This window comes from Aethalodelphis obliquidens, unplaced genomic scaffold, assembly GCF_003676395.1.
Source record: "Aethalodelphis obliquidens isolate GAN/ISIS:26980383/991018 unplaced genomic scaffold, ASM367639v1 scaffold53, whole genome shotgun sequence".
Classification (NCBI taxonomy): Eukaryota; Metazoa; Chordata; class Mammalia; order Artiodactyla; family Delphinidae; genus Aethalodelphis; species Aethalodelphis obliquidens.
In genome coordinates, this window is record NW_020837997.1 from 13,018,129 (window position 1) to 13,156,609 (window position 138,481).

General features: G+C 56.4%; 8 protein-coding genes and 1 pseudogene across 13 annotated transcripts in view; 4 read left to right on the top strand and 5 right to left on the bottom strand.

The window, feature by feature from the left end:
* Positions 1 to 6,937: 6,937 nt before the first annotated feature.
* Positions 6,938 to 10,310, top strand: JSRP1 (junctional sarcoplasmic reticulum protein 1). Its single transcript, XM_027085676.1, has 6 exons — positions 6,938 to 7,508; positions 7,895 to 7,932; positions 8,078 to 8,207; positions 8,592 to 8,762; positions 9,454 to 9,545; positions 9,653 to 10,310. The coding sequence occupies exons 1-6, from the start codon at positions 7,391 to 7,393 to the stop codon at positions 10,112 to 10,114; spliced, it is 1,011 nt and encodes a 336-aa protein (XP_026941477.1). The 5' UTR covers positions 6,938 to 7,390; the 3' UTR covers positions 10,115 to 10,310.
* Positions 10,311 to 10,417: 107 nt separating this feature from the next.
* AMH (anti-Mullerian hormone) lies at positions 10,418 to 13,829 on the bottom strand. Its single transcript, XM_027085670.1, has 5 exons — positions 12,731 to 13,829; positions 12,032 to 12,174; positions 11,710 to 11,818; positions 11,436 to 11,595; positions 10,418 to 11,350 (listed from the first exon to the last, which is right to left on the bottom strand). Exons 1-5 carry the CDS (start codon positions 13,194 to 13,196, stop codon positions 10,492 to 10,494), a joined length of 1,737 nt encoding a protein of 578 aa, XP_026941471.1. The 5' UTR covers positions 13,197 to 13,829; the 3' UTR covers positions 10,418 to 10,491.
* Positions 13,830 to 13,888: 59 nt separating this feature from the next.
* On the bottom strand, positions 13,889 to 24,240 carry SF3A2 (splicing factor 3a subunit 2). 2 transcript variants are annotated; one of them, XM_027085672.1, is made up of 10 exons: positions 24,077 to 24,240; positions 19,352 to 19,516; positions 17,761 to 17,832; positions 16,973 to 17,019; positions 16,664 to 16,773; positions 15,650 to 15,699; positions 15,429 to 15,569; positions 14,883 to 14,951; positions 14,340 to 14,796; positions 13,894 to 14,297 (listed from the first exon to the last, which is right to left on the bottom strand). In XM_027085672.1, the coding sequence occupies exons 2-10, from the start codon at positions 19,475 to 19,477 to the stop codon at positions 14,017 to 14,019; spliced, it is 1,353 nt and encodes a 450-aa protein (XP_026941473.1). In that variant the 5' UTR covers positions 19,478 to 19,516; positions 24,077 to 24,240; the 3' UTR covers positions 13,894 to 14,016. The 2 variants fall into 2 exon arrangements, with proteins under 2 accessions (XP_026941472.1, XP_026941473.1); XM_027085671.1 differs by having other exon boundaries at positions 13,889 to 14,796.
* A 383-nt stretch (positions 24,241 to 24,623) lies between these two features.
* Positions 24,624 to 27,030, top strand: PLEKHJ1 (pleckstrin homology domain containing J1). 3 transcript variants are annotated; one of them, XM_027085673.1, is made up of 6 exons: positions 24,624 to 24,827; positions 24,927 to 24,994; positions 25,156 to 25,222; positions 26,115 to 26,205; positions 26,301 to 26,364; positions 26,452 to 27,030. In XM_027085673.1, exons 1-6 carry the CDS (start codon positions 24,734 to 24,736, stop codon positions 26,515 to 26,517), a joined length of 450 nt encoding a protein of 149 aa, XP_026941474.1. In that variant the 5' UTR covers positions 24,624 to 24,733; the 3' UTR covers positions 26,518 to 27,030. The 3 variants fall into 3 exon arrangements, with proteins under 3 accessions (XP_026941474.1, XP_026941475.1, XP_026941476.1); XM_027085674.1 differs by having other exon boundaries at positions 24,657 to 24,827; positions 26,115 to 26,224; XM_027085675.1 differs by having other exon boundaries at positions 24,657 to 24,827; positions 26,115 to 26,210.
* Positions 27,031 to 31,396: 4,366 nt separating this feature from the next.
* Positions 31,397 to 82,053, bottom strand: DOT1L (DOT1 like histone lysine methyltransferase). Its single transcript, XM_027085668.1, is given in 29 exon segments — positions 31,397 to 32,063; positions 32,774 to 33,068; positions 33,070 to 33,704; positions 34,089 to 34,153; positions 36,638 to 36,843; positions 36,927 to 37,504; positions 38,209 to 38,338; positions 39,479 to 39,625; positions 39,978 to 40,113; positions 40,265 to 40,749; positions 41,577 to 41,702; positions 41,910 to 42,047; positions 42,291 to 42,392; positions 42,789 to 42,880; positions 43,664 to 43,756; positions 44,060 to 44,294; positions 44,406 to 44,516; positions 45,180 to 45,221; positions 45,370 to 45,476; positions 45,989 to 46,057; positions 49,767 to 49,846; positions 51,822 to 51,877; positions 57,201 to 57,263; positions 57,662 to 57,756; positions 59,404 to 59,632; positions 60,217 to 60,280; positions 63,090 to 63,164; positions 69,237 to 69,280; positions 81,763 to 82,053. Coding segments are annotated over 29 exon segments (5,160 nt in total). The 5' UTR covers positions 81,844 to 82,053; the 3' UTR covers positions 31,397 to 31,482.
* An 11,529-nt stretch (positions 82,054 to 93,582) lies between these two features.
* LOC113608790 (ras-related C3 botulinum toxin substrate 1 pseudogene) lies at positions 93,583 to 94,450 on the bottom strand (annotated as a pseudogene).
* Positions 94,451 to 121,592: 27,142 nt separating this feature from the next.
* OAZ1 (ornithine decarboxylase antizyme 1) lies at positions 121,593 to 125,256 on the top strand. Its single transcript, XM_027085688.1, is given in 6 exon segments — positions 121,593 to 121,817; positions 123,234 to 123,291; positions 123,293 to 123,379; positions 123,785 to 123,957; positions 124,391 to 124,476; positions 124,702 to 125,256. Coding segments are annotated over 6 exon segments (684 nt in total). The 5' UTR covers positions 121,593 to 121,671; the 3' UTR covers positions 124,836 to 125,256.
* Positions 125,257 to 126,694: 1,438 nt separating this feature from the next.
* On the bottom strand, positions 126,695 to 131,371 carry PEAK3 (PEAK family member 3). The gene is given in 6 exon segments (XM_027085690.1): positions 126,695 to 127,811; positions 127,813 to 127,979; positions 127,982 to 128,192; positions 130,600 to 130,758; positions 130,760 to 130,805; positions 130,807 to 131,371. Coding segments are annotated over 6 exon segments (1,308 nt in total). The 5' UTR covers positions 131,163 to 131,371; the 3' UTR covers positions 126,695 to 127,442.
* SPPL2B (signal peptide peptidase like 2B) overlaps positions 129,696 to 138,481 on the top strand; it is a 55,885-nt gene continuing 47,099 nt past the window's right edge. Inside the window, exons 1-2 of one of the 3 annotated variants that reach the window (XM_027085680.1) lie at positions 129,696 to 130,342; positions 136,079 to 136,405. The gene's annotated coding sequence lies outside the window, so the exon portion shown is untranslated. Of the gene's footprint in view, positions 130,343 to 132,805; positions 132,836 to 135,204; positions 136,406 to 138,481 lie in introns of those variants that run through there. The other 2 variants (XM_027085681.1, XM_027085682.1) reach the window with 2 other exon arrangements.

The following is a 138,481-nucleotide window of genomic DNA, read 5'->3' on the forward strand; positions in this document are numbered from 1 at the left end:
ATCCGTGGGCGGGGCCTGCTATGGGCGGGGCGCCCACGTGGAGCTTCCCAGGGTGGTTCCTGGAGAAGGACCCAGCTCCGCCCTTTCTGATTCTAAAAGCTGACGGTGTCAGAGAACTTCCAAAACCGACTCTACGGCGAACCGATCCTGAGTCTCCTGCACATCTCACAAAATCCTGTGATATGGACAGGACAGGGATTAACATGGCCACGTGGAAAAACTGAGGCCCAGAACTAGGACTTCAACACAGTCTTTCATTCAACGAACTTTATTGACAGCCTACTATGTGCCAGGCCTGACCAGTGAATGAGATACACTTGGTTCCTGCCACCGTGATCCACCATAAAGAGAGTAAAAAAGCAAGCCACAAACTGGGGTAAGATATTAGCAATACATATATCTGACAAAGGACTTATATCCACAATACAGTTAAACAGAAAATAAAGCAGAACCAAACAAAAGTTCCTACAAATCGCAAAGAAAAACACAAACCAGTTAAAACATGGCAAAAGATTGTGAATATGCATTTCACAAAAGAAGATATCCAGGGCTTCCCTGGTGGCGCAGTGAGAGTCCGCCTGCCGATGCAGGGGACACGGGTTCATGCCCGGGTCCGGGAGGATCCCACATGCCGCGGAGCGGCTGGGCCTGTGAGCCATGGCCGCTGAGCCGGCGCGTCCGGAGCCTGTGCTCTGCAATGGCCAATAGACTGCTGTATCTCAGTTATGAGGGAAAAGTAAATTTAAACCACACTGAAATATTTCTGTACCCCCATAAAAATGGCTAAAATTAGAAAGGTTGCCAATTTCAAGTGTGGCAAGGATGTGGAGCAACTGCAACTCCCCTGTCTTACATTTCAGGTAGGAATGTAAAACTAAACAGCTACACTGGAAGCCTTTGTAGTGGAAGCACAGAGTTAACCACTAGACTACCAGGGAAATCCCCTGGCTGTATCTTTTAAAGCTAATATATGTATGCCCTTTGACCCAGCAACTCTACTACTGTACCCAACAAGAATGCATAAATACATCCACCAAAGACTTGGATAAGAATGTTCACAGCAGCCGTATTTATATTAGCCCAAAACTCAAAATGATCCAAATGTCCATTGACATAAAATGGATATATAACTCCTGTGGTATATCCAACAACGGAATACTATGCAGCAACAAAAAAGAACAAATCACTGGGACTTCTCTGGTGGCACAGTGGCTAAGAATCTGCCTGCCAATGCAGGGGGCACGGGTTCGAGCCCTGGTCTGGGAAGATCCCACATGCCGCAGAGCAACTAAGCCCGTGCGCCACAACTACTGATCCTGTGCTCTAGCGCCTACAAGCCACAACCACTGAGCCTGTGCACCTGGAGCCCGTGCTCCACAACAAGTGAAGCCACCGCAATGAGAAGCCCACACACCACAGCAAAGAGTAGCCCCCACTCGCCGCAACTAGAAAAAGCCTGCTTCACCAGTGAAACAGTAACAGTTGCTATTAACCGAAAAAAAAAGAAAGAGAAAAAGGCCGTGCACAGCAACAAAGACCCAATGCAGGCAAAAATAAATAAATAAAAATTTATAAGAAAAAAAGAACAAATTACTAATACACAGAACAAAGTAGATGAATTACACAGACACAATGGTGAACACAAAAGAGTGTACACAGTGTGGTTCTATTGCCATGATGTCCAATTGCAGGCAAAATTAATCTATGGTGATACAATTAAGTAACATCATAAGTTACACAACTATACAAGAAAGAACTGGAAACTGGATAAATAAATTCAATAAAAAATTGGTAGACATGTGAAGAAGCAAGAAAATGTAACTTATGAACAAGAGAACAAAAGGGATGAATAGAAATGGACCCTGGGGACTTCCCTGGTGGTCCAGTGGTTAAGACTCTGTTCTTCCACTGCAGGGGGCTCAGGTTTGAAGATCGGGGAACGAAGATCCCACATACTGCTCAGCATGACCAAAAAAAGAGAAATGGACCCTGAAATAACAGAGAGACAAGAATAAGCAAAGATTATACTATAGCTACTACAAATACACTCAAAGATTGAAAAGAAAACATGTACACAATAAAGAGAGAAAAAGGAAGATTTAAAAAATAAACCAAGGAACTTGTAGACTGAAAAAGTACAACATATGAAAAATATTCATTACATGGAATTAATAACAGATTAGACATTGAGGAAGAAAAGATTAGTGAAATTAAAGACTTAAAAGCTATCTAAAATGAAGCACACAGAGAGCAAAAACGCTTACAAGATGAACAGAACCTCAGTGACCTGTAGAACAATATCAAGTAATCTAATATACATAACTGGAGTCCTAGAAAGAAGGAGAGAGAAGAAGGACAAACAAAAAAACAAAGAATGAGGCTTCCCTGGTGGTGCAGTGGTTAAGAATCCACCTGCCAATGCAGGGGACACGGGTTCGAGCCCTGGTCCAGGCAGATCCCACGTGCCGTGGAGCAACTAAGCCTGTGCGTCACAACTACTGAGCCTGCACTCTAGAGCCCGTGAGCCACAACTACTGAGCCCACGTGCCACAACTACTGAAGCCCGCGTGCCTACAGCCCATGCTCCAAAATGAGAAGCCACTGCAATGAGAAGCCCGTGCACAGTAACAAAGAGTAGCCCCCGCTCACCGCAACTAGAGAAAGCCCACTCACAGCAACGAAGCCCCAACACAGCCAAAAATAAATAAATAAATAAATTTATTTTCAAAAAAATCAGAGAATGAATGGCCACAAAGTTTCCAAATATAGTAACTATAAAACCACAATCTAAGAAGCTCAATGAATCCCAGAGGAGATAAACACAGAGAAAAGCACAACCAAGCACATTATAAATTAAAGTGTTGGAAATCAGAGATAAAGTGGGAATTCCCTGGTGGTCTGGTGCTTAGGACTCTGAGCTTCCACTGCAGGGGGCCTGGGTTCTATCCCTGGTCGGGGAACTAAGACCCCACAAGCCGTGCGCAGCATGCGGGATCTTAGTTCCCCGACCAGGGATTGAACCCAGACCCCCTGCAGTGGAAGCGCCGAGTCTTAACCACTGGACCACCAGGGAAGTCCCAGGCAATACCTATTTTCAGATAAATAAAAGCTGAGTGAATGTGTGGCCAGTAGACATACAATAAAAGAAATGTTTTCATTCCTAGGTTTTGGCACCAAAAAAAAAAAAAAAAAGAAAGAAAGAAAGAAAAAGAAAATTAAAAAGAAAGGAATGTTAAAGGAAGTTCTTTGGAAAGAAGGAAATGTTACCAGAGATTTGGATCTATGCAATGGAATGAAGAACACAAGAAATTTACAAAATGTGGTTAATGCAATTTTTTTGTTTTTTAATTTGGCTGTGCCAGGTCTTAGTTGCAGCATGCAGGCTCTTCTATTTCCCTGACCAGGGATCGAACCCAGGCCCCCTGCGTTGGGAGTGCAGAGCCTTATCCACTGGACCATCAGGGAAGTCCCAATATAATTATTTCTTTTTCTTTTTTTTTTTAAATAGTCTCTTCCTTACTGCATTCAGGGTTTTTTTTTTAATTAATTTATTTTTTATTTATTTATTTTTGGCTGCGTTGGGTCTTCATTGCTTTGCGCGGGCTTTCTCTAGTTGCGGTGAGTGGGGGCTACTCTTTGTTTCCCTGCACGGGCTTCTCATTGCAGTGGCTTCTCATTTTGGAACATGGGCTGTAGGCGCACGGGCTTCAGTAATTGTGGCTTGTGGGCTCTAGAGCTCAGGCTCAGTAGTTGTGGCACGCGGGCTCAGTAGTTGTGGTGCACGGGCTCAGTAGTTGTGGTTTGTGGGCTCTAGAGCACAGGCTCAGTAGTTGTGGTGCATGGGCTTAGTTGCCCCGCGGCATGTGGGATCTTCCCAGACCAGGGATCGAACCCGTGTCCCCTACATTGGCAGGCGGATTCTTAACCGCTGTGCCACCAGAGAAGCCCTATAATTATTTCTTAATGTCTTCAGATGATAATTCCCTTTTAAAGAAAAACTAACAGCAATGTGCTATGAGATTTATTTTACAACATATTTGAAGTAAAGCAATAGTATATACAGAATGGGAGGTGGAAATGGAAATGGAAGCTTGTAAGGGTCTTACAGGATGTGTGAAGCAGTATGTTTTAACCCTAGTCATATTCAGAGACAGAAAGTAGAATGGTGGGGGCCAGGAGCTGGGGGAGGGGTGGAGAGTCAGTGTTTCATGGGGACAGAGCTTCAGTTTGGGAAGATGAGAAAGTTCTGGAGATGGATGGTGGGGATGGTTGCCCAACGGTGTAAAGGTACTTAATGCCACTGAGCTGTGCACTTAAAAATGGTTAAGATGGTGAATTTTATATTTATGTGTATTTTACCACAATTAAAAATTAATGCACAGGGCTTCCCTGGTGGCGCAGTGGTTGAGAGTCCGCCTGCCGATGCAGGGGACACAGGTTTGTGCCCCGGACTGGGAAGATCCCACATGCCGCGGAGCGGCTGGGCCCGTGAGCCATGGCCACCGAGCCTGCGCGTCCAGAGCCTGTGCTCCGCAAAAAAAAAAAAAAAAAAAATTTGCAGGAAGACAGGATCTGAACCTGCACTTGACCAAATCTCCTCCTCTCCTCCTCCTAATCCCAGCCCTGTCAGATGCAAGTGAAGGGATACACACAATGTGGTCCCTCCACACGCGGGAGCATCACTCAGCCACGAAAAGGGGTGAAGCCCCAACACTCGCTACAACGTGCATGTACCCTGAGAACATGATGCTCAGTGAGAGAAGCCAGACGCAGGACACACAGTGTGTGATTCCACTGATAGGAAACGTCCAGAACAGGCAGATCCACAGACAGAGAGAGTGGATACCTGGTTGCCAGGGGCTGGGGATAGGGGGTGACTCTGATGGGGACAGGCTTCTTTTGGGGTGATGGAATGTTCTGGAACCGGATAGAGATGATTGTGGCACAACTGTGGGAATGTACTAAATACCACTGGATTGTACACTTTACAGAGTGAATTGCACATGAACTGTATCTCAATAAGGCTGTTATTTAAGAAAATGACAAAGTAATTTCCAGTACAGCTCGGCTGGGCTGAGTGGTGTGTGTTTGATGATTGACTAAACAAAGGTGTGGATGGGTGACTAGGTGGGAGGATACAAAAGCAGCCCACAATTGAATGTAAATTGGTGCAGACACTATGGAAAACGGTATGGAGTTTCCTCAAAAAACTAAAAATAGAGTTACCGTATGTTCCAGCAATCCCGCTCCTGGGCATATATCCAGACAAAACTCTAATCCAAAGAGATACGTGAACCCCTATATTCCTAGCATCACTATTCACAATAGCCAAGACATGGAAACAACCTAAATGTCCATCGACAGAGGAATGGATAAAGAACATGTGGTACATATATACAATAGAATATTACTCAGCCATAAAAAAAGAATGAAATAATGCCATTTGCAGCAACATAGATACAACTAGAGATTATCATACTAAGTGAAGTAAGTCAGAGAAAGACAAATATATGATATCACTTAAACATGGAATCTAAAATATGACACAAATGAACTTATCTACGAAACAAAAACAGATTCACAGACATAGCGAACAGACTTGTGGTTGCCAAAGGGAAAAGGGGGGTGGGAGAGGGATGGATTGGGAGTTTGGGATTAGCAGATGCTAACTATTATATATAGGATGGATAAACAACAAGGTCCTACTATAAAGCACAGGGAACTATATTCAATATTCTGTGATAAACCACAATGGAAAAGAACATGAAAAAGAATATATATACGTATAACTGAGTCACTTTGCTGTACTGCAGAAACTAACACAACATTGTAAATCAACTATACTTCAATTAAAAGAAAAAAAAAAAAAACAGCCCACAGTTGAGCCTCACAGCCCCCCCTGGAAGGAAACGACCCGACTTTCCAGATGAGGAAACCAAGGCCTCTGAGCTGTGCCTGACCCGCGTCAGCCAGCAGAGCCTGGCTTCTTTTCGATGGCGTCATCCTCCTCCCTGAAGCCCTCCCTGATGGACCCCGGCTCCACAGGGACGTGGATGTTTAGCTGCTTCTGAGCCCGGCACGCAGCAGGTGCTCATAAAGGCGAGGTGACCACGCTTTGTGGGTGCTCCCACCCCCAGGGACCCTCTTTTCTGAGGCTGAGAGAGGAAGCAATGCTCCCAGAGTCACCGTGGCCAGCCTGGTGGTGGCTTTGTGCTCATGGGGGTGGGGCCAGTGCCTGGCCCTGCTCCGAGGTGGGGATGTGCCCCAGCAGGGACCTCAGGCCAGCCCTCCTTCCACCCCCGCAGCGGCTGAGGAGCTGATTGGCCCACCTCGCGGCCTCCAGCCACCTGCTGCTGTCTGTCTTGGGGCCACCCTCCCCATGCTCCATCCTGTCCACCAGGCCCAGCGTGGCAACAGCGGGGTAAGAGGGGCAGAGGGAGGCCTGGGCAGAGATGGTGGTCCCTGGGATCTGGGAGGGCATCCCTGAGGTCCACGGGTGTCCCCGACTCCTGTGGCTGCCCACACACACCCTTAGGGGCACCCCCTGGCCCACTGGGCCCCTTCCCCACGGCCTGCTCTGGCCCCAGGGATGGGTCACACTAACGCTGGCAGCAGAGACACTGGGGACCCCAAAGAGCAGGGCTGTGGAAGCCAACAGACGGGTTTGGCTCCAGCTCTGCACAACCTCTGGCCCACGGCTCCACCTCCAGCCTCAGTTTCTTCATCTGCCCTATGGGAGCAGAGACGGCCAGAAGAGGTGGCGACCCCAGCGTTGGGGTCCGGAGGCCCGGGACCCCTGCCCCTGCCTGCCAAGGCCAGAACCAGGCTGGTCCCGGCTGCTGGGGCTTGAGCTCCTACACCCAGGGTGTCTGGGGGGAGGCTGGGTGCCAGGAATAGGGGGCGAGGATGGTCCAAAGGGAGACCCCAGGGGGGCAAGGGCCTAGGAGGGGCTGGGCCCCACATTGGCCTGTCCTGCTGGCCTCAGGCACTGGATAAAAATAGTCGCTGGTCTCTGAGAACATGAGCCGACCCTGGAGCCAAGGGTTCCGGTTTGGGCTCTTTGCTCACCTCTGTGTGACCATGGCCAGAACCCAGCCCACTCTGGGCCCCAGCAGCCCAGCAGCCTGTCAGGAGGGGTCCTGAGGCAGGCCTGAGGGGGGCAGGGAGAGTGCCTGGCGGAGGGCTGTGGTCGTGCCCTGCGTGTGAAGCTACCGAGGAAAGGTGGCTCCAGGCAGAGGGACAAGGAAGGCGGTGTGGGGAGGTAGGGAGCCCCCTTCTCCGCAGGTCAGGCCCAGGCCCAGGCCCATACCAGGGGCTCAGCAAATGCAGGCTGCCTCCTCCCCCTCCCCCCCAAGCCGGACTCTGGACCTGCTGCTTCTCAGACGTCTCCATGACAACCAGGGCCTTGGAGGAGTTGGATGGAGGCCTGGGCAGTTGCCAAGTGGACGAGGACCTCTCTGCACTGGCTGACCCCTGCCCAGGCCGGCCCCGGGAGGACAGGGCTCAAGGTAGCCAAGAGGGTACCACAGGATGAAGCCCACGGCCCCATCCTCCTGTTGAGCCAGGTGGCTCACCTTCAGGGACCAGGACTTGGTCTCCCACACTAGACTGACTTAAACCATGCCCCCCATTTCCAACCTGTGTCCATTAGTGTGTTGGGGGTTTGTAAAGAGCCCAGAGAACACAGGTGCTGGGCCACACAGGTCGGGGTTTGAATCCCAGCTTGGCAGTGACGTGCTGTGTGCCTTCACGCAAGGCTGCCTCTGCGTCTGTCTGCTTTCTAATCTGCAGAACGGGAGCAGTCACCTGCCCCTCACCCAGCAGAACTGAGCGGAGGGTGGGATCAGCCTGGGGGTTTCCACGACTGTGACTGTCCCTCTTTTCCTGCCAACAGCGACATCCAGGCTGGCCGACTCCAGCAGCTGGCCCCGTGTGAGTAGCCAGGGCCCTGGGGTTTCAGCCCAGGGTGCCCCTAGAGTAGGGGACATGTTGGCCAAGAGGGTGCATTTCTGCAGCCCATGGGAAGGGTTTGGTCTCCCTTAGGGAAACACCCAGGATGACATGTTACTCCCCACAGGATTCTCAGGAGCCGGCAGCTGAGGGCAGCCCCGCAGGCGGTGTGGATGCTTGGCCCAAGAAAACAGAAAAGGAGCCTGTGGACAAAGTGGCCTCCGGACCGGGTAAGGAGAGGCTGAAAGCAGAAGCAAGTGGGTTTCCGGGAGGCAGGGGTGAGGTGGGGGGGGTGGGTGTGGACCAGCATGGGGGTGGGGGATCGGTCCTGGGCTGGGTCCTTGGATCGGGGGGGCAGGGTGATAGCGTGCATGGGGCTCCTGACTGGGGGGTGTCTGGGTGTCACAGGCCGTTACTCAGTGGGCTGTGGGAGCCTCTGCTAATTCATGATAACACCAGCTTAGGTGCCACTAAGCTTCAGCTAATTATCTTCTAGAATATTCTCGGCATCCCAGTGAAGCGGCCAATCCCGCAGGGCTTAGTTCCTCGGCCCAAGGCCGCACAGCCGGGCAGGGCAGAGCTGAGTTTAGCCGCGGGTCAGCCCCACGCGGCCTGCGCCCAGCCCGCACTTGCTCCCGCAGGTCCCCGGAGCCCCGCGCGGAAGAAGGCGCAGGCCGCGCCGCCCTCGCAGCCGCCGCCCACGCCCCCGGTCCTGAGCGAGGAGCTGCTCTGGGGACACCTGACGCTCAACAAGTGCCTGGTGCTCGCCTCGCTCGTGGCGCTGCTGGGCTCCGCCTTCCAGCTGTGCCGAGGTGAGCCTGCGCCGCAGCACGTGGTTACTCCCTCCCGGAAGCGCGGACAGCCCAGGGGGCGGGTCTGTGCGCTCCCACTCTAGGCCGTGCGCGCCCCCTTCCCCCCAGTATGGACCTTGTGAGTGAGGGGGGGTTCCCCCGCCCCGTGCACCTCCTGCTCAGCGACAGACTGACCTTGTGCACCCCGACGGTCGCGCCCGACTCCCTCTATCCAGGACCAGCTTTGACCCCCGCCTCCCATAGACCTTAAGAGGAGCCCTGCCCCCCCACCCCCCAGCAAGGACCTCGGTGCATCTCCCTTGCCCGGTGACCGACCCTCACTGCCCCACGACTCCCACCCCGGGCCTTGTAGGCCCGGGATGGGCGTGTGCGCCCCCGTTCGGTAGCGTGCTGCTTTCTCTGTGCGCCAGGGCGGGCGCTCCTGCGTCCCTCAGAGAAACGGGAGCATCCTTTTGCAGCCTGAATGAGGGAGGTTTGAAGGGAAGGTCATCGCAGCAGCGGAGACTCGGAACCCCTTCCCAGGGCTCGGAGGGACCCGAGCCCAGCCTCAGCGTACCCGGTGGGGTCCGGCTGGGCCCCCTTGCATGTCCCCAGGGAGAGGGGTCTCTGGGGGCAAGGGCGGGGATGGACGGTGTGCAGTGGTCGGTCCCCTGGGCCAGGCTGTTTCGCATCCCCTCCCGTCCCCTCCCAGAGGCCGTGGCGGGGGAGGCGGAAGCCCCTGCGCCTGTCCCTGAGCCGTGGGTCCTGCCAAGCTCGTCCCTGAAGGAGCCAGCGTCACCCCTGGTAAGCACTTCCTCAAGTGACCTGTCAGTGGGGCCTTCACTGGGGGAAGGGGCCTGGGCCTTGGAACTCTGTGCCGACCCCACCACCCCACACTGTCCACATTGCAGCCAAAGTCCGTGGCCTGGGCCCCCCCACTGGGATCGCTCGAGCCCCCGGCGAAGGTAGAGGAAAGGGCCGCGGTTCCCAGGAGCAGCGGGGCTGCAGGGAAGGACAAAGGGGAGTCTGAGGAGACCGCTGAGGAGGAGCGCGTGCCGCTTGCCGACCGAGGGCCCAAGGAGAGGCGGAAGAAGGCGGAGAGGCTGAGAAAGGAGAGGCCCCGGAAGGAGAGGCCACAGAAGGAGGAGAGACCGAGGAGGGAGAGACCCCGGAAAGAGGAGAGGCCGCGGGCTGCCGGGGAGGCCCTACACCGACGCTGGGAGGCGCGCGAAGGGGGCCATCGGGCATGGGCGGGAGAGTCCAGAGACCCCGAGCATAGGAAGAGGCAGGCCTGGGCCTCCCCGCGGCGCCCCGATGAGGAAGACCGGCCTCCCGGCCGCCAGAAGCACCACGTGGGCAAGGGGCGGGACTGAGCCAGACCTGGGTCCTGCGCGGGGGTCCCTGAACCTCTGCTCGACCGCCCCGCAGTTCCAGCAAATAAAGCGAGCGCTGTGGTCCCCCTCATCGCCTGCTCCTTTGTGCCTGGACTCCAGAACCTGCCCGGGGCCTGAGTGACAGGGATGGGGAGCTTTAGGCGGCTGTAGGGGGGGGGGGGGCGGGGGCGGGGTCAGGGAGGCAGTGGGTGCCAACGGGGAGGACGCGGCCCTGCCTGCCAGAGGAGAAATGGGGGAAGGAGGCCTCCGCCTGTCCCCAGACATGCACGGACACCCCAACCGCGTGCTTTCTGGTCTTTATTGGGAGCGATGAAGGGGTCCGAATAAATATGGGCCGGCCGGAGCACGGCGCGGGGTCACCGGCAGCCGCACTCGGTGGCCACCATGTTGGGCACGTGGTGCGCGCTGATGCGCTCCTCGGACAGGCTGATGAGGAGCTTGCCGGCGTAGGCCGTGGGCACGCAGCAGGGCGGGCGCGCCAGGGCGGCGCCGCGGGCCTGCATCTTCAGCAGGAGCACCACGTGGTTGCCGTACCGCGGGTTGCGGTCCGATTGCGGCCAGCCGCACGCGCCCTGGCAGTTGTTGGCCTGGTACGTCTCCGGGATGAGCACCGAGCGCTCGGCGCGGAGGTCCACGCTCAGCTCGCGCAGCCCGCACGGCCCGTCGGTGGCCGCGGCGCCGGCGCTGCGCTGCGCCCGTGCCGACCCGCTCCGCTCCCGCCCGCGCCACTCGGCGCGCAGGCCCTGCAGCGCTTTCAGCAGCAGCAGCGCGCGCAGCGGACCGCCGGGGCCGACCGGGTTCCCCGGGCACAGCGCCAGTAGGCGTGCCAGCAGCGGGGTGGTGGCGGGCGGCAGCCCCGGGAGGCCGCGCAGTTCCGCGGCCGCCGCCTGAAGCTCGGCGGCTACCCGGCGCGCTAGGCCCGCGGCCCACAGCGCGGACGCCGGACCCTGCAGTGGCGCGGGGACCCCGGGGGTGGCTGCCGTGGGCGGCAGCAGCAGCAGCAGCGGCTCCTCGCCGTCGAGCAGGCGCTCCAGCGCCGCGGGGTCCGACAGGTTGACCTGGCCCTGCGGGAAACCGGTCAGCGAGCCCGGGTCCAGGGCCAGACGCGGCGGCGAGGCTCGGGACGCGGGTCCCCGCAGCGCGCGCACCAGGCGCGTGAGCGTCTCCAGGAAGGGATCGGCGCTGGGTGGCGCCTCCTCGGGCTCTGGGGACGGCCTGGACGGCAGAGTGGGGGATCGTGAGGGCGCAAGGCTGCGCCGCCCCCCACTCCCCGCGCCCCCAGGGCCGGGCCCGCGCGCACCTGGGCTGCGGGAAGGGCACCGAGTCCAGCTGGCCGTGCGCGGGCATCGGCGTGGGACCCCGCGGCGGCAGCAGGAGCAGCGCCGGGGTCATCCGTGTGAAGCAGCGGGAGTCGGCGCCGAACAGCAGCGCCTGCAGCTGGGCGGTGCTCAGTGGCGCACCTGCGACGGGAGGCGCGTGCGCGGCGCTGCTTCAGCGCCGGAGGTCTGGGGGTCGAGGACAGCCGTCCCCACCACGCTCCGCAGCATCCCTGTCCCTGTCTGGGCGAGACCTACCGTTTCCGCGGCGCCGCAGGGTCAGGGCGAGCCCAGGCCCGCGCCAGGCCGCCTCGGGGCGTCCCACAACCAAGGGCAGGTAGCTGGAGTCCCGGCTCAGGCAGAAGCTCTGCGGAAATGGGGGCTCAGCCAGGCAGTGGGCGCGCAGGGCGCCAGCCCTGCTCTGCCTGCTGCCCTTAGCATCCCTTCAAAATTCCAGCCTGGGCACTTGCAGCCTTTTTGTTAAACCCAGTTAAAAAAATCAACAAAACCGTAACCCCTTCCTCGCCCTGAGTGAGGGCTCCTGGTGGCCCAGGGGCAGTCCCCTTCAACTCCCTGGTACCTGGGCGCCGGGCAGCCCGGCCCCGGTGACGGTGACCTCCGGGCCAGGCCCTGGGTACAGCACCATCAGCGCCAGCTCTTCGGGGCTGGCTCCTCCAGGTGGAGGCTCCTGGAACCTCAGCGAGGGTGTCGGCTCCCATGTCACTGCGGCCAGGACAGTGGGGAAGGGGATGCCTGAGCCCCTCCCCCAAGCCTGTCCCAGTCCTGCAGGAGGGAGAGCCCCCACCCCACCCAGAGCCCCGGGGAACCTAGAGGGAGAGGCTTGACGCCCCTGGACCCCAGGTGTAGCGCTTCCTTGGGACACGGGTGGCCTGGGAGGAGTGACAGACACTGTGGGCAGTGGGGTGGAGCCCTTGGGGTCTCTTGGTCTGGGGATGTCCTGGGGTAAAGCCCTTCCTTGTAGTGTGTCTGAGGCCAGCGGTCCCTGGGGACAGGCCCCCTGGGCAGCCTGGTCAGGGAGTGGGGGGAGGGGCCCTCCTCGCTGGACCTTCAGGCTGTGCTGGCCCTGCCCCCTGTGGCTCCAAGGTCGGAGGAGAGGGGACCCTCCCCAGGCACTGCAGGAGGACTTGCTGCCCCAGGCAGGGCAAAGATAAGATCACCCACCTCTGTGGCCATCAGCCTCCACTTCCCAAGGGTTCTCCCACCCCGGGGCACCAGAGCCGGCCCCCCGCCCAGGCCCCTGGGTTAGGGCCCCACGTACCTTCCTCCAAGTGCAGGACCACCAGCCGCCGCCCCCCGGGCCCCCCAAGCCATGCCTGCAGCTGCTGCAGATGGGGCAGGGTGGGCTGCCCGTCTCTCGGGGGGCAGATTGCAAAGGTGGCCAGGTCCCGGGGCCCCCAGTGGGCGCGCCGCACAGCCTCTAGGAACGCCCGCTCGTAGCCGCTCAGGGCCCCCACCACCCGCAGGGGAGCACTGCTCCTGTTGCCACCCCCATCCAGGGTCACCAGGCACAGGGGGTCCCGAGGGCTGCCTGGTGGCCAGACGCCAGGGGGTGGCCAGTCCCAGTCTTGGTGCAAGATGAGCCCTCCGCCTCCGCCGCCTGGGGTTGGCTCCCTGGGCAGGGCCGGGGTGCTGGGGACCTCTCCCCTGAGGGTCCTGGCCCCCAGCAGGGCCCCCATTGCCAACAGCACCAGGGCCAGCTGAGAGAGAGGTGGACCCTGCATCATGGGAGCTTGGAGGGGCCGGGCTGCCCCAGCTTATATGGGGGAGCAAGAATGTTTGTGCCAGAAGGCGGCCCCTATCTCCTTCAGGGATGTGACCTTGGGGGCCAGTGCCCGCTGTGAGCCCGGGCAGGCCGGCAGCCTCCTCAAAGCCCCTTCTGTTCCGGCTCAGCTGCCTATCTATCTTCTTCTCACCAGTGCTACAAAGTGTGGCCTGTGACCCATTTGTCAAAATGTCCTTGACAAGTTTTCCCCTTTAGAGCAGGAGCAGGAATGTGAGCAGGGAGTGTGTGGCCCAAACGATCAACAATTTGGGGGGTGGAGGGTGCTGGAGGAGGGCAGAGGGCAGAGCCCCTGCCCCACGGGACCACTGGGTGGGGGGGCGAACCCCCACACCCACTGCACGCTCGCTCACCACGCCTTCGGGGCCCACAGAGACCCCCAAGGAGAGCGAGCAGCCTTTGCTCTGCTCTCCTCCCAGAGGGCGACCCCAGACCCACTGCTGGCCAGCAGGGTCTGTCCTCACCCAGCAGCCTCCAGGGCACAGCATTGCCAGCGGCCACCCCCTGGGATCCTGGTGGGGCCCCGACCCTGAGCCACCCCCATAGGTGGCAGAGGGCAGCCATGCGTGTTCACCCACAGCGAGTGGGTGCTTCCCGCCCACCCGCCCGCCGGCCAGCCCACACAGCAGTGCGCTCCAAGGTTAGCAGAGACTCTTTAATGGGCTCTGGGAACACGGCCCAGCCCTGTACAAAAAACTCAACTTCACTCTGCGGGGGGGAACACAGGAAAACAAGGCCAGACTTGCTGGGACAGGGGTGGCTTTTCAGTTGGTGGGGGGAGGGGGAGGAATGTTCCCAGGGCCTTCGGAGGGCAGCGGGGGCCTCAGCATCGGAGGCATGGGAGTTGGGGGATGCACCCCGGGATTTGAGGGGTGAACTCCAGGAGGCTGGGGATGGACCCCAGGAGCTGGAGGATGGACCCCAGGAGCTGATGGGTGGACCCCAGGAGGTGGGGGGTGGACCCCAGGAGGCTGGGGGTGGATCCCTGGGGCTGGGGGGTGGACCCCGGGAGCTGGAGGATGGACCCCCGGGGCCTGGGGGTGAACTGCAGGAGCTGGTGGGTGCACCCCTGGGGCCTGGGGGTGAACCCCAGCAGATGGGGGAGGATGGACCCCGGGGGCTGGAGGGTGGACCCCTGGTGCTGGAGGGTGGACCCCTGGGGCTGGGGGATGGACCCCCGGAGCAGGGGGGTGGACCCCAGATGCTGGTGGGTGGACCACTGGTGCCGGTGGGTGGACCCCAGGAGCTGGGGGGTGCACTCCAGATGCTGGGGGGTGGACCACTGGTGCTGGGGGGTGGACACCGGGAGCCGGTGGGGGCAGCTGAGGAGGGCCCGGAGGCCCCGAGGACGCAGGCCCACTGGGCGGCATGGGGGGCAGGGGCAGGCCTCCTGGCGGGGGCGGGGGCAATGACTCGGGCAGTGGTGGCCGAGGGGGCAAACCATTCATCAGCGGGGGTGGGGGCCGCTTCACCCCAGGAGGCCCTGCAGGGAGGCTCGGCGGGGCCGGTGGCTTCTCCATCTTAAAGTGGAACTGGAGGAAAAACTGGACAGAAAGGAGAGGCTGAGCGTGGCCCCTGGGCCTCGGGCTGGGAGAAGGTTCGGCAACTGCCTGGACCTGCAGTGACTCACCTGCTTAGTTTCCCGGTTCCAGTGAGTCCAAAACTTGCCTTCAGCCTTGTCAATCTCCCTGCTTGGCACCTGCGTGGGGTGGAGCAGGGGGCAGAGACGGGCCTTCAGGACCACGAGATGGCCTGGCTGAGGAGGCCCTTCTGTGAGGGGACAGGGTCTAGCTTAGGGGTAACAGAGTCGACTGATGTCCTTGCTCCACCGCTCAGCAAACCTGCAAGCCCGAGAAAGCCGTGATCTATGCTATGCCATTAACGTCCATCTGGGGACCAGATCCGGTCATGGAATCCATGAACAGCCAGCAGCAGGGACACCTTACTGCTGGGGCCATGTCAGGGGTCTCTGCTTCTGGGCAGACACCCACCTCGATGCCCAGCCCCCGGCCCTCGCGCTGCCTTGTCCTTTGCCACCCTCTCAAGAGGCAAGGGCCCAGAGGGTTACCCCTGGCCCTGGCAGGAAGGGGCATCCTGGAGTGGGCTGGAGGCCAGCTGCCCGGACGGAGCAAACTCCTCGGCCGGCTCCCCACCTCTCGGGGGTCCAGTGCGCTACCTTGAAGGCAATGGTCTCGTAGGGCTCGGCGGCCATGAGCAGGTACTGCCAGCGCCGGTCCGGAGGCTCAATCCTCTGCTCGTAGGCGGACATGAAGCGGTGGCGGGGCATGATGCCCTCGGCAATCTCGGGGTAGTCGATCTGTGGGGACACGGCCAGGTGGCAGCACCGCCTCTCAGGGAGCCCCTTCCCTCAGAACTGGGTCCCCAGCCTTTGCTCACCTGGAAGAGGAGGCTCTGCTGACCCATCTCCGTGTCCCTCTGCTTGGTCACTGCAACACAGGAGGTGTCAGGACCAGCTAAGGGGCCCTGGGGCTGGCCTAACACCACCCACAAACGGGAGAGCAGGCCTGGGGGTGGTCACCTGGCTGGGGAAGCACAAGAGCCATCCGCAGCTGGACGGGCACCACCCAGGGCTGGGAGGGCTGCACCCCGGGTGCCATCTGCCCCAGATCACACGGGTGGGGGTGGGGGTGGGAGGGAGACCTCCTCACTGCCCGCCCCCCTACCTGGGGAGCATCGAGTGTGAGGGTCAAGACTGTGCCCCCACTTCTGGGAGAGGGTGCCCACTGCCAGAGCTCTGTGGCTTTGGGCTGCTTTCCACACGGGTGCTCAGTGTCTCCCCGCTACACCCAGGAAGACGCCAGACGGCCTGGACTGGCCAGAAAGCCTGTGGTGGCCTCCCCAGGGAAACAGTGCCATCCCTGTCCTGGCTCACCAAGCAGGCCCACCCCAGGGCCTTTGCACGCCACGCCCCGAAACGCCACCCACACGCAGGATGTCCCCACCTTAGCAGGACGCCTACCAGGTGGCCTGCCGTCCCCCCCGCCCCGGGCACACGGTCTCCTGTATCCCCTGTGCTCCAGCTGGGCCGCCTGACTGGCTTTCCGAACCAGGTGACACAGGCGCTGCTGCACGCACAGACCCTCCCCCTCCCCTTCCTTTCTCCTCAGGTGAAGAAGAGCCAGCACCCAGTTCCGTGGTCAGAGGAGAGAGCCACACCAGGGCTCGCGCTCACGTCCCACAAGCTCACCCACCTTTGCTAGGAGCGTAAAGAATAACGACACTGCTCCTCCTCCGGCATGTGTGTGAAAGTTCACGGTGGGAAGGCGGTCCCAGCCCCCAGGGAAGAAAGCCCTCTGACAGGAAGCCACTCCCCAGAGGCGGATGGTGTGGGTGTGGGTGTGGGTGTGGATGGGTGTGGGGCTGCCCGCCAAAGCCACAGAGCATCCTTACCTTTGTAGCCCGGGCGGCCGATCTTCACGAACTTCTTCACCTCCACCTTGACCTTCTCTGGCGCCGGCTGGGCGGGGGCCTCCTTGGCCTCCTTGGCTGCTCGCCGGGCCCTGCAGGTGGGACGGACATGGGGCTGAGGCCCCTCCATACAGGCCGCCAAGGCCATAGGCCCAGGTGCCAGGAGTGCCACCCCCCCGCCCTGCCCCAGCCAACCTTGGAGCTTCGAGGTCAGGGGGGACGGGGGTCAAGTGAGGTGACAGCTCTGGTGGGGGTGAGCGCCGGGCATGGGAAGGGGCGCGAGGTACTCACAAGTTGGTCTGATGCTTTTTCCCTTGGGTGTGCGCGAGGTAACTCCCCTAGAACGGGAGAGGGACGCACAGCTCAGGACAAAGCGAGCGGGGAGGTGCCGATAGGCACCCAATCGCTGCTGAGTAGACGAGCGCTAGTGGGTCTGCACACAGGGGAACGAGACCCCCAAAAGCCGGGGGTGAGGCAGGCCTCTGGAGGGTGCGACGCGGGCAGTCTTGCAGCTGCTGGGGTGCAGTGTGGGCTGTGGACACTGCTTGGAAGTGGTGGGGAAACCCGGGAGTGATCATGTCCCGTGATTCCATCTCCACGATGCCCCAGGGATGAAACACGCGAATCAGTGGTTCTCAATGGGGGCCGGTGGTGGGGGCGGTTTCTGACCCCCGGGGACAGCATGCCCAGGACGGTCCTCCCCGGAGGATGAGCAGCCCCAATGCCGCGGGGAGACCCTCCCATATCGGGCTGTTCAATTCAGTGCTGCCGACCGGGGCTGGCAACCACCAGAAACAAAGCACGTCCTCCACACGAGAAAAGGGACAAAGGGACCTACTCGTGCCAGGAGAGGGGCCCAGTGTGAGGGAGCATCAGACTCTCGCCTGCTTCAAAGGCGCAAACTAGAGCCACACCGGCTAGACTTCACGACCCCGACCCTGACGTGGAACGTCCCAGGGTGTCCCCACGTTCCCAGATACACATCTGTGGCAACGGTGCCACCGGTAGTGAAGGACTCGCCAAGTCCACAGCAGCACAGGTGGGGCGGGGTGGGGGGTGGGGCAGGGGCGGGGCCACACCTCGTTGTTGTGCAGCGTCAGGCACAGCTTGCACTCGTAGGAGCCCAGATGGTTCTTCATGAAGTAGGGGTCCTGCGGAGGAAGCACGCTTGTTATGCGGTGGGAGGGGCCCTGGGGACCCCGCACAGGCGCTGAGAGAACACCACTCTCTTCAGGGCAAACGCTCGCGGCGGGGGAGGGGGCCCAGAGGACAAGCAGGAGCCCCCCAGGCAGCACCGCAGAGCCCACTGGGTGGGGCTGGGGCTGACCACACGCCCCTGCAGCAAGCTCGGGGAAGGGTCCTCCGGGAGCCCCGGCCCCACGTCCTCGGCAGCCTGGGGTCCAGGAGGCAGAGCCGAAACAGCACCGCTGCTCGTGCATCTCCATGGCGCCGACCAGGCCAGCCCTCCTCGTGCCGCAGCACAGCCTGACGTGGGCAGAGAAGCAAGCGGGCCAACCCGAGGCCCTAGGAGACCCCGTCTCTGCACATCCCGTGAGTGGGGCAGGGGCTCCAGGGCCAACTGGTGACCACTCAAGAGGCGCAGAGCAGACGGCAGGGGTTCAGGTCCCAACTCCACTGCCCAGAGACCGTGTCGTCATTGGCGATGACAATCCCACCCTCAACTCTGTTTCCTCATCTGGAAAATGGGAAGAGTAACAGAACTGACCTCCCAGGCCAGGCCTCTGAGGGGCTTTGGGAGCGTCCGGCACACGGTGCGGGCTCGACACACCTCAGAGCGTTTCAAAGTCTAAGAGGACCTATACACTGAACACCAAGGGGCACATCGAGGGCAACTCTGCCTCCAGGGTCCACTGGGCAATGTCTGGGGACGTCAGTCGTTGTCACGAGTTGGGGGCTCCTGGCATCAAGTGTGGAGGTGAGGGTGCTGCTCCACACCCAACAGCGCCCGTGACGGCCCCCACGCCCCAGGGAATGACCGGGCCGCACCTCCAAGCTGAGAAACCCTTAGTCAGTTATTCGCGAAAACCTTGAGTCTGCTCCCTGCTCACGCTGGACACCAGGATAACTCCCCGATGCTCAGCTGGTGTAAACCAGGGGGGCCCCCATCATCTGTATCACCTCCTCTCCCTCCCACTCAGGTGTGGACTGAAATGTGTACAGCATCCCAGGACCACAGAGGTCAGGTGGTCATGGAACCCAGTCTCCTGGGGTCAGTGGAATCCCTATCCCTGGGGTCTCACCGGAGGTGATTCCGCCCCCCAAGGGACACTGAGCGACATATGGGGACATCTGTGGCCACTGTGACTGGGGAGCTCCTGACATCTGGCGCGGGGGCAGGGCAGGGATGCTGCTGCACACCCCACAGCGCCCAGGGGGACCCACATACGTATCCCCAGGGCCGAGGCAGAGGCCTGTCTCCCTACAGCTCTGTACGGATAAGCTGCTGTCTTTCGCTGCCCGTGGTGCCATCAGGGCCCCCACCACTGGCGACTCCCCACACCTCTGGCTAAGTATAGCTTCCTGTGCTAACAGACCCTTCAAACGTGGGGCTACGAACAGCAGCCGGCCTCTGGTGGACACTGAGAGCTGCCACTCCAGGTGAAGCTCCCTGGTGCAGGGTGGGCACAGGCGGCGGGAGGGCACGTGTACCTTGTTGATGTCGATGGTTTCCAGGGCCAGCTGCCGGAGGCGCTCCCTACGGTCCCGGTTGCTCTCAGAGGAGGAGGCCACGCCCCCACTCCCGGTCTTGCCTCCGGGGCGATGCTGGAAGTCCATGGTGAGGACCTTGGGGCTCTACCAGACCAGAGAGGAAACCTGTGGAGGCCAAGGGGCGGCTGTGAGGCTGCGCAGGAGGCCTCGCCCTCCTGGTTCAGCCTCATCCCCCAGAGCTCTCGCAGCTCTCAGCCTCATGCCCACGCTTTACCAAGTCTCTTCCAGTGGCCGAGGGTCCACTATGGGCCAGGCACATGGAAATGAGGAAGAAGGAGAAACAGGGCATCTCCAGGTGACCTGGTGGGTGGACTGAGGAAGTCCCCCCAGCCTGAGGAGTGCAAAGGCCCAAGCACCCGAAATGGCAAAGGGCAAAATGAGACCAAGGTCTCACTAATTAGTCTCACCTCCTCCAAGAAGCCTCCCCAGACCACCCAAGCCCATGCTGTTCACTCCCTTCTCTGAATTCCCTTTCTGATTGTCTTACACTTATTTCTCTCAGCCTAAATTCTGCTTCTCAGGCTCAGCTGTACATTTGCTGGAAACAAGGAACACATCTACCAACCTATCCCCCCGCCACTGCCTAACGCACAAGATGTTCACGGCTCGTTCGCGGCTGAGGAAGGCTCTCCCGAGCCCTTGATGTCTCTTCCAGCCCAGCCACTGTTTCCCACCCTCCTTCAGGCTCAGCTCAGACCCAACCTCCAGGAACCTCTCTCATCTTACACTCCCTTTCCCACTGGTCAATGTTGGCCCCAGGCCCCTGGCATCTTGTCTCTGTTGGGGTAAATTCACAGGGATGGGGCCCAGGAGTGACTATGACCCCTGCCAAAGATGGCCCCATCTCAATCTCAAGGGTTCCTGGACGTGTCACCTCACGGGGCAGAGGAGACTTTGCAGGTGGGGTTAAGTTACGGCCCCTGAGAAGGGGAGGACCCTGGATTCCCCAAGGGGCCTAGTGTCATCACAGGGTCCTTATAGGAGGGAGGCAGGGGGTCAGAGACAGAGAGAGACGGGAGATGCTGCGCTGCCGGCTGTGAGGATGGAGGACGGGCCGCGAGCCAGGGATGCGGCGCCTCTAGAAGCTGGAAAAGGTGGAACCGATGCTCCCCTGGAGGCTCCAGAAGAAATAAAGCTCAGTGAGACTCACAATGAACTCCTGACCTCCAGAGCTGCATCATGAACTTAGGTCGTTTAAGCCACTAAGTCGGTGGTGGTTTGCTGCACCGACCACAGGAAACTAACAGTCCAGGCACCAGCCAGCTGTGCCACCGACCGGCAGTGTGACCTGATGAGTTTACAAAAACCTCACACGTGGTGAGGCTGCAGAATCCCAGGACTAGACTTTTTATTTCACGCCAAGTCCACCCAGAGCCGCCAACTGGTAAAGGCAAAACACTACCAGAGCCAAGAGTTCCAGTCAGTTTGGGGGGAGCCCAGTTTCTCCTCAAGCAGCCAGAACAAGCTCTTGTCCTAGCCGGGAGTACGCGCCACAGGTGTCGTGAGAGCACCTGTGGAGAGGATCCGACTGGCTCAGGAAACCCAAACGCAAGCAAGTACTTAATCACTCACCACGTTACAGTGAGTGCCAGTAGCTATCAGAGACTGAGATGAGGCCAGAGAGAAAAGGGGCCAGGTCCATCAAAACCCATCTGCTAGGGCTTCCCCGGTGGCGCAGTGGTTAAGAATCCGCCGGCCAATGCAGGGGACATGGGTTCGAGCCCTGGTCTGGGAAGATCCCACATGCCACAGAGCAACTAAGCCCATGCACCACAACTACTGAGCCTGCGTTCTAGAGCCCGCGAGCCACAACTACTGAAGCCCGCGTACCCAGAGCCCCTGCTCCACAACAGGAGAAGCCACCGCAATGAGAAGCCCACGCGCCACAACGAAGAGTAGCCCCCGCTCGCCGCAACTAAAGAAAGCCCGCGCAGCAACGAAGACCTGATGCAGCCAAAAAAAAAAAAAAGACAACAAAAAACCCACCCGTTAAGCAGCAGGCAACACCCCTTCCCCTGGTCTGTGTCCAGCAGGCAGGAGACCCAGCTGGTGCTCCCAGCCCAGGGGAGATCAGGAGTCTTTTCTGGGAAGAGAGCACCAGAGACAGTATTCTCAGACACTGACAGTTGGGGGCCCCCCACACTCCCCAAACCCCAGCACTCTGCCAGGCCCACTGAGCTCGCTAGATGAGAAGCACTACTCTCCATGCAGACTGGTAACTTAACATAAACAGACGCAAAGAAACGTGTGTATCAGAGAAAAAAGAAACCTGGTGGAAACATCAATAGAAGATGTTAACGTCCTCCCGGATGACAGGAGACGTTATCACATCGTGAAACTAGAATAGATGCCAAATGTGAGCATGGTGAATTAAAACCAGACGAACCCTGAGACTTCCCTGGTGGTCCAGTGGGTAAGACTCCACGCTCCCAATGCAGGGGGCCTGGGTTCCATCCCTGGTCAGGGAACTAGATCCCACATGCTGCAACTAAGAGTCCGCATGCCACAACTAAGACCCGGTGCAGCCTAAATAAATAAACAAATAAAGTTAAAAAAAAAAATAAACCTTTAAAAGTAAATACGTGATGAACCTGACAAAACAATGAATACGAGCGCTTGAATGTAAGAGTTAAAGAAGGCTTTCATAATGGAGAACAGGAAAATGAACAACAATAACAACAATAATAGCAAAATAATAACAGGCAAAGCAAGAATCTAGAAATCACGAACTGAAAACAGAACGAAACGTGGGCACACTACTATATTTAAAATAGATAACCAGGGCTTCCCTGGTGGCGCAGTGGTTAAGAATCCGCCTGCCAATGCAGGGGACACGGGTTCGAGCCCTGGACCAGGAATATCCCACATGCTGCGGAGCAGCTAAGCCCGTACGCCACAACTACTGAAGCCTGCGCACCTAGAGCCCGTGCTCCGCAACAACAGAAGCTGCCACGACAAGAAGCCCGCGCACCGCAATGAAGAGTAGCCCCTGCTCGCCGCAAGTAGAGAAAGCCCGTGCGCAGCAACAAAGACGTGACAAATCCAAAAATAAATAAAATAAATAACTTTATTCAAAAAAAAGATAATCAATACGGACCTCCTGCATAACACAGGGAACTGTGCTCAATGCTCTGCAATGACCTATATGTGAAAAAAACCTGAAAAAGAGCGGACATATGTATGTGTATAAATCACTTTACTGTACGCCTGAAACTAACACGATGTCGTAAATCAACTATAGACCCACATAAAATAACAATTAAAAAGAACAAACGTGGAGAATATCATCAAAGGAATAACCTATGAAATAAAAGAAAATACCTCAGAACTGAAAGAACCTAATTTTCAGACAAAACCAAAAAAAAACACTCTCAAACGAAGAAACCATTAAATTTCACAGCACTAATGAAAACCTAAAGTTTCTACTAGACAGAAAGAAAATCAGAAACAAGAGGTCGGAAACCAGAACGGGACGAGACCCTTCAGGACAGCAGGGAACTCCTAAGACGGGCAATGCTTTCACAGCTCCCACCGGGGGCTTTTGATCTGGAACTTTACACCCACCCTTCTGCCTGTGAGGGTAAATAAAGCCGTTTTCAGCTAACCGAGAGCTCAATATAAAAAAATGAGTCGAGGGCTTCCCTGGTGGCGCAGTGGTTGAGAGTCCGCCTGCCGATGCAGGGGACGCGGGTTCGTGCCCCGGTCCGGGAAGATCCCAGATGCCGCGGAGCGGCTGGGCCCGTGAGCCATGGCCGCTGAGCCTGCGCGTCCGCTCCGCAACGGGAGAGGCCACAACAGCTAGAGGCCCGCGGATCGCAAAAAAAAAAAAAAAAAAAAAGAGTCGACTTCTTCAAAAACTACCTGATGAGCTCTGATGGAAGAAAGGAAGGGGAGTAGATGGTCACACTGAAAACAAGCCAGCCCAGGGGAGCCCGGACAACAGGTTCTAGGACAGCTACTCAGCTGCAAGGTGGGGCTCCAGTCCCGACCGGAGCAGGAGGATGACAGCTTTGAGAGGGAAGTTTCCACGGGGGAAAGGAAAAAAGACATCCATTTGTTTCAACCTGTGGGAAAATACAACCGCTAGGCGTGTGAGGTGAAAACGCTTTAAGTACAAAGGTTTAACAAGAAGCAAAGAAAATCAGGCGAATAGGAAAGGTGAAGAAGTTAATGAGCTTTGGGGGGCAGGAAGAAGAATGGTATAAGAAACCTAGACTGACAGGCGGGGAAGTCACTTAACCTCGGGGCTTCGCTTGCGAAACGGGCCCAGCTAACGGGCTCTGGTGGCCTCGGGCGCGGTGCCGGGCGCTCCGCCTCCGGACCTTCCTTTCCACTCGGTGGGCCTGGAACTGGGGCCGCCGTCACCCCTATCCAGGTGAGTCCCGGACCACAGAGCCAGCAAGCCAACGGACGAGTCCTCGGGCGCAGGGAAGGCGCCCCGGACCACGGGAGCCGCCACCCGACCCGACCCGACCCAATGGGCCTTTGCAGCCGGAGCTCCTAGCGGGCGAGGGTGTGGGGGTCGGGCCTGCCCAGCGCCGGGCGCGGGCGCGGAGCCGGCGCCCGCCCCCAGCCCGCGCCCCTGCCGAGGCGCCCCTCGCCTACTCCCCTCCAGGGAGCCCCTTGCGGTCGCCGCCCTAGCCCCGCGCGGCTCTTAACTCTCACCCGCGGCCGCACCGCCGTCGCTTGTTCGGCCACCACCTCTGCCGCCGCGCCGACTTCGTTCTGCACATGCGCGCCGCGGGCTAAGGAAGCACTTCCGAGGGCAAGCGGGGCGGGGTTCTTCCGTGTGCGCATGCCCGGCCCGCCCAGCGGCGCGGGCTAGACGCTTCGGAGGCTGGAGGACTGCGGGCAGCAGGAGTGCAGGCCGGAAGCCGAAGCGCGCGTGCGCACCGGCTCTCACTGTCCTTATCGTCGGCCAAACTCGCGCGGAGCCAGTTCTCGCGGGATAGCGAGTTGCTTCTCGTCTCCCACTCCCGTCCGCCTGTTCCCTTGAGTACTGGGCGCTATAGGTCGTGGGGGTGCTTTATCGTTTCCACCCCGGGTCCACCTTGTTGCTTAGTTACGTGACAACCGTCCATCTTGCCTACTGCTCTGTGCGCCCCACGAGGGCTCTACTCGGCCCCGGCGGCCCCCGGGACGCTTCTGCCACTCGCCGGTGTAGGACAGGCTGAGCGGCCCGGGAGCGCGCAGGCGTGTTAGCTCCGGCCGCGCTTCCGGGACGACGCCGTGGGACTCTTTTGGCGCCGGCAGCGGCGCGAGTGAGGACGGCGGCCCGGAGGGCGCGGCCCAGCGCTCCGCGTTCTGGGTCCCAGCGGCGCCATGCGCTATAACGAGAAGGAGCTGCAGGCGCTGTCCCGGCAGCCGGCCGAGATGGCAGCTGAGCTGGGCATGCGGGGCCCCAAGAAGGGCAGCGGTGAGCGGCCCGAGGCGCCGGAGCGGCCGGGCGGCCGGGCGGCCGGGGGGCGGGGGTGGGCAGCCGCGGAACGCGCGCGAGCCCGCCTTGTTCCCGCAGTGGTGAAACGGCGGCTGGTGAAGCTGGTGGTCAACTTCCTCTTCTACTTCCGGACGGACGAGGCGGAGGTAAGGCGGCGGGGAGGGCGGGGTCGGGGTTGGGGGTGGGGGTCGGGGTTGGGGTCCGGAGTTGGGGGGGGGCGGCCGCAGTTGGGGGGCGGGGTGTGGAGTCGGGGGCGGGGCGGGGGCAGGTTCCCGGTGCCCGCCCCCATGCCCCTGTCTGCCCCTAGCCCGTCGGAGCCCTGCTGCTGGAGCACTGCAGAGTCACTCAGGAAGAGCCCAGCGGCTTCTCCATCAGTGAGTGCGGCCTGGGGCGAGGCTACTTGACCCCGTCCCGCCCCGGCGCGACCCCGCCTGAGTCCCCAGAGGCTGAGTCCAGTGTCCCGGGCAGCCCCACTCGCGCTGGCTCCTCTGGGTGGGGACCCAGGCCGAGCGCACTACCCCAGAGGCCGCCCTTGTCTTGTTGGGGAGCGCTGCCCTCTCGGGGTGGATGCCTCGCTGTAATTGTTTTATTTCTCCTGGGATCAGGGCCCTGTGCTGGGGGACTGGGAGGATTCTCCTGGGTCGTCTTGAGAGGGTGGGGTCTGCAGGCGAAGACGGAGCTACTAACTAGTCTTCTGGGGAGGCTGCAAGAGTGCCACAGACTAGGGGGCTTAAACAGCAGAAATTTATTTCTCTCAGTTTTGGGGGGCAAGAAGTGTGACATCAAGAGTGTTGGCATGGCTGGTTCCTTCTGAAGGAGAATCTGCCCCCATGATCTCTCTCCCGGCTTCTGGGGGGTCGCTGGCGACCGTTTTCACTCCATCTTTGCCTTCCTTTTCATGGGATCTTCTCCCTTGTGTGGTAGTGTCCAGGTTTCATTTTCTTAAGAACACCAGTCCTGTTGGATTAGAGGCTCACCCTAGTGCAGCGTGACTTCAGCTCAACTGCTTGTAACTACTTAGACCTGCAGTGATTCCACATCCGGATAGATTCATAGTCCTGGGAAATGTCTCATGTTTTTTAAAACTCGAACATACATCTTTTGGGGGACACAGTTCAACCGACGCCCAGCTGGTGGGAAGCAGTGGGCCCAGGCGGGCCGGGGCTGGAAAGGGGACAGTCGTGGACAATGGCAAGAGGAAGTTGAGGGCTGGGTGGGGGGGAGGTGGGAGCGAGCGGGGACAGATGGGGGCTACTCCTTCCGCAGGCTTTCTAGAGGACCCAGAGAGAAAGTATCACTTTGAGTGTTGCAGTGAGGAGCAGTGTCAGGAGTGGATGGCTGCTCTGCGTCGAGCCAGGTGGGGTGCGTCGAGCCAGGTGGGGTGCGGCCGCCTTGGGGGCCTGGGGCAGGGGCGGGGCAGGCCCTGTGGACTCACACCACCCTCCTCCCTAGTTACGAGTTCATGCGGAGGAGCCTCATCTTCTACCGGAATGAGATCCAGAAGATGACTGGCAAGGTGCGCGTGGGTGCAGGGGTGGGAGTTGGGGGTCTTCTGGGCCTAGGCTCATGCCGTCCCCCCCCCCACCATCGTCCACCCACACAGGATCCCCTGGAGCAGTTCGGCATATCAGAGGAGGCCAGGTTCCAGCTGAGCGGCCTGAAGGCATGAGTCTGGGTGTGGGGCTCCTCAACTTTCCTGCTGGGGGCTGGATGAACCCTCCCTGGGTCCCCGGTTTCTTGGCCAAGCCTGGATTTGTCGTGGGAGGTGTCTTGGTTTACAGATTTTAAAAGCCCCAGGATCCGCAGGGCCTGCCTTTTTGAAGAAACAATCCAGCAAGCCCCTACTGGATGCACTGGGACCCACTGGACTGTGGCACCTCAGTGCCACATGCTGCTGCCAGGGGACAGGTGTCCTCTCCCAGGAGCTGTGCCCAGCCCCTTGGGTGCGTCCATCCAGGCCTGGCAGGTGCCTGAGGCTGGTGCAACTCTCCTGCCCCGTGCAGGCTGAATGTACAACATTAGGTGATGCTGTGAAGGGCGTGGGCCCATGCTGGGGCTGCTGTGAATTCTCCTGCTGAAGGGGCAGGCCCCGGCCGGACGCCTCTGGGCAGAGCTGGAAGGTGCGCCTTTCGGGTGGCCAGTTTGTTCTGTTCAAATAAAGGTACCTCTTTTTCACACGGGACGGCGGTGCAGTGAATGCAGAGAGGGACCTCTGTCCTCCGCAGGCTGCCGGTCCCGCAGAGTCACAGCGGGGTCCTGAGGGAAGTGAAGCCCTGCCCAGGTTCAAGGTTTAAGTGCCCAGTAGGAACAGAGGAGAGGAGGCCTAGAACCCAGAGCCAGGAAAGGTGGGGAGGCTGGGGCCCAGCCCACAGGGCCTCTGGGGCTCACAGGCCTCCCTCCGAGTGCAGGCGGGACTTCGGGAAGGGTTTTGTTGGTGGTGTGAAAAGTACCCAAGCAGTCGGTTTCAGTTAGTCAAGGAGAAGGCCCACCCTGGGTGGGCCTGACCTAGTCAGGTGTTGGCCCTGAAGGAGGGGTTGGGCCTCCCTGAGGTGGGGCTCACTGTCTGCTGTGGTCACAGGGCCTGCCTTCCGGAGCAGGTGGGGCTTCTGCTGGGAGTGACCGTCCTCCCCAACTGGGGATGGCTATCACGGCCCGGGACCCTCTTTGCGCTCCAGGACCTTGCCATGTCACGGTCGGGAAGAAACACTGCCACCAGACCAGGTTCAAGTGAAAACAGGTATTTTATTACAGCGTCTACAGGTGGAAACGCAGTGCAGTGGGGTTCCCTTGGGAAGAGGGGGTGGAGCCAGCGCCCCAACTGAAACATAAGCTACCAGAACAAGAAAGCAAAGCCCGTCTCCGTTACAAACCAAGGCAGGGATGCGAGAGCCAGCGTGGATGGATGTGTAAATGAGAACAAACAGTCCTAACTGTAGACGGGCCGGCTGGCAGGATAAATAAGGGCAGTGGGGGGGGGGGGCTGGTTCTTAAATAGGTCACGATTCATAGCTGAACAGAGAACGCATCCCCTGACTGGAGGCTGTCCTAGTTGTTAGGTTTTCCTGAGCAAAGCGACAGCAGCCGTCAGACCTGGAGCACCCGCGTCGGCAGCAGCGGTGGGGCTCCCGCAGGGCCGCTCCCCACGCACGCCAGCCGGCGCCCTACTCCCGTGGCTGGCGTCAGCAGCGGCGCTCAGGCTGGGACCGGAGGGTGGGTGTGGAGAGGCCGAGCTGGGCCCCGCTGTGGGGCAGGCCCTGCGCGGGTCGTCCGTCCCCTGGTGCCTGCGCGTGCGTGCAGAGGACAGACGCGGCGCGGTGGTCCTCCCGAAGTGACGCAGTGTTTGTACAGTGTCCTTTGTTCAGATGGGGGCTCCGCTGGCAGCGCCGTAGCTTTCTCGGGAGCCCTGTGTTCCTGACACGGGGAGGGGAGCCTCTTGGAGAGGCCGGGGGCCGGGGGTCAGGACAGCACCGTCGTGCACTGGGAGCACCGACCTGGGGGGAAGGGGGGCAGGGCGGGCGGTCACAGGAGGAAGGCTCCGTCTCTAGCCTGATTGCTGCCCCACACAGTGTAGAGGTGGCTGCAGGCAGCGCACTGGCCCGCTCTGACCCTTGTGGCCTGCGTCCCGGGGGTCAGGAAGCGGGGCCGGGCCTCGGCCACCACACCGACCCCACTCAAGGGCAGGCAGAGGACCCGTGGCGTCCACCTCTGAAGGGTATGTGGAGTCGGCCAGGCCGGGGAAGGCTCACGTTAGGCCACCACACAGAGGCCCACCCTCCCACGCTCCTTGACGGGTGCCGCCTGGGTGGCAAACACCTGAGGATGGGGCTCCGACTGCCCACGCTCAGCCCTCGCTGGGGCGCCCACCTTTGGCCGATGTTGGCCCTTTCGGGGGACCGAGAGCTTCTCGGGAGGCACACAGACAACATTGCCCCACCCAGGGACCCAGGACCAGTCACAGGTGCTGTGCTCGAGGGACCAAGAACCCTACCGGCCACCTCGGAGCCTCAGGGAGCAGCCCTCCTGCCCGGCCACCCCAAGCGCATCCCTTCCCAAGCACCACCGTGGCCGCTCGGGTGGAGCAGGTGTCACCCCAGCAGGGTGGGCAGGAGGGCCCTGGGCCAGTGCCGCTGTGCACTTGAACAGGCGGGAGGGTTTCCCCTCACTTTCCTTTCCTCCTTTTCTCTTTAGTTTACTGTGTATTCGTCATACAGTCTAAAAATAAATGAAGTCCGTCTATGAAATTTATAAATTTTCATCACCTCTCTATAAAATACTGTCACCTGTCAGCGTGACTCCCTTGTAGACAAAGCAGGCACCCACAACTAACCCGCCTGCGTCCCCGGCCACCACAGGAGCCGACCCTGGGGGGGGGGGGGGGCTGCGGCGTGAGCCCAGGGCGAGCAGAGGCGTACAAAAGTAAATGCACCTGTCACACAAGTGAGCCAGCCAGCCAGGCAGCAGAGTCGGGTACCAGACCCTCCTCACAAGCACCACTGAGAACGGGTCCCCTCCTCGAGGCTCCGCCACCGCAGCCTTGCCGCGCAGGACTGCCGTTCCGATGCCAAAGGCGCCATCCCGAGGGCTGAGCCGAGGCCGTTCACAGTGATGGCGGGGCGGGGCGGGCCTCCACCGGAGACGCCGCCTTTGGTATGGGAAGAGCGGCGGGAATGAACACGCCAGGCGCTAGGACCTGGCGTTGGCGTGGTCAACCTCGAGAGTCAGCACCAAGAGCACGTGGAGGCGCGAGCCTGGCGACGAGATAGCACCGGGCCGGCTGCCAGCGTCTCCGCGGTGGGCCGGTCCTTCGGCGATGTCTTTACATATATTCTCTCATATAATATAGTATCTACATCTCTCGATAGGTTGCCTTCACGACTTCGGTGAAATAAAATAAGTCAAAATTGTTTATACTTTTTAAAAAACGATAAATACTTTATCTAAGACTATCGACAGTACAGGCTGGAGCCAGGCCCCAGCGCGCCGTCTCCGCAGCTGTGCGCGGCGCTGATTCACAGTAGAGCCTGTCCTCTGGCCTCCATCCGTCCTCGCCGTCCTGCGGGGGGCCCCGCGCCGCCAGCCCGCCCCATCCTTGCATAGTCTCGCGGTTGAGGTAGAAATCCTAGTTACCTGCGGACACGGCGCGGGAGGAAAGGCAGCATAGCGTTAGCCTCGCGCCCAGACGAGCCCGTCGCACCCCCAGGCCAGGGCGCCAGAGCCACCTACGGACGGACGGACGGACGGACGACAGACGGCAGACGAGGTGGTGGCAGCACCCTGAGCCACGCCTCTGGGCCCTGTCAGAGGCAGGAGGTCCTGTCCCCAGGCCCTTCCAGTGCGTGTGGGGCGCTGGCTGGGTCCTGGCCTCCCCTCCTCCCCAGGAGACCCTCCCCGGTCCCCACGCCGGGCAGCGCTCCAGGACAAGCCTGCATGCCCCAGGAGTGAGGCCGGCGCGGCCAGGACGGCAGGCAGGCAGCGTCCACTGTGGGCCTGGTCCCCGACCTCCCAGTGCACGTCTGCCCTCTCCAAGCTCCTCTGACGGCGCGAGGCCACTGCAGGCTGAGCCGCCCTACCTTCTGGGCTTTTCCAACAACCGAGGCACAGCCCATCCCCAGGCCTCGGGTAGGGCTGTCCACTGACCTGCACCCTGACCAGGAGGCCGTCAGACTCCAGCGGCCTCCCATCTGTTTCCACTTAAAAACACGACAGCCAGCCAAGGACGGCAGGCAGGACCCCCGCTCCAGTCCTGGCCCCAAGGGGATGTGGACATGGCACCAGCAGTGGCCAGGCCAGCTGCACCGGGGCCCAGGACCCTCCCTGGAGGCCTCGCAGACACCTGCCCCCTCCAGCTCCCGAAAGCGGGCCCTTCCTACGCTTGTCTCCGCTGACCCCCACACGGACGGTCTGAAAGGCAGCCCGTGCGCCTCGGAGGCCGGAGGAGCCGGGCCTCGGCCACAGCTACAGAGCCCCGCCACCGGCCCGGCGTTCCTGCCTGTGGGGCTGGCGCCACACTCACCCTGCTGCCCATCGGCCCCTGCAGGCAGGCCCTCTAGCTAAGGAGCCCAACAAACGCGACCCCCACGTCCAGAAGGCCTGCCGTGTACCAGGTGCCTTAAACGCGTTGAGCTCTCCCCAAACCCTCACAAGGCGCGTTTATGGAAACGGGCTGAGGGGCCCAAGAGCGCACACAAAGACAAAGCTGGGATCCTGAGCTGCCCCCATGACCCCACGCCGGGGCTGCCCAGGTCCCAGGCTGCTGCAGACGCCAAGCCTAGGGCGGCGGCAAGCTCGAGCTAGGCTCCACCCGGCCAGGACGCCAACCCTGACTGACTGACTCCTCCTGGCCCCCTCCCTGGGCGACCTGGGGGGAGGGTCCACCGGCAGCGGCGGAGGGGGCGGGGCCAGCCACACCCTCCCTCTCTCTGCTCTCGCCGCCCGGGTTCCCTTGCCTCCCTGGCTCTTCGCCTTCGCACCTCCCGGCCGCAGGAGAGCAACCTTGGCCCCCGGGCCCCTCCACGGAGCCCCGCGGGCCCGCCTGTTTTCTGCAAAGGAAGGTCAGTTCAGGTTCTCGTATGGGCCGCCTGGTCGAGCTCTAGCCTTACCTTACAGAATACGAACTGCTAGCTAAGCAAGGTCTTTATCGCGGCTTAACCCCCGCAAGGCGCGCGGCATACGGAGGTGGCATGCCAAGGGAAACCCACACGGCGGGCGGCCCCGTGGAGCTGGCCTGCGGGATCACGGGCGCGGCCTGGGCCAGGGCCAGCCCGGGCAGGGGCGGGTGGTGCACCGTGAAGGAGGGGCGGGACACCTTGTGCGGAAGTGAGGCGAGCTTGATGGACAGAGAGGCGTTAGCAGGCGGCACAGAGGCAGCAGAGGAGGCAGGTAAGAAAGCTTGGTTAGCTGGGAGGGACGCGAGGTTCTGCAGGAGCACGGGCTCAGAGTTAGCCGGGAGCAGCGCGGGGGGCGGAGGCAAGGCGGCGTTAGGAGGGGGCGGGGCGTGGAGGGCGGGCGGCCCCAGAGGGGGCCGGCCCAGGTGCGGAGGGGGCGGGGCCGGCCTCGGCTCCGCAGGGGGCGGGGCCTGAAAGGAAGAGGCCGGGGTGCTGGCCACCGCCTGCAGCGGGGTTAGGCTCAGCGTGGCGCTGCGACATGCAGCCCCACTGCCGAAACTGGCTCCAAACGGATGAGCGGAGGCGGGAGGCACCGCGTGGTTAAAGGCACCTGCAAACAGGAGAGAAAAACCCAGCTTCAACAGGCGGGCATCACCAGCCAAGCCAAGGAAGGCGCGCGGAGAAGGGGAAGCCGACGGCGGCTGCAGCTCCAGCTCCGCGTGCGAGCGGCACAGGTGAGGGTGAAGCGCAGGCAGCGGGAGCGCAGGCGCTGGGATAACCTGCAGGACGGCTCCCCTCCCCTCCCCTCCCCAGCCCAGCCCCGGCGCCCGTGCCCGGTGAGGGGCCGGCTGTGGCTCCCTGCACTCCTCTCCACCCCGCACGCGCCACGGTGCATTTGGCGGGCGCCGCGGCCCTTGGTTCTTCCCCAGCGCCGGCCCCAAGGCTGCCCAGAGCCCGGGCTGCGTCAGGCCTGACAGGTGACCTCCGCGGGGAGGAAGGAGAGAGCTCCGTCTGGCGCCAGCTCCCCTGAGAGCGAGAGGGACGCCGTCAGACCAGAGAGCGTGGCACAGGCCGACTCACGCCTGAGCGCTCTGCCCACACGACAGTCACGTCTGCGTTTCGCGAAAAGGAACGAGGTGACGGGTGCAAAGTGGACCCAAGGGGATACGCGGGCACAGCCTCTCCCCCCTCAGGGGGCCCTGGAAGGGAACCTGCAAACAGCGGTGGTTAAACCCAGCGGTCCCGGAGGGCGCCGGTGAGAGCATGCGGCCCGCGGCCCATCCCCCAGCGGGTCCCGCACGGCCAGAGGGCGCTGCCTACCTCCGACTGCACCGCCGGCCACCCCGGAGGAGAAGCTGCCCATGGCGTGCGAGTTGGTCAGTCTGGTGGCGGCGGTTGAGACGTGCACCAGGCCGGCGGCGGGCACGGAGCTGAACAGGGACTGCAGCACAGACGGACCCAGGTTGGCCTGCAGGGACATGGGGCCCAGTGCGAACTGCGGGCCGGGGGCGAAGGCGCCCAGGAAGGGGCGGTGGGTCTGGGCGGACGGGGCCGTGCCCCCTGCCGAGGACGCCGCCGGGGCAAGGCCCGGGCCGCTGAGGAGGCCCCCGGGGGGGGGTGGCAGCGGCGGCGGCAGCAGCAGCAGCAGCGGCCATGAAGAGGTTGTGGCCGTTCTTGACGTCGGGCTCGCGGTCACGGCCCTTGCCCGCCTTGCCGTGCGTCGCTGAGGCCTTGTCCGCGGGCCCGCACACAGGTGGGCCCCCCTCGCCCTTCGGGGCCAGTCCGTCCAGCTGTCTCTTGTTCACGAAGGGGCCGGGGTCTGCGGCGCCGCCCTCCTTGCCCCGCGGGCCGGGAAAGCTCAGGGGGGTGCCCAGGCCGGCCGCCTCGGGGGCCTTGTGGGAGAGAGAAGCACCATCGCTGAAGCTGTGTAAACTGAGGTCGGCCGCCAGGCCCCCGCCCAGGGCGAAGCTGCTGGCGGGATGGCTGCTGGGGCTCAGCCCGCCCGCCCCCGGCAGCGCGCCTGGGAAGCTCTTCCTGGGGTGGGCAGCCAGCTTGGCATCAGCCGCGCCAGGTTCCTCCAGGCCGGGCCGGAAAGCGAACAGGGAGTTGTGGCTCAGAGCGGAGGCGGCCTGCAGCGGGCTGTCGGCTGCCTTGGCCAGGCCGAGGTCGGAGATGGGCGAGAAGGTGGACTTCCACTTGCTGCTGTTGACCGGCTCGCTGGCTGGCACCTTCCTTCCCGCCAGGCCGCCCCCTGCCAGGAGAGGCAGCGGCTATGAGGCCTGGGCTGGGTGGGGCAGAGCGGAAGCTACGGGGACCAGACCACCGCCGGCTCGGAATGACCCCCGCCCCCAAGACAAGCCCCCATGGCGGAGGACGGGGCAGACCTGGCGAGGGTGGGGCCGTGGGAGAAACTCAGGGAGCAGGGCTGCTTGTGCGGGAGGGCCAGCGTGTCAGCACAGAGCACCACATGTGCCCCATCTACCCAGGCAGCACCCAGAGCGCCCGCCATGTCCACAGGGAAAGGGGCCAGGAGGCCGGGCGGCACCCACACCACCCAGGGACCACTCTGGAAGCCCCGTGTGGCTCCTCAGAGGCCGGGCACCAAGGACTCAGGCATCGGGAGCACCAAACTCACCATTTTCCAAGGTTTTCGGAGGAGATTTGCTTTCTAAGGAGATGGTTGCAATTTTTCTCTCAATTCTATTAGGAAAAAAAAAGAGATGATAAATGTTTGCAATCCACGGGCACACCAGAGCGCTATACGTTTACACCAAATTGCCCAGCGGGGTCAGTAAGCCAGCAATGCATGACCCGCTGTCAGGGCCCCCGGGCGCCCCCATGCCCGTGCGGTGGCACCTGTGCCGGCACGATGACGGCTGTGGTGAGAGCCAGGCCCCGGCGGAGGAGCAGGGATGCCGTTTCCCAACACGCAAAGACAGCCGCGAGTCCCAGACAGAACTGTCTCCATGCTTAACGTGCTCTCAAGCTCTAGGAGACCGCGTCGTCCACAGAGGCAGATGCGCAGCACCTAGCACGTTAACTCCCCAGCAAGCTGTACCCATAGCTGTACCGAAGTACAGAGCAGTGTGTGCTTCATGTGTCAGGATTTTTGTGGACCGTCCCGAAGAACTATGACCTCCAGAGACACAGAACTCGCCAAAGAATCCAGAACTTGTAAAATGTACTTTTCGTATGTGGAAGGGTAAGTCAACAAGACACTGAAAACACAGGCAACTGAAGAAAACACAGGGACGTCCCCCGGCGGTCCAGCGGGTAAGACTCCGTGCCCCTAGTGCAGGGGGCCCGGGTTCGATCCCTGGTGGGGGAACTCGATCCCACATGCATGCCGCAACTAAAAGTCTGCATGCCGCAACTAAAGATCCCACATGCCGCAACTAAACATGCCACAACTAAGACCCAGAGCGACCAAAATAAATAAATTAAGAATTGAATAAAATTAAAGAAAGGGACTTCCATGGTGGCGCAGTGGGTAAGAATCCGCCTGCTGATGCAGGGGACACGGGTTCGAGCCTGGTCTGGGAAGATCCCACAGGCCGTGGAACAGCTAAGCCCGTGCGCGACAACTAGTGAGCCTGCATGTCACAACTACTGAAGCCCGCGCGCCTAGAGACCCTGCTCCGCAACAGGAGAAGCCACTGCAATGAGAAGCCCGTGCACCTCAACGAAGAGTAGCCCCCGCTCGCCGCAACTAGAGAAAGCCCTCACGCAGCAACAGAGACCCAACGCAGCCAAAAATAAATTAATTTTAAAGAAAAATAATAATAAAGAAAACACAGATACACAACACACGGGATCTTGTCAACACTGAACACTCTTATGCCTCAAAGGACACCAGCAATGGAGTGAACACACCACCCACAGGACGGGAGAACACAGCTGCAGATCCCGTACCTGACAAGGGATCCGGTACGTAGACGTCTAAAGAACTCTCATGACATAACAACAGCAGCACAAGACAACCCGACTCAAGAGTGGGGCCGGGACCTGAACAGACATCTGTCTGAGGAACAGATGATGCTGAGTGTCGTCGACTACGAGGGAGATGAGGTCAAAACCATGGCGACACCACCACACCCTCACAGAAATAGCTACCGTACTAAAAACAAACCCAGAAAATAACAAGTGCCGGTGAGGATGTGGAGAAACTGGCACCCTTGTGCATGCTTGGCAGCAATGTGAGATGGGGCAGCTGCCGTGGAAAAGTCTGGTGGTTCCTCAAAACGTTAAACCCAGACTCGCCACATGAGATCCAGCAATTCCACGCCTAAGTACTGGGTAAATTGCAAACACGTTTTCAAGTAAAAACACATGTAGTATAGGGACGTTCATAGCAGCACGATTCACAACAGCTGAAAACGAAGCAACCCAAGCGTCCACGGACACACGGTGGATAAACAAAACGTGATATATACACACAGAAAGGAAGGAGGTTCTGACACCTGCTACACCACGGATGAACCTGAGGACAGGATGCTCAGTGAAATAAACCAGACACAGGACACACGCTGCCTGATCCCACTCACGGGGTCCCTAGAGGAGTCAGATCCACAGAGACAGGAAGTAGATTGTGGGGGCCAGGGACTGGGGGAGGGGCTGGGGAGTCAAGTGTTTAAGGGTACAGGGGTTCTTTCTGTGGTGATGAAAATGTTCTAAAACCGACAGCGGTGATGGCTGCACAACCCCACGAATATGTCAAAGACCACTGGGTCGCACGTTTCAAGCGCGCAGTGTGGTATATGAATTATACCTAATAAAGCTGTTATTGAAAAAAAACCCAGGAAGAAAGCACTCTTCACCGTCAGCTGAGTGGACACCAGGCACTGATGGGAGCCTGCACGCCTGCCTCTTGGCTCTGCGCTGTGGCGGCCGCCCTCCCCTTCTCTCTGCCACCAAGAAACACCCGCCTCGCGCCGCCGCCCCGGGAGCTACAGACTCAGGGGTCAGCCCTGCCCCACACGCACGTGGCGAGAGGCTCTCAGATGCCCTGGGCCCTTCACGGGCTGTTTCTTACACAGTTAAAGTGAACGATCCAGGAAGGGGCCTGTCTGCTCCAGGAAGTGCCCCAAGTGAGGTCGGGACCCTGTGCCCACCACCCAGCAGCAGGTGGGAAGCTGCCTGCCCCGCGTCCTGGCCACAGGGACCTGCCCCGTCGGCCCCACTCGCCTGGCACTGCTGGGCTCGTCCTCAGAGCCCTGCTCCTCATCCGAGGTCAGCGGGGAATAGTGGGCCCCGTTGGTCTGGCTCAGGGGCTTCTCCTTCTTGAGCACGGGCGGCTGGTCGTTGTCCTGGTAAGGGACAGGCGAGCTCTTCAGGGAGCTCTCGGGGGACGAGATGGCCGTGATTTCCAAGGGCTGGTTGATGTTGCTGACCTGAGGGGTCAGACGCACAAGCCCGTCAGCAGGCCCCTGGAGCGCCCTGGACCTACCGCCCCCAACGCCACTCCCAGCCTCACCATGGAGTTGAGGTTCAGGGGGGACCCTGAAGACTGGGTGAAGAGGCCGGCGACGGACGGCAGGGCCCGGCGCTTGGGGGACACGCCCGAGCTGAAGCCGGGGGTCCCCGCCGCTGCCCGCTTCCTCCTGCCCCTCTTGCGGCTGTCCTGCCCGTGGCTCTGGCCGCCGTCACCGCGGGCGCCCGAGGACAGAGGGCTGTGCTTGCTGGAAGGTGACTGCTTGGCGCTGCTAGAGCCGGCCGAGATGGTGAAGACGATCCTTCTCTTGGCTTCACTCTCGGGATCCGAGAAGCCGGCCTCAGAGGGCAGGTCTCCTTTGCTGGTGTCGGGGAGCGGGCCCTGAGCGCCGAGCCGGGGACTGGCGCAGAGCTGGGGGGCGGGCGAGGCCGAGCCGCAGTTGCGGGGCTGCGCCAGCAGCGGGGGGTGCTGAGGGGTGGAGCTGCGGGACCCCACAGTGGCAAAGAGGCTTCCGGAGCTGGAGGACTCGTCCAGGGCGGGGGGCTCGGCTCCAGAGACGAGTGGTGCCGGGCTGCCTGCCAGGGCCCCACTGATGGCCACTGAGCCGGCATAGGCAAAGCCTGTAGGAAGGACACGCTTTCTCAGGGGAGCTCGTCCGGGAAAGGATGCCCACCTGGCCGAACCCGGCGGAGCGCAAGGAAGCTCAGCTCTCCGCATGCTCGGTGCCCAGCACCTTGAGACGGCACCACGGAACCAGGTTCGGGTGAGGACAAGTGGGGACCCCTGGGCCGTCACTTGTGTGCTCTTCCCACTTCTGGGCCTGGGTTGGTTGGGCCCTGGAGCTCACGCACAAGCCGGTGGACCCCGGGCACCACCAGCGGTGACGCCCTCCCCACGCGAGAGCAGCAGCGCCAGAGGCGGGACGCCCGTCCCAACAGCAGCCTCCTCACTGTGCTCTTTATCCCCAGAAGAACAGGCATAGATCAGGCCATGTGGACACAGGCAAGCAACCTGACCACACATGCCCGCTGCCCCCGATGGGATCCATGGCTGGGCAGTGGTGACAGGCACCCTCTAGGTCGCAGGGCCCCGCCCGGAAGCCTCACTCGAAGCTCTCTGAGGAGGAGCAGAACCGCTGGAACGCGGTTGGATGAGGACGCCATCGCCCAGAGGACTGGCATGGGCCCAGGCCGAACACAGCCAGCTGAGATGAGCAGAGCGGGACAGCCCAGCTCGGAGCCCCCGAGCCCCGGGCCACGCTGTGCAGCTGACATGCTGAGCCCACCCAGCACCTCTGGGTCCTCGCACGGGAGGGAGCCCTAACCTGCAGGGGCCAGGGCGAGGCTTCTGCTCCCAGCAGCGTTGCACCCGGAGCCGTGGGTGCCAGCACCCATCTGCTTCTCCAGTGTGGACGAGGACTCTCGGGCCTGCGGCACGGGGCTGGGGGTGCTTCTCTGCGGAGAGAAAATGCAGGTTCTCAGCTGATCCGGCCATACGCCACAGGACGTGCCAAGGGCCCGAGGCCACGAGCACGGAAGGGCAAGTGGCCGCTCAGGGTGTGAGCCTGGTGGGCAGCCACGGGAAGGTTCTCACGAGGTGAGGCACAGGTGTCTGACCTCGGTTCTAAGGGATGGCCCTGGCTAACAGGCAAGCATTGGGCCAGGGATAAATGGGCAGGGAGAGCAGTGAGGGCAGCCGTTATGATCTGACCCAGCAACTCCACTCCTACATGGAGCCAGACAACAGCAAGTACCCACACAAAACCCGCACACGCATGTCCTCAGCAGCACAATTCACAACAGCCCCGAAGTGGAAACACCCCAGATGACCACCAACAGGTGACGGATGCACACAATGTGGTCCGTCTGTATGGTGGAACATCTCTCAGCCACGAAAAGGAGAGAAGCCCTGACACTCGCTACCACGTGGATGGACCCTGAGAACACGATGCTCAGTGAGAGAAGCCAGACACAGAAGGACACACAGTCTGTGATTCCACTGACAGGAAATATTCAGAACAGGCAGATCCACAGAGACAGACAGTAGGCTCCTGGTTGTCAGGGGCTGGGGAGGGGATGGGGGTGACTGCTGGTGGGGATGGGCTTCCTTTTGGGGGTATGGAATGTTCTGGAACTAGAGATGGCTGCACGACTGGTGAATGTACTAAAACCCACTGCACCGAACACCTTAGGTGGGTGAGTTGTGTGTGAGTGACATCTCCATAAACACGAACAGCCCACTCCACAGGAGAGTGTCATTTCCAAGTCCATGCGTGTGACGCTGAATGCACATGTGAACTAGAAGGAAAGGGAGAAGTTTCTACAGAATCTGGAAGTTTTAGTCCCTCTCCGTTTGCACACGTCACCTTTTACTAAAAGGATCTAAAGTAAAAGTGGCAAAATGTTACTGGAATTAAATGTGGACATCAGACATTCTGTTTTTCTTGGGCATCACGGTAAGCTCCAAACTTAACCACGTGCAATTGAACAAGAAGGCTCTGGGCCTCGAGGGGAAAGAACAAGAGCACCGGCTCTCCTGGCGCCTACACACGGTGCCTGGGGACGCCAGGCTTCCAGGCCGAGGGCCTCACTCACCACCTTCTCGGCGCGGCTGGGCAGCACCACGCTGGCCAGAGGGATGCTGACTGGCAGCTTGCTAGGCTGCACGGTGCTGAGCGGGATGCTGACGGGCAGGCTGGTGATGGCCTCCCCACTGCTGGCGTAGGTGCGCTCCTTCAAACCCTGCAGACACACCACCGGGCCAGCCTGCTCCCGCTGACCAGGAAACTGGGCCTTGAGCACCGCCCCGAGGGACACAGCAGCCCTCCAACCAGTGACAAGTCACCCCCACCCCAAAGCGATCCTCCCGACCTGCCAGGGCCCCCACCCATCACCCCAGCACACACCCCATCACAGGAGTGCAACAGGCTTTTCCCTTCCCCTGTTGCTCAACCCGGCCTCTCCTTTCCCCAGAGACAATCCCACTCTTCCAGCCTCACCCCAGGGTTAGGGCGCGGCCAGGCAGCCTCCCACCTTCCCTCTCAGCCCTACTCCACCCCACGCGTGGGCACTTTCACAAGAGCGGTGGCCTCACCTTCTCACTGCTCTTCTCTCCTGTCATCTGCAAGGCCGCAGGGGACGAGGGCCGAGGGTCCTGTGGGCTCAGTTTGATGCCGTTGGCGATGCCAGGGCTCTGGTACGGGAGGCCGTTCTCCTTGGCATGCTCAGCTCTGGAAACGAGACGTGTCCTCGGTCATTTTCTGGGGAGCCCTCAGAGCCACAATTTTGCGTTCAGAGCTGGCCGCCTGGGCCTAACAACCCCCGAGATTCTCTTCCAAACTGACGATCCCCCGCTCAGAAGGCCCCCCACCACGAGCTCACCGTGAGTGCAGCTCGCTGGCGGTCGCCCTGCTGTTGGCTGTGTGGTCCTGGCTCAGGTGGCGCCGCAGCACCAGCTTGGCCGGGGAGAGCCTGGTGTAGTCGGGCAGGGCCAGGCCGGACAACTTCTCGAGCCTCGGCCGGCCACTGTGGTTCGGGGTGCAGGGCACGACCTCCTGGTCCAGGGGGGAGGCCAGGTACTGGGGGGTGTTCTGCTTGGGCGAGGGCCGGCTCAGCGCGCCGCAGAGCTCATAGCCGGCCGCGTGGCCGTTCATGGACAGCTCCGGGCTCATGTTGCTCAAGTGGGGCAGGGAGAACCTGGCACAGTCCAGCTCCAGGTGTGGCCGGCCGGGCTCGGCCTCCGGCTCTCGGCCCAGGCCACCCTTCCCGCGCAGGTGCAGGGACAGGGCGTCGTCGGGCGGCACGCAGGACTTCAGCTGCAGGAGCTCCTGCTGCCGCTGGCTCTTCTCCAGCTCCACAATGCTGATCTGGGGGACGAGAGGAGGCGTCAGGCCTGAGAGGCCCCATGCCCAGCACCTCACTGGCAGGGATGGTCGTGCAAGAGCGACAGGGACGTGGGCCGGCTAGTGTGACGGGCAGACGCGCCGGCCTGAGGAAGCGAGGGGCCCAGGCTCCGTGGCTGTCACTGTGACTGCGAGGGTAAGGTATCGGCCCCGGGGGCTGGGGCCTGAGGCATCGTTTGGCTCTCCCCACAATGAATCAAGGGCCCACAGCTTCGGGCCGCCTCTCGGTGACACAGGAGCGTGAGGGCCCAGCGCGCAGCCTCCTGAGACTTCTGCACACAGGCTGGCAGCAGGGCCGGGCCACCACAGGAGGCAGCGCAACACCGTATCCCGTGACCTACAGCCACTCCAACGGCTACTTGGGGGACACGTGTCTTTAGGGACGTAGCCTCCAGAGCAGCCTCCGGTGCAGAGGAATTCACTGCAGTGCCATTCTGCAGTAACCCATCCCTGAAAGAGCCCCCAGGGCCGGGCAACAGCGAAAGCTTCACGTAAATCACGAAACCTCGCTGGGGAGACGCAAAGTGGTGGGAGGCCTCGGCCTGCAGACGGGCTTCCGGAAAGCCCGCACCTGCGTGCTGATCTGTCCGTCCTTCCTTCCTGCACCATCCTCTGCTCACCTCGTCAGTATGAGCCGCTCTCATGGTGCAAGCGAGGGCCGCCACCGGCGGCCTCAGAAACAAGGCGCTCGCAAGCCCGGGCGGTGCGGCGGGGACTGGGCCTAGGACGCTGGTCCCGGCGCCCCAGCTGAAGCCCGGAGCCCCCCCCCCCGCCTCCGACAGGCTTCCTACCTGCAGCTCCAGGCAGTGCCTCTGCTTCTCCGAGATCTGGCTCTTCAGGGCCTGCTTCTCCTTCAGCAGGCCCTCAAGGGACAGCGTGGACCAGTCCAGCTTCAGCTCCTCGCACCGTGCCTTGAGCTGTGGGGATGGGTGGGCAGCCGTGAGGCATCGGAGGCCCCTGGACGCCCCGCGAGGATCCTGAGGGAGGACGGGGACGGGGGGCGGGGGGCTGCCAGGACCCACTGCCGCAGACTCGGGGGCTGCCCTCGGTCATCTCTCCATCCCGAGACCCGGCCCGGCCTGGGGGGCCCCGCCTCGGGCAGACCGCCAGTCCCGCCAGCGCACCAGCCGCAGGCTCTGGCTCCTTAGCTCCCGGTTGCCCTTCTCCAGCTGCTCCGTCTGCTCCCTCAGCTGCTGGTTGTGAGCTGAGATCTCCTTCTGCGCTTGGATCAGGTCGTTGTAGGTCAGCGCCTTCACTCCCAGCTGAGGACAAACGATGGCAAAGGGGGGCTCTCACGGGGGCCAGGGGCATCGCGAGGCAGGAAGCCTCCCTCTGACCACCTCCGGGCCTCTCCATCAGGGAGACTCAAGGTGAAGAGCACCAGGAGGGCACCAGTCCCTCTGGATCTTGGCCAGACGTCCGGCTGGGCCCTGGGCCCTGCCTGCCCTCCATCCCGCACCAGGGCCGTCTGCGTGGCCTCAGGGTGGCCAGGGCAGGGCGCCTACCTCATCCAGTTTCTGCTGGAAAAGCCTCTTGATCTCCTCCTTCTGAGCTTGGCAGTGGCCGAACAGCTGCTGCACGGCGCCCAGCAACCGGGCGTTCTTCTCCTGCGGGGCAGGGCCATGAGCGTGAGGCCCCCGGGAAGGGCACCCCGCCCGACTTGCAGCCCGCCTGGCGGACACGGTGGCAGACACGCACCCGTGAGGAGGTTGGCCAGACCCCCATCCGGGCCTCACCCCGGAACGTAGCACCACGTTACCAGGAGCCACAGAGCCTGACGCTTCCCGCCCTCAGGAAAGCTGGGGTGCCCGCACCAGGCCCGCATGAGGGCGGCCGCACCTCACAGCCCCCCACCCCAGCTCCGCCACCGAGGCTGCAGGGCACACTGTCCCCAGACGAGGACGCCTCAAACGGGGCAGCAGGGCCCGGCCAGCCGCGGCCCCGGGGCCATCGGACCCCGTAGGTAAGGGCAGCTGGGTCTGGCAGCACCACGTGCGGGTCACCTTCTCCTGGTCCAGCAGCTGCTGCAGGTTGGCCTTGTACTGAGGGGTCTTTGTGTACGCCAGGAACTGTAGGTACTGAATCTTGAAGGATTCTACGAGGGGAGCCAAGACAAGGTTTTAACTCAGAAACCCTCCAGCTGAGGCTCGAGGCGGGGGTGGGTGGAGTTCGGGAACCACGCGCAGGTTCCCCAGGGCCCAAGCGGTGCCGGGGCCCGTGTCCCCACACTGCCTCAGCATGTCCTGCCGCCACGTGGGGCTCGCGCCCACGTGGGGACCCTCACAGCTCCTGCCATCCCCAGCCCGCGTTTTCGTTCTCCCCAAGGACACATGGGTTGTGGTCAGCCAGTCTGCCGGTCTTCTCGGTAAACATATGCTACCAATGTTGAATTGAGAAAATTGTACAGGAGTTTCCTTCATCCACTTTCTGAAGGGACGAGGCATCTCAAGGCAGCCCAGCCACGTGAGCACGAGCTGGACTCGGCAGGACAGGGCCCTGCTCCCTCGGGGCACCGGGCTCATCCCGGACAGGTCTCCCTGACACTGCAGACACGAGGCTGGGTCCTTCTCTGCGGGGCACCCTGGGCACCGTGGGTGGTGGAACAGCATCCCTGGCCTCCACCTTCTTGACGCCAGGAGCCACCCCTCCAGTTGTGATGATGCCCCCAGATGTGGCCTCACTTCCCCTGGGGCAGGACTGCAGCCTCAGACTGCCGCACGGGCCCCGCTGACCCCGAAGCCCAGGCGTGCCCTGGCAGGACTGAGCCTGAGCCCTGGGGGTGGTGCGCTTGGCCATGCAGCGTGGGTTTCCCAGGGGGTCTGCGAACAAGCCACCCCGTCCGCCCGGCCTCCCCCCGCGCCCCCCTGGGGTGGCTCACCTAGCAGCCGGTGTAGGGCAGGCGGGGCGGGCGCCAGCAGCAGCTGCTCAGGGGGGCGTCGCTGCGTGCTGGGAGGTAGCTGGTAGGGGGCGCCTGCGGGGAGACAGCGGGTCACGCTCTCTAGACGCCAGGCCCTGCGCGATGCCCCAGCTGCCCAGCCAAGCCGCCACCAGACCCCAAACCACGGCACTTCGCCCTGCCTGAGCGGGGCTTCTGCACGGGACCCCTGGAGAGCCCTCGGGAGGCTCTGGAGCTGGAGCCCCCCCACCCCCATCTCCGAGTACTCAGCACAGACGCTGTCGCAGTGGCTTCTGCCCGGGCCAGCAGGAAAAGGGACAGCAGTGAGGCTCCCCGGGACCCCAGAGCACAGCGGGGCGGGGGCGAGGAGGCACTCACCCTGCGGCGAGGGTGACGCCGCCCGCGACACAGTCTGGGCGTGCAGCAGGTCCAGTGCGCTCTGGGTCTTCTTGGGCTTGCGCTCGGGGTTGGCGGTGCTCATCTTCTTGGGACGTCCGCGCTTCCGGCCGGCCATCTTCCGGCCCTTCTTGTTCAGCTTCTTCTTCCGGGCCTTGGAGGGAGATGGCTTCTTAACAGTGGTCGCCCCGGCTTTCTCTTCCTCAGCACCAGAGTCCTAGCGGAAGACCACATGAGGGACCAGCCGGCGATGTGGGCTCCCGGGGGCAGCCTGGCTCCCTCCTCCGAGACCGGGGCCGCCCCATCTGGCCGGGGGCGGGGCGCTCACCATGGGGGTGTCGGCGGGCATGGCCGTCTTGCTCTCGGGCACCTTGGTGGGGGTGGTCGTGTTGCTCTTGTTCTCCCGCTGCTGCCGGCGCCGAGCTGCCTCTTGTTCCTCCTGGGGAGTAAGCGGGGGGCTCGTCCTCTGAACTGTGGGCACCGCGGAGACCCTCCTGCCTGCAGGGGCCCTGCAGCCCTGGCCCTGGGGGAAAGCGAGGTACACACACCCCACACCCAGTCTCTGCTGGGAACCCAGTGGGCCCCCGGACGGCCTGGCCTGGCCACCCCCGCGGCGGGTGGTCCCAAGGTCCCCACAACCACTTCCCCACCGAGGGGCACGCTGTCCACAGGCGAGGGCTGTGGGACACCCACGGCAACAGGAGGGAGGACAGGGCCACCCTCAAGGCCGTCCTCTGTCTCCAGGTGGGGGTGGCCATCACCATGCCCTGACCCAGAGGCCCTAGTACAGCAGGAAGGGCCTGGGCGGGGGGCTCCTTCAAGGCTCACGTGCTTGTCTGAGCCTCCAAAGAGAAAGTCACTGGGACAGACGTCCCACGAGGTTCAGAGACAAAGTGATGAGCACGAGGCCGCGGGACATTTTGAAAGGCTGTAACTCCAACCTATCTCCCCCCAAATCTCTCAAGAAACGTGGCCAGGGTGCAGCTGCTCAAGACGTGGCCGCCGCAGCCAGGGAGCCCCAGCGCCCAGGCCCACGCCCGGCTACTCGGGATGCCTCGGGCCCTGGTCAGCTTAGAGATCAAGGACAAATACACAAACTTACCCTGAGTTTTGGATTTTTCAGACTAGAAAAATAGTTTTCAAGCTAAAAATGGAAAAGGAAAAGAAAACGTCTCATTAGCAATGGAAAACCCTGTCAGGACAAGAGCCACACCCCAGACCCACCGACGTCAGGCAGTGACGGGCGCGGTGAGCGCTGAGAGGCGGGTCGGGGAGGAAGGGGTGCCACTCACTATGGTGCGGTCGATGGTGTGCAGGTAGTAAGACACCGGCTTCCCCGTCCACGACACCGAGCCTTTTAGAGGCGACAGCTCCACGACGCGCATGATGGTGCCGATGTCTGCGCACAACAGGGCGCAGGGGTCAGGGGTTGCCAGGGCACCAGGGGGAGGGGTATGGCGGGGCTCAGGTCCCAGGCGTGTCCCAACTGCCAGCTGGGGAGGTGCCCACGGCCCTCCCCACACCCAGGCACCTGGCCAAGGACAAGGGCGATAAGCCCACAGGGCGGGCTCCAAAGGCCCGTGGGGGCCAATGTGGCAACCAAGCAGCCGCAAGGATGCCCAGCGCCTGAGGGTCCTGCCACCCCACGGGCTCGCACACACCGCTGCTTGTCCTTGTCACTGCTCCCTTGGGTCCCGGCACCACAGTCCTGCCCAGGGCCATGTCTGGGGATGTCTGGGGTTGTCACAACTGGGGGACTCCCGCATGGAGTGAGTGCGGCCACCGCTCCACATCCCACAGCACCCGGGACGCCCCCCGCCGTCACCACTGCTGGCGGGTGACCCCGCTTTAACCCACGGCAGATGCTCATAATTACATGTGTTAAGAACTCGGCAACACGAGAGCTCTTACCACTCAAGTTTCTACTGTTTATTCTGAAGTTCAGAGGTGCAAAGGGCTTCGAGGACACGATTCTGCCACCTAAAACACAGAGAGGGATCAGTGCTGGCCGTGGGGACACCAGTGCGCGATACGAGCAAGAGCCTGGTGAAGCTTAGAGCACCAGGATGCAAAAGCATCCAGAGAAACCAGCCCTCTGAACACAGAAAAGCCGAGGGACTGGGAGTCCTGAGCTAACCTCACAGCTAAAAGCAAAGAAAGCGGCGCCTGAGGGCTCCGACCCATCTCACGATTTGCTTTCCTGCAAAACGTGCTCAGGGCCTCACAGTCCCCTGGGTCTCGTCGTGGGGCCCACTGGGCACCCCCTCTACAACTTCTGCACTGTCTAGATGCGCCACACCCACACCAGGCCCGGACCAGAACCAGCCCTGACCCCAGAGACAGAACCTGAGGGAGAACCGGGTCCGGACACACAGACAGAACCTAAGGCTGGACCAGGCCCTAACACAGAACCAACAGAACCTGAGGGAGAACCAGGTCTTGATCCACACACACAGACAGAACCTGAGGCAGGACGAGGCCCGACTCCAGGGAAACAGGACCTCAGAGAGAACGGGCCCAGACTCCACACAAACAGAACCTGAGGGAGAACTGGGTCCTGATCCACAGGAACAGACAGAACCTAAGGCAGAACCGGGCCCTAACCCCACACAGACAGAATGCGGAAGGGTCAGGTCGGGAACAGCTGCACAGAAAAGTTTTTCCAATTAACTCCCGGCACGTGTGCAGTCATTGTAGGGAAAAGAACCACAAGGACTCGCAGCCTCTTGCAGTGAGATCACCATGATTGATGATGTCACCCTCAGGTTACAGACGCTTCCCCCATCCTGTATGAAACACTGTCAGGAAACGTAATACACCAGAACGTTCCAGCGTAGGAAATACAGAACCAAATATAGAAGTCAAAGAAAACGCGTGGTGAGTAAACTGAAGCAGTCAGGATGAGCCCTCTGCTCGCGCATGTGCTCACGGCTCCCCGAGCCCCAGCCTGGCCTCTGGGCGCCCCCCACCCCGAGGAGGCGGCGATGCCAGGTCCCGGGCTGGCCAGGGGCGAGTTTGGGCAGTCGGCTGGTTGTGACAGCAAAGTCATAGCAGCCAGAGGCTGAGGGGGTCCCCTGGGCGCACCTGAAGAGTGTCGAAGGGAGGACGCTCAAATTAGGAATGTGTCCCCTGCAAGGCTTCCGGGACAACAGGTAACCTGAGGGGACTTCTGTGGGCATGTCACCAGGGGCCCCGAGCCAGCCGCGTGCAACACCCAGGCACTCAGGTGGGACACGGGGTGCGGAGGGCAAGGTCAAGATGACCACGAGGGATGAGTGAAGAACGGGCGACATCCCACGAGACAATGAGGCCCGATGCCCAGCGGGCCGCGTCCACAAAGATGGAGGGGCCACGACCCGAGGCCCTAAGGCTAGAGAGTCGGGACTGCACAGCCCAAGAGGTGCCTGTGGCAGCTGGCAGAGCAGGAATCCACGCTCCTCTCCTGCGTGGGGCGCGGGGATGGGCGCCGAGTGCTCAGGAGAGGGGCCCGGGCAGGGCGCTCGTTCCCACAAAACCATCAGGAGTGACCCTGCCACACGCTCAGGCTCATGCTCACCTGCACACACACACACGCAAACACACACGCAGCCGGCGGTGCTGAGGGCAGCTGGAAACTCTCTGCGTCCATGCTGGGTGATCCTTTCCCCTCTCCTGTTTGCTTGAAATGTTTCATAACAAAACTTGGGGGACACACCCCGTTTCTGTCTCCCGGCCATAGAGATCAGGATGGCACGGGGGCCTCCCCGCAGCTGCGGGGACAGGGAGCAGTGGGGGGGCGGGCAGGACAGAGCGCAGCACATCTGCCCTGCCGGGGCTCCTGCGGCACGTCAGGGAAGACCTGACGTGGGAATCGGGGCAGCAGCAGCGGCCGGAGAAGCCACCCTCATGAGCCCAAGGATGAAGACGCTTTCTGGAGACCTCCCTGCAGGACAGGTGACTCCTGCCATCTCATGTCACGACTGGAGAAGCATGGGGACACACTGTCAGGGCTGCATCCCCGGCCAGGCCCCAGGAAAGGGAGCGGGTAGAGCCCAGCGGGGCCGTGGGCATGTGGGGCAGCATATCCGACCTCACGCTGAGGTCATAGCCCACGGGGGGCCCAGGAGACTGGTCCCGTCCTGCCAGGAGGACCCCGAGAAGGATGGGCACCCGAGGCTGGAGTTCTCACACGGGTGGCGACAGCCCCCGGCCGAGGACCAGAGCCCGGCCGTGTGCGACTGGACGTCCAGGGAAAGAAGCCCGCGACTCCACCAGCGGTGGGATGACCACCACGCTCCTGGAGCAGAGCGCGTCACAGGGCACAGACGGAGCCGCCGTCATCCTGAGTGTTCACCACACATGGGAAGCTACCGGCCTCCCCACGGGGAAGAAACAAAGCAGCAGGTGAGAAGCAGGCGCGAGGGCACAGGACAAGGGGAAATGTGGGCCCTGCATGGGTCCCCCACTGCTGCCCTGCTTGTCAGGACCATCGATGGTGCTGGGACAGAAAGTGCCCAGCTTTCTGAGGGAGGCGGACTGGGGAGGACGGCCTGAGGAAGCAGCCACTCCTCCGTCTCCTCTTCCTGGAACACACCGGACCTGCTCTCCCACTCTGAGCCTAAGCGCAACTCACCACGGGACCCAGGGGCGGGCACGAGAACACAAACTAGGTTCAAAGAAACTGGTCAGCTCCCAGCTGTGTAGAAGGCTCCCACCCAGGTGTCTGCATCGGTCTGATGCTCCATGTGCACGAGGATGCCCCAAGCACAGCTGAGGGACACCTCATGTGTGCTGCTGGGCCTGGGCAGGCGCAACCCACTCTGGTGGCTAAACCGAGACCTCGACGCAGCTCCCTCCCTGCACCTTCAGTGGCCTGGAGGGATCTCACTTGGGGACCACCCTGCTCAAGCTCACCACGCCAGAGGGAGGAGCTCGGGACACAAGAAGACCTAACAACCCCTGCCCGCGTTCCTGAGGAGAGGAGAGTCTGCTCAGACACCAGGAGCTCCCGTCGCCCAAGGTAACCTGTGAGTCTAAACGCTTTCATAAGCACGGGAGAACATGCCCCTCCTACTTGGACACAAGAAGGGTGAGGTCCCCTCCGGCGTCCGGGTCTCGACTGGCCTGGGGACCGAGTGTGAGGGGGAAGGGGAAGCAGCGGGAGCGGCGCTAGCCAGGCAGCCCGGGTCCAAGTACGGGAAAGACCCGACCAGCAAAGGCCGCACGGGCTGGCCAGGGGAACCCCCGTGCCCTCAGCGCCCTCAAGTTAGGGTTCCAGATCGCGTGGGGACACCCAATCAAGTTTCAGTTTCCCATACACCGTGAAGAATCCTTTAGAAGGCAGGACGTCCTTGAACTAAGAAGTCACTCCCTGTCTCCACAACCGAACGAACCAGACAGCCTGCAGCTCCCCTGCTAATCTGGCCCCCGCCCCAGTCCTTCCGGCAGCTGCAAGCTGGGGCCTGAGCGGGGGAGGCGTCGGGTCTATTCCACCACACACGCTGAGCTGTGAGGCACCCTCCCACAACCTAGGTGACGGTGAGAACCACCATGGACGGGACCCGCTGCCTGAGGCCTTCCCACCAGGGCCGATCCCAACGGCAGTCCGGACCCCACCACCTGCGATCAGGGCCACAGCTGCAGAGCCCCGAGCAGGCGCAGACGCGGGATGCACGGGGTGGGGGTGGGGGGTGGGGGGGGAGTCTGTTACCTTCCTTCATGTTTGCGAACCGCTCCTTCAGCTGGTGATCCACCTCAGGACCAAAGGCAAAGTTATTCACAAATATAACACTGCAAAATAATATTCCAGTTGAGTGAAAGGAGGTTCTACTTGCACACACACACACAGCCGCCGCGCCTACGCCGCCTACCGCCTCTGCCCGCACCACCTCCGCCCAGCCTGGGGACGGGTGCCAGGGCCCAGAGGCTGTGACTGCCACCCTGGGTGCCGTGAACACAGACACCGCGACAAGCAGCCCCCTGGCTTCCTTGGGAAGGCGTGCACGGACACAGGCCCAGGGCAACGGGCTGCCCCGCCTGCCCCTCCGGTGCCCCGGGGTTGGAAAGCGGGCAGCTCGAGCGCCACCTGGGCAGAGAGGTGCGAGAACACCCGGGCAGGAAAGCAGCACAGACCCATCAAGCTGCACTACCACCCGGGGGCCCAGCGCCAAGTTCTTCCGAGGCAGGGCCTGGCCCATCCTCTCCCGTTTCTCAAACGTTCTCTGGCACCCGACGGCCCGAAGAAGCGCTGCCTGAAGACGCCCACCGGGTGGTGGGAGGCTGTTGCCTGCACAGGCCCCCAACCTGTCCCCTCCTCTGCCCGCTGGCTCCTGCCCCCACGGAGGACCCCCACCAGGGATCCCTTCCCCATCTGCACATGATGGGCAGCAGCATGCTGTCTGCCATTCCACGCCACTTGACTGGAATCTCGGGACTAGGACAGTAACGGAAGATCTGACCGGGGTGAGGATGGCCACGGGCAGTAGGAGAAGCACTGAAGGTGTAAGCCAAGCTCTCTCGCTGCCGACTGCTTGGAAAGAAACCCAGATGCGGTGCGGTTCAGGTTGGGGCCGACGGGCAGAGCCCTGATGAGAGCGGCGAGCTGGGGAGGCTCCGACAGGGAGTGGGGCCGGCCTGGAGGGGTCCCTGCTCTGGGACGGAGCCTGGGGAGGCTGCACGCCAGGGCCTCAAGGTGGCCAAGGTGGGTAGAGGGGGTAAGCCAGGACAGACCCTGGGCTGCCCGAACTAGAGTCACCCGAGAGGAAACAAGGAAGCTCCCTGAGGCCCGCAGAAGCCAGGATGAAGACCCCTGAGCGCAGAGGAGCTCATCAGGGCGGGGACGCCTCCAACAGGAAGCAAAGCGCCTAGGGCGCTCGCCGTCTGGGGGACACCGTCTGGGGGCCCTGGCAGAGCCCGGCCTTGGGGCCTCGCGGTGCTCTGGGCGAGCTCTTCCTTGCCAGGCCACAGCTGCTGGATGCCCCCCATGGGAGAGGCCCCCACAGCAGCTGCTCCAGAGTCCCCCGACCCCATCTGATCTGATGGGGACACCCACGGGGTCAGCACGGTCCCCTCAAGAAAAGGGGGACGGCGTGCCCAAATCAGGTGAGACATTCTCACAGGAGAGCGAGACGAGGACAGGCCTTTGTGAACGAGGGACGCCTGCTCCCTACCTGCCCGCACGGAACCCAGTGGTGGGGCCTCGGGGCGCCATGCAGCGAGCACATGCAGAAAGAAGGGGGGGAGGCCAGACCACGAGGTCGAAGGGAAATGGTGTGACCCGAGCCCCGCCAGAGAGCTGAGAGAGTGACACGCCCGCCCCGCAGTCACCAAGGCCCGGCCACCCCCACTGAGCCACACGAGCACCTCGCGCTCCACAGGTGCTGCCACTGCTGCCGCCAGGTGCGCAAGCGCGGGGTCCAGCCCGCTCCCCGGCCCCAGGCCTGGGCAGGACAAGGGAAGGAGCCATGGAGGCAGAGCTGCCGGCAAGCTCAGGACACGCGGCGGTGTCGGCCTGGAGACTGCTTGCCACGGTGCTACCGTCCATCCCGGGGAGGCCCGAGAGCAGGAACCTGCACTGAGCCCGGGCCCTCCCCGCACTCTCCGGGCCCTCCCTGCTCTCTCCAGCCCCTGCCTGCTGGGATGACCCCCGGGGAGGGGGAGCGACCCGGGGTGGGGGGGGGGATGGGGAGCTGTGCCACCCCGTGCCATCCTGCCTTGCCCAGCAGGCCCCCGTGGCCCTCGCAGCCTCACTCTGGCCCGGCCGTACCTCGTGTTGGCGATCCGCTCTCTCCACTCCTCCGAGAGGAAATCTCCTCTCTCCAGCTGAAAGGAGAAAAGAGGGATAGCCCATCACTCAGGGGTCTCGCTCGCCTCTGCACCCCACCCCTGCCTGCCCCCCAAAGAAGAGATGGAATGAGCAGAGGCCCTGAGTGGGGAGGCCGCGGCGGGGCGGTGGCATTGGGGCCAGGCTCCCACAAGGGGACGGCGGGGAGAGGCCGAGACCACGCCATGCCCATGCAGGGCCAGCAGGGGGCGCCCCGAGGCGGCCGTGCTGGACAGAGCACACGCCGCAAGGGCTCAGCTCTCCTGCACCACCTCGCCTGTCTCCTGGGCAGCAGGGCTGTCCTTACGCCCTCAGCACTGCTCTGACCACTATCTTTGTTAGCCGACTAATCTCATTGTGCCTCAAGGCCAAAGTCTGCCTGAGACAACTCAGACCTTATTAACCTAACTGCCCAGAACTGTACCATTTAACAAACCAAGAAATCTGGCTTTATAATTCTTCAAAAAAAGGCTATCATCCCACTCCTGGGTGTCCACCCCAGAGAAATGAAAACAGACCTCCACAGGAAAACCTGCACACCCGTCCGCAGCAGCAAAGGTGGGAACCCACGTGTCCATCATGAACGTGAACAGATAAACACCCTGTGGTCCCTCCACACATGGGAGCATCACCCAGCTATAAAAAGGGGTGAAGACCCAACACTCGCTGCAACGTGGACGGACCCTGAGAACACGATGCTCAGTGAGAGAAGCCAGACACAGAAGGACACACGGTGTGTGATTCCATTGATGGGAAACGTCCAGGACAGGCGGCCCCACAGACAGAGCGTCTCTGGGGGAGGGTGGAGGTGGCTGCTGGCGGCCCCCATCTGCACCCCACAAGCCACCAGGTGACCGGAGGCCCTCCAGGCAGCGATGGGGCAGCGCCGCCCAGCAGGGCTGGCCCCTGAGTCTGTCTGGGGACGGGCAGGAGGGAAGACCCCAAGCGTAGGAGCCTGTGAGTGCCACGGCGCCCAGGCAGAGCAGCTGCCACATCCGGCGCCCTCCAGCACACAGGAGTCACCCAGGGGCATGAGGGGCCGAGCCCCGCAGGGCAGAAGGGAGATGGCCGTCCTAAAACACCCGGGTGCTGTGGGAGGTCTACGTCCCAGACGTCCGCGTCTGCTCGCTGGGTCCTCTCCCCTCGTGAGGCTGCCACGGTTCCCTGCGCACAGCCCGGCAGGCTCGGGGCACTGACCCAAGTCCAAAGTCCTTACGATGCCGCACAGGAAAACGCTCAAGCTGCAGGCCTGAGGCCGTGTCCTGGGAAGGGCGCTCGGTGTCTGGAACCCGACCTCGGGGGCTCCCTGTCCGCACACTCTCTGGGAAAACACGGGGTCCACACGGGCACCTGCTCTCCTCCCGGAGTCTGGGGTCTCGGCTGACCGGCCCCCAGTGAGAACCCTGGGCTGGGTCTCTGTGGCCAAGAGAGCAGACCACAGCCCCCGGGCACTGGGTCTTGTGAGCCTCCCTGGGGCGCGCACCTCGCTCGTGCTGTCACGTCTCGTTTGGGGGAGTGAAGCGCCTCCTATAGAGTCTGGAAGCTTGCGCCTGGCCCCCTGGACCCACCCTACGCCTCTTCCCTCTGCTGGTTTTGCTCCATCCTGTCTCTGAATAAACCACAATGTGAGGACGACGTCTGCTGCGTCCTGGGGTCCCGCAGGCTCGTCCTGATGTGGCTTCTCTCTCCATGGGGGCTCACCCATCCAAGCCACAGCACCACTGCTCTGTTGTGGCCTCATGTTCAAGGCAAGAAAACGGCCACTGTCCCGGCCCCGCCGCCATTCGCCTCTTGACACAGACTGGCTGAGTCGGCTCTGTGTTGCTGGGGCCAGTGTGCCCGAGTTAACCGTGCCAGGAAGATGTCACCCCCACCAAGGACCCATGACTGGCCCCAAGATAACCAAGACCTCCAGTGTGGAGAAACGCACACGGGCATAAGAGAGAAGAACGGACCCCAGCCCGCAAAGGCACAGGGGCTGCCACTGCCTGCCTGGGGACCTGGCCGGGGGCACCTCCCCACATGGCACTTCTGTGAGGCCGCCACCGCCCCAGGCAAGGGAAACCTGTGCGCCAGGCCCACTGCCAGGGGCCGACAGCACGGGGTCACCCGGCTGTCGCCAGGCAGAGGGGGCGCCCAGAGGTGTGACAGACACAGGCAGAAGCCGGGCGTAGGGAGGGCCCAGGGCCTCCGACGGGAGGAGAGCTGTGGGCTCCAGGGCCGGGCAGGGACTGAAGAGGCGGCTCAGACGCCAGGAAACACACTGGGCTCGGAGGCTCCTGCTGGCTTTGTTCCCCTCAGTTACTAAGTGACAGGGGCAGGAACCTGCCCGCCAACCAGGGCACCTGCTCCCAGCCACAGAGAGCCGCAGTGAGGGCACCTTTCCAGACCCAGCCGGCAAGCTCCTGCCAAATCCAGGCGTTGGGCAGGGGCTGTCGCCACACCCTCCTGGAGCAGGGCCACGTGGACGCCAGAGGCACAGCTGGCTGCCGCTCCGGACACGGCCGCCAAGGCCACGACCAAGAGTCCTCTGAGCCGAGTTCTGCTCACAGCCACCTCGCGAGGCCACAGAGCAAGGGCAACTGACAAGCGCCCTGGACCTCACGAGGCCAAAGAGCGAGAAGGTTTACACACACGGAGCCCCGCCAATGAGCCAGCTGACGTGCCACTGACCCCCAAACACCCACCAGGCCAGGCGCTGCCGCCCAAAGGTGACGAGGGGAGGAAGGGAGGAGAGGTGACCCGCCAGGGCGGGCAGCCCACCAGCCTCACCCCCGCCTCTCCCTCCAGTCGTGGGGATTGTACTAACAGCTAGAACCACACTCCGTATAAAGCAGCGAGGGCTGCTCGCGGATCCATCACCCCGGGGCCTGTGTCGATGCAGACTTCTACGCTAGGGGATTGAACTGCTTGGCCCTCTCACCAGAAGCAGGAGGCACTTGTTAAATTTAAAAACCTATGTTTTAGGAGGTCATAAGGTCTTAGGAAAATGGTAAACCATCCAGGAACTCTTAGCAGCATGCCAGTGGATCTAGGGACTGGGCAGGAAGAAGTTTCCTGGAAACAGAAACCAACTGGACTGACTGCCGTCAGCCTGAGCAACGAACACCAGAGGACTTCAGATGCAGGAGGGACACAGGAGGCCAGAGGATACACCCCTCGCTTTTCACTGAGGGGAGAGAATCGTGCAAGAAATCCCACCAGGAAGAAGGGGAGGGGAGCTGGGCCCAGCCTGTAGATGTGCAAGTCCTGGTCCAAGAACAGCAGAGCAGAGGCAGAGAGGGCACAGCCGAGCTCACACCACGAGGCCACACCACCCTGATACCAAAGCCAGGCATCACGAGAAAGGAAAACTACAGACCAGCATCCCTCTTGGCTGCAAATACCCTCAACAAAATAGGAGCTATACCCCAGGGCCAGGTGGGACTTGCCCCGGGCATGGAAGTACATCAGCCTTTGTACTCTGTCCCCTCAACAGGCCAAAGAGGAAAATCACACAATGCAAAAGCAGCTTTAACAAAACCCAGTACCCATTCACAATAAAGATTTCCGGAACTAAAATAAGAACAGAGGTGAACCGCGTCAACTTTAGAAAGAACGTCCACAGAAAAATCCCAAAGCTAACATCACACCCATGGTGAGAAGCTCGAGGCTTTCCTGCTGAGGTCAGGGGCAAGAAAAGGATGTGCCCTCTCATCCCTGCTCCTCAACACCACAGTAAAAGCCCCGGCTAATGCAATAAGACAAGAAAAGGAAAGGGTACCGACTGGGAGAGAAGACATAAAAGTGCCTTTGTTCAAAGGTGATGGTATCGTCTATGTAGAAAATCCAAGAGAGTCAACGAAAACGACGACAACCCTGGAACTAACACAGTAACTACAGGAAGGTTGCAGGATGAGGGCATGGATGTATGTCAGCACAGCGCAGACAGAAGTCAAGTCCAAACCCCCCAGAGTGGCCAGCACATCACTGAAGGAGGAGAACGAGGCTGGAGGCCCGATGCCACGCGGTTCAGGACTGACTCTCACGAAGACGCAGCTGTCAAGACACTGCAGTGCCACTGAGAGAGCACACGGGGAGAGCGTGGGACGGAGCGGAGCGGCCGCTGGCCTCGGACGAATCAACAAAGACGGCTCAACAGAGAGAGGCAGCCCTGCAGCAGACAGGGCGGGGCAACTGGATGTCTGCACACGGAGAAATGAATGTAGACGCAGACCTCACGCCCTCCGCAAGAAGTAACCAGAAAGAAACCACAAACCTACAGGCAAAACGCACAGCCACAGAACTCCTATACGATACCGTGAGGGTAAATCTAGGTGAGCTGAGGCTTGGCTTTTTTAAACACGACACCGAGGGCACGACCCATGAAAGGAGAAATGGCTAGGCTGTTCTAAGAGCCTGGAGCCCCCTTTCCTGCGCTCCCATCCGCCTCCCACCTACAATTACGTGACCCACTCTGAGTCCCTGAGGCGACAGGGATGCCGACTCTGGCCCCACAACCCTGCCCGCAGGACGGCGCAGGGAGAGCAGCGAGCACGGCAAGGAACTCCGGGAGGGGGCGTCAGGACCACGTCGCAGCCAGCTGGGGTCTAAGTGACCTGGGGGGCGTGAGATGGGAAGTGGTGGGTGTGGTGAAGATCCGGTTGCGGACCCCGCCCCCTGCGATGCCCCAGCAGCGGCCCAGGGGATGGTGGCTGCATGGCGGCCGTGCGTCCACAGGCAACCGAAACCTGGCAGAAAGACTGATGAAGCCTTGAGCACAGAAACGCACTCGAGCCGAGGATGCGGACGCGGACACCCTGGGTAGGAGGAGCAGAGAGAGAGGCCAGAGCGTCCAGGATCCAGGAGCGAGACCCGAGGAACCTCGGCGTCGAAAGGCCGGGCTGAGCGATGCTGAGTGAGGGGCAGAGGGGCAGGCGGCACCGGGACAGCCGGGGGACTCATCCGCTGGGCCCCACGCTGCTGCGGGGGGCAAGCAGGAGAAAGATGCCCTCAGCCGGCCCGCGGACGGGGCAGAGGCCGCCTCGCCCGCCCCCTGCCGCCCCCACGTGCCAACCCGGGAGGGGCGCTGCCTCTGAAAGAGCCGGTGCTCTGAGGCCTTGACAGTGCCTGGGGGGCTGAGGAAGAGAAACACCACGTGGGCCACCTCTGTTCTCTGAGCGCCTGCAAGGGCCCCCAGGAGGGAGGATGAGAGTGTCCGGCAGAGGGTGGAAAGCGGTGGGGAGGGGGCTCCGGGTGGGGTAGCTGCCCCCGCCCCCGGGGGCGGAGGCTCAGGGCAGGCACTGCACCAGCAGCCACGGGGCATGGAGCGGTGGCACTCACTGTGTATTCTGCATGCTTTTTTCCATACCATTTCATCCACTTCCTGAACTCTCGGTCCATGGTCTGCAAGGGAGCCAAACCAGACAGCCCATCAGGAACCAGGCAGCCGGGATGGCACCCACGGCTCCCCAATCCCCCTTCCTCCCCTCGCCCGCCCGCTCCAGGGTTCCTGGCAAAGGCTCCCAACCACAGGGAACCCGAGTCAGCGGGCGTGCGAACCACAACTCTAAACACGTTCCTGTGGGGATGACACCGCTCAGACGTGTGCTCTCCCCAGACCCTGCCGCCCCCCAGGCAGACGCCGGCACAAGGGTGATGCCAGCTGACCCCACGGTGCTGGGGGAACTCCCCTCCCCTTGACCCCCGGTACAGGCCACGCCCTTGCCCCACAGGCCACCACAAACCAAGGTTAGAAAGAAAAGCAACAGATGCAACCATGCCCGGAGCCCAGAAGCGCTCACCTCCGCGTACTTGGCCGGGATGTCAGCTTTCTCGACACCATAGTGATGTTTGCAGTTGGTAGCCGCAGCGACCTGCAGCACAACCTGGCCCACTCCTTCAGAGAGAGAGAGAGAGAGAGAGAGAGAGAGAGAGAGAGACAGCAGCAGGTGTCAGATGTGCACTGTGACAGAGGCCACACCCCAGCCACTGGGGCGATGGCCACAAGGTCACCAGGCAGAGGCCACGGGCTCTCAGCGAAGGTGCCCGAGCGCTCTCCGAGGTCACAGAATGTGTTCAAATGCCCCAGGCCGTGGGCTGAGCCGCCACCAGGGGACAGCCATCTGGGTTTCACTTCATCATCCAAGGACAACACTCCACAGCCCCTCAACCAGAATCCGTCCTTGGTCCACGGCCCCACATGGCATTAACTGTCCAGACACAGACCCAGCTATGTGGAACTCAGGAACCCCTCGGGAAGGCTCCCGCCCGCCCTGGACACACCACTGTTCCACTACATGGCCAGTTCGCATCCTCAGCCGAGTCTGAAGCGGGCTCAGAGAGGGGGCGGGAGAGCCCCGCACCGCACACACACACCAGCAGGACGCAGGCAGAGTCTGCAGGCATTTAGCCTTCACGACAAAAGGAAGCTTTTTAAATGGTCTCTCCTTGAACTTAGATCAGTTGCACTTTAAATAAAGTGTCAGGAGCCCCTTGACTTCCCATTTTGAATAGAATGTACTCCAATGATGAAAACAAACCTCTATTCAGAAACACGGGGTGAACAGGGGAGAGGACGAGCGGTCCCTCCCAGGGGACAGGGGGAAGGCGTGGAGAGCTCGGCCTGAGGAGGCTGGCGCTTCTCAGAAATTATAAGCCTTTTGACACTAGGGGAGTTTTACAGGCTTTTAGAGAAATGACCTTTGAAGTACGTGCATTCTTATCAAAATATGAATCATACACTTAAAAAGGACTTAAACCGATGATGACACCACGTAAGAAGCCATCTTCGTCCCCATCTGCAGGGCCCCTGCCCGGCTGAGACGGGACTTTCGGGTCTGTGAGCAGGTCACATGGGATGGCAGAAATGCCCCAGCAGGCTGTGCTGGGGGTTCCTGATGGAGCCGCCCAACAACATGCCGGACAGCCCCCCATCAGCCTGTGACCTCATGGGTCCCACCAGGAACCAGTCAGCCCAATGCTTACTCAGGCAGCACGGTGTGCCACGTGTGTGCCTGCCAGGCCCTACCCCCAGGAGTCTCGACTCTGTGCAGAAGGACACCCCGTGAGCAAGCAGAGGGGCCGCTTGGGTTGGTGAGTGCGGGAAGAGGGGAGGGACCGCCAGCAAGGTGGGGGCTGGTCTGCCTCGGTGGTCCCTGGGGCCACCTGTGGGCCAAGAGCCAGGAGCAGCCCCAGGCCCGGGAGGGAGCAGGAGGGAGTGCGGCCACGAGGCCTGGAAGCACAGGGAGCAGGGCTCTCCTCTCAGCAGGAGCAGGCCGGGGGTTGGGGGGTGGGGTGGGGGGGGTGAGAAGCAGAGCCGCAGCTCAGTGCTGGCGGCTGGGCGGAGCCCATGGACCTTCTCAGGCTGGCTTAGCAGGAGTGAAGGGGCAGCTTTCTGGGCACCGGAAAGGCGGGCTTGGTTTGCGGCCTGCCGGGTGGGGAGAGGGGTGTGCTGACTCAGGACTGCAGGGTCAGGGCCCCCCCCACTGCCTAGCACTTGCCCCGGACCCCTCCCGGCGGGCACATGGGCGTGGCCCACACTCACCGCTACCCAGGTCCACAAACAGGTCATCTTCGGTCATCTTGATCTCGTCGATCATCTGGGCGACCAGGTCGAAGGAAGTCTCCCCGTACACCTCCGGGGAGAAGGGCTCATAGTTGTTGAGTTTCTCGGGGTCGGTCACCGAGTGGTTGTAGACCTGCTGCAGGATGTGGCGCAGGAGCCCCGTGGACGGCCGCGTGTTCAGCTTCATGGGCTGCGTGGTGCCCTTCCACTGCGGCACAGGGGGCGCCAGTTGGTCCACCTGGGCCCCGCCCCGCCGGCCGTGCCGCTGCCCCCAATGGTGACGCATGTGTGCGGGAGCGTGTGTGTGAGCCTGTGTGTGGATGTGTGTAGTATGAACCTGCATGCATGCATGTACCCGTGCAGGGATACGTGTGCACACGTGTGCACCCCTGGACCCAAGCAGTGTGAGCTCCCCAGCATAGCTCCCCTCTCCTAGCTGGTCTGTCCCAGCGCCCAGAGTGCCCGAGGGGTGGGTGAAGGACGGAGAAGCCCCAGGGAGGCTCCCTGTCACCCGCCCGCCTGCCATGGCCCCCGGGGGGCGCACCAGGGCCCGGGACCCCTTTGGAAGTAATGAGGCCGCTCAGTCCCGACCGTCTGCGTCACAGCGGCTGCGGTTCCCCACCTCCTACCCACTACAGGGTCCAACGCCCTGGGGTGCTGCAGGCTCTGCACTCCCAGGGCCTCAGGGGCCGGGTTGAAGCACCCAGGAGACTCGACAGGCAACAGGGTCCTGAAGCACAGCGTGGACCTGGAGGAGGAGGCGGGCCCGAGGGGCGGGTGAAGGCCACATACCAGCTGGTGGATGCTGTCGATGGCCCGGTTGTACTTGTCACAGAGCCTCTGCATGCTTTCGAAGCTGAAAGAGGCAGGTGATAGCCGCTGGCCGCTGCCGAGCTCGGAACAAGCCACCGGGCCTCGTGGGAGGGGGCAGAGGTCCCAGGGGCATCATGGGGCCTCGAGACCAGCGCGGCATCATGGGGCCTCGAGACCAGGGCGGAGGGGTCGGCTCACGGGTCAAAGTCTCGGGCAGCGGTGCCCTGCAGGCCTTGGGTAGGGAAAGGGCTACCACAGCAGAGAGAGGCGGGCGGGACCAAGGCCGCCTCACTCCCAACCCGTGGATGCAATGAAGTCCCACCGCCCCACGGCTGGGCCGCCCCTTCCCTGTCCTAGCCGGGGGTGGGGGGGCCTCCATGTTTACCCCTTGGCCTAACTTGAGTGGGTGGGGGGACAGCCGGGGTGCTGAGGGCCATGCTCAGGCAGAAAGGGCTCCCACTCTGCTGGTCGGGTGGAAGGGGACGACGGCCGACACCCCGGCTCTGCAGAGAGTAGGGTCAGCACCTCCCCCCTCACGCCGACAGCACTTCTGTTTACTACACCTGTTTAAGTTTCTCACACTTTCACAGATATAAGCAGCCTGTGTTAGATACTTAACGAGGGAGTTGTCGGGAGTTTTTAACAAGACTAGGTTCTCCCAAACACCAAGGGAATGAATTTTCAATGGAACCCCCTAACCCAGGGGTACCCCCGGAGCGGTATGTGGGGCCATTTGTGGTTGTCACCACTGGCATTGAGAGATGGGGCGGGGGCTGCCTGGGATGGCCCCGCGGAGGATGACCTGCCCGACGCCTGCAGTGAGGGGCTGTGCCTGGTGCCTGCGCTGCACAGGGGAGGGGCTGTCACTCGAGGGCTCGTCCAACGCCCCCTACAGGCAGGGCAGCAAGACGGCTGCTCCCCAGTGAGATGCCAGGACCCCGGGGAACCCAAGGACGCATACGGGGGTGCAGGGAGCACCCCCCGCAGCCCCTCCCCACCTGCATCTTCGAGACCCCCCGGCCCACGACCCCGGCCCTGGAAGGGCTCTGGGAATTGAAGTGCGCCTTCCTTCCTTCCTAACAGAAGGAAAAGAATTCAACTGGGACCTGTAACCATACGGCAAGTTCGGTTTCCTAGAATGGCAGCTGCAGCTGAAAAGCCAGAGATCTCGAGCAGGAAAGAGCAGGCGCGGCTGAAGCCTGTGAAACTCACACACAGACACACAGCGAGGGATACGCGGTTCCAACACGCTGGGAGCAGGCTGACACGCCGCAACAAGGCAGGAAACCCACATTCCAGGGGAGCTAACCACGTGCACAGGCGCGAGGGGTCCAGCCCAGCACTGGGCCGCGGGGTCTCAGGGAGCACGGCCCAGCAGCCACCCGAGTGCAGTGTCTGTGAGTGACACGCCCGTCCCTGGCCCCAGGCACCCACTCTTCGAAATGGAAGGGTGGACGCGATGGCCAGTCCATCTCCAGCTCCTGTCTTCCTACGCGGGACTCAGGGAGAAAACAATGCACTAGTTCACAACCTCACTTCCTTGTGTTCTGACTTCCACACCTCCTTCAAAGCCTCTGGCTACACCCTGGAAGAGATCTTTTCTGGGAGGATGAGCAACACGGAAGCTCAGGGGAACCTGGGCACCCTGATCCCTGCCGGGATCCACCAGACAGAGGAGCTCGGCTCTCTGCGCCGGCCCTGCTGTCACAGACCCTGAGGTCACACGGGTCCCTGGGGTGGGCACCGTCAGATGGCCCCCTGCCCTCTCCCAGCCCCACGTCCTTCCAGTCTTTCCTCAACTGGCTGAACACGGAGGGAAGAACACCAAACCCCCACCTGCAAGCACCTTGCACCAAAAGCGCCTTTAAGCACCCCAGCTGCTCTAGGCCAGGCCCACGGCACTCAACCATCACGAGACGTGAGTTGCACAGACCTCGAGACCATCATTCAAGGTCAGCGGCCACAGGCGCCCTCACCCCAGGGGCAGGAGGCGTCCTCATCAGGGGTCAGGACCCATGGATGCGCTGGCCGCCCAAGGCCGTGCGGCCACCTGTGCCGATGCTGCGGGGGTCTGGCTGCTCTGGACCAGGGGCCAGCACGGGTGGCCTCTTGTCACAACAGCAAGTGCTGATGACTGAACGGGGAGGAGGGGGAGGCAAGGGGGTGGGACCAGGGGCTGACTGAGGCTGGGAAGGCCGGCCAGGACCACAAGTCCTCCAAACACAGAAATGAGCCCACGTGAGCAGGCCTGGCAGCAGGGCCTGTGCGGGGCTCGAGGGCGCCTCGGGGCCGCGTTCTCTGCCATAAGCAGCTACTTAAGCCCGAGCCTGCGTGCCACCTCGAGCCTGCCAAGGACAGAGACAGGCAGGAGCGTTTCTCAAAGAAAAACAAAAAAATTCCAGGCAGGCATTCCAGACACGGCCTCGCCCTTCCCCACCCAGAGGACTCTCCTTGGAGACCCAGGATGTGGCTGTAGGAAACTGCTAGACGTGGCCAAAGCCAAGTGAGACCTTGACCAGAGCTGGGCAGGGACCAAGGCTCCCCAGGCCAGGCCGCCGGCGCTGGCAGCTGCCTGCCGTGAAGAGTGACTCCTAACTTGGGGTAGTTTCACACACACACCAATCCCAGTTGCTGCAACGTGCAGTGTCCAATTATGTCCTCACTCTGACAGCCTCTGCCAATATTGGATAAACATTTCCTACCAAAATAACTCAATGCTGGCTCTGAAAGGAAACTCTAAAAGGAACTTTCCCATCAGCCTGCAGCATCGAGGAAGATCTAATTATAGGCTGTGTCCACACACGCTGAGCCCGTCCCAAGTGGAGACGCAGTCCAGGCAGAACCTGGCTTACCTTTTGGTGTCGTAGTCGATTAAAACATAATTCTCCATAGCGAGCTTGAGATCTGGGATTTCTTCACAGACCCACCTGAAACACAAAGAAAACTAGTATTAGTGCTCTATTTTTTACTCTCAACACTGTTCTTAAACACTGTTTACTCTACAAATACAAAAACAAAACATCCTCGTTACCCAACTCAAAAAGTGAAAGAGTGAAGGGAGGTGTTACTTCAAAACAAAGGCTGTGGGGCTTCTCTGGTGGCGCAGTGGTTGAGAGTCCGCCTGCCGATGCAGGGGACACGGGTTCGTGACCCTGTCTGGGAAGATCCCACATGCCGCGGAGCAACTAAGCCCGTGCGCCGCAACTACTGAAGATCCCACATGCTACGGAGCAACTAAGCCTGTGCACCACAACTACTGAAGCTCACGCGCCCTACAGCCTGCATTCCGCAACTACTGAGCCTGCGAGCCACAACTACTGAAGCCCGTGCATCTAGAGCCTGTGCTCCGCAACGAGAAGCCACCGCAAATGAGAAGCCCCCGCGCCGCAATGAAGAGTAAGCCCCTGCTCGCCACAACTAGCGATAGCCTGCGTGCAGCAATGTAGACCCAACGAAGCCAAAAATAAATAAATAAATGTAAAAAACAAACAAAAACAAAAAAACATTGAAATGTAAATCCTTAGGGATTATCTTAATGAAAAATTTGCAAGACCTCTACATTGAAAACAACAAAACATCACTGAGAAAAATTAAAGACAACATAATAGTAAATATAGAAACAAACAAACAATGCTCATGGAATACAAGACTAAATATTGTTAAATCTCCTCCTCAAACTGAACTGCAAAATAATTCCTATAAAAAAGTCCAGTAGGCTTTCTTCTGAGTAACAGACAAGGTGATTCTCAAATTGACATAAAAAAGGCAGAGAATCCAGAACAGCCAAAATAGTCTTCAAAACTAACAGCACTGTTGCAAGATTCACACTGCCTTAATTTGAGACTTAACGTAAAGCTACAGTAACCAAGAGTGTGGTATTGGCAGAGAGGTGAACAAACAGATCAGTGGTACAGGACATGGAATCCACAGACAGACTAAATTTTAACAGCTGATTTTTGACAAAAGCACCAAGGCAATTTGATGGGGAAAGGAACATCTTTTCAACAAATGAGACTAGAAGGATCGAATAGTGAATGGAAAAAAAAAATCTTGACCCCCATAAACACAAACCCTCATCAGACATAAACAAAGATTAATTCACAATCGATCTTAAACCTGGATGTAAAAGCTAAAACCACAAAGCTTCCTGAAGAAAACAGGAGAATAACTGCATGACTCTGCAGGCAAAGATTTCCTGGATATGACCCAGATGACCCACCATCAAAGAATAAATCGGTAAGTTAAAAACTTCCACTCCTCAAGATGCCGTTCAAGCTGCAATCAGCCACACTATGCACAATACACTACCTCACTAGGCACTCAGTCAGAACATGTTAAGAATTTCTATAGCTCAGTAAGAAGACAAGCAACCCATTCTCAAAAACCAGCACAGCGCTTCCCTGGTGGCGCAGCGCTTAAGAATCCGCCTGCCAATGTATGGGACACAGGTTCAAGCCCTGGGCCAGGAAGATCCCACATGCCGCGGAGCAACTAAGCCCGTGAGCCACAACTACTGAAGCCCACACACCTAGAGCCCGTGCTCCACAACAAGAGAAGCCACTGCAACGAGAAGTCCGTGCACCGCAACGAAGAGTGGCCCTCACTCGCCGCAACTAGAGAAAGCCTGCGCGCAGCAACGAAGACCTAGCACAGCCAAAAATAAAAATTAAAAAACAAAAACAAAAAACAGCACAAACTCTTCTCCAGGGGAAAAACCAGAGCTCTCTGGAGCAGTGGCCGACTCTTGGGCTGGGACACAGCAAATTCAAGATGACTCTGGAGCATCTGGCGGCTCCAGAAAGTGAGGATGTGCTCAGAGTGGGCGAGGCCAAGTCAAAGGGACTGGGCACAAACCCAAAGAGCCCCCCAGGCCAGCACAGGAACAGTCTGAGGAGCAAAACAAGTAATGCAGCAGCGGGGTATGACCCACAGAATGAAGTCAATGCCTGCGGAGGAACAGCCCTTCCTCACAGAAGAGTTCCAATTAATAAATGGAGGGAGAATGACGGAAACAGAAAAGCACCTTTTGGGACTACCCTGGCGGTCCAGTGGTTAAGACTCTGCGCTTCCCCTGCAGTGGGCATGGGTTCAGACTACGATCCCGCATGCCACGCAGCACGGCCAAAAAAGAAAAAAAAGTATCTTTCAAATGCCCCAGTAACTAGTCCTTGCAGGTGAGACCCACCTCTGGATGCTAAAATCAGAAGCAAAAGTCCAAGAAGAAACAGGATATCTGCACAGCCTCCCAGTATTGGGCTGGCCAAAAGGTTTGTTCAGAAACCCGAATGAACCTTTTGGCCAACCCAATATTTCCCCCACGATTTTTATTAATTAAAAAGGGGAAAACAGTAACTTTACACCGGAGAAATCTGAAAGATACCACCTCAACCACATGATCCAAGTTAATGTCATCGTGGCAAGACATGTAGATGCCATGTGCCTCTTGCTGTACTCAGAGCTCTTATCAGGAACACTGTTTTGTCAAATGCTTTTTCTGCACCCATTCCATACTATTTGGAAGCAGACCACACGTGACGTTTTCATCCATAAATATTTCAGTATTTAACTGTAAAAGTTATGGCTTCTTTTTTTTTAAAACATAAGTGGATGCCACTGTCACACCTAGGGAAAATAACACCAGGAATAGTAGAGAATTCCTCAAACTCATAATGGGCATCTGTGAAGAACCTACAGCTAACATCACCTCAGTGGTGGAAGACTAAACCTTTCCCACCAGGATCAGGGAAAAGGCAAGAATACCAGATTTCACCACTTCATTGCAAAACAGTCTTGAAGGTCCCAGGCAATTCAATAAGCTCCAGAAAAAGAAATGAAATCATGAAGCCTGTAAAGGAAGAAGTAACGCTGTCCCCACTTACAGGTGATACAATTATTTCCACAGCAAGTCCCAGGAAATCTATAAAACTACCACTAGGATTGATGAAATAAGCACAAGGTCATGGTTAATACACAAAAATCAACAGTATTTTTACCCACTACCAGAAGGCAAATAGAACATAAAATTTAACACACAATCCCACTTATGGTAGTGCCAAAAGCATGAGTGAGCTAGGAATAAACCTAACAAAAGGTTGTCCAAGACCTCAACACTGCAATGCCAGAGCTGCCAAGAGAAGTGTTGAAAGGCTTAAGTAAGTGCAAAGGTATACCATGTTCATGGATTGGAAGACTCAACAGTGATGGTAAATCTCTCCAAGATGACCTACAGATTCAATTCCTAACTAAACTGTGCAAAAATCAACAAGCTGATTCTAATATTTACATGGAAATGCAAAGGAGATGGAATAAACAAAGCAACATTTCAAAAGAAGAACAAAGATGGAGGACTGACTCTGTCTGATTCCAAAGCTTACCATAAAGCTGTGGTAACCAAGGTTTTGTACTGCCCAAAGGAGAGAGCCATGAATCAGCGGCACAGAACAGAGTCTAGAAATAAACCACCTGGTACACTGTCAACTGATCTTTCATAAGGGTGACAAGGAAATTCCACAGAGAAAGGACAGTTTCATCAACAAATGCTGCTGGAACTACTGGACGTCTGGCATGCAAAACAATAAACTTGAGCCCATACTTTGCACCACATGTAAAAATTTATTCAAAATGGATGAAAAGATGTAAATATAAAATCCAAACTATAAAACTTCCAGAAAACACAGGAGAAAACCTTTGTGACCTTGAGTTAGGCAAACACGTCTTAGCATGCAAAAAACCCACAAACTATAAAGAAAAAAAAAAAGGTGATAAACTGGACTTCTATCAAAATTTAAGATATCTGCTCTTTAAAAGACAATGTCATGAGCATGAAGAGACAAGCCACAGACCAGAAGAAAACATACCTGATAAGGATAAATCACAATGATAAAGAATGCTCAAAATTCAATAATTAAAAAACAACCAGTTTTTAAAACGAGGCAAAAGATGATGAACATCATCAATTATTAGGAAAACTCTCATTAAAACCGCAATGATACCACCCCACGACTCGAACAGGACCAGCAAGAACAACCCAGTGAACATCACCTGCCAACAACGGGAGCCACGGGAGCGGTCCTGCACCACTGCCTGCAGCGCCAGGTGGGGCAGCCCCTTTGGAAAGCACCTTGGCAGCCTGTCTTCAAGCACAACCCAGCAATCCCACTCCCGGGTATTTACGCGGAAGGAAGGGAGATGTGTCCACACAAAAACCTCCGCAGGATGTTTACAACAGCTTCATTTACAATTGCCGAAAATCGAGATCCACCCAAACATGTCTGTCATCTGGTAAACGAATGAGAGAACTTGTGGTCCATCCTGCAATGATGCACTCCTCACGAATAAAAAGGAAAAACTATTGTTACATTTTTAAAAAATGTAAAATTCTAGAAAATGCAAAGTAATCCACAGCGGCAGAAAGCAGGTTGGGCTGCCTGGGACAGAAGGGAGGGAGAGGTGGCCGAGAGAGGGCACAAGGAAACACAGGGGTGACTCTGTACACTGGTACATGGGGACACCCACGCATCCACGTCGGCCACTGTACACTTTCCACACGTGCAGTCTCCTGCACTTCAACCACACCTCGACTGTGTCATAATAAACCCTAACATGGAAAAGAAGAAAGTGAATGGAAGCACAGGTGAAACAAAAGCAGCTGAGAGTCGGCGAGTGCTGGGCTGGGTGGCTCATAACACCCACTACCTACCTCTAGGCATGTCGTAAATCCTCCAGGATAAAAAGTAAAATAAGAGGAAAAACAAAATAGGTAACCACTGTCTTTGCCAGTGAACAGAACCCGCCTTCGGGGACACGAGGGAAGGAGGTGAAGTCGCCTGTGAGACGAGGACCAGGCCCGGCTGGACAGCTGCAAACCCAGTCCTGACGCCCCGCACTGCAGGGACACCCCCTCCCTGCAGAAAGGAAGCAGGTAGGGAGGCTGACCCGCCCCCGGAGCTCACTCGGCTCCGGCTCCGGGGAGCGGGTGAGAACCCAGGACGGCCGACTCAGTGCCCCCTGCCTAATCACACAGCCCCACTTCCTAACCAGCAGTCTTCTTTAAAAATAAACCATTATTTTTATGATATATTACACCATTAACAATAAAAAAAGTAGATCCCAAATTCTCAGCACCACCCCTGGACAGGCCCACCCTGCAAGACTCACACCCATGATTTCACTCAGTCTTCCAGACAATCCTGCAGGAGGCCCTGCTCAGACCCGAGAGCAGAGAAAACAATCTCAGGGAGTCTGAGGTCACTCAGCCACCAGGGGCAGGACGGGGCCTCATGTCACAGCCCAGACCCCAATCCTGACTCCTCCTTGGGGCACTGCCAGCCCGTCTGCCCCAGGTTCAAGTGGATATAATGGCGTGTGGCCCAGGCAGTGGCTACACAGCTAAGGATTTTAAGGAACAATGCAGCGAGATGCCAGGGCCACGGTCACACACGTGGAACATCTAAAGCCAAGAGCGGTCGCAGGATTCCGCGCGTGGGCCCCTGAGGGCACTCTGGAGGCCGTCGCAGACCCTCAGGTCCCACGTGAGGAGACAGCCCACTAGAAACACAGCCGGCGGCCCCCCTCCCAGATCTCGTCCGGGTCAGCCTCCTGGGCACCCGGCCTCCTCTGCACAGCACGGGGCAGGCTCACAGAGGGAAGAGCAGCCCAAACCCAAAGGTCACACCAAACCCCACGGGAGAAGCGTAAAGCAAGGTGATGAGGCGAGAGGGGAGGGGGGGTCCCTCGGGAAGCTGGCCACTCAGGATTTCCAGCCTCTTCCACAGGAAGCCAGCTCACGAAGCACCAAGACCTGTCCTGGGTCACACTCAGAGGACTTGACCCCTGACCCCACAGCCCCGCTTCCCAAGCCGCCTCGATGCTGACGATGCTGACACAGATCAGCATGGAGGAATGGGGGAGCGCACAGCTGGGGGGCTGCTGGGAACTCAGGACTGGCCCACCCCGAGGCCCCGCCCCTGAGGCCCAGCCCCAGCAGGTGCCACACTCACCGGATGGTCTCGATGATTTCATGAGCAGCATCGTGGTGTTTGTCCTGAAAGACAATGGGACAGGGTTTAGAGCCGTCCCTCCACCCTCCGGTGATGGTGGCGACCAGAGGAGGCGGGTGCTGCAGCCCCCAGGACTCCCCGCCTCATTTCCCGACCCGCGGGACCTACCAGAGAGCCCTACCCACAGCGCTGGGGCCATGTCCTGTCACGTGGGACACGCTGGCTTCGGGAGCGCCTGTTCCTGCAGCGCCCTGACGCCCAGTGGGCTGCGGGGAAGGGACCGGGACGGAGTCTAAGCCCCCGACCCTCCTTCCCCAGGACTTCCCCCGGGCGCTCCTGCAGCCTGGAAGCCACAGGCCTGGCTCTGAATCCCTGAACCGCTGCAGGCCTCGGTTTCCATCTGTAAAATGGGGAAACACCAGTCGTGCAACCACCGGGAGCGGGCAAGCAGCGGTCCTCCCTCCCAGCCACAGCGGCGCTCTCCTGGCCCCACTGCGCCCGGCGGGCTGGCCTCGCCGCTTTTCCCGAGGAGCACATCGGGGGTCGCTCTGGCCTTTCGCCGGGGTCTTGGCGGCCAGCTAACCCAAGACCGCGCAGAAACCAAGTGAGGACGACGCATCGTGTGGACGGTCTGTAACTCTAGACTGCACCTCTGCCCCGCCAGTGAAGGTTTCTATCGTGGTGAGGAGGGGTCTCGAAAGGATGCACAGCGAGAGGAGGGGCTGCGAAGAGCATGGGCTGAAGCCGGAGGTGAGATGGTCAGGCCCAGAGCTGCCAGCCCTGCCCCGGGACAGCGACTGCCCCTCTCAGCCCAGGCCACCATTTCCATGATTCACAGAGGAGGATGGCAACGCGGGCAGAGTCCCTGCAGGTCAGGGCACGGATGCCCGTAAGGTCCCAGGACAGGGCCCCCCACGGCGCAGTGTTCCTAACAGGTCAAACAACTCCGGAAACACCCTTTGTGTCCTAAGCCTCCTGTTTGCAACAGCAGCCCTACTGAGATATAATTCACACAGAATGGGCCTCCACTTCAAGTATACAGTTCAGTGGGTTTTAATACATTCAGAGCTGTGCAACCATCACCTCTATCTAGTTCCAGAACATCCCATCACCCCATTAGCAGACGTACCCCAATCCCCTCCCCAGCCCCTGATAACACTAACCCACTCTCTGTTTCTGTGGATTTGCCAGTTCTGGACCTTTGTAAATAGAATTACGATATGTGACCTTTTGCCCAGAGTCTTATTTTTTAAGGCAAAGGAAAAAAACCAATCTTCTATCGTTCTTAATAACATCCTCCAACTTACCAAGGACGGAGCAGTAAATATCCATTGAACTCATATTACTTAGACAAGGCAGGGGGCGGGAGATGGAGCACGTGCGGTCCAGCACAGGACAGCCCTGCAGACCAGTGGTTCCCGAGACGGGGGAAGCGACCTGCAGCATCAGCACCACTGCTGACCCAGAAACCCTTGGGAAGAACCACTGATCGGCCCCAAGGCCTCCTGGCAAACGGCAGGAAACAGTGAGGACAGCTGGGTTTGGAAAACAGTCTGGCAGCTCCTCAAAGGTTAAACAGTTAGCAAATGACCCAGCAATTCCTCTCCTGGTGTCTGCCCAAGAGAAATGAGAATATTTGTCCACACAAAACGCTGAACATTGGGTTTCCCTGGTGGCTGGTGGCACAGTGGTTAAGAATCCAGCTGCCAATGCAGGGGACACAGGTTCGAGCCCTAGTCTGGTAAGATCCTACATGCCGCGGAGCAACGAAGCCCGTTCACCACAACTACTGAGCCTGCATGCTGCAACTACTGAAGCCTGCGTGCCTAGAGCCTGTGCTCTGCAACAAGAGAAGCCACTGCAATGAGAAGCCCGCGCACTGCAAGAAAGAGTAGCCCCCACTCACCACAACTAGAGAAAGCCCATGCATAGCAACGAAGACCCAACACGACCAAAAAAAAAAAACCACACACAAAAAAAACCCTGAACATTAATGTTCACAGAGGCATGATTCACAACCGCCAAAAGGTGGAAACCACCCAAATGTCCATCAACAGATGAACAAATAAACAAATGTGTCCCTCCACATGCTGAAATATTATCCATCCATGAAAAAGTGTGAAGCACTGACCCTTGCTACAACGTGGACAGACCCTGAGAACACGATGCTCAGCGAGAGAAGCCAGACAGAGGAGGACACACAGGGTGTGATTCCATTGATGGGAAATGTCCAGAACAGGCAGATCCACAGAGACAGAGAGTGGGTTCCTGGTTGTCAGGGGCTGTAGAGGGGGGTGGGAGGGATACTAATGGGGACGGGGTTTCCTCTCGGGGTGATGGAATGTTCTAAAATTGGTAGTAGTGACGACTGCACTCAATGAATACACTACAAAGCAGGGAACAGCATGCTTTAGGTGGATGAGGTGAAGACTGTGGGAATTACACCTCAAAACAGCTATCAACAACAAGAACAACAGGGACTTCCCTGGCGGTCCAGTGGTTACGACTCTGTGCTTTCACTGCCGAGGGCCCAGGTTCAATCCCTGGTCACAGAACTAAGATCCCACATGCTGCATGGTGTGGCAAAAACAAACAAACAAAAAACCACAACAAAACCTACAGGAGGAAATGCACGGTATCGTTAGAAGCACCTCCGCCTCAGTAGGAAGACACTGAGCATCTCAGACACTCACACGGCCGACAGACTCTGTTCCTGGTCCCCAACATTCAGTGAGTCCACAAAGACAGTCCTGGCAGCCCTGAACTCCCTGGGCTCCTGGACCCACTGAAAGCAGAGAAGACGCCACGCTGTCCTGCAGGGTCTGCTCAGAGACAAACGCACACAGCACAGTGTACAAGGCGCTGAGGTAGTCACAGGATGAGGAGGAGGGTCTAGAACTTTCCACCAACGCTCTCCCACGTCACACTCCTCCTGAGGGGAGCCGGCCCCCGTGCACTGAGGAGCCTCAGCAGCCCTGCGGGGCCCACGTGCAGAGGAGCCACGGGAGGGGCCTCCTGGAAGCCAGGCATCCCGCCCGGTCCAGCCTTCAGATGGGGCAGCCCCGGCTAAAGCCCCTACTGCAGCCTCCTGAGGGACCCTCGGCCGGAATCCCCTGGCCCGCCTGCTCTGAATCCCTGCCCTCAGAAACCACGGGAGGTCATCAGTGTGCGTCGTCTCAAGCTGCTAAATTCACGTCTGCGTTTAGGCCGATACACTACCCTGCGAGCACGGCCCGTAAGAACAAGTCTTAGAGCCACAGGAGGACGTGGCAGCAGCCAGGAGAGTCTGATTCCAGTCACCACTGTGGAGTTACAAAACAGGGTGTGTGCTCTGAAAGGACCCCGTGAGCATGCGCGTGTGCCTGAGCGTGCACCGCGTGGCAGCCCCGTGCCGGCTCGGACTGCGCTCCCTCCCTCGGCGCCCCCCAGGAGGCTGGACGCGCCCCAGAGACGCTCCTCCTGCAGGGGCGGCAGGGGCCCTCACGGCACGCGGGCCGCAGCCCTGGCTGAGCCACCACGTCTCAGACCGAATCACGCAGACCTGGGAAGACGGGGGCCTGGAACGTGGTCTCATCTGTGATGAGATGAACTCAAGCTTTCCCAAGCTTTCAACTTTCAAACCAGAACAAAAGGAAGGAAACAGTTTATGATGTGCCTCCTACTATCTGAGGATGCTGCTTTAGGGACTGGCCAGCTTCCAGCGACCGTCCTGAGTCGTATAATTTAAGATGCCCTGATCACCATCGACGATTCAGAAGCTCTCACAGCTTCTCGGCTGTGGCCTCTTCTTCTGCTTCACAGGCCTTCAGAACAGATTGACGCCAGAAGCCGACCCAGAAAGGTCCAACTGAGAACAGCCCTGAGGAAGCCCGCGCTTAGGAGCGCCCACACCTCCTTCCCCAGGGGAACCCTGGAACTCCGGAGTTTGAGGCCAGCCCTGGTCTTGCTGCACGGGACGCCCGGCCTCCCTGTCCCAGCCACAGCCCCGGCCCGCTGCTGGCTGCCTGCTGAGTCAGTGACTAACCCAGGCTCCTCTCACTGACAGCCTCAGAGCCTCCGCAGGAAGCCGCGCAGAGGCTTAGCGAAATGCTGCTCAGCACAGAGCCGCGGCCTCACTGCGGGGTCCTGGGAAAGCAGCCGCAATAAGCACAGCCGTTCCCGCCTGAAAAAGCACGCTGTGCGCAAGCCGGGGGCTGTCATCAGGCCTGAGCCGCCACCAAGCCCGTCCCGTCCGCTCCCCTCCCCTGCCCAGCTCAGGGGAGGGCGGGGGCCGCCCACGGGGCTGGGGAGTCTGGCTGTCCCACTCGGCAGGCCCCTGCCTCCTCCTTGACCGTGAAGACAGGTGTGGGAACAGGAACTCCACCCGGACGCCCGCAGGTCTGGTTCTGCCCCTGCTCGTCCCCGCAGGCCCTGCACCCGGCGTGAGGAGCCTGGACAGGAGGCCTCCTGGGTGCTCGCTGCCAGGGCACAGCCCACCCCTGAGCACACAGGCTGGTTCACGGTGACAGGGGCACGACATCTGGAAACATCGTCCCTCGAGGACCCAGCGAGAGGCAGGGGGCAGAGACTAGGGAGGAGACAAGACGTGGACTCCGTCCTCCTCTTCCCGCTTGCAGCAGGAAGACGCCGGGACCCAGGGGGCCTCCAAGGCAGGGGCATCACACCGGGACGAGCATCAGAATCCCTGGTCAGAGTGGAGCTCTGGGGCCCACCCGCAAAGTTTCAGAGTCAGCAGGTCTGGGCCCCAGGAACCCGCATTCCTAACCAGTTCCAGCTGGTGGGGAAGCTGCTGGCCCAGGGGCCCTGCTCAGAGAACCACCGGCCTGAAGCAAGCAGGGACCACACTCTGTATCACCGTCTGCTGGGGGCAGAAGTGCCCAGGAGGTGCCGAGGGGGAGCACCCTGGGACTCTGCCCGCGGTCCCCACTCCCCAGCAGGCTGCAGGGGCACTGCCTGCGGGCTGGGGGTCGCTGCCTTCTTCCCCGAGGCTCTGCACACCTCTGGAGACCTGGGGTGGAGGCCAAGGCAAGTGGGACAGAGCGGCCAGGATGTGATGCACGCACTGCTTCCCAAAGTGGAGAAGCACAGCGGGAGGAGTCAAAGGCACGGGAGATGGAACACGGCGGGAGTTCTGCCGGCTGTCTGTCTGCCTCTCTCAGTGGCAGGGCTTTGAGAGCAGAGGTCTGGCTGGAGGAGTGGAAAATCCACAGAAGGCTCTCAGTCTGGGAGGAAAGCCAGGTGGGTGAGCAGAGGGCCCCAAGGCCCAGTGAAGGAGCTCAGCCTCACCTCTCAGCCTGCAGCCCCGCTGGGGAGCACCTCTCAGCCTGCAGCCCCGCTGGGGAGCACCCACTTGCCAAGGAGAGGGAGCAGGGCGTGAAGGGGGAGGCAGAGGGCCAGCGCCTGCGGTGGGCCTGAGTATTCAAGAAGCAAACAGGTTTTCAATTGAAAATGAGTGCATTTCACACAGGGGCAGGGGTGGCAGAGAGATTGGCTGTGCAGCATCACACGGGTCTCGTCCACAGTCAGCCCTGGATGTCCGCAGGCCCCCAGCAAGGGGGTGCTGCCTGGCCCCAGGACCGTACCTGAGGACAAGCCAGGCCAAGGATGGGAACCGCCCAGTAAAGCGATGCAAAGGAGAGAGCCAGGAAGGAGGATCTCCTCCCACCGCCCACCCGGTCCTCTCCCCGCAGGGCCAGGCGACAAACCAGGCTGGTCTCGGGACCGAGCCGCGTCTCAAAACCCTGCCCGCGAGACTGGCACTGCAAGAACAGTCAACATGGGAAAACAGGAAGGGGCTGCCGGGACCCCATGGGGCCAAAGTCCAGCTGGAGGAGGAAGAGAGAAGAGGGAGCAGGCTCGTGGCTCCCGGGCCACGGACACGGTGCAGGACACGGTGGGCCCGTGGCCCTGACCCGGGCGGGTGGGACCCGCTGTGCACACTGGGGTCCCGATGACCAGGGTCCAAGGAAGGAGCCCTCACGAGGGAGAGGGGTCTAGAGCCTCACTGTGCCCACAGCGGCCCCTGGCCACCTGGACAAGGGGCAATGGTGCGCGCTGGCCCACTCCAGTGACGTGTGCTGTGAGCACAAGATGCACGCAGATTTCTAAGACAGCACGCGCAAGCACACACACACGAAGTAAAACTGCCCTTTACTAATTTTTTAAACGACACGTTGAAAACGTAGTATTTGGGCTATACTCGGTTATGTACAACGCTATGAAAACGTACCTCGCCTCCCCCTTTTGACTCGTCACGTGGCTCCCAGTAGGGCATGTGCGTGGCTCCTGTGCCCCCTCACCTACCGCCACACCTGCGGGAGCGTTTCCAGACCTGACCCTGAGCTCCACGCCTGGGTCCGCAGCTCACGGAAGCTAGTCTGCGCAGAGCCAGGACCGGCTGGGACGCCCTGCTGTCCGGGCAGCCGTCCTTCTGCAGGACGGGCATGGGTGTGTCCATAGGAGGACGGGGTGCCACGGTGGCTCCAGGGGTGACAAGACCATTTCAGTTGCTTCAATCCAAACTAGCCCACCTGTAACAGCCCAGGTCACCCACCCACACAAGGAGCGCCTGCAAGTGCTTAGCGCCTGATGCCGGGGGTCCGCGTGGAGGGGCCGTCGTGCAGTGACTCCGGTGGGACGGGGGAACACAACAACCAAAAGTTCACCACCAGAACTTTTCTTGCCCTCACCAAAGAAAATGCTTTACTGCCACAGAGCAGTCCGGCCTGAGGCCGAGGCCGTGACGGGAAGGGAGGGAAAGCCCAGGGACCGAGGGGGCACAGCTGGAGAAGGACTCACCTGGAGCTCCCCAAGCGACAAGCAGCAGCATGGCCTCCACCCCGCGGTCTCAAAGGCCAAGGCGAGCTGCACCCCCAGCCTTCAACTGTCTCCCACTCCAGCAAGGGGTCCTGTTAGCACCGTATCAGTGCAACTGTCATCGCCCCACCCCAGGACCAAGCCAAACGAACGCCTCTCCAGGGGCTTCGAGACCCCACAACCTGGTCCACACACACGGGAGCATCGCTCAGCCACGCAAAGGGGTGAAGCCCTGACACACCAACGTGGACGGACCCTGAGAACACGATGCTCAGTTGAGAGAAGCCAGACACAGAAGGACACACAGTGTGTGATTCCACTGATGGGAGCCGTCCAGAACAGGCAGATCCACAGACACAGAGAATGGGTTCCTAGTGTCAGGGGCTGGGGCAGGGGACTGCGGGCCCTTTGCGCTGATGGAACGTTCTGGAATTAGAAGTGATGGTTGCACCGCTCTGTGAATATAGTAGAAGCCACTAAATTGTACACTTCACATGGGTGGTGTGTGAATGCTATCTTGACAAAGCTGTTATTTAAAAAGACACAAAACCCACAAGACCCAGCACGGCTCCTCTTCCCCTTGTCCCGCCCCTTCACCTGGTGTCTGTCCCAGACCAGGTGTGGGCCCAGCGTGTCCTGTGGCCCCAGCACCTGCTCCCCGGTGGGAGCCTCACTCAGCCTGCAGGGTGAGCACAGAGCAGACGCCAGGGAGCCACCTGCAGACCACAGGAAATGTGAGCTACCACCACCATGCGACGTGCAAATCCTTCCCGAGAGCTCCCCGCCCCGAGCCTCACGACTCCCGCCATCCCTGTGGGCACCACCCCGTGGCGGCCCCCTGGCCCCCAGCACACAGCCTGCAAAACCCCTTCCCCACCCGGGAAAAGACGCATCAGGTTTTTAAGGGAGAAGCATTCTCAGAGGTAACCTCTCTCACACACCGGCTGCCCATGCACCTGGTGTGAGTCTAACGCGCTTTCCTGGCATTGGCCGCGCACCCCATGACTAACTGAGGGGATTTAAACGGAAGCCCCTCAGAGATGAGGAGACATCGTCATCCAAGGTCAATACTCAGTGAAGCACACAGCCTCTGACCTCCCAACTGCAGCTCACGGGAACCTGTGACTCGGCAGCCCTGCCAGGCGCCCTGGACAGGAAGAGGGCCCGGTCCAACACAGGGGCGCCAAGGAACAGAGCCCCGGGCCAGGCACCGCGACAGCGCCCATGGGTGGGGAGAGAGAGTCTGGGAAGGAACAACAAAGGCGGGCGGTGAGGGAGGCACTACAGAGCCACGTGTGAGCTGCGGAGCACGGCAGACAGACACCCGGCACGTCCTCTGTGAACACCCTTGGGACCGCTCAACGCCATGGGCGCGGCAGGAGACCCGGCTGGTGGGAACGGCAGGGACAGCTTGAAGGGACAGAGAAGATGCCAAAGAGGCCTCCAGGCAGCGCCCTGAGTGGGAGGAAGGAAACAGGACTGTCATCCCACAGCCAGGGAGAGAAGGCGCACGCACTGGGGCAGAGCGCCAGGACCACGAGAGGAGGACACGGCAGAAAGAAAGAGGCAGGAGAGGGGTTTCCTGGGAGACGAGCGCCGGGCCGGGACCCAGGGACGCGCAGACACAGCCAGTCGCACCCTACAGGTCACCGAATTCAAAAGGGACACCAAACACTCTGTATCTTGATTGTACCAATGCCAACAAAATCATTACATCGGTGCGTAGCTTTGTAAGATGCCACCATCAGGAGAAACTGAGTAAAGAGAACGTGGGATGTCTCCGTCTTATTTCTGACGGCTGTGCAAGAATCTACAATAATCTCAAAATAAAAAAGTTTAATTAAGGAAAAAAGGATGCAGTTCCTAGAGGTAGACTGGGGGCAGGTCCCCTGCAGTTCCCGCCACCTCCTGCCTAGTGAATATCCAAAGGGCCGGCCACCTCTGGCTCCTCCCACCAGGAACAGAATACACAGGCAGCATTTGGACGTTAAGGTACAAAAGTTCAAAAGCTAACAGTCACGTACGTATGGAATATCAGGCTTTTCAGGTGATCCCTTCCTCTTTAAAGAGGCTACTTCACCCACAGAAAGTCGTTAAAGGGTTAACCTGCCTTCCACCTGAGCTCAGATCAGGCAGGACTCATACCAGCAGAGGTCAGATCAGAAAATATTTTCTGAGTCACAGGGAGGGATGGCTCACTCGGCCACCCACTTCAGCTACTACTCACAGTCGAGTGAAGGGCATGACTGCTCAGCGGGCATTCATCAGAGACTTGTGGGCTCTGAGGAGGAAGCCAGAAGCAGGCGGGGACAGTCACGCTGGGGCCGCTCCACGCCCACAGCCTCAGTGAGTCACGGAGGGGAAGGACCACTGCACACCCTCGCAGGCTCCTGCCCAGCCATCAGGCAGCCGAAGATACCACCTGCTCCCTCCTGAGCTGAGACCCGGTTTTTCCACCAAAAGAAGGGCCATGCTGCTTTAGAAATGCTGCCGTGAGCTACAAGTGGATATCTGGGAACTCTCAGTCACAGAAGGAACAAAACTCGCCCTGCACCCCCTGCACCCCGCCCTCCCATTTGTCAATTGCGCAAAAGCCCATTTTGGAGGCTGGACACTTCCGCGTGCGGACGGCTGTGGCTGTTTGCACTTCCTCCTGCAGGTGCCCCCTCCTCAGAGAAGCCACCCACACCTCCCCCAGGGCAAACCTGGCAGCCCCACCCTCTGGGACCTCAGCTGGTCCAATATACGGGGCACTACACCTCAGGTGACCTTCTGTGTTTATAGATCACCTACCGTCCTTCGTTCATAAGTTTCTTGAGAATAAGAATACTGTCTACTGTCCTCTGCGCCCCCTGGAACACTGAGTGTAAATATCCAGGAGGTGCTTGCAGAATGAATGAATCAATGAACAAACAAGCTCAGTCATTTCAAACGTGCGGTCACATGAGTAATCTGACCTTCTGAAAAGTTAAGCTTCTAGAAGGAGCCCATTTTCTTAATGTACTCAGCATCGAGTCATCACAAAATACGAACTCTTATAAAGTACCGCCCCCTCACTTCCCATGAGAAAGCAAAATTCCTCAGCGGGGAAATGGGAGGGTAGCAGACGTTACCCGCAAAGCTTTAGGAAGGCTGCGGCTCGCTGAGCCCTTCACTAGGGCCCCTGACTGCTTGCCTGGTAGTGGGACAGACACACCAGGAACAGCTGCTGACCAGCAGGAGGAGCGCCCGGCCAGGCAGGCAGCACACCCCGCACCCTGCCAAGCGAGGTCCGGCCAGCAAGGGAAAGACGCTCTCCACTTCAGAACCGCCCACCGCTAGAAAGCCAGGTCCTGCCAGGGCCTGGACACATGAGGCCTTTCTTACAAGGGTTACAAATCTGTGGCCTTGCTCTGCCTTGAATAAAAGACAGAGATGGGGACAACGTGACCATCTCCAGATGAACTTTCATCTTTGTTTCAAGTGCCTGGGTGCTGGGTCACAGTGGATTTCTAAATTCTTCCAATACTCAAAAATACCAATTTCTAAGATGCAGAAGGGTTGTTAAACATACACTTAGCACAGTCCCCAGTCCCACTCCTGAGTATTTTCTCAAGTGACGTAAAAACCCAAGTTCACATGGAAACCTGCCCTGGGATGTTTACAGCAGCTTTATTCCTGATCCCCTCAAAACTGGAAATATCCCACAAGTCCTGCCACCCGCAGGCGAATGGACAAACGGAAAATGGAATACAACACAGGAAGAAAAAGGGGTGACTTCTCATACCCGCAACAACAGGGATGACGGACTTCCCTGGTGGTCCAGTGGCTAAGACTCCGCGCTCCCAATGCAGGGGGCCTGGGGTCCATCCCTGCTCAGGGAACTAGATCCCGCACGCCGCAACTAAAAGATCCTGCACGCGGCAATGAAGATCCCATGTGCCGCAACTAAGACCCACCACAGCCAAGTAAATAACTAAATAAATAAATATTAAAAAAAAAAAACAGGGATGAATCTCTGATAGGTTTTGCTGAGCCAAAGCAGCCAGAATCAAAAAGCTACATACTGTTGTTCCGTTTATCTGACTTTCTGGAAAAGCCAAAACCTTAGGGACAGAGAGGAGATTAGTGGCCAAGAGGCTAGAGGCGCGCTGGCGCCAAAGGGCAGCAAATGGGATGACGGGATTGCTCTGCCGCCTGACGGCGATCATCTGTCAAAACTCCTAGAACTGTGCACTACAAGTGAACTATGCTTCACGGCTACTAAGGATAAACGAATTATTACATTTTGAAAAATGCGCCGGCCAGCCAACCGGTACATGACAAGTGCAGTAAGAGGGGCGGGGGAGGTGAGGCAAGTGGATCAGCTGGAGTTCTGAAGGTTCTCCCCACTTTCAGTTTCCGTGCCCTGGGATGTCTCCCCGCCCTGCCCACTGCTCAGGCCGCCCACCGGGCCACCCGGAGCTACCCAACCGGAAAAGCCAGAGCCCGGGCTCAGCCGCGCCTCCGGGCGCAGGAAGAGCAAAAATAGAAAGCGCCGGTGCGCAGTGGCGGGCTGGAAACCCTCGGACCTCGGAGAACCGGGGAGAACCGCGGCCCGGAGCCAACATCGGCTCCCGGGCGGTCCCAGCGTCCCGACCCCGCCCCCGGCCGCGACACAGTTTCCACAAACTGACACACACGGAGCCCGCGCGAGGGGCGGGGCGCGCGGGCTTCCCCGCCGGGTCCCTGGAGGCCGGTCCCCCGCAAGCCGAGCGCGCGAAAGAGCGCCCCAAAGGCGCCGGCCCACGGCGCCCGCTGCGCTTTCCCTCCCGAAGGCGGGCTGCAGGGCCCAAGCGTGGACCCTGGGACACGAACACGCGCACCACGCCGCCACCGGGGACGAGAGGCCGGGCGCCCACCCGGCTGGGCACCCTACATTTCTGGAACCACCGGGACGCCTGTGTAAATTTCCGTTTGCCCTGTCATTTTCCAAAGGCCACTCAAAATCAGGGGACAGAATGCCTCCTCTCCAAGGGTCCGGCCAGTCCACCCACTCAAATTAGGTGACAGAACGCCTCCTCTCCAAGGGTCCTGCCAGCCCTCCCACTCAAATTAGGTGACAGAACGCCTCCTCTCCAAGGGTCCTGCCAGCCCACCCACTCATGATCAGGGCACAGAACGCCTCCGTTCCAAGGGTCCTGCCAGCCCACCCACTCAAGATCAGGGAACAGAATGCCTCCTTTCCAAAGGTCCAGCCAGTCCTGCCACTCAAGATCAGAGGGACAAAATGCCTAACTAAAACAAAACAAAAACACAAAAAACTGGAAAGAGGGAGAAAAGGGTGTCCTCAAAAATAAAACTAAGCACGTTGACAGCGCCAAGAATTAACTACCAGGAAGAAGAAACCCTACATGTCAGATCATAAAGTACGGACAGGCAAGCCCGCCGGCAGTCCAGGCCCGGGGGTACCGGGGACCCCAGCCCGGCAGAGCCAACGGCAGCCCGGCTCGGGCGCCCCTCGGAAGCGCGGGGTCCCCGCGGCCGAGTCTGCGCCCCCGGCCGGCCCCGGCTCCCCTCTGCCCACCCTGCGCGTGGAGGCTGGAAACGGCCGCGGAGAACCACGGCGGGGCGGGAAGGAGGGTCCAAAGAGGGTCTGGGGACTCGAGTCGCTCCGTTTCCCGGTGGGCCCAGCGCTCGCCGTGGGGGAAGAGGGGCGGGGGTCCGGGGGGAGGGGACGGGCGGCACTCACGTAGACCGGCAGCGGCCACGGGTAGACGGCGGGCTCAGCCCCCACGGGCGACTTGAGCCTCAGCTCCAGCTTCTCCCCCATGTCTGCGCGCGCGGCCGCCGCACCATGCTAGTCGGGCGGTTGGGGGAGGGGCGGGGCGCCGCCGGCGGGGGCGGGGCAGGCAGGCGGGCGGGCGGAGGAGGGCGGGCGGGCGGGCGGGCGGGAGGCTGAGGGGAGGGGGCCTGGCCTGCGCCTCAGCCGCCGCCGCCGCGCTCCCGTCCGGCCCCCAGCTCCCTCTTTGTGGTCACAGGCCCGGAGCCTCCAGCGCCGCCGCCATCTTGGGCCGGCGTGAGGCGAGCACAATGAGCCGGGGGCCGGGCTGAACCACTCGCGGCGCGCGCGCGGGGGGGCCCGGCGCGAAGAGGCGGCGCGCTCCCGCTGCCCCGCCCGCCGCTCCGCGCGCGCCCCCCCTCAGCCCCGCCCCGTGGGCTCGCCCGCTCTCACGCACGCACGAACGCACGCACGCACGTCCTCGGCTGCCCCCGGCCTACCCCACCGGCCCGACGTGGGGACCCGGGGAGACCCCTCGGGGCCTGCGGTGGCGGGTTCGAGTCCACCTCTTGGCGTACCGTGACCCCCCCCCCCCCCGTCATTAATGACTGTAATTCCTCATTAAATGTGACAGCCGGAATCCCTGCTTCTGTTCCCAAGAATGCCGTTTATTTAGCCTATGCTAGGCACCAGACCCTGGACGCTCAGTACTGGCAAAAAAGGAAATGCCCTGCCCTCTTGGCGCTCCCATTTTAATTGGAATAGTAGTGACAATGCTCGGGGGAGAAAGTAAAGTGTCATCAACGCTACGGGGATGGTTAATTTCATGTGCGCACTGCGCGGGGCCCCGGCAACCACAAACATCCCAGATATGGTCAGGAAGGTATCCTGACCTGGAAGGACCTGAAATCGGTCCACTTTGCGTAAAGGAGATTGTCAATGCCACGGCGTGGGTGGGCCTCGTCAATCAGTTGAAGGACGAGAGAAGAATGAGGTTCCGTAGAAAGAGGGAACTGTTCCTCCAATGGCCTTCAGACATCAGCTCTTCCCTGTGTCTCCAGCCCAGAGTCCTGCCCTGACTTGCCTGCCTCACGGTCACATGAGTCAACTCCTTAAAACAAAACTATATATGTAAAAATACTGAATATATACAAGCCTATTAATTTGTATATGTGTGTATACATATTATATATATGTGTGTACGCATGCATATATATTGAATATAAGGTATGTACATACACGTTTATATGTATATACACATATGTTTATATGTGCGTGCGTATGTAGTATATGTGTAAGTACTATATATAGTATACATAGAAACCTACATATTTGTGTGTATATATTGTATATATGTATGTATGTGTATATATAGTATATGTATTATACATGTGAACATGCTGTATATATACACACCCATATATTTATATTTGGGTGTGTATATATACAGTATATGTACACTGTATGTATGTATGTATACAGTGTATAGGTGTGTATATATGTTGTATACCTGTATGTGTATATGTTGTATAGGCATTATATGTATATATGTATATACTGTATATATACCCACTTGCGTATGTATTTATATGTATATACATGCGCATATTTACGTATAGGTGTGTATGTGTGTATATACATTGTATATATGTATGTGTATATATTTTATATATATGATATATGTATGTATATATACTGTGTATTTATATATACAGCACATATATATTTTTATGCTATATGCTTTTATATGTAGGTGTATATGTGTGTCTATATGTATGTATGTGCATGTATTGCATTTATTATATGTGTATGTATAGTATATGTATGTATACTGTATATATACACACCTAATATATCTTTGTATGTATGTATATATATGATATATATATACCTAGGTGTGTATATTGTATATGTTATATGTATGTGTACGTACTGTATATATACAACTATGCATTTTATTATATGCGTGTATGTATAGTGTATATGTATGTGTGTATTGTATGTATTATGTGTATATGTGTGTATACATACTGTATATATACAAACTATGCATTTTATATGCGTGTATATATGTATGTGTGTATTGTATATACTATATGTGTATATGTCTTATGCGTACTGCATATACACACAGCTGTATATTTTTGTATGCGTGTACATATGTACATGTGTGTGTATATACACACACACCCTATGGATTCTGTTTGTCTGGAGAACCCTCACTGATACGGACACTTATGACAATTGAGCACCTGCTCTTTGCCAGCCAGGGAGCCAAACGCTTGTCCTTTCTGTGTCTCCCTTAAGTGTCACAAGTCCCAGGAGGGAAGGTGATGCCGCTCCTACCAGTTGAGGTGCCTCAGGGTCAGAGAGGTGCACAGGGCGGGGGGCTGGAGCCCGGTGGAGCCCAGGTGGAGTTCTAGCAGCAGTACAGCCTAGCAGTCCCACTTCCCTGGGTGCCTCTCACGAAGACGCCGAGGGAGAGACGGGGTCTGAAGGAGGGGATGAGGAAGCTTCCGTGGGTCTGCAAGCCCAGACCAAGGCTGACTCGTCAAGGGTGTTAGAGGTCAGGACTCTGGTTACCCTGGGGATGGGCTTACACAGAGCCATTCCCATTCTGAAAAAGTATCCATTCTGCTCTTGTTTGTATGTTCACTCCCCTCCCCCAAATCTTTTAAAAACAGATTCTCTTGGTTGCTGGGAGCACACACGGGGAAGTTGTGTGTGAGGGGGTGTGATCCAGGGGACAGGGAGGATAAGCCCCCCACTCGTAGGGCCAGGAGTGGCTCAGCTTTCTGAGCTGAGGATGGCCCGCGAGGTCCCAGAGAGAAGGGTCCCTGCTCCGTCCCTGCTCCGTGCACCCCATTCCCAGCCTGAGAAGTCCAGAGCACCCCCCCCCACACACACACACACACCAGGGAGGAGAGCCAGTCACCCTGGCTCCCAGGCTCCGGCTCCAAGGCTCCCGGCACTAGGAGCTATTTTCAGCTTTCATGCCCTAGGACACGCCAGAGCTATTGTCTCCGGAAACTCTCTGTCTCTCACCCGCCCGCCATCCATCCCTCCCTCCTCCGCCTCTTCCCCTCCCGCTCCAGCTGTCCTGCCCTCCACCCTGCATTTCTACATAGGATGGCTCGCTTCTCCCCATGCCCACCCCCACCGTTCGATGGATGTGAAAGCAAGCCCTGGGGACTTCCCTGGAGGTCCAGTGATTAAGACTCTGAGCTTCCACTGCAAGGGGTGAGGGTTCGATCCCTGGTCAGGGAAATAAGATCCCACATGCTGCCTGGCACGGCCAAAGAAATAAATGAATAAAAAATAAAGTTATAGTGATGAAACAGCCCTAGTGGTGCAAGGATGGGACGTATAGCTCTATGGTAGAGAATAAAGGTCCAGAAACAGATAGATGAGAACTTGATATGACAGAAAGTGGGGAAATTAAGGAGTTTTCAATAAATGGCATTAGGACAATTGCATATCCATGTGGGAAAAAAGTAAATTAAAAAAAAAAAGCAAGCCGTGGTCAGGTGTGACCTTGGCCCCAGGGCCATTGGCACAAATTGTGCTGTGGGACGTTCTTCCTTAGACTCCTCCCTCCCTCCTGTGTCACTGTCACTTCCTCCAGAACCTTCCTGGACTCCCCTACACAAGCCCGGGGTGTGCCCTCACCCACCCTGGATCACCAGAATTCCAATCCCGGCCCACCCTTCCCCGCCAGGTAAAGAACTGGGCCTGGTCAATAAGACCGTAGAGGTCCTCGGCCATTGCTATTGCAGTTGGAATTGTTACTGTGTTTACACAGGGTGACCAACACCCGCCCCCAGTTTGCCCAGGACCGCTCAGGTTTGAGCGCTGGAACTCTGGGGAAACCCTCATTTCCGAGGAACCCCAGAAGGCTGGTCAGCCGATTTAGGACGGATCTTTCACTTGAGATCCCAACCCCCGAGAGCCAGAAAGGGAATCTCCCCCCTCCTTCCATGGTAACCTTCATTCATTCATCCACTCATCCCTTTATTCAACTCCTTTATTCAGCAAGTATTTAGGAAGCATCTACTACATAGCAGACACTCTTCTAGGTGCTGGGGACAGTAAACTGAGAAGGTGTGATTTGTTACATGGGGATGATGTCTCGGAGACCACTGAAGGGCAGGGGAGGTGGGAGAGGGAAGGGGCAGTTCTAAATGCAGGCGCTGACAGGATTGGGGCAGACCTTGCCCTGGGACAGGCTGGTTGCTTCAACACAGCTGTCCTCGCTCAGGGCCATCCTGCCCCCACCTCACCCAGTTCTTCGGTGATGTCTGGGGAAAATCTGTGGTTTTCACACTTGGGAGGGAGGGGCCCCTGGAATCAAATGTGTGGGGCCAGGGATGCTCCTGAACCCCACACAGTGCCCAGGAGGGACCCCCAGCAGAGGATGACCCGCCCCGAGTAACCCCAGTGCCACGGGGGAGACTCTGTACTAACATTATTCAGACCAGCTGGTGCCCCCAGATTCCTGCACAGGCAGGGACTGTATCTGGGCCACCTCTGTATCCCGAGGTGACCTAGAGTGGGGCAGCCAGGAAGGCTGAGATGAGTATCGGGGGTGAAATGACAAATCTCTGTGCTCACCCTCCCCGCCTCACCCCAGGGGCGATGGCCTCTATCTCTTCCCTGTGCAGGTAGCTTTTCCCTGAGCCATTTCTTCTTGTCAAGGTCCCTGTCGCAGATTGGATTCCCCGAAGATGACGTTGAGAGCAAGGATTGGAATGCAGGTTGTTGATATGAGACGTGCAGAGAACAGATAGAGCTGCCATAGGGTCCTGCAATTCCACTCCTGGGCATAGATCTGGAGAAAACTCTAATTCGAAAAAATGCATGCACCCCTGGGATTTCCCTGGTGGTCCAGTGGTTAAGACTCCGTGCTTCCAGTGCAGGGGGCATGGGTTCCATCTCTGGTCGGGGAACTAAGATCCCACATGCCGTGTGACAAAAAAAAAAAAAGAAAGAAAAGATACATGCACCCCAATGTTCATTGCAGCACTGTTTACAATAGCCAAGACATGGAAGCTACCTAAATGTCCACTGATGGATGAATGGATGAAGAAGATGTGGTACATATATACAATGGAATATTACTCAGCCATAAAAAGAAGGAAATAATGCTATTTGCAGCAAAGTGATGGACCTAGAGATTATCATACTAAGTGAAGTAAGTCAGACAGAGAAAGACACATATCATATAATCTCACTTATATGTGGAATCTAAAATACGACACAAATGAACTTGTCTACGAAACAAAAACAGACTCACAGACATAGAGAACAGACTTGTGGTTGCCAAGGGGGAGAAAGAGGGAGGGAGGGTTGGTTTGGGAGTTTGGGGTTAGCAGATGCAAACTATTAAATATAGGATGGATAAACTACAAGGTCCTACTATCTAGCACAGGGAACTGTATTCAATATCCTGTGATTAGCCATAATGGAAAAGAAAAAGAGTTTTTGTTTTTTTTTTTTGCGGTACGCGGGCCTCTCACTGCTGTGGCCTCTCCCGCTGCGGAGCGCAGGCTCCGGACGCGCAGGCCCAGCGGCCATGGCTCACGGGTCCAGCCGCTCCGCGGCATGTGGGATCTTCCCGGACTGGGGCACGAACCTGTGTCCCCTGCATCGGCAGGCGGACTCTCAACCACTGTGCCACCAGGGAAGCCCCAAGAAAAAGAGTTTTATTTATAGGTTCCATCCCTAACTGAGCTGGCCCATCCCCTCCCATGGTTCTAAGTGCAGCCCGAGGCTGCAGACTTCCTACCATGGTCTTCAGCTCCAGAGCAAGCCACCTGCAAACCAGCCGCATCTTCCCAGGGGCTGGCAACTCTCCTTTGCTACTAATTCCAAGACACATCCAGATAGCAAAAATGTGACCATGAAAAGAAACTCAGACATGTTCAAATCAAGGAAATAACATACTTGTCTCTGTTTAGCACTTGCTTAATTTTAGAATAGCTTAGAGTTACAAAAATGTTGCAAAGATCTGTACAGAGTGTACAGAATGCCAGTGGACCCCGACCCAGTACCCTTATTTCCAACACATTAGTACGACTTGTTTATCCAACTAAGGAACCAAGATGGATACATTACGATTAACTAAAGTCTACACTTTATTAGAATTTCCCTAGTTTTCCCCTAAGGTCCTTTTTCTGTCCCAGTCTCCTCTGGGCTGTGACATTTCTAAGACATCCCTGGGTTTTGATACCTTGAAAGTTTTGAGGAGGACTGGTCAGGTATTTTGTCCCTCAATTTGTTTATCTGTTTGTTTTCTGATGTTTTTCTTATGGTTGGTCTGGAGTTCTGGGGTTTGGGGTGGAAGATCCAGACAGAGATAAAAATGCCATTCTCCTCAGGTCACATCAAGGATACACACCATCAGTGGGACTTACAACAAACGAATTTACCCTTGATCACCTGGCCAGTATCGTCTTTTTTTTTTTTTTTTTTTTCTGCGTTTGGTCTTCGTTGCTGCGCGCGGGCTTTCTCTAGTTGCGGCGAGCGGGGGCTACTCTTCGTTGTGGTGTGCGGGCTTCTCATTGCAGTGGCTTCTCTTGTTCCGGAGCACGGGCTCTAGGCATGCGACCTTCAGTAGTTGTGGCTCGCAGGCTCGGTAGTTGTGACTTGCGGGCTCTAGAGCTCAGGCTCAGTAGTTGCGGCGCGAGCTTAGGTGCTCCACGGCATGTGGGATCTTCCCGGCCCAGAGCTCGAACCCGTGTCCCCTGCATTGGCAGGCGGATTCTTAACCACTGCGCCACCAAGGAAGTCCCCAGTATTGTCTTTTAACCCTCGGGTGGACATTCCTCTTCCTCAAAGGGCCAAAATTAAAGACACAGACAACGCGGAGTGCTGGTTCAGGTGGGAGCCACTGGAACACCCGTATCTTCCTGGTGGGAGTGCAGATTGGAGCAGCCACTTTGGAAAACTGTCCAGCGTGATCCACCAGAGCTGACATTACTACTCCAGGTCTCAGCAGTTCCCCTCCAAAGGGCACACCCAAGAGGAACATGTCTACTCCCTTCTAAAGGACGTGCACCAGAATGTCCATGGTGGTTCTATTCACAGTAGCCAACAACTGGAAATAATGTAAATGTCCTTTCCGAAGACAACGGGTGAGGGACTTCCCTGGTGGTCCAGTGGTTAAGACTCCATGCTCCCAATGCAGGGGGCCCAGGTTGGATCTAGATCCCGCCGTGCCACAACTAAGACCTGGCACAGCCTAAATAAATAAATAAATAGGTATTAAAGAAAAAAAAAAAGAAGACAGCGGGTGAATAAACTGTGGTACATTCACATCCGGCGTCGCAAAGGAGGAGACTGCCACTACACACAACAGCCTGGATGAATCTCAAAATACAAAGGTTGGGTGAAGGCTGTCACACACAACAAAGAGGACATACTTTAGAACTCCATTTACATGAAGTTCAAAAACAGGAGAAACTGATGAAATTAGAAGTCAGACAGAGGTTTTCTCTGGGGGATATTGACTGAGAATGGGCATATAGACTTCTTGGGGGCTGGTTACTTAGAGAAAGAGATGGATAGTTAGATTATAGATAGAAATTTATTAAACTGGTCACTTGGTAATGTGTCCTTTTTTTTTTTTTTTTTTTTTTTTTTGCGGTACGCGGGCCTCTCACTGTTGCGGAGCACAGGCTCCGGATGCGCAGGCTCAGCGGCCACGGCTCACGGGCCCAGCCGCTCTGCGGTATGTGGGATCCTCCCAGACCGGGGCACGAACCCGCGTCCCCTGCGTTGGCAGGCAGACTCTCAACCACTGCGCCACCAGGGAAGCCCCTCTGTGTCCTTTTTGTATGTATCTCATACCTCAAATAAAAATGAAAGAAAAGAATAAAATAAACCTAGGTCTGCGATGGTGGAAGTGTAAAATGGTGCAGCCACTGTGGAAAACAGTTTGGTGGGTCCTCACAAAGTTAAACATAGAATTGCCATGTGATTCACTAAATTCTATTCCTAGGCAGAGAGCCAAAAGAATGGAAAACAGGGACTCCAACAGATATTTGTACACCCATGTTCATAGCAGCACCATTCACAATATGCAAAAAGCAGAAACACCTCAAATTTCCATCAACAGATGAGTGGGCAAACAAAATGCGGTCCCTCCTTACAATGGAATATTATTTAGCCTTACAAAGGAAGGAAATTCTGACACTCGTTACAACATGGATGAACCCTGAGGACACGATGCTCAGTGAAATAAGGCAGGCACAAAAGGATAAATACTGTCTGATTGCACTCACACGAGGTCCTAGAGAGTCAGATCCACAGAGACAGGAAGTAGATGGTGGGGGCCAGGGGCTGGGGGAGGGGGACAGAGAGTCAGTGTTTCATGGGGACAGAGTTTCAGTTTGGGGAGATGGGAAAGTTCTGGAGATGGATGGTGGGGATGGCTGCCCGACAATGGGAATGTACTTCATACCAGTGAGCTGTGCACTTAAAAATGGTTAAGGTGGTACATTTTATGTTTATGTGTATTTTATCACAGTTAAAAGAGAAACAGTGGTAGCAAATACAATCCTAATAAGCAGCTTTGCAGGCAAAGCTTCTGCCCCAGAAATCTGGACCCCCCTCAGCGTCCTCTTGATGCCTTCCCGATGCCTCCTTTCCTTTGTCCTGGGGTCAGTGAGCTCATTCTTGGCATGACTGGGAGCACGGATGCATCTGTCTCAGCAGGGAAGGAGGATGAGAAATCTGTATGTCAAGGTGAAGGTCATCCAGCAGATGTAACTTTGGACAGATGTCCTCATGGAGAAAAATGGACACCATACGTTCTACGAACAAAGCAAGGTGCTGAGGGGTGTGCAGAAGAAACGCATGTTTGCACACACACACGTATATACAGTGTGCTTGCGTATGATGGGCTCTTTCTGGCTCACAAGAAACACACCACGCACGGTACCTGGAAGGGAAGAGTAGATTGCTATTCCCAGATATCCGAGTCTCTCCCAACAAGAGGACCGTGCACATCCCCACGCTCTGCCATGTGTGTTTACAGGGTCTCCCGCTGGAGTGCTCACAACATACACCCCTGCCCCACTGACCCCAGGCTTGATGATGCAGAGAAGTTATCTGCTGCTGCATACAAACCAGCACACAACTTAGAACATCCACCATGTAATACGCTCCTTGCCCTGTAGATCAGCAATTTTTCAAAAAAAATTTATTGGAATATAGTTGCTTTACAATGTTGTGTTAGTTTCTGCTACACAGCAAAGTGAATCAGTTATACACAGACATATATCCTCCCTCTCTTTTTTGGATTTCCTTCCCATTTAGGTCACCACAGAGCACCGAGTAGAGTTCCCTGTGCTCTACAGTAGGTTCTCATTAGTTATCTATTTTATACATAGTATCAATCATGTATATATGTCCATCTCAATCTCCCAATTCATCTCACCCTGCTCTTCCCACTTGGTGTCCATATTTTTGTTCTCTATATCAGTGTCTCTATTTCTGCTTTGTAAATAAGATCGTCTATACCAATTTTTTCAGATTCCACATATATGCATTAATACACTATATTTGTTTTTCTCTTTCATTCTAACCAGTATGAGGTGATACCTCACTGTAGTGTTGATTTGCATTGCTCTAATGATCAGTGATGTTGAGCATCTTTTCATGTGTTTGTTGGCCATCTGTGTATCTTCTTTGGAGAAACGTCTATTTAGGTCTTCTGCCCATTTTTGGATTGGGTTGTTTGTTTTTTTGATATTCAGCTGCATGAGCTGCTTGCATATTTTGGAGATTAATCTTTTGTCAGTTGCTTCGTTTGCAAATATTTTCTCCCATTCTGAGAGTTGTCTTCTCATCTTTTTTGTGGTTTTCTGCTATGGTTTTCTGTTCTCTGTAGCAGAAACTAGCACAACATTGTAAAGCAACTCTACTCCAATAAAATTTTTTTTTTAATTGCTGATCTACAGGGCAAGGAGCGTATTACATGGTGGATGTTCTAAGTTGTGTGCTGGTTTGTATGCAGCAGCAGCTAACTTCTCTGCATCATCAAGCCTGGGGTCAGTGGGCAGGGGTGTATGTTTTGAGAACTCTAGACCCTGTCTTTAATCAATCTTCCTTAGGGGAGAAAGCATGGGCCCTCAAAGCCTCTCCAAATGGCCTCAAGAGGTCTGGAAACTTCCATCCTTGTCCTCTTTTTTTTTTTGCCAATCATGATTCAAGGATTTATTAAGTCATACATGCAAAACATACTGCTAATCGCATTAGCAAAAGATCAATGTAAAAACACTCCACAATTCTGCAACTGTCACTTTAAAAAATTTTGTTCTAGTGGTTGAAAGGTCCAAGCTCATATTCTTGCCAGCGGGTAAGTTGTACAGAACTTCGTTAGCACGAGCACGGGGTTGACAGAACCTCACAGACCCCAAGGAACATCGTTAGGGCAAGGACAGGAAGCGTGTGCACGCTGTGAGGCAAGAGGCGGTCAGTGTTATTAGTCCAGGTGCAGTGTCGGTGATCTGGCAGGGTTTACAGTTTAAGAATATCTAAGTATGGGCTTCCCTGGTGGCGCAGTGGTTGAGAGTCCGCCTGCCGATGCAGGGGACATGGGTTCGTGCCCTGGTCCGGGAAGATCCCACATGCCGCGGAGCGGCTGGGCCCGTGAGCCATGGACGCTGAGCCTGCGTGTCCGGAGCCTGTGCTCCGCAACGGGAGAGGCCACAACAGTGAGAGGCCCGCATACTGCAAAAAAAAAAAAAAAAAAGAATATCTAAGTATTTTAAAAACTGTAAAGCTGCAACATAGGATTTTTACACCTAGTTACTGGAAAACCAAGGAAAGCACTTATAGCTTTGGATAAGGTAACATGAAAACAGGAATGCACTTTTACTAATCTACAAAAAAAATTTTCTAATGCATATTCAGAACGATTTTATAATACAAGGAGGCATATTGCTCATTAAGAAGGGGTTCTATAAGAAAAGCACTTACTAAGTTAGCAACTATGAGAATGATGAGGTCAAAGATGGATTAAATGCCCAATTTCAGGAGGGATGGGCACGTTTAAGGAAAAGCTTAAGAAAACACTGATAATACCGGCCTTTCTTCATCATCTACTGCATTTGACAGAAATTAACCTTTTAAAACGTGTACCCGTGACACTTTTAATAGTTTAATTATTACATATACAATGTAGTGTAAATTAATCTCCATATTTTGTTAAAATACTGTCTTCATCCTCTGATCACAAGTGTTCCACACACTCCACCCAGTGCACCCGCGGCCAGAGCAGAATGCTTCATCGGAGGGAACACGGGAGTAAAAACTCTGTTCAAAATCTCACCAAAGCTAATACACTAATTTGTTTTAAAAATCTCACTATGAAATCAAAAAGATGGATCCAAAGAGCTGAGCTGTTCCACTCGTTCATTATGACGTACAGTACAGTGTTAGGTAGTGAACGTGGGCTGGTAAATCAGGATGCGTTAAATGGCAACGTTTCAGGAAGGAGGCTGTACTGCTCTTCGCGTCTGAAACTCATTAGCGAGTGTCTGCATCTCCTGCCTCAGAAGCTAGTCTCTTCCAGACAAAGGTCTTTGAACAGTTTAGTGCTTAGTGTTCTTAGCCCAACAATGCAACTTAGTTCACAAGGTATTTTGGCAACTCTTAATCTGAGCAAGAACAGGGGCTTTGAGAAATAAGGCTTTAAGGAAGCTCGTCATCTTAGGGCTAAACTTTCATAGGATGTGAAAGTTTGAACTCTTACACTTTAAACAAACAAAACCTAGAAATTACTGATTGGTTCAAAACGGTTTTATGGAAAAACTAATCTGTAACAAAAACTTGGCATTGAGTGCGAAGGCTCCACCGTTTGAGCAAAGCGTACAAAGGGTCCTGGGGGACGGGGACAGGTGGGAGGGGCCCGGACATTCACAACAGCAGGCATTTTCTCTCCCTCTTCTTGACGGGGGGCGGGCAGAGAACCGCCTGGATAGCTTCATCAAACACCGTCTTAAGATCTCGCTGCGTGAGCGCCGAGCACTCCAGGTATTTGATGGCACCGATCTCCTTGGCCATGGCCAAGCCCTGCGGGTAGGTGATGGGTGTCAGCTTCTTCTCCTTCAGTTTCTCAATCGTGTCTTTATCATCCCTCAGATCAAGTTTCGTCCACACCAGGATGATAGGAGTGTTGGGACAGTGGTGTCGCACTTCAGGGTACCACTCTGCACGAACATTTTCGAATGATGCAGGACTCACAAGAGAAAAGCAAATCAAGAATACATCCATTTGCGGATAGGATAGGGGACGTAATCGGTCATAATCTTCTTGTCCAGATGTATCCCACAAGCCCAGATTCACCGGTTTTCCATCCACCATAACATTGGCAGAATAGTTGTCAAAGACAGTGGGGATATACTCTCCAGGAAAGGCATTGGTCGTATAACTGATCAGGAGGCAAGTTTTACCTACAGCTCCGTCTCCCACCACCACACACTTGGTGGCCTGCATCTGGGCCGCTCTCTGGGCCGCGGTGGCGGCGGCCGGGCACTGAGGCGAAGAGCGGAGAGCTCGGGGCGCGGCGGGCGGGCGGGCGCGCGGCTGTGGGTGGCGGGGCGCGGGGTGCCGGGGCCGCTGTCCACGCCGCCTTGCCCTCCGCCGATGGAAAGCCGGAGCCCAGCAGTAGCCATCACCCAAAGCTGGGGAAAACTGCAGAGAAACAGCCATCCTTTTCCTCTTACAGGAACGTCAGGATATACTGCACTGAAGTCTGGTTTGCCTCCTGGAGGACCAAGATCAGAGATGAGCCAGCCCAGGCATATACCCTGAGAAAACCATAATTCAAAAAGAGTCATGTACCACAATGTTCATTGCAGCACTATTTACAATAGCAAGGAGATGGAAGCAACCTAAGTGTCCATCGACAGAGGAATGGATAAAGAAGATGTGGCTCATATATACAATGGAATATCACTCAGCGATAAAAAGAAACGAAATTGAGTCATTTGTAGTGAGGTGGATGGACCTAGAGTCGGTCATGCAGAGTGAAGTAAGTCAGAAAGAGAAAAACAAATGCCATGTGCTAACGCATATATATGGACTCTAAAAGAACCCCATGGTACTGGCTATTGTAAAAAATTGTCCTAATAATTAGTGTGTAAATCAGCAATTTGGACTGGGCCTAGCTGAGCCGTTCCCCTGCTGGTCTTGCCAGGGGTCACTCATATATATGTGCTCATTTAGCCGGTGGGCGGCAGGCTGGTTGCTCTAGAGGGCTTCAGCTGGGCTGGCTCATCTCTGATCTTGGTTCTCCAGGAGGCAAACCAGACTTCAGTGCAGTATATCCTGACGTTCCTGGAGGACAACAAGGATGGAAGTTTCCAGACCTCTTGAGGCCATTTGGAGAGGCTTTAAGGGCCCATGCTTTCTCCCCTAAGGAGGATTGATTAAAGACAGCGTCTTCATCCTGACCACCTCTGGTTTTTGTAAATAAAGTTTTATCAGAACACCCATTTGTTTACACACTGTCTGTGACCGCTTTTCTGCTGCAACAGCACAGTTGCACCATCAGACAGAGACCACCTGGTCTGCAAAGCCAACAACATTTACTCCCTGGTCCTTTACAGGAAGTTTGCCAGCCCCTGACGTCATGCATCAGAGCACCCTCCCCTTGGGGTCAGCTGCCGAACTGCCAAATGTCCCTCCGAAGTGAAATGACGGAGCTGCCAGCTCTTCCAGGCCTACTTTAAAGTCTCCGGAGGTGGACTTCCCTGGCAGTCCAGCGGTTAAGACTCCGCACTTCCACTGCAAGCGGGCACGGTTTCGATCCCTGGTCAGGGAGCTAAGATCACACATACCATGCGGTGCAGCCAAAACAAACAAACAAACAAATAAATAAAGTCTCTGGAGGCGTTAAGGGAACCATGGACCAAAACCACCCGTCCCGGCCAGACACGATAGTAACCACTTGCATGAGTTATCTTACAACAGGAGGTCCTGGTAGGGACGTGGAACTAACAGGCTACCACCAATTGGAAGAACTTGGGAAAGATCGAAAGGAGAGAGGAGACACCAGTCCATGTCCTACCAACTCCCAGAATCCTTCCCGCTGGAATCCATCTCCTCTGAGTGATGCACGCGCCACCAGGAAGGACCCTGAGTCATAATGATTGCCCAGAGGGACTTCCCGACTGGACCGGTGGTTAAGACTCTCTGATCCCAATGCAGGCGGCCCGGGTTTGATCCCTATTCAGGGAACTAGATCCCGCACGCCAAAACTAAAGATCCCGCACGCTGCAACTAAGACCCCCAGCAGTCAAAATAAATAAATAAATATTTTTTTAAAAAAAAGAATGATTGGCCAGAGATAACCCGGAAATTAACCCCATTATCATAAAACCCGAGACTGTGAGCCCTGTAGCAGAGCAGTTCTCCTGGCCTCCCTTACCCTGCTGCTCTCCGCCCGGGCGCCCCTTCCCAATAAGGTCTCCTGCTTTGTCAGCACACGTGTCTCCTCGGACAATTCACTGCTGAGTCTTAGGCAAGAGCCCACTCTCGGGGCCCGGAAGGGGTCCCCCTTCCTGCAACAGAGGGACAGCAAGGGCTGCAGAGAACAGAAGAATCACATTGGCTCTGCTGGGCCAAAGTCCAGCCTGCCGACCCCTCCGGAGCCCAGAGTCTCTGAGTTCCCTGCTACTGGGGACTTAGGCAACTAAAACACCTCCAATTACTGAGCGACTACTGCGTGCCTGGGCTGCACCACGCACTTTACACACAATCCTCACTCGATCCTTCAAGGACCCCCGTGGGAGACATTCTTTTCATATCCGTTTCCTACAGCTGCTGTAACAAAGGACCACAAAGTTAGTGGCTTAATACAACACAAATTCATTATCATACATATATTGTTTCCCTGGAGAACATTGACTAGTACACTGGGCTAAAATCGAGGTGTCATCAGAGCTGCATTCCGCTCTAAAGGGTCTGGGGGGAATCCGTTCCCTTCCTCTTTTCAGCTATTGGGAACTGCCTGCAACCCTTGGCTCGTGGCCCTTTCCTCCATGTTCAAGGTCAGAAACATCAGGCTGAGTCCTTATGCTGCCATCCCTCTCGCCTTTTCCCATTTTTCAAGATCCTTGGGATTACCTTGTGTCTACCAGCATAAACCAGGATAAACTCCCCGTTTAAGATAAAATCCCCAGTTGGTCTCTCAACGAGGTCAGCTAAATCACAATATGAATTCCACCTATAACGTTAATTCTTTTTTTTTAAATTTTATTGAAGTATAGTTGATTTTTATTTTTAATTTATTTTTGGCTGCGTTGGGTCTTCATTGCTGCGCGCGGACTTTCTCTAGTTACAGCGAGAGGGGGCTACTCTTCGTTGCGGTGCGTGGGCTTCTCATTGCGGTGGCTTCTCTTGTTGTGAACCACGGGCTCTAGGCACGCGGGCTTCAGTAGTTGGGGCTCGCGGGCTCTAGAGTGCAGGCTCAGTAGTTGTGGCACACGGGCTTAGTTGCTCCGCGGCATGTGGGATCTTCCCGGACCAGGGCTCGAACCCATGTCCCCTGCATTGGCAGGTGGATGCTTAACCACTGTGCCACCAGGGAAGTCCCTGAAGTATAGTTGATTTACAATGTTGGGTTAATTTCTGCTGTACAGGGACTTCCCTGGTGGTCCGGTGGTAAAACTCCGAGCTCCCAATGCAGGGGGCCAGGTTCAATCCCTGGTCAGGGAACTAGCTCCCACATGCCACAACTAAGAGATCTCGCGTGCTGCACTGAAGATCCCACGTGTCACAGTTAGGACACGGCACAGCCAAAACAAACAAACGAACACATACATACATACATATATATATACATAAATATTAAAAAAAAATTTCTCCTAGGGCTTCCCTGGTGGCGCAGTGGTTGAGAGTCCGCCTGCCGATGCAGGGGACACGGGTTCGTGCCCCGGTCCGGGAGGATCCCACATGCCGCGGAGCGGCTGGGCCCGTGAGCCATGACCGCTGAGCCTGCGCATCTGGAGCCTGTGCTCCGCAACGGAAGAGGCCGCAACAGTGAGAGGCCCGCGTACCGCAAAAAAAAAAAGAAAAAAAAAATTTCTCTTGTACAGTAAAGTATATACATTCTTTTTCATATTCTTTTCTGTTATGATTTGACACAGGATATTGAATATAGTTCCCTGTGCTATACAGTAGGACCTTGTTGTTTATTTAATTCCTTTGTATCCTAACATATTCACAGCTTCTGGGGACTAGGATGTGGACCTCTTTTGTAGGGAGGCCCTTTTACCTGCCTACCATACTTTATAAAACATCCCATGGGTTCAGTGACTTGCTTGGGTCACCAGGGACTAGTCAGTGGTTGGTCTGGGTGGTCTAACTCCAGAGCCCAGGCTATTCACCAGAGCTGTGATTGTCAGGGCCCCAAGTGCCTGTGGACAGGAGGAAGGCAGTGGAGGGCTGAATGCAGGGTTTAGAAGAGTGGAAACCCGGTCTTTCACTCAGTAAAGTAGGCAGAGCTATTTTAGGGCACTCCACATTCCCCATAAGGTCCCTGGGGTCTGAGGTTGCATCTCCTCTGCCCCCTTAGTCCAGGCTGCTGCGTCCTCCCCACTTCAGCAGGATCTGGGCTCTTGTCTCTTTCTGGGCAGCTTGGCGCTCTCCGTGGTACTGAAATGCCCCCCCACCCCTAGTTTGTCTCTAGAGAGAGTTAAGGGTCTCTGAAGTTCTAGCTCCTGCTTTGTCTTGCTAACTACATCCCAGGCCTCCTTATTTCCAGATCCTTACTTGGTCTCAAGCGGGGGGGTCATCCTCAAGTTCTAGGGCAGCCCATATCTTGGATCTTTCCTGGAACCTCTAAATATTTTTGCACTTAGAGACTCTCAATGGATGTGCAGTAAGGGAGGTCTGTAACTGAAGGAAGCGCTCCCTTTACTGACATGTCTCTTAGGAATTAGGCAAGGTCAAGTGTCCAGGTTTGGGCTTCAAATTATACCAGTTGGTTTGAGCATGCTGATTAAAAACAAAGGGAAAATAAACAAAAAACAAATTCTGTTCTGCTATTTTGACCTTATGGCAGCCTCCAGAAGCCATCTGGTCAGCCACATAGGATCCCTGGAATCTCCAGATATGCTTTTTAAAAAAAATTATGGTAGGGACTTCCCTGGCGGTCCAGTGGTTAAGACTCTGGGCTTCCACTGTAGGGGGCACGGGTTCGACGCCTGGTCAGGGAACTAAGATCCCGTTTGCCACGTGGTACAGCCAACAATAAATTAATTAAATAAAATTAAAAATTTGGTAAAATACACATAACATAAAATTTACCATTTTAATCATTTTAAAGTGACAATTCAATTGCATTAAGCACATTCACATTGTTGTGCAACCATCCCCACCATCATCTCCAGAACTTTCTCATCTTCCAAAACTGAAACTCTGTCCCCATGAAACACTGATTCCCCAGCCTTCCCCCAGCCCCTGGCCCCCACCATTCCATGTTCTATTCTCTGTCTCTATGGATTTGCCAATTCTGTGTCCTTTTTCTGTTCCAGGATCCCATCCAGGGTACCACATGACACTTAGATGTCACGTCCATTCTCTTAAGTGCCTCTTGGCTAACACAGTTTCTCAGAAATTCTTGCTTTTGATGACCTTGACAGTTTTGAGGAGTGCTAGTTGGAAATTTTCTGGAATATCCCTCAAATGCAGCTTGTCTGGTGTTTTTCTGATGATTAGGCTGTGGTGATGGGTTTTCAGGAAGGAAGACACTGCAGAGGTGAAGGGCACTTCTCATCGTGTCGTATCAAGGGTCTGTGCCATCCACATGACTTATCCCTGTGGGTGCTGGTCTTGATCACCTGGCTGAGGTGTGTTTGTCAGTTTTCTCCACCATAAATTTACTCTTCCCTACAGTCTTTCCAGCCCACACTCTTTTGAAAGAAGTCAAAACGCACAGCACAGACTTTTTTAAAAAAATTTATTTTATTGGGACTTTCCTAGTGGTGCAGTGGTAAAGAATCCTCCCGTCAGTGCGGGGGACATGGGTTTGATCCCTGGTCTGGGAGGATCCCACATGCCGCGGAGCAACTAAGCCCGTGTGCCACAACTACTGAAGCCTACATGCCTAGAGCCTATGCTCCGCAACAAGGGAAGCCACCACAAAGGGAAGCATGTACATCACAATGAAAGAGTAGCCCCTGCTCGCTGCAACGAGAGAAAGCCCTCGCGCAGTAATGAAGACCCAATGCAGCCAAAAAAAAAAAAAAAAAATTAATTAAATAAATAAATTTTAGAAGTTTATTTTATTGAAGTATAGTTGATTTACAATGTTGTGTTAACTTCTACTGTACAACAAAGTGATTCAGTTTATCCATTCTGATGAGAATTCAGTTTATCCATTCTTGCTGTTTATCCATTCTCTATATAATAGTTTACATCTGCTAACCCCAAACTTCCGATCCTTCCCGTCCTCACCCCCACCCCCGCCTTGGTAACCACAAGTCTGTTCTCTATGTCTGTGAGCCTGTTTCTGTTTCATAGATAGGTTCATTTGTGCCATACTTTAGATTCCACATATAAGTGATATCATATGGTATTTGTCTTTCTCTTTCTGACTTACTTCACTTCGTGTGATAATCTCTAGGTCCACGCATGTAGCTGTAAATGGCATTATTTCACTCTTTTTGATGGCTGAGTAGTATTCCATTGCATATACACCACATCTTCTTTATCCATTCATCTGTCAGTGGACGTTTAGGTTGTCTCCATGTCTTGGCTATTATAAATAGTGCACAGCCCATACCTAAGAAGTGGGGAATTATGTTCCCTTTCCTTGATGACTATTTATGTAAATTATTTTGAATTCTGCTGCCTGGGAGGTCTGTCTAATCTCCTATTCATTTAATCATTTATTTATAACAGTATGGAGTCATGGATATTTATGTTAATTTTGGGGTTATAATCCAGCATTGCTTTATCTTGCAGCAAAAGTTGTTCTAGCTTTGGGCATTGGGAACTCCTTCATTTGGTTTCTGTGTTTCTACAACGTAATCCCATCACTGTGGTAGTGTTTTTTTGTTTTTTGTGTTTTTTTGGCTGCACCGGGTCTTAGCTTTGGCATGTGGGCTCTTAGTTGCGGCATGCAGGATCTAGTTCCCTGACCAGGGACTGAACCCCGGCCCCCTGCATTGGGAGCACGGAGTCTTATTTATTTATATATTCATATTGATTTTATTTATTTATTTGGTTGCACTGGGTCTTAGTTGTGGCAGGCAGGGTCCTTCGTTGTGGCATGCAAACTCTTAGTTGTGGCATGTGGGATCTAGTTCCCTGACCAGGGATGAACCTGGTCCCCCTGCATTGGGAGCTTGGAGTCTTAACCACTATGCCACCAGGGAAGTCCCAATTGTGGTAGATTTCTTAACACTTTCTGTAGCACAAGATGCTCCAGGCTCATCTTCTATATTTCCTGCCCCAGCTTAGAATCAGCCATTTCTCCACAAAGCTCTGGTTCCTTTTATTGGAGAATGGTATTAGAAACCAAGATCTGGGTGCTGGATGTCATGAACTTTTCAGTGTTCCATGTGATGGGACAGGGATATGTGATGTGAGTCTGTATAGATGGCTTTTGTTAATCACATTGAGGATATAGTGCTGGACCACACTGTACTCTAAAATTATAGACTGCCATTGCTGTTTTGAGTCCCGTTAGTGAGAATCCAACATCTTGCTCTTGCCTGGAGGGTGTGAACCCTGTAGGTCACTTTGACCCAGAGAAGCAGCCTGGTTTTCCAGCCCAGGTGTGGAGCTTCAAGTAAAGGTTGTCTAGACAAAACATTCTATTTGGTAGTTTCCAAGGAAACAGGACCCTGCATCCTCATCTCAGCCATATATATATATATATATTTTTTTTTTTTCTGGCCACACTGTGCAGCTTGTGGGATCTTAGTTCACTGACTGGGGGTTGAACCCGGGCCATTGGCAGTGAAATTTCAGAGTCCTAACCACTGGACTGTCAGGGAATTCCCATCAGCCCAAGCTTAATGCCAACCTCTTTACTCATAGCTCTGCCTAGCTTTGAGCCTAAGAAACTCCACTTTATGTAAATATTACCCAAACTCTACATCTCCCCCAAATCCTATAATATGTCTCTGTCTTTTTGCTTTTTTGTTTGGGGAGATAACCCATACTTTGTCTACTCTTGCTGCATCAAGTTATTAAGCCTAACTTTCAGAGACCAAAATTGTGTCCCGGGAGGTCTTTATCAGATGGGCTTTACCAGTGAAGGGGATGGGGGTGGCGAAGGGCCATTTCTGCAACACAGAGAAGGAAGTGGGGATTAGCCCTTGCTAAGTCCAGGTCTTCAGACTCATTTTTTTCTGTGTAATGTTCCACAAGACATTCAGTTGTTCTGAGACACAGTTGTTTCATTAGCATAATGGGGTCAGTAAATTTGTTCCAGTGAACTTCCGTGGATGTTGTGAGAATGGAAGAGGAGAGAGAAATGAGACATATTTCAACTGTCCTCTTCGCGGGAGGAAAGAAAGGAAGGGTCTCGGGGAAAGGTGAGGCTGCAGTGTGGGTGGGAGGAGGGAGAGACAGGATCAACAATCCAGATATTTAGTCCCTTTCCCCTTCCCTCCCTCTGAACCGCCTGCAGTAGAGAGTTTCCAGAATCAGGATTGCCAGATTTAGCAAATAAATATACAGGATTTCCAGTTAGAGTTGAATTTCAGATAAACCATAATTTTTGTAGTATATGGCCCAAATATTGAATGGGACATGGTTATACTAAACAAAATTCACTATTTATCTGAAATTCAAATTTAACTGGGCAGTCCTGTATTTTAGGTGGCATTCCAACCCAGAAATATACTGGCAGCCTTTTTGGAAAAATGGTCCGGGGCAATTCCTGAGGCCTGGGTTTGTTATTTGTTATTACGTGACCCTGTCACGTGACCATAGTTCCTTGACAGGGATTGGATCTCCCAAAGCTTCCAGCCGTATGTTTGGAGAAGCAGCCTATCAGGTAGCCTGGAGCTCTAGCCAATAGGGGCATTGGGCGGTGACATACTGGACCAATGAGAGCCTTTCTCTGTAGGAATAGTGAAGGGAGAAATAGAAGTGTGTTCAAATCCTGCTTCTGATCCTTAGTGGCTGTGTTTTGGAGGGTCCTCAGCCTCAGATTTTTTTTTTTAATTGGGGTATAGTTATTTTACAATGTTGTGTTAGTTTCTACTGTACAGCAAAGTGAAGTAGAGTTCCCTGTGTCATACAGCAGTTTCTCGTTAGTTATCTATTTTTTAAAATAAATTTATTTGTTTTTATTTTTGGCTGTATTGGGTCTTCATTGCGGTGCGCGGGCTTCTCATTGCGGTGGCCTCTCTCATTGTGGAGCACGGGCTTTAGGCACGAAGGCCTCAGTAGTTGTGGCGCACGGGCTCAGCCGCTCAGCGGCACACGGGATCCTCCCAGCCCAGGGCTCGAACTCGTGTCCCCTGCATTGGCAGGCGGACTCCCAACCACTGCACCACTAGGGAAGCCCTAGTTACTTTTTTTTTTTTTTTTTTTTTGCGGTACGCGGGCCTCTCACTGTTGTGGCCTCTCCCGTTGTGGAGCACAGGCTCCGGACGCGCAGGCTTCAGCGGCCATGGCTCACAGGCCTAGCCGCTCCGTGGCATGTGGGATCTTCCCAGACCGGGGCACGAACCCGTGTCCCCTGCATCGGCAGGCGGACTCTCAACCACTGCGCCACCAGGGAAGCCCTAGTTATCTATTTTTAAGCCTCAGATTTTTATATGAACTTCATAAAGGGAATTAATCGAGGCACCATAGGCAAAGCTTATACTAAGTGCTCAATAAATCTGCCCATCGTTATTATTATTATTATTATTTGGCCGCACCATACGGCTTGCGGAATCTTAGTTCCCCGACCAAGGTTCAGACCCCTGCCCCCTGCAGTGGAAATGCAGAGTCTTAACCACTGGACCACTAGGAAAGTCCTGTTGTCATTATTAGCGTCCATATAATTAACAGCTTTACCCTTCCTTCTTTTCATTTTCCTGTCAGCGCTGCCTTTCCTTCTTCCCATGAAATTAGGCAAGCAGGGAATACAATAACCCCACTTTACAGTTGATGAAACCAAGGCCCAGGATCACATTGTTGAGTTGAGCTCCTGGTGGAGCCTTGGCTATGACCCCTCGAGGCTCCTGAACCAACTCCCTGGCAGCCCAGCTCACACCGAAGCCGTGACAGGAGTTACCAGCCCTCCCGGCGGAACTGGTGCCTGGTACCGCAGGTGATGCAAGACGATGGGCACTTTGCTGGGATCTCCTCCCTGGCCACCAGGGGCCTGAGGCAGCCTAACTGGTGTGTCTGGGGGCTGGAGATGCCTAATCACTCACCCAGACACCAGCCAGAGGCAACCCTCGGGACTCCGCCTTTCAAAGGCAGAAGCAGAGGTGTCTTCTGGCTCTGAGCCAGATGGCTGTTCCTCTGCCATTGACCTTCTCAGTGACCCGGGCAAGCTTCCTCACCTGCCATATGGGCACCAGAACTATCGCCTTATGGGCATGTATTAATTGAACAAAATTTTGACAAAACCAGGAGTTGGCGAGAATAGATAGCACCAGAACTCCCACCCATTGCTGCTGGGATTGTAAATTTGTACAATGCTTTGAAAAACTGTTTGGTATCAATGACTAAATCTAGCAATCACTTACCCCATGACCCAGTGATTCCATTCCCGCATACATAGCCAAGAGAAATGAGAGCACTTGTCCACCAAAAAACATGCACAAGAATGTACATCTTTTTTTTTTTTTGCCTGCTCCATGAAGCTTGTGGGATCTCAGTTCCCTGGCCAGCGATTGAACCTGGGCCACAGCAGTGAAAACTCCAACTTGTAACCACTAGGCCACCAGGGAACTTCCAAGAATGCACACCATTTAGATAAATGTCACATCATCAGAAGGAAAGCCTTTTGTGCTTCCTGGCACACCACTGAGAAAATGAAAGGACAACCCACAGAATAGGAGAAAATATTTGCATCTAGATATCTGAAAAGGGACTTCTATCTAGACTACGTAAAGAACTCTTACAATTCAAAAAATTTTCAAAACTCAGTAAAAAAAAATAGGCAAACTTGGGGCTTCCCTGGTGGCGCAGTGGTTGAGAGTCCGCCTGCCGATGCAGGGGACACGGGTTCGTGCCCCGGTCCGGGAAGATCCTACATGCCGCTGAGCGGCTGGGCCCGTGAGCCATGGCCGCTGAGCCTGCGTGTCCGGAGCCTGTGCTCCGCAACGGGAGAGGCCACAACAGTGAGAGGCCCGCGTACCGCAAAAAAAAAAGGCAAAGTAGCTGAATAGACATTTCTCTAAAGCAGATATACAAATAGTCAATGTGCTCCTAAAAGTTGCTTAATGTCATTAGCCACCAGGGAAATGCAAATCAAAATCACAATGAGGTATCACTTCATATCCACTAGGATGGCTAGAATCAAAAAGACAGATAATATCAAGTGTTGTAGAGGAGGTGCAGAAATTGGAACACTTATACATTGCTGATGAGGATGTAAAATGGTGCAGCTGCTTTGGAAAACAGTCTGGAAATTCCTTAAAAGGTTGAACAGAGTTATCATATGACTCACCAATTCCACTCCTGTGTATATGCCCAAGGGAAATAAAATATGTGTCTACACAAAAACCTGTATATGAATGTTCACAGCAGCGTTATTCCAAATTGCCAAAAAGTGGAAACAACCCAAATATTCATCAACAGATAAATGGATAAACAAAATGTGGTCCCTCCATACACGGGAACATCACTCAGCCATGAAAATGGGTGAAGCCCTGACACTCGCTACAGCGTGGATGGACCTTGAGAACGTGATGCTCAGTGAGAGAAGCCAGACACAGAAGGACCCACAGGGTGTGATTCCATTGATGGGAAGTGTCCAGAGCATGCAAATCTACAGAGACAGAAAATGGATTCCTGATTGCAGAGGCTGGAGAAGGGGGTGGGGAGCGACGGTAGTGGACACAGATTTTGTTTTTGTTTTTCGGTGATGAAACTATTCTAGAATTAGATGGAGTGGTGGTTGCACAACTTTGTGAATGTACTAAAAACCACTGATTTGTACATTTAAAAGTGTAAATTTCATGGTATATAAATAATATTTGTGGGACTTCCCTGGTGGCGCAGGGGTGAAGAATTCACCTGCCAATACAGGGAACACGGGTTCCATCCCTGTTCCGGGAAAATCCCACATGCCGCGGAGCAACTGAGCCCGTGCGCCGCAACTACTGAGCCTGCTTTCTAGAGCCCACGAGCCATAGCTACTGAGCCTGTGCTCTAGAGCCCACGAGCCACAACTACTGAGCCCATGTGCCACAGCTACTGAAGCCCGTGCGCTCTAGGGCCTGCATGCCACAATAAGAGAAGCCACCGCGATGAGAGGCCTGTGCACCGCAACAGAGAGTTGCCCCCACTCTCACAACTAGAGAAAGCCCACGCGCAGCAACAAAGACCCAACGCAGCCAAGATAATAATAATAATAATATTTGTGAAACAATAAATGTATATATATAGGTCTCTGGCCCCTGGTTTCTGGTGGCCAAAGCTCCTAAATCTCTTTTAATTTTCTGGTTGATTGGAGTGTTTTTTGGTGTAATGAGATAGCTCTGGGTGGGCTCCTGGCCAGGACGGGTCACCAGAAAGACCAGGCCATGATTAGAAACTTGGAACTTTCAGCTTCACTGCCACCCTCCAGGGAGGGGAGAAGGGCCAGAGATGGAGTTAATGATGGAGATCATGCCTATATGATGAAGCCTCCATAAAAATCTCTAAACTATGGGGCTCAGGGAGATTCTTGGTCGGTGAACATGGGGAGAGGCTTGGAGAGAGAGCATGGAAGCGCTGTGCCCCTTCCCACCTACCTTGCCCTATGCATCTTTTCATTTGGAGTCTCATCTGTATCCTTTATCACACCCTTTATAATAAACCAATAAGCAGTCAGGAAACAGTTTCCCTGAGTTCTGTGAGCTGCTCTAACAAATTAATCGAACCCAAGGAGGGGGTCATGGGACCTCCGATCTCTAGCCAGTTGGTCAGAAGCACAGGTGACAACCTGGACTTGAGTTTGGCATCTGTGGGGAGGGGCAGTCTTGTGGGACCGAGCCTTTAACCTGTGGGGTCTGATGCCATCTTCAGGTAGAGCGTCTCAGAATTTAGTTGAATGGTAGGACTCCCAGCTGATGTCACAGAGAACTGCTTGCTCTGGGGGAAATAAAACCATGTATCTGGTGTCAGAAATGTGAGTGGGCAGCAGTGTACAAGTAAAAGAGAAACACAAGAGGACAGAGGACTCAGGAGGTGATATTAGGAGGTGGGCTATTGGGATGAGGTCATAAAGGTGGAGCCCCGGTGAATGGGATGAGTGCCTTGTAAAAGAGACCCCAATGAGCTCCCACACCCCTTCCACCATGTGAGGACACAGCCAGGAGATGGCCACCTAGGAGCCAGGAATCGGGCTCTCACCAGATGCCAAATCTGCCGACACCCTGATCTTGGACTTCCAGCCTCCAGAACTATGAGAAATAAAAGTCTGCTGTGATGTTCTGTGACAGCAGCTCAAACAGACTGAGACAGTGTGTAATGGCCCACCCCTCCATCTTTCTTCCTAATTCTGCACTCGGTGATGTCACAATGGTAGCTTGAAATCAGTGAGAGTATTTACACGGCAGAAATTGGCAAAGGTGACAAATCAATGCCCCCACCACCCCACCCCTGCCAAGGAGCCCGTGGTTAAACACTTGCCAGCTCACCTTGCATGGAACATACTTGGGTCAATTTAAACTTTGGAATCAAGACCAGCTGAGCCAAGGTTAGACCTACTGAAGCCTGGCTGACCATGGGTGACCATGATCTAAGCCACTGAGCTTTGGTGTAGTTTGTTACATGACATTATCACAACACTTGCTGACTGATACACCAGGTGTCCACCATGTTGGACCAAGAGAGCGTCAGAGCAGTGAAGCCAAGTGCAGATGAGAGAGTCTGTTAAGGGTGATGGGTGGGGTCCAAAGGTAGCTGGGAGCACAGGCGAACACGAGACCTCGCTTCAAATCCGGCAACTTAATAATAGCTGTGGGGTTTTGGTTAACTGACCTCAATTCTCTGAGCCTCTGGCTGCCAAGAGCAAATGGATTCCTCAGAAAACTAAAAAGAGAATTACTGTATGATCCAGCAATCCCATTCCTGGGCATGTATCCTGACATCACTATAATTTAAAAGATACATGTACTCCTATGTTCATAGCAACACTATTTACAATAGCCAAAACATGGAAACAACCTAAATATCCATGGACAGATGAATGGATAAAGAAGATGTGGTACATATATACAATGAAATACTACTCAGTCATGAAAAAGAACGAAATAATGACACTTGCAGCAACGTGGATGCAACTAGAGACTATCATACTAAGTAAAGTAAGTCAGAAAGAGGAAGAAAAATATCATATGATATCACTTATATGTGGAATCTAAAATATGGCTCAAATGAACCTATCTACAATACAGAAACAGACTCACAGACATAGAGAGCAGACTTGTGGTTGCCAAGAGGGAAGGGGGTGGGGGAGGGATGAATTAGGAGTTTGGGATTAGCAGATGCAAACCATTACATTTAGAATGGATAAACAACAAGGTCCTACTGTATAGCACAGGGAACTATATCCAATCTCCTGGGATAAACCATAATGGAAAGGAATATGAAAAGGAGGATGTATATATATACATATATATATGGATGTATATATATACTCACACACATATATGTGTATAACTGAGTCACTTTGCTGTACAGCAGAGACTGGCACAACATTGTAAATCAACTATACTTCAATTAAAAAAAAAAAAAAGAGCAAATGGAGATAACCCCCACCCATTGTCTCGAGGATCAAAATAGAAGAACATGTGTGCAGTATACCATAAGCACTCAATAAATTCTCCCATAAGGTGATGCCTGATCTGGGCCTTGATGACCTTGCCAAACTCACTCTCCTTCACTCCCTTCCTTGCTCACTCTGTTCCAACCACACTCGCCTCCTCTCTGTCCCCACATCATACCAAGAACCACAAGTTCATTCTAACCCTTCACTTTGTCCTGACATCTCTCTGGACCATTTCCCCAAAAACTTCTCTCGGCTATGACTTTGTTTTCCACCTCTGCTCACTGCCAAAGTCAGCACACAATAGACACTCAGTATACTGTTACTGAATGAATGAATAAATGGGTGGGTGGATGGGTGGATGGATGGATGGATGGATGGATTGATGGATAGACAAATTGGTGGGTGGGTGGATAGATGGATGGATGGGTCATTTTGGGATGAGGGAACTGATTCAGGGCTAGAAAAGGGACTGATCATACATGTCCAAACTTCTGGCCAGATCCCCATGCTCAGGGCTCCAGGCCTAGATCATTTCAGAGAAGAGCCATCCCTTCTCTGAGCCTGACTACCGCTGCCCTCTGCTGGCTGTCCTGGAGTTTGCATGCAGCCCACCAGTTCTCAGTAATGTAAAAATAGGCTCTTGTCAAAATCCTGCTTTAGTCTTCATATTCTTCTTTTTTCTTTTTTTTCCGACATGCGGAGTATTTTTTAGCTGTGGCATAAAAGATCTAGTTCCCTGAACAGGGATCAAACCCAGGCCCCCTGCATTGGGAACACGGAGTCTTAACCACTGGACCACCAGGGAAGTCCCCAGTCTTCATCATCTTAATAAACATTTATTAAGCACCTATCCATACAGCAAACAAAAAGACAAAGATCCATAGATCATAGAATTTGAGTTCAGGGTGGGAGAAGTGGTGGATACTGATTATAAGCCTAGTGGTCAAAAATATGGTGCTAGGGACTTCCCTCATGGCGCAGGGGTTAGGAATCTGCCTGCCAATGCAGGGGACACGGATCTGATCCCTGGTCCGGGAAGATCCTACATGCCGCGGAGCAATTAAGCCAGTGCGCCACAGCTACTGAGCCTGCGAGCCACAACTACTGAGCCGGCATGCCACAACTACTGAAGTCCCTGTGCCTAGAGCCGTGCTCCACAACGAGAAGCCACCACAACGAAGAGTAGCCCCCTCTCACCGCAACTAGAGGGAACCCATGCACAGCAACAAAGACCCAACAGAGCCAAAAATAAAAAGATAAATAAATAAATTTATTTTTTAAAAATATGGTGTTAGAAGATACTAAAGTTTATGGAGAAAAATTCAGCAGGAAAGGGAGCAGATATCACGGGGTTTCATTTCATTTTTAAAAATTTATTTATTTTTAAAAATATTTATTTATTTATTTGGTTGAGCCGGGCCTTAGCTGCGACAGGTGGGCTCCTTAGTTATGGCATGTGAACTCTTAGTTGGGGCGTGCATGTGGGATCTAGTTCCCTGACCAGGGATCGAACCCAGGCCCCCTGCATTGGGAGCTCGGAGTCTTAACCACTGCTCCACGAGGGAAGTCTGGGGAGGGCTTCATTAAAAAAAATAATAACAGCTTTATTGAGGTATAACTGACACAGTAAATGCACATATGTACATTACAGAATCTGGTAACCTTTGACATTAGTATACCCTGTGAAACTATCAGCACAGTCAAGGTAGTGAACACCCCACTATCCTCAAAAGTTTCCTCATGCCCTTCTGTGATCCCTCCTTCCTTCCCTCCTCACCCCTTGTCCCCAAGCAACCCCTGATCTGCTTTGCGTCACTATAGGTTACCTTGCATTTTCTAGGGCACAGTTTCTCTATTTCACCACGGCTGACATTGGGCCTGCAAAGGTGAATCCGACTTAAGAAGCTGGATTCCGGGAAAGAGATGATGATCACTCCTACAGCTTCTTAGCCCTCCCCCCAGTCGTGACAACCACAGATGTCCCAGACGTGGCCCAGTGTCCCCTGGGGAGGGGGATCGCCCCCAGGTGAGAGATTCTATATTAATCCTAGTTCAACCCCATGAATCAAGGACTTTTGTTTAGTTTTCGTCTCAAAACAGATGAGAAAACTGAGGCTCCAATACTGAGCTGCCTGAGTCCCCGACAGAGTCATGGGCATAACCACGGTGTACAGGCCACTCCTCACTCCACCTCACCCCGCCCCCATTCAACGTTTCTCTAAATTTCTGCTCTGCAACACAGCAGTCACTCGCCACCATATCCAGTTTTTTATTGTGGTAAGATACACGTAACACCAAATCGATCATTTCAACCATTTGTAAGCGCACAGCTCGGTGGCATTAAGTACCCTCACATTGTTGGGCAACCGTCCCCACCATCATCTCCAGAACTTTCTCATCTTCCCAAACTGAAACTCTGTCCCCATGAAACAGTGATTCCCCCTCCCCCTCCCCCAGCCCCCGGCCCCCACCATCTACTTCCTGTCTCTGTGGATCTGACTCCCTAGGGATCTCCTGTGAGTGGGTTCACACTGTATGGGGCCTTTTGTGTCTGGCTTCTCTCACTGAGCATGATGTCCTCAAGGTGCATCCCTGTTGTAGCAGGTGTCAGAATCTCCTTCCTTTTTAAGGCTGAGTAATATTCCACGATAGGGATGGACCACATTGTGTTTATCCATCATCCATCAATGGACACTTGGGTTCATTCTACCTTTGTCCATTGTGAATACACTGCTTTGAACATGGGTGAAACCCTGCTTTCTTTTTTTATACCCGCTTTATGAGATATAATTTACATACTGTACTCTTCACCCTTAAAAAGCATACAGTTAGTAATATTGAAATGTGTGAAGACAACCCAAGAGTTACTTATCGATGGATTCCATTTCCTATGGTCAAATGAACAGTACCGGCCCTGGGAGCTTCTGTAGAATCTTAAAATACCACTTCACCTGATCATTACTAAAACATCCATTGGTCGTTACCAAAATGGCATACAAAGTGACCGAAAATAATTTAACTCCCTTCCACAAGGGCTGCCTGTACAAACCTCACCCTGACGAAGTAGCTAACGTGCACTGGCAGAGTTACAAGTCACAGGCTTATCTCGAAAGCACCGAGGAACTTTGGAATACTCTCCCTGAGCTATATATATATATATATATATATATATATATTTTTTTTTTTTTTTTTTCGGTACGCGGGCCTCTCACTATTGTGGCCCCTCCCGTTGCAGAGCACAGGCTCCGGACGCACAGGCTCAGTGGCCATGGCTCACGGGCCCAGCCACTCTGCGGCATGTGGGATCTTCCCGGACCGGAGCAAGAACCCATGTCCCCTGCATCGGCAGGCGGACTCTCAACCACTGCACCACCAGGGAAGCCCCTGAGCTATATATTTTGAAATTTGTAAAACGACGTGATGTCTGTGATGGTAGGTCTGTGGTTCTCAACTGGCGGCGATGCTGCCTGCAGGGGACACCGGGCCACATCTTTGGTTGTCATCACTTAGTGGGGGCTCCTGGAATCAAATGGGCAGGACTAGGGAGGCCGCTCCACACCCCACGGTGCTCAGGATGGACCCCGACAGAGGGCGACCCGGCCGCAATGTCAGCAGTGCTGGGGGAGACCCAGTTTAATTTAAACTGTCAGAAAACATGATAGGGGCTTCCCTGTTGGTGCAGTGGTTGAGAGTCCGCCTGCCGATGCAGGGGATGCGGGTTCGTGCCCCGGTCCGGGAAGATCCCACGTACCGCGGAGCGGCTGGGCCCGTGAGCCATGGCCACTGAGCCTGCGCGTCCGGAGCCTGTGCTCTGCAACGGGAGAGGCCACAACAGTGAGAGGCCCGTGTACCGAAACAAAAACAAACAAAACATGATACAATATAAAATACCATCAGGACAAAGCCTTGTTAGTTAGTCCAAACACTTTTAGCACACATGGGCCGTCAGGGTAGTTACCCATGAAAACAGGTCTGCAGGAGGGGCTGAGAGGGCTGCCTCTGGATTCCGAGGCCCCAGTTTGAGTCCCAACCAACTGTCCCACGTCCAGATCCATGTCGTTTGCCGGGAGAAAGGTACCGGTCATGCCTGTCTCTTTGCATTGCTGTGGGAAACCCGCCTTCATTCAGACTGGGAGTGCTCTCACCCCACATCACCTGGTCCCCAGCTCCCTGGTGTTCCCCCGCCCCAGTTATGGACTAGTTACACTCCTTCCAAAAGATACGTTCAAGTCCTAACCCCAAACCCATTTGGGAACGGGGTCTGCTATAGGGTGAATGTTTGTGTTCCCCTGCCTCCAGATTCATATGTTGAATCCTAACGCCCTCTACTTGTGATGATATGAGGAGGTGGGGCCTTCAGGAGGACACTAGGTCAGGAGGACAGAGCCCTCGTGAATGGGATCAGTGCCCTTATGAAAGGGACCCCAGAGAACACCCTTGCCCCTTACGCCATGTGAGGACACAGCGAAGAGGAGGTGTCAGCTTTGAACCGGGACACAAAATCTGCCGGTGTCTTGATCTTGGGCTTCCAGCCTCCAGAACTGTGAGAAGCACACTTCTGCTTATAAGCCACTCCGTCTGAGGAATTCTCTTTTTTTGTTTGTTTAATTTATTTTATTATTTCTTTATATTTTGGCTGTGCCGGCTCTTAGCTGCAGCATGCATGCGGGATGTAGTTCCCCCACCAGGGCTTGAACTCGAGCTCCCTGCATTGGCAGCGCAGAGTCTTACCCACTGGACCACCAGAGAAGTCCCAGGAATTCTGTTGCAGCAGCTCGAATGGACCAAGATAGAGTCATTGTAGATGTAATTAGTTAAATGAGGTCATACTGGAATGTTGGGGGCCCTAATCCAGTATGACTGTGTCCTTATCAGAAGAGGGAGATTTAGAAACAGAATATCCATGCGAAGACGGAGACAGATTGGGGTGATGTGTCCAGAATCCAAAGGACACCTGGAGCCCCAGAAGCTGGAGGGGGCAGGAAGGACCCTCCCCTGGAGCCTCTGGAGGGAGCTAGGCCCTGCCACACCTGGGTTCAGACTCTGGCCTCCTGAACGTTCGAGAACAAATGATTGTTGACTGAAGCCCGCCAGTATGCAGTCACCTGTTACAGCAGCTGCAGGAAACTCAAACACCCTGAATATTCACACACGCACCCCCATTTGGTGAGGCAGAGAAACCCAGCTCCCCTCCTCTGGGGGGACCTCAGCCTTCAAAGGGGCATCCTAAGGGGTCCTAAGACCTGCAGCCAGGTGTTTGCAGCTGGAAAGCGTGGGCCACTTTGGGACCCCTGAGAAGAAAGGGAAGTGGATTTCTTCAATGAGTCTCCACCAGTAAAAATCCTGAACACATAACCTCACTGCCCTCCCCACCCCCGGAGACACCCGGAGGCCAGACGCACCTGCCCACCTTCGGGGCCGAGGCGGAAGGCTTCCTGCCCCCTCCCACCTCGCTCAGAAACAGCTCTTACTCTCTGCCTTATGACGCAGGCAAAACCTGAACATTAGAAACGTACCCAAGTTCAAAGAGGACAGTTTTTAAAACACCCGCCTGCTCCCATCCAAAAACAGACGCTGTTTAATATTCAAGGGTTCTCTCCTCAGATGTTTTTGTAACCTTGTGTTTCAATATTATTTACATATTTATTTTTACAAGACTGGCATCATTAGTGAAGGTCTGAACATCTTGTTTTGGAACCTACATTTTTTCTTTTCCTCTTAAGAGTATATTACGGTTTGGCAGTTCCTCAAAAAGCTAAACATAGAATCACCATATGACAGCAATTCCACTCCTACGTATACACCCAAAGGAGGAGAAAGTGGGGACTGGAATTGATATTTCTACACGCACGTCCATGGCAGCATGTTTCACAAAAGCAAAAAGGTGCGAATGAGTCAAATGTTCTTTGACAGATTCATGAGTGGATAAACACATGTGTCCCTCCACACATGGGAGCATCACTCAGCCATGAAGAGGAGAGAAGCCCTGACCCTCGCTCCAACGTGGACGGACCCTGAGAACACGATGCTCAGTGAGAGAAGCCAGACGCAGAAGGATGCACAGTGTGTGATTCCATTGATGGGAAACGTCCAGAACAGGCAGATCCACAGACATAGAGAGTGGCTTCGTTTTTAACTTCTTATTTTGAAATAATTTTAGGCTAGCAGAAGAAATTTACCATTGTACCCATTGGTGGGATCACGTCCAGGCTGGGGTATTGAGCTGCTGGCGTGATTCCTTCCAGGGCCACAGTGAAGTCCAAGAGGGTAGGGTGCCCGGGCCACTCTGGGAAGCAGCACCCCGTGTGGGCCCCAGAAGGCCACCGGGCAAGAGGAAGAAATACCCCTGGATTGTGGGTGTGGGGTGCTTTTTTTTTTTTATTGTGGTAAAATAACACACAACAAATTCACCATCTGAACCATCTTTTTTTTTTTTTTTTTTTTTTTTGCTGTACGCAGGCCTCTCACTGTTGTGGCCTCTCCCACTGCGGAGCACAAGCTCCTGACGCGCAGGCTCAGCGGCCATGGCTCATGGGCCCAGCCTCTCCGCGGCATGTGGGATCCTCCCGGACCGGGGCACGAACCCGTGTCCCCTGCATCGGCAGGCGGACTCTCAACCACTGCGCCACCAGGGAAGCCCCATCTGAACCATCTTTAAGCACACAGCTCAGTGACGTTGAGCACATTCACACTGTCGGGCAACCATCCCCACCATCCATATCTAGAACTTTCTCATCTTCCCAAACTGAAACTCTGTTCCCATGAAACCCTGACTCCCCAGCCCCTCCCTCAGCCCCTGGCCCCCACCATCTACTTCCTGTCTCTGTGAATGTGACTCCTCTGGGGACCCCCTGTGAGTGGAATCAGACGGTATTTGTCCTTCTGTGTCTGCTTCTCTCACCGAGCATCATGTCCTTGAGGTTCATCCATGATGTAGCAGGTGTCCTTCCTTTCTAAGGTTGCGTAATATTCCAGCCTGTGGATGGACCACATCGTGTTTATCCATCATCTGTCAAATGGACATTTGGGGTGTTTGCACCTTTTGGGCTGGTGTGACTCAAGCTGTTCTGAACACGGGTGTGCAAATATCTCTTCAAGACCCTGCTGGACTTCTCTGGTGGTCCAGTGGTTAAGACTCCATGCTCCTACTGCAGGGGGCATGGGTTCGATTCCTGGTTGAGGAACTAAGATCACACATGCTGCAGTATGGACAAAAAAAAAAAAGACCCTGCTTTCGGTTCTTTTGGGGACGCACCCAGGAGTGGAATTGCTGGGTCATATGGTGATTCTATGTTTAACCTTTCGAGGCCCCTCCAGACTTTTACACAGCAGCTGCACCATTTTATATCCTTCGGAGCAGCCGTGCACAAGGGTTCCAATTTCTCCACATCCTTGCCAACACTTGTCGTTTTCCATCTTTTTGATAATAGCCACCTTACTGGGTGTGAGGTGGCGTCTCACTGTGGCGAGCCCCTCGTGCTTTAAGCCAGTGAGCTGGGGGCTTTTGTTCCTGCAGCAGACCCCAGTACCCAGGCTTCCTGACTAACAGAAACACAGCAGAAAAAATCTCACCACGTGGAAACTCTCCAACCCCACAAGTGACCATTAACATGCACATTAAGGCAAAAAGAGTTCCAAAACATTTTTTTTATGATAATACTTCCTTTTGGTGAGACCATGGCAAAACAGGCCTTCACCTCTGCTGCCTGTGGGAAAGTAAATTCTTGTAATATTTCTAGAAGCTCTTAGGTAATAGCTATTTCTTTGACCTAGAGATTTCACTTCTAGGAATTGATCCTAAGAAAGTTAGCTAGAATGCCACAAATATGTGTACACCAAGAGAGTCAACACAGCCTTTGTGTAATGACCACAAAAGCAGAAACTCCAAAGTACACAGCAAGGACCTACTGTACAGCATAGGGAACTCTACTCAGTACCTTGTAATTACCTATAATGGAAAAGAATCTGAAAAAGAATATAAATACATATGTATAACTGAATCACTTTGCTATATACTTGAAACTAACACAACATTATAAATTAATTATACTTCAAAAAATATATACATGAACAACATAAAAAGTAGCCCAGAGTTTGAGATAAGCCTGCTCCTTTCTCCCGTCACCCCCTCTAGTCCTTGGTCGTGGTGTTTTTATGGGGCTGTCAAAACGCCAGGAGCATGTTAGGGTGTCCTGTACTTTATCACTCGGCAACAGACGTGTGTGCAGATTTGTGGCCAAATCCGGCCATTTGAGGCTGTTGTCCTTTGGCCCGGTTCTCACTGTAGGAAAAGTGGTCGTTTTTTGTTTACTTCCCTCTTCTGGCTGCCTCCGGCCTCTTGACTTTCTGTTTGGAGAATAAGGTTAGGAGAGAGGGCCAGGCTTGAAAAGGATGCTGAAGGCGGTGAAAGGACTTTAGCCCCTTTTATGTTTACTTTTTAGCAATTGATGACGAAAATTTTCAAACGGACAGAAAGGTCGAGGGAAATCTACAGTGAAGGCCCACATTGCCGCCGCCTAGATTCTACAAGTCATCTTTTGCTGTGCTCGCTTTGTCCTGTCTTTGTTTACCCACTTTACTTTTAAAATTTCATTTCAAAGTCTACTGCAGGCATCAAACCCCTTTAGCGGGCGCACCGTTTACTGGGGATCCATAAATGTTTGTGTCTTTAATAGGGACTTTCCTGGCACTCCAGTGGTTAGGGTTCCACGCTTCCACTGCAGGGGGCGTGGGTTCAGTCTCTGGTGGGGAACTAAGACCCCACAAGCTGCGTGGCCAAAAAAAAAAAAAAAAATCATTTGACAAATGTTTGTGTCTTTAATGTGTCTTTAATGTTTGGATGAAATTCACTCGAGGGAAATGTACACGTCCCAACTGCACTGTAAGGTGGGTTTTGTCAAATGTGCCGAATGTCACCAACGGCCCATGAAGATGCTGAATGTTGCCCTCACTCCGTGTATGAGCTCCCTGGGGCGGCTGTAACAAATCATCATCAGTGTAGTGACCTAAAACAACACAGATTTATCCACTCACAGTCCTGGAGGTTGGAAGTCCAACTCGGGCCTCATGGGGCTAAATCCAGGCGTGGGCCGGGCTGGTCCTTCCGGAGCCTCCAGGGCAGCAGCGGTTCCCGCCTTTTCCAGCTTCTAGAGGCGCTGCATCCCTGGCTCCCGGCCCCTCCTGCATCCTCACAGCCAGCAGTGCAGCATCTCCAGTCTCTGTCTCAGCCTCTGACCCTCTCGCCTCCCCGTTATGGGGACCTTGTGATGATGCTGGGCCCTCCCAGGGAATCCAGGGTCACCCCCATCTCAGGGGCCTTAACTTAACCCCATCTGCAAAGTCCCTTTGCCAGGTGAGGTGGCACATTCACAGTTCCCAGGACTAGGATGGGGAGGTGTTTGGGGGCTGTTACTCAGCCGACTACACTCCATGAATCTTTCTAAAAATCAGAGTGAGATCCGTGGCATCCTCCCGCCTCGCCATACTGATTTTAGCAGGACACCGGGCATGGGCCCTCCATCCTTGACGTGCCTGTCCCATGTCTTCTGTTATCCCTTTCCAGTAGCTCAGCTCTCACCTCCTCCAGGAAGCCCTCCCTGATGTCCCCCTCTCCCTCCCTGCAGTCTGGGGCCCTCGCCTCTCACAGACTCCCTGCTCCCAGTGAGGCACTGCCCCTCTGTCTGATTTCTTTCTTTTTTTTTTTTTTTTTGGCCTTTTATTTTTTATTTATATATTTATTTTTTATTGAAGTATAGCTGATTTACAATGTAGTGTCAATTTCTGCTTACAGCAAAGCAATTCAGTTACACATATATACATTCTTTTTCATATTCTTTTCCATTAAGGTTTATCACAGGATATTGAATATAGTTCCCTGTGCTATACAGTAGGACCTTGTTGTTCACCCATTCTCTATATAATAGTTTACATCTGCTAATCCCAAACTCCCAATCCTTCCCTACCACATCACCCCTGTCACCTCATCTGATTTCTCTCTCCGTCCCCAGCAAGCCCAGCCAGGGTGGCTGCCTTGGGCACCCATGCCCACCCTGAGCCTTCCCCACTGTGTTTTGCTCAGTGTGTAGGTTCCCCCTTCCCAGCATGTGCAGGTGCCCCCAGATCAGTGGGAGAAAGTAGGAGAAGGTGACACTGAGGGGGGAGACTGGATGATGTCTGGGGACTTCTGTGGTTGTTACACTGGGAGGGGGCTCCTGGCATCGAGGGGGTGGGGGCCAGGGAGGCTGTTCCACACCCCACGGCACCCGGGATGGCCCCGAATGTGGAGAGTGGGCATTCATTTCTGCCTCGAGAACCCAACCCTAGGACTTCCCTGGCAGTCCAGTGGTTAAGACTCTGCGCTTCCAAAGCAGGCGGCACGGGTTCGATCCTGCACGCCACGTGGCATGGCAAAAAAAAAAACAAACACAAAAAAACCCCACAAAAACAACCAACCCTGACTGCAGGCTCACAACCGAGATCTGACAGCGAACAAGGTTTTTGGTGCCAGATGAAACCTGGAAGGAGAGTTTGGTCTTGTTCAGAGTTTACAATCTTAGTGGCAGGTGCTTTGGTGCCCCCAACATGCACACACAGGGATAGAGCAGAGGAACACGGTCCCCATCGTGTGTCATCCTGTACCAGGTCACTCTCACCTCCCCAACAGCAGGCAGAGGGAGCTGTCCCTAGAACCGGAGCCCACCCTCCCCACGAGGAAGACGTGACACTGCTCCCCATATTCCCGCCCAGAGCTGGGGGCCCTCCAACACCTAGAGACCCCACGGTGACTTTTCCAGACACGTCTCACCCCGACCTCATGGGCACCCATTTTCTTCTCCACCCATTTTTTTCCCCCAGCTGCTGCAGTTTGTTTTTTTACCAAGAGGTTACATACTTTTCCCCTTTCCACCCACAGTGATTCCAAATTAAAGTGTGCTTTGGCCAGCAAGGGCGCACGGCCTGCTGATGAAGAAGGAACCTCCCACCCCAAGTCCTGGGTCTGGAGTTTCCTGCTGGCTCTCGTGGACTGCAGAGACCTGGACGTGGCCTAAATGTCATCCCCCAGAGACCGGCCTGGCATGCGAGGCATTCTTGGAGACATCTCCCTGGACCAGGGTCTGCGTGGCTGCTTGAGCCCACTGTGCTGACAGTCACCTGGGAGCCCTGTCACTCCCTGGCCTCAGTCATGGGGGGTAAACATGGCTCGACCCGGTGACCAGTGGCCAGCCATGGGCTGTTCCAGATCCTGGACTCTTAGCCCAGAATTGCCCGTCTGTAACACACCGGAGAGTTACCATGAGGCAAAGACCCAGATTTCGAAACCCATAGGCTCTTCCAGCCTCAAGAAAACAGAGCCTAAATAATGGTACACCAGGGACTTCCCTGGTGGTCCAGTGGTTAAGACTCTGCGCTTCCACTGCAGGGGGTGCAGTTTCCATCCCTGGTTGGGGAACTAAGACCCCACATGCCATGCGGTGTGGCCAAAAAGTTAAAAAAAAAAAAGCATACTAGCCCCACAAATAGTGAGGACACTTAAGTGGCACCCTAAGTGGGTCGGTGGGAGTGAGCCCTGGCAGTAAAAGAAACATTGAAAACAATTAGAAAGTTAACCACAAATTCATCTGCTTTTGGTTTTCACCATGAGCGGCAATTCTAAGCAATGTCATTCATTAACTATTCTTTCTCTGGGAAATTTCTTTGGTTGGCCTAACATTTGCAATTATTACAGTCTCTGTTGAGTTTTAATAATGTACATACGGAAGCTGTAAATTAGATGTTTGTATTACTTATAAATGCTGTATACGTAAACAATAAATTCTGCATTCCACGTGGAAGGGTGTTTGGAGACACACAGGGACTTCGCCACATGCTTTGGAGAGTAAATTTCTATCAGTTTTGTAATAATTCAAGGTCCTTTTGCAGAAAGTTTGTGCCTCTAACCCCAATGGACACAGTAGCTTGGAAATAAAAATGAGATAAAAAGGACAGGCAAGGATTGTAAAGACAAAGAAACAAGTAGGAGTTACTTCATTCCATGTAACTCTTCAGAGACTCTGTGCTTAAAACGTAAAAACATGAAACAAAGTGGGACCTGCGAGAACAATATTTTGCTTGGGGCAAATTTTAGTTCACACGTGAAATATCTTTGTGAGTTTATCTCCAAGGAAAAGCATTTTTGCTTAAGTCCAAATGTGATGCGAAATATTTTACTGAATTTGAATAATATCTTTGACATCGAAAGTAAACTGCAAATTGTTTTAACACGTGAAAGACCGAATCCAGAAAAACCATTATTAGGATCGATCATTATGAGGTTATTACTGAAAATAGTTGTGTTCTATGGGGCGGTGTGGGAGCTTGGACCCTTCTCTCCAAATACCCGGGACCTTTGTCGCCCAGAGCCGCCCAGGATAGGGAGTCCTTTAGAGGGAGGGGACCTTGGGGAGGGCGACAGGGATCACCGCGGAGACGTAGCCACCGCGAGTCCCCCAAAAGCGGGCACAGCTACACGCCTCGGCCCCCAGGCCCGGCTGCGGGGAGGGGCGGGGCGGAGCGGGGCGAGGCGCGGCGCGGCCCGCGGCGCGCGTTCCCGACGCCACGCCGGCCCCGCCCCCTCCCGCGCGCCCGCAGAGCTACGACGGGGAGCCGGAGGGGGCGGGACCCGACGCGTCCTGCTCAGTCCGAGGCGCGGCCCCACCCCATGTCCCTCGCCGTCTGCCAATCAGACGCCGAGAGGGGCGGGCGCGCCTCGGCTTCCTGATGGCCCCACTCCCTCGTGCGGCCGCGTTCCCGCGGCGTGGGGGGGCGTGGCCTGGGCGCTGTGCGTATAAAGGCGGGCGGAGGCGGAGGCGCCATTTTGCGAACGGCGAGCAGCGGCGGGGGCGCGGAGAGGCGCAGCGGAGGTTTTCCTGGTTTCGGACCCCAGCGGCCGGATGGTGAAATCCTCCCTGCAGCGGATCCTGAACAGCCACTGCTTCGCCAGAGAGAAGGAGGGGGATAAACCCAGCGCCACCGTCCACGCCACCCGCACCATGCCGCTCCTTAGCCTGCACAGCCGCGGAGGCCGCAGCAGCGAGAGGTGAGCGCCCCGCCCCCGCCCGAAGCTTCCAGAAGCGCCGCCGCGCAGGCCCGCAGGGGCCTGGCCGCGGGGCGCCACGGAAGTCCCGGGAGCGCGAGGTCCGCCCCTTTGTCGAGGCAACAGTCGCGCCGGGGGCGGGTTCTCGGCGGGGTGGGGGCGGGGCGGGTGGGGGCAAAGGGGGTCTCTGATTGGATTGAGGGGCCCGCAGGCTACTTGGTTGGATTGGGGGAGGGACACGAGGATTTCCGGTTGGATTGGGGGTCGCCAGGGAACCTGGTTGGGTTTGGGGGGCACAGGAGTCTACAGTCCGGCCTGGGGGTGCGAGGTTCCGGGGTCGGGTTTGGGGGGCGGTCGGGCCGGCGGGTCGCGGGAATCTGCGCTTTGCGGGCGCGGAGGTTGTGAGCGCTCAGCGGAGCGGCCCTTCCCCCTATCCCGCACCCCGACGTGGCCCCGGGACGCGGCCGCCCTCGCGGTCACTTTTCAGCCCCGAGGATGCGCGGAGCCGGGCCGCGCCACGTAGACGGTGCCCGGGGCCCTTCTCGGCGTGGCTGCCGGCCCGCCTCTCCCCCATAGGACGGCTGGGTCGAGGGTGGCCGGGGCCGGGGGTCTAGGTGAGCCGCGCTCGCCACGGATCGTGAGGTCTTAGACCACGGCCCCGGGGGTGCTCTCGCGCGGGCCCTGAGCCAAGATGCCGCCGCCCGCGGGTCGGGCGCCCCGGATGGGAGCCGAGCAAAATGGAGGCGATCGCGGGGCCTGTTGACACTGCGCAGCAAATGGCTGCTGGCGCTGCCGGCTGCGCGATTGTGAAAACCTCCCCCGGGGCCGAGGGCCGCTCTGCCGAGATGACGCAAGCGGAGGCCTCGGGGTGCGCGCGGGAGGGCGTCTGCGCGGGCCCGTCTCCTCTGCGCCTGCGGGGACACCGAACGGGTCCCGCGCCTTCCGGCGGGTGCCGACAACGAAAGAGCCGCAGCAGGGGCTGCTTCAGTGGAAGGACGGTTTTGCTGGACTTCTAAGAAAAAGCTGTTAGAGGTTCAGGTCTGCTGGAGACTGCAAAGTGGAAAAGGGGAAGCTGAAGCGCTGGACTTAGAAGTGGGAAGTAGAACCTGGCGCAGGGCTGGATAGGGCGACACTTAGTGCTGGGCAGAAGAGGCACTCGGGACCGGTTGGACCTTTAATCGGCGTCACCACCCGAGGAGGTGGATTTGAGTGGCCTCTTGTTCCTGTGGCTGCTGACCCGACGGAGGCAGATGTTGATTCTGCACCCGGTGTAAACATTGCGCTTGAGAGAGGGAGGCGCGTCGCGGGGACCTGGGCTCTGGTAGGCCTTGGTCTTCTGCTGGCCTTGCTGGGCTCGGGGCCCTGTCAGCGGAGGCGGGGCGTCTCCCCCAGTGCTGCTCACCAGCGCCTTTTCTCCAGTTCCAGGGCGTCCATCAACTGCTGTAGTAACCTGGGCCCAGGGCCTCGGTGGTGCTCCTGATGTCCCTCACCCACCCCTGAAGATCCCAGGTGGGCGAGGGAATAGTCAGAGGGATCACAGTCTTTCAGCTAATTTATTTTACTCTGTAAGTATTCTTCTTCCTCGGACTTCTGGGTACCTGAGGTGGCGTAGGGGGAGAGTAGCCAGACCCACGAAATGTTTTATTATGCACCTGTCGTGTGCCAGGAACTCTCCACATGGTTTTCCTGAATCCAAGATGGAAGGAACAAAGGTGCACACTGCAGCGCAGGCTTTGTCTGAGCCTGTAGTAGCTGTTGGCGCCTCATGTTTGCGCCTCAGCTTGGGGGTCCTGCTCTGGCCTTGGGCGGAACCACCGTTCCTCAGAGGCCTGGGAGGCCCCGCACCCCAACAGCGCTGCAGGGTCATATGGGTGCTTTTCTGGGTTTTCCAAACTGTCAGAGTAGCAAGGGGGAAGATCCCTAGGCTGTGAAGGCTGGTGTCCAAGGTTGGGTTTGGTCTTCTTCCACAGGATAATCGGCTGAATGTAACAGAGGAACTAACGTCTAATAACAAGACGAGAATTTTTAACGTCCAGTCCAGGCTCACGGATGCCAAACACATTAACTGGAGAGCGGTGCTGAGCAACAGCTGCCTCTACGTTGAGATCCCAGGCGGCGCTCTGCCCGAGGGGAGCAAGGACAGGTGAGGGCGGGCCTGTGTGTGCCTGGGGGGCAGAGCAAGGCAAACTGTGTTTGCACCTCAAAGTTGGACTCCAGAGGAGGGAAGCCTGAGTCAGGAGCCAGGCGGTGGTTATTGTTTCCGGAGTGAGGGTTCCCCTTTTAAGCAGTGAATCAGCAGTATCACCCAGGGGACTCCAGGGCCCATATATGGTTGTCACATTGTGGGTGTTGCTCCTGGTGTCACGTGGGTGGGGCCAGGGACACCCCACAGTGCCCAGGACAGTCCCCCAGAATGACCTGGCTCCAATGTCAGCAGTGGCAAGGCTGACCCTGGATTAGACCCGGGAGAGGCTGGTGCTCCCAGTATGCAGATGAGACCACAGACAGAAGTGGGAGAGCTGGGCTAGGGCCCCTGTGGGGCGGCAGGGGCGCGGGCCCTGACGCTGGAACCTCAGCTTCGCAGTTCTCCTCGAGTTTGCTGAGGAGCAGCTCCGCGCTGACCACGTCTTCGTTTGCCTCCATAAGAACCGCGATGACCGAGGTGGGTGATCTCCACGCGGGGGAGAGGAAATGGGAGAGGCTGCCCACTGCCCTGGAGGCCAGGCCTAGGGTGGGGTCCATGCTGTCCGGGGGCCGCACCACACCCTGTGAGCAGCCCCCTTGCCCTAGACTCGGGCCTTCTGTCTCAGGCGGTCCCTGGGCCGGCAGGGCTCTGGGCCCTGCAGGTGGACGGGGTGGTTCTGACCTGATGGCGTCTCCTCCGCAGCCGCCTTGCTCCGTACCTTCAGCTTTCTGGGCTTTGAGATTGTGAGACCGGGGCATCCCCTTGTCCCCAAGAGACCCGACGCTTGCTTCATGGCCTACACGTTTGAGAGGGAGTCCTCTGGTGAGGAGGAGTAGCGTGATGCCCCTGAGGCCCCTGGGGCTCGATTGCAGACCGCTCCGTGTGCACTTGCTGCCGTGCTTCGGGCGGGTGGTGTGATCAACTGCGCGCTGACCTGCGTCAGCCTGCTCACCTGCTGGGTTTGTCCGCATGTCGTAATTGTGCAAATAAATGCTCACTCCAAATTAGCCGTGTATTTCTTGAAGTTTAATATTGTGTTTGTGATACTGAAGTATTTGCTTTAATTCTAAATAAAAATTTATATTTTACTTTTTTATTGCTGGTTTAAGATGATTCAGGTTATCCTTGTACCTTGAGGAGGAGTTTCTTATTTGAAGTCTTTTGGAAGCAGTCTTAGGTCTCTTAACTTGGAAAGATAGGTATTAATCTACCCTTCTATTGCTCTCAAAAATCCAAATAAAACGATTGCCCTTCCAAGACCTGTGTTGGCTCAGTGGTGTTGACAGGGGCGCTGTCCGAAATGGAGGGCAGGTGGAGGGGTGGCCAGGGGCCAAGGGGAGAGGGGCCTCAGGGTTGCCTGGGGTTCAGGGAGCTGTGCGAGCGTCCTGAGCTGAGTGACCCCCGTACACACACTTCCTTCTTTCTACAGAGGGGTGGGGAAGCCAAGGGCCCGGTCTCACCTCTGGCCACAGCCAGCCTTGGCCTCCTGTGGGCAGCCCGGCCCTGGGGCTCCACCCCGGCTGCTCCATACCTCGCCTTCCCGCCACCTCCTGCCCCACCCCACACCTTGGGCCGTCACTCGCCTTCCCCAGTGCCATTCCCTGCGGTGGCCGAGGCCTGAGGCTGGCTGGAGTGGCCTGGTTCCAGTCTGAAGCTGTTTACTGGGTCCTGGGAAGTGGCGTAGCGTGGCGTGGGGCGGGGCAGGGGCTGCCCGGGACTTTTCCAGCTTGGGGGTGGGGTGGTGTTTAGCCGTGGGCACCCCGCCCTTTAGCCTTTGTACAGTGTCGTGCTGGGGCAGGAGCGCTGCTGGTGGGTGTCCTGGCCGGGGCAGAGGTGGGGAGGTCTGAGAGCCAGAAGGCAAAGACACTGCAGTGGCGGGGGGCTGGGGTGAGGTGGGGGGTGGAAGGCGGAAGAGCTGCAGGGCTGCAGCGCCACCTGCTGTCTGCATCTGCGAGCGTGGCCCTGCGATTGACAAACAGGCGGCCAAGCGGGTATCTTTTACTGAGGAGGATGGAGTTTAGGGGATTCAAGTATATTTGGGGGTTGGGTGGGCTATTCAGCTACCTGAGTGATAACGGGGTTGGCTTTCAAAGGTTTGGGGAGACAGCTGGACACACTCCAGTCCACGTCAGCAGGGCAAGGGCCGAGAAAGGGGTTTGGAGTCGGGGTGTTGGAGGAGGTACAGGAGTCTGAAGCAGAGGTAGAGGGGAGAGTGTCTGCAGTGGAGGGAACAATGGGCAAGGCCTGGAGGCCAGAAAGCACCTCCGCAGATGGCGATGTGGCAGGAGGGGCTGGCCAGAGAGCATGTAGAGCCTTTAGAAGAGCCCGATTGTACTGTGAAGGTACTAGGGAGCCATGGGAGAGGTCTGAGCAGGAGAGGGCCCTGGTCATACCTGGGGGTCAGAAAGTTCCCCCCAGGATCGCCATGGTAGGGTTGGGGTGAGTGAAGGGGCATGACTGGAGACCCCAGGCTATGGCAGTGGGACCCCTCAGGGCTCCTATGTCCATTTTTCAGAGGTATAAACCGAGACCTCATTCTCTCTCTCAGGTCCCCTGATGTGTACCACTTTGTTTATTCCATCAATTAAACGCCTAGCGTGTTCAGCCTGGCCCCTGCCCTCAGGGAACTCACAGCCTGATAGGTGAGGTGAACAGGTGACAGGTAAAGAGATGAATAAATACTTCCAGGTGGTGACAAGTGCTCGGGGAAGGCAGGGCGCGGAGCTAGAGAGGGCCCAGGAGAGGCAACTTTATTTGCTTAGAAAAGGTGAGTGAGATTTGGACAGTCTGGCAGAGGGAACAGGCCATGCAAAGACTTGGTGGCTGGACGGAATTTAGTGCCACAGAGGAACAACAAGGAGGCCACGGTGGGTGGAGGGAGTAGGGGGTGCAGGGCATGGGCACGTTTGGGCAGGTGAGCCCAGACCCCACTGGGGTGGGCTGGCTGTCTCAGGTTCCAGGGAGCCTCCCTCCTCCTGGAGGCCCCAAGCAGTTCTTGACAAGGTCGTTCACAGCACAAGGGGGTGTTCCAGGGCCAGGAATGCCTCTGATGCCACCATTCGGAGGAGTGTCCACACTGTCATGGAGACAGTGGCCATCAGACCCCAGCATTAGAAGGGCATCCTGGCTTCTGCTGGAAGGCGGTGGGAGCAGTTCTACCCACTGGGAGAGACATTAGCTGTCGGGGATTCCACACCTGGAAGAGGGGTGGGCATCTCTGGCATCAGAAAGCCTCAGCAGGCACTGGCCATTAGCCCCCAGCCCTGGAAGGGGGGCACCTGAATTCTTAGGGGGCCTTGGGCCCAAGTTCTCAGCTGCATCCTCTGCTGGCCTCCTGGTTCCTGCTGGAAGGGGGCGTCCACCCTATCACCAGCCCCAGCCCTGGGAAGGGGGACCTGCCTCCTAGAGAGGCCCTGGAACAGGTGCATTGCTCACGGGAAGGATCAGTTACACAGCAGCTCCAGGGCGAGGTACAAGGAGTCCTCGGTGGCCTTGGCCAGGTATTCACAGCACAGCCAGTCTTCCAGGCTGGGCACCTCCCCACCAACGGCCCGCTCGGCTAGGTGCAGGACCAGCAGCGCGCGGCGCATCCGCAGCCAGGACCCCAGCGGGGCTCCGCGGCCGCGCAGCTCGGCCCCGGGCGCCCAGAGCAGCACCGCGCCGCGAGTCCCGGCCTCCGAGGGCTGCGCGCGGGCCAGCTGGGCCGCCAGGTGCTGCAGGCCCACGGCCAAGGACGTGGCCAAGGTTGCGCCCGGGCCAAGCAGCTCTCGGAGTGGGCTGCCCAGCTGCCGCGCGTGGGCGGCCGGGGGGCCGCGGGGGGCCGCGGCCGAAGTCCGCCAGCAGCAGGCGCTGGGGCCTGGCGGCTAAGCAGCCCCGCAGTGCCGCCAGCATCAGGTTCTTGGGCCGCAGCTCGGCCACGGCCACAGCCCGCGCCTCCCTCCGGGCGCTCCAGGGCTGCAGGAGCAGCAGGGGCACGGCCTTGCGAACTCCTCGGGCGGCTGCGCGCCTGTCTCCACAGGCCACTGGACCACCGTGAGCTCCGCCGCCAGCGCCAGGGGGCTGCTCCAGGGCGTCTCGGGAAGTGCGCCCTCGGGCGCCAGACCACACAGCTCCTGGTGGTTGAAATGCGGGGCCAGCGAGGCCTGCGGCCCTAGCCCACACGGGTGGGGCTCGTCAGCTCCTGGCTTGGGCACCTGCGGGATAGAGGGACGCTTCAGAGCTCCCCGCCACCAAACCAGCACAGCTCGCCCAGTGCCTCTACCTGTTCTAAAGACTTCCCACCCAACCCAACCTGCCCACCATCGCTGTATCCCTCCAGAAGCGGGGGGTTCGTGTTAATTCGGATGTTGGTCACCAGTATGATTTTAAGGAAAGCTACACCAGGGAGGATAGCGTTTAGGGGATCGGACTTTCCACTCTGCCAGAGGGGCGGATGCTTGCCACTTGGTAGCAAGGGAGATGACAGCTAAGGTGCCAGAGCTGGGCTGTCCACTAGAAATGCAACTCGGGCCATGGTGTCATTCAAATTTTCCAGTAGCCACATTTTAAAAAGTGAAAAGGAGCAGGTGAAAGTAACTTTCTTCTTAAAAAAAAAAAAATTTACTAGTTTGTTTTATTTTTTAGATTCCAATACAATTGAAAACTTACAGGATTTGTCTTTGTCTTATTTCACTAAGCATAATACCCTCCAAGTCCATCCATGTTGCTGCAAATGGCATTATTTTGTTCTTTTTTGGCTGAGTAGTAGTCCATTGTAGATATATTTCACATCTTTTATTGAGGGACACTTAGGTTGCTTCCATGTCTTGGCTATTGTAAATAATGCTGCTATGAACACTGGGGCGCATATATATTTTCTAATTAGCGTTCAGTTTTTTCTGGATATATACCCAAGAGTGGAATTGCTGGATCACATGGTAGTTCTATTTTTAGTTTTCTGAGGAACTTCTAGACTGTTTTCCACAGTGGACGCACCATTTTACATTCCCAACAACAGTGTACAGGGTTCCTTTTCTCCACACCTTCGACAGCATTTGTTATTTGTGGTCTTTTTGATGATGGCCATTCTGACAGGTGTGAGGTGATACCTCATGGTGATTTTGATTTGCATTTCTCTGATTAACGATGTTGAGCATCTTTTCATGTGCCTGTTGGCCATCTGTATGTCTTCTTTGGAAAAATGTCTCTTCAGGTGTTCTGCCCAGTTTTAAAAAAATAAATTTATTTTTATTTTATTTTTGTCTGTGTTGGGTCTTTGTTGCTGCGTGCGGGCTTTCTCTAGTTGCGGCGAACGGGGGCTACTCTTTGTTGCAGTGCGCAGGCTTCTCATTGCGGTGGCTTCTCGTTGCAGAGCACGGGCTCTAGGGGCACGGACTTCAGTAGTTACAGCATGCGGGCTCAGTAGTTGTGGCGCACGGGCTTAGTTGCTCTGCAGCATGTGGGATCTTCACGGACCAGGGCTCGAACCCGTTTCCCCTGCATTGGCAGGCGGATTCTTAACTGCTGCGCCACCAGGGAAGTCCCCTGCCCAGTTTTTAATTAGGCTTTTTTTTTTGATACTGAGTTTTATGACCTTGAAAGTAACTTTCATAATCTATTTTATGTAATCCAATTTATCCAAAATATTATCATTCAACAGGTCACCAAATGAAAAAAGTATTGAGATGTTTTACATTATTGTTATTATTATTGATACTGAGTCTTGGAGACCCGGTGTGTATTTGGTACTCAGAGTATATCTCAATTGGCACCAGCCCCACTTCAAGCGCTCAGAAGTCACGCATGGCCAGCAGTTGCAGTACTGAACAGCAAAGCTCTTTCTAGAAAGTAGGGGAGTATCAGCCCTGGGGATTACATTTGAATCACCTTGGGGCAGGGGTTAAAAAGGACAGGTGCTGAGGTGGGGCTCTGGGAGTGTGATATTTAAAAATAAACTCGCCAGGGGTCTCTGAGATGGATGGAACCAGGACGGAGCTGTCAACTAAAGAACTCACAGCCAACAGCAACTTACTCCCTCCATGCTCCGGTCTGTAAAATGGGTCCATGATAACACATTCTGCCGAATGGGTGAGGTTCCTCCAAAATGGTGATGTGTCTGACACTTGGTAGTCTGGTTTATTTGATGGGAATCTTTTTTTTCTTTTTCTTGGTGGTGCATAAAACAGAAGCATCTTATAACGAAACGTGGTGACGCTTGCATGAGGATTAGCTGAATGAAAGTGTCTAAAAGTCCTTAGAACAGCACAAGACATGAAGGAACAGTGCTCAGTATATTTTGTTGAAGATGATGATGGAAAGTGGGAGCTATCAGCCGGCTGTGGGTTTCTCGCGCCAGAATTCACGGGTGAGTGAGTTAAAATGCAGACTACTGGACCCCTGAGAGTCGTGGGGGAGATTTTAACAAGACTCCCAGGTGATTTGAATGTAGGTCGCCCCACACCTGAGAAACGCGGTTCCAAGGGCTGACGGTGTTAGTTCGTATGTTGGTTGCAAAATAAGCAATTGGACCTCAGTCTAAAGAGCCCTGGGTTACGCCTTGGTCGGGACACTGGGGAAACCTCCGAGGAGGCGGGGCGGAGGCGGGGCGAAGGCGGGGCTCACCTTCGAAGCCAGGAGGTGCCACGCCTCCTTGTCCCTCCGCACCAGGCGGTGGTGGAGGGCGTCCCAGTTCTCCACGCAGGGCGAGCTGTCCAGGAGGCGGAAGCGGTGGCCGGGGCGGCAGGGGCCCGGGAGGCCCCCCAGGAGCCGGGCGTGCAGCCGGGGCGTACACGGCGCGGAGGCCCTCCAGCTGCCGGGCCTCCAGCGCGGCGGAGAGAGAGGCCCAGCTCCGTGTCCAGCGAGCAGAAGGGCAGCTCTGCAGGGCGACAGGCTGGCCCCGCCCTGTCGTCGCCTGCCTGGCTCTCGTGCACACTGCGGGATCCCAGAAGGGGCTTCTGAGGCTGCCCTGCTCGAGTGGGGCCGGGGCTGGGGGACTTGTGGGTGGGCAGCGACTGGGCCCTGGTCAGGGTCTTCTTGGGCAGGGGCTGCGGGTCAGTAGCGGGGCGCTCAGATGTCGGTGAGCAGCAGGCCTTGGAGGGCAGCAGACGGGCACGGGGAGGGAGTGGGGGAAGGGCGTGAGGACACGCAGAGCGGGGTCCTGTGCGCATGGCTCCACCCTCAGCCATAATTCCTTCATCTCTAGAATGGAAACAATGGGGAGCTCCCTGGTGGTCTAGTAGTTAGGACTTGGAGCTTTCACTGCTGTGGCCCCGGTTCAATGCCTGGTCAGGAAACTGAGATTCCACAAGCCACGCAGCACGGCCGAAAAAAAAAAAGGAAAAAATACCAACTCTAACTACCCTATGCCCTGTGGGGTAAGGATGCCATCTCCAATTTACAGATGAAGAAACAAAGGTTCAGAGGAGTGACAAGTCAGTAGCAGAGAAACATCTGGCTCAGCACAGATGACCCCCACTTCCCTGTGTGGCTCTGGGCAGGTGACTGAGCCTCTCTGAACTCCAGTTTCCTCATTTTTAGAAGCTGGTTATCCAGCTGCTTTTTTTTTTAAACAAAGAGTTTTATTAAAGGTAGTTAAAAAGCTGCTATAGGACTTCCCTGGTGGTCCAGACTCCGCGCTTCCAATGCAGGGAGCACAGGTTTGATCCCTGGTGGGGGAACTAAGATCCCACATGCCGAGCAGCACGGCAAAAATGAAAAAAAAAAACCAACAAAAAATCCCTGCTGTGATCTAGTTAAACCATCATGGGGCAGAGCGTTCCTTGCATGGTAATGAAACACTCAACCTTTCTGCTCTGGCTGCCTCACCGATCACCTGTCCCACCCCCATCCAGGGCCCCTCCCAGGCTCTCACTAAGGTTGCTGTACGTGGGCTGGGTCAGCCAGGTGGGTGGCTCTGGGCTACTCATGCTGCTGGGGGAAGGTCAGAGTGCAGGGTATGTGTGGGAGGGGCCCAGCACCTGCTGTGTGGCCCTGGGAGGGTTGCTTGACTTCTCTGGGCAAATGTCGCCCATCAACCTTTCAGGGCGGCGAGAAGGACCCTGTACTTTTGTGACATGGACAGAATGTCCAGCTGTAAGGACAAGACCTCAAGGGGGTGGGGGAAGAAGCTGGGGGCCGGTGACAATACCCAGGGAACCCATGCTTAGGCCTTGTCCCCAGAGCTCAGCCCCCTCAAGCTGTGTGGTTGCCAGCAGCAGCCTGGGCCCCAGCTCTGCCCCACCCAGATTCCAGGTTGCCCAACCTTGAAAAGCAGCTGCTTCTGCCCACTCCCTGCCGCAGTCCCCCTCTAGGAGCGCCCTAGCTTCAGGACTGGAGTGACCTCGGGGCAGGGGGATCTTGGGGACAAACTCCCAGTAGCTGCAGCCCCTGGCCTCCCGGACTGTCTGACCGGTTGCTGGAAATGCCCAGGCAACTGTTAGACCGCAGGCCCCGGCAGGAGGGGAAGTTTTCTGCGTTACTTCCCCATGAAGGCCACCCGGTTCCAGGGCTGAAAGCGGGTGGCAGGAGATGGGAAGACGGGCGGAGGTCCCAAAGTTTACACGAGGTGGGTGGCAGAGGGGAGCCCTGAGAGGTGGGGAGGATAGAGACTTTTTAGACTCCCCCGCCTTTGGGGAGGGCAGGGAACCCCAGCAGTGACTGTTTAGGGAGAGATTTGACCAGGTGACCCTTTCATCTGTGCCTTTCACTTTCCCCAGAGCCACTTCCCCTTCTGCAGGATCATCTGAGAAGCCTCCACTGCGCGTGCAGCTGCTTCTGACCCATCCCAGGACCCTTGGCAGGACCCTTGGCAGGTCTGACCCATCCCAGGACCTCTGACCCATCCCAGGACCCTTGGCAGGTACTGCTCCATTTGAGCCCCAGCTCCGCTCTGACTTGCTGTGTGATGTTGGGTCAGTCACCACCCCTCTCTGTTCCAGCAAATAAAAGTGGCTCCTGCTTGCTGCCTCCTGACAGCCACAGAAGCTGGATTTTTCTTTAAAAATTTAATCAACTCATTTCCCTTCCCCCCACCACCTTAATGCATTGATTCAGAAAAAGGCATTTGATATAGAATTACCATACACAGAAAATCAAGAAGGGTGAAAATCCAGGGAAAGCCAGACAGTGTGAAATTCTAGCTTCAGCACACACTGTCGAAGCTGTCTGGGGACCTGAGGCTTGCCCTACCTGCCCGGAGGCATGAGAGGTGTCTCAGCTGAAACCCAGCCTCTTCCCCTCTGTAATGGAAGAACCAAGAAATCACTGCAGATGCGAAGATGCAAAGACGTTCTTGCTTCCAAGCTTGAGTGTCTTTCATGCTGAGTTTCTCCCTCCGCCCCATCTCGTTTCCCTTAGGGGCAGTGAGCACAGAGAGGGCTGGAGTCCATGGATGGTCACATAGCAGGTCCAGGCTGGGCAGAGGGGTCCACAGGCCATCGCTGGGTGCCCCCTGGGTGTGGGAAAGAAGACAGATCCATCTCACGGAGTCCTCCAAGTGGGTCTCCTGCCACAGTTTGGGCCACACTGACCTGCTAACAGCCAGCTTTTCGAGCGTGAGGGTCTGTAACTTGATTCAATATTTTGTCTTTCCCAGCACTCAGCTTCTGTAATTCATAGAATTTATACTTTTTGTCTTAATCCATGGGGCAGCCTGTGATTTGGGCAGATTTCAGAATCATGCAGTCGGAGAATGGCAGGCTCGGGGAAGGATTTGCCAATTATATGGGACAAGGATTCCAGAAATCCTGGGCTGTTCCAGGTGGAACAGAAGGGACCAGAGGTGCCAAGGAAGTGGCCTGCTCACTGCCCAGACCCCTGCTGACCACGAGTGCTTATTCTTTCCTTCAGGAGGCCCTGTGGGGTCACCCAGCTGGGCCACGCCTCCCATCCAGGACTAATTAGGGTGAGGCAGGCAAGGCACTCACCTCAGGCACAGAATTTAAGGTGATGCCAACAAAACAAAAGGAAAAAACCATCAAGGTGGAGACACTTCTGACCTTTTGCTACCTCTTGAATTCGCGAGAACAGGACGTTGGTTGGTGATGGCCGTTGTGACCGTGACACTTGTGTTTTCCTCCTGGGCCCCCCGCCTGTGCCCCCTCTCAGAAGGGGCACCTGTACTTCCTCCGTGCGCGTGTGGCCAGCCGGCCACCCTGAAAGTGTTCTGAGTGTGCTGCTGTCAGGGAGCCCGAGCTGCCTCTCATCTGGGCCCGAGTTGGGGTATGGGTGCTCTAGCCCCTGGGGGGCCCCCGGCACAGGAGCAGGTGCCGGGATACGGGAGCCACATGGTGGGACAGGTTCCTGGTGGCTCCCGGCCAGGCCAGGATGGGGCAGCAGTGAGACCCACCCCCCATCCTGTCCCCTGGGCCTGCAAGAGCCTCACCTCGGGAGAGCAGCAGCCCCTACCTGACCAGTGCGGAGGGGCTGACCACAGGGGTGTGTACATCTTCTCCCACCCACCGGCAGGGGGAGTCTGGCTGCCACCCATGGGCTCAGCCCTGAATCCCACCCTACCCTCACCTCTCGCCTCGGGCTCCCTGCCAGCCTCAGACACCTCCCTGGGCCCAGAGCAGCGCTCGCAAGGCCAGGCCGAGGTTGAGAGGTCGGCCCCACTGTCCTCAGCCTGCTGCAGCCACAGGGCTGGACCAGTGGCTTTATCTTCTTCATTTTGCTTCAGGTTTTTATTTCTTTCTACTTTAAGTTCAGACCAAAATATTCCAGAGTCATCCCCTACCCCTACCCTCCACCCCTCCAGAGACCCTCCAGCTGAAACCAGAGCCTGAGTTCAGGGACCCGAGTGGTGGGTATCGGGAGTGAGGGCACGAGGGCCACGCGGGGCCCTGCTGAGCCCTTGGGGTGCCCCCGGCCTCCGGCCACTCCTCTCCCCTCTGGGGACTCGTGTTCCAGCAAGTCGGGCGGGGCCCCTGCAGCGCTTCTGCTCTCCCGACCCCCCTACGCCATCGGCACTTAAGCCACACGACGGAAGTCTGTAGCGGGAGCTGCACACACGCCCCTGGGCATGGACCCCGGTGAAGCAGGTGGTTCAAGGCAGAGCTTCGGGGACCGGGCGCAGAGGCCCTCACTCGACGACCTTCGTGCGATGTAGTGTTGTGCCCACCTGAGTATTATATCATACATCGAGCCTTCTCTGTATTTGAACAAGAAAGCGAAACACTAGTTTCCTACTTAAGACTTTAAGGGTTTGTGGGGCGGGCGGGGTTAACACGACACTTGGTTTCGCTTTCCTTTTCCTTTGGTTTCATGCGGAGTGTGAGCTCGTGAGTGTGTGCGTGGATGTGTGTTAGAGCCTCACCAGGAGATTAGGCTGTTGGAGGCCAAAGGGCGGCTTACAGTTCTCTGCTTTAGTCGCTGAACTCCTGAATGTTTTGGAGAAACAGGAAACAGAAAATAGCAGATGTCATGGAGGAAAGAGGATAAACAACGACCAAAAAAAAAGGGGGAGAAAAAAAGCTCACACCCAAATTCACAAAACCTATTTTTTAAACCAAGCACATCTTGAATGCGTGTGGAACCTCAATGGGCTCAGAAAAAAAGATACTAATATATTTATCTCATTGTTTGTTTACATAAACTTTTACAGTTTCAGACCTCAGCAGATAAAAGGCCAGTCCCAGTGAATCCCAGCTTCCGCCGGAGCCCCTTCTGAGTAGGCCCTGGGGCGGGCGTGGAGGCCCCTGAGCCCTCCTCCCAGCCCGGCCTCTCCCAGCCCAGCTGGCCCCCCCCAGGCCTCCTGGCCAGACCCTGGCGGTCCTGCCAGCTGGCACAGCAGGGGTGGCTGTCACTTGTGGCCGCAGGACCTGAGCCTGGGCTTGGGCCCTTGGGATGGAGGTGCGCCCCCATCCCACTGCTCTGCCTGCGACCCTCGGGTGTGTTGATGTGAGGGTCCCTCTCGCGCCAAAAAGCCTGGAACTTTGCACAGCTCCGTGGGCTCCGGCGGGTCACCGCCCTCTGGGGACCCCCACCTCCACCCCGGCCGTGGGAGGGGCTCACTGGGCAAACACTGCACGGACGGCGCAAACGCTCTGAACAGTGTTGTTTTTGTATCAATGTCTGTGCAGTGACGAATGTATTTATTTCGCAGACTTGGGGCGAGTGAGCGGCAGACCGGGCTCCGCCACCGCACGCTCCCGCCAGACCCAGCCCACCGCCGCCGGGGCTCCTCCAGGATTGCAGAAAAGGTAAAGAAGGAAAGAGGAACCTTTAAGCAAATACGAATCTCAGACTCGCAGCATAGCCACACACCTCAGCCTGTGAAACGAACAATCTGGACCCAGACGGACTTTCAGAACCTCACGCAGCCGTGGGCTACCCTGACTCCCACCCGTCAGAATGCACTGGACTGGCCGTGTGCAGGAATGCGATCCACCAGGGACCCCGGCCGCGCTGGCCGTGGCTGTCCGGAGTCGGGGTGAGGCCTGGGCAGCCGGGAGGGCAGGGTTCAGGGCAGAGGTGGCCGCATCCGCCCCGTCGCCTTGGCTTGGTGGGTGGGGGGAGGACGAAAGCAGAGGCACCAGGCCTCAGAACAGACCAGGGATCCCAGCCTTGCCGGCCCCCTGCAGGGACCAAGGCCCTTGCTCTTCCCCAGAGCCAGGTTGGGCATCACTGAACCTGTGAACCCGATGCCAGGAGCGGGGCCTGACCTCAGTCTGACCTTCCAAATCAGGGGGTGGGTGTGAGCTATGGGGACTGAGGCTGCCTGGGACCCCCTGCCTAGGACCCCCCACCCTGCCCCGGGCTTGTCACCCCACTTTAATTTTCTACCAGGAACCCCTCCCCCACCTCACCTTGCTGTTTATTGCTGTAATTTATTGACCTCAAATACGCTGCATAACAGACCTCACTCAGGGCAGGGAGGATCCCCAGGGCTCCCCGCCTCCACTTGGCGGGGCCCCGGGGGGGGCCAGGTGCTGAGGGGAACCTCTTTGTCCCCCACCCATCACTTGCTTTCCCCCTCCCCTGTTGGGGGACCCCAGGTTGGGCACTGGCCCATTCACAAATACCTCGAGGGGGAGGGCGAGGGATGGGGTTATAGCTGTTTTGTTTACCGGGAACTGGAAGAGGGATCATGTCCTGCTACGCGCGCTTCCCAGGAAGGGGGGACCGTGATCGCACCCCTGTACTGGCCACCGCTACAGTCAGTCATCACACCGAGTTCACTTCCCTCGAGAGTTTGGATAAATTCAGGTCATAGCTGCAGGTATGCAACCCTCAAGTGTCATAGTAAAGCAGTTCATCGATTTCTCCATTTAGAAGTGTGCAGTCTTAATGTACAGTGATGAGAAACTGTTATTTTATGATCTTTTCATTAAAAGCGTGATTGAAAAAAAAAACAACAACCCAGTAATCAAGATAAATAACATTGTAATATAATAATGTAATATTAAAAAAACATCTTATTTGCAAACTATGGCCCTTGGGCTGGCCGGCTGTTTTTGTAAATAAAGTTTTATTGGCACCAGGGCCAGGATTCGGGTGTGGGGAGTGAGGCAGGGTCATGCCAAGGCAGAGTGGATCCTGTCTTTATCTAAAGGGTTGTGGACTCGGGGCATGAATTAATTTTGTTCGTAGAATATTGATCTTGATGACTGAGTTCTGGATGCCAGGGCAGTGCCTTACTTGCCTGATCCTGAGGTGGGGTTTGGGGGGTGGACAGAAGGGCCAGGCTGGGACAAGCAATGACATCCCTGGGGACTTCTCCACCCAGGACAGGCAGGGTGGGGGGCAGCTGGTGCCCAGGGACCCCGCTGCCTACCTCAAGATGACCCCTCCTTGGAGTGGTTGGGGGCCCTTTGTGGGGGAGGAGAGCAGATGCCAGCTGACATCTGCTCAGCACCCCAATGTGCCTACCACCCCACTGAGCCCCAATGGACAGTCCTCCCTTAAGGCCTAGAAATGGGGACCGATTGCCTCAGCTCACCCTGAAAAGTGGCCCCTGTGTGTCAGCCCTGGCCGGCCACCCCACATCAGGGTCAAACCCTCTGCAGATAGTAAAGCTGTTCTTTTATTCGAGAAGTGTTTTTGGAGCGCTGCAGGAGCTGGGGCCGGGCTCTCTGCATCCCTGGCATCGCCCTGAGCAAGGGCTCGGGATGCCAGATCCTCCCGAATTTCTCATGACTTCGCATTTCTGAGAAAAATGCCTCAGTCTTTTGTGGCATGCAGGGTTACAGTCCCCAAAGATGTCCATCTCCAGAACCTGTGAATATGCTATGTGGCACGGCAGGGGGAAGTGAAGGTTGCTGATTAGATGAGGATGGGGGTGACCCTGGATTCCCAGGGGGCCCAGCGTCATCCCAGGGTCCTTATAAGAGGGAGGCGGGAGGGTCAGAGGCAGAGAGAGACGGGAGATGCTGCACTGCGGGCTCTGAGGATGCAGGTGGGGCCGCGAGCCAGGGATGCGGCGCCTCTAGAAGCTGGAAAAGGCGGGAACCGACGCTGCCCTGGAGCCTCGGGAAGGACCAGCTGCCAATCCATTTTAGACTTCTGA

Bases quoted from the DNA above. Each gene is read 5' to 3' on its own strand.
- SF3A2 (XM_027085671.1), bottom strand. From the start codon at position 19,477: ATGGACTTCCAGCATCGCCCCGGAGGCAAGACCGGGAGTGGGGGCGTG. The intron at 17,833-19,351 runs GTACACGTGCCC...CTTCCTCCGCAG, and splicing joins AAACCATCGACATCAACAAG to GACCCCTACTTCATGAAGAA. The intron at 15,570-15,649 runs GTGAGCAAAGGC...GTGTCCCCACAG, and splicing joins AGCAGAGCCTCCTCTTCCAG to ATCGACTACCCCGAGATTGC.
- PLEKHJ1 (XM_027085673.1), top strand. From the start codon at position 24,734: ATGCGCTATAACGAGAAGGAGCTGCAGGCGCTGTCCCGGCAGCCGGCC. The intron at 25,223-26,114 runs GTGAGTGCGGCC...CTCCTTCCGCAG, and splicing joins GCCCAGCGGCTTCTCCATCA to GCTTTCTAGAGGACCCAGAG. The intron at 26,365-26,451 runs GTGCGCGTGGGT...CCACCCACACAG, and splicing joins TCCAGAAGATGACTGGCAAG to GATCCCCTGGAGCAGTTCGG.
- AMH (XM_027085670.1), bottom strand. From the start codon at position 13,196: ATGATGCAGGGTCCACCTCTCTCTCAGCTGGCCCTGGTGCTGTTGGCA. The intron at 11,596-11,709 runs GTAGGTCTCGCC...CTCCCGTCGCAG, and splicing joins CCTGCGGCGCCGCGGAAACG to GTGCGCCACTGAGCACCGCC. The intron at 11,351-11,435 runs GTGCGCGCGGGC...TCTGCCGTCCAG, and splicing joins GTGCCCTTCCCGCAGCCCAG to GCCGTCCCCAGAGCCCGAGG.
- JSRP1 (XM_027085676.1), top strand. From the start codon at position 7,391: ATGACAACCAGGGCCTTGGAGGAGTTGGATGGAGGCCTGGGCAGTTGC. The intron at 7,933-8,077 runs GTGAGTAGCCAG...TACTCCCCACAG, and splicing joins ACTCCAGCAGCTGGCCCCGT to GATTCTCAGGAGCCGGCAGC. The intron at 9,546-9,652 runs GTAAGCACTTCC...TCCACATTGCAG, and splicing joins AGGAGCCAGCGTCACCCCTG to CCAAAGTCCGTGGCCTGGGC.